The 144,179-nt window shown below is 35.5% G+C and overlaps 7 protein-coding genes across 10 annotated transcripts; 5 read left to right on the top strand and 2 right to left on the bottom strand.

The window, feature by feature from the left end:
• Nucleotides 1-43,237: 43,237 nt before the first annotated feature.
• LOC140182750 (uncharacterized) lies at nt 43,238-45,078 on the bottom strand. The gene is made up of 3 exons (XM_072230103.1): nt 44,586-45,078; nt 44,400-44,490; nt 43,238-44,303 (listed from the first exon to the last, which is right to left on the bottom strand). Exons 1-3 carry the CDS (start codon nt 44,603-44,605, stop codon nt 44,067-44,069), a joined length of 348 nt encoding a protein of 115 aa, XP_072086204.1. The 5' UTR covers nt 44,606-45,078; the 3' UTR covers nt 43,238-44,066.
• A 9,461-nt stretch (nt 45,079-54,539) lies between these two features.
• On the top strand, nt 54,540-58,830 carry LOC112791143 (autophagy-related protein 13b). Of its 2 annotated transcripts, none has more exons than XM_025833870.3 (4): nt 54,540-54,759; nt 54,896-56,265; nt 56,347-56,513; nt 58,079-58,830. In XM_025833870.3, the coding sequence occupies exons 2-4, from the start codon at nt 54,925-54,927 to the stop codon at nt 58,425-58,427; spliced, it is 1,857 nt and encodes a 618-aa protein (XP_025689655.1). In that variant the 5' UTR covers nt 54,540-54,759; nt 54,896-54,924; the 3' UTR covers nt 58,428-58,830. The 2 variants fall into 2 exon arrangements, with proteins under 2 accessions (XP_025689655.1, XP_072089489.1); XM_072233388.1 differs by having other exon boundaries at nt 54,561-54,759; nt 54,899-56,265.
• A 14,297-nt stretch (nt 58,831-73,127) lies between these two features.
• Nucleotides 73,128-73,892, top strand: LOC112780785 (uncharacterized). Its single transcript, XM_025824526.1, has one exon. The coding sequence runs from the start codon at nt 73,128-73,130 to the stop codon at nt 73,890-73,892; it is 765 nt and encodes a 254-aa protein (XP_025680311.1).
• Nucleotides 73,893-99,979: 26,087 nt separating this feature from the next.
• Nucleotides 99,980-101,488, top strand: LOC112791141 (protein NODULATION SIGNALING PATHWAY 2). Its single transcript, XM_025833865.3, has one exon. The coding sequence runs from the start codon at nt 99,980-99,982 to the stop codon at nt 101,486-101,488; it is 1,509 nt and encodes a 502-aa protein (XP_025689650.3).
• Nucleotides 101,489-102,188: 700 nt separating this feature from the next.
• On the bottom strand, nt 102,189-103,462 carry LOC112791142 (transcription factor MAMYB). The gene has a single exon (XM_025833868.3). It carries the CDS (start codon nt 103,460-103,462, stop codon nt 102,506-102,508), a length of 957 nt encoding a protein of 318 aa, XP_025689653.2. The 3' UTR covers nt 102,189-102,505.
• Nucleotides 103,463-103,710: 248 nt separating this feature from the next.
• LOC112791140 (probable serine/threonine-protein kinase WNK7) lies at nt 103,711-107,309 on the top strand. 2 transcript variants are annotated; one of them, XM_025833861.3, is made up of 8 exons: nt 103,711-103,932; nt 104,251-104,376; nt 104,498-104,535; nt 104,734-104,961; nt 105,053-105,273; nt 105,468-105,625; nt 105,712-106,153; nt 106,243-107,309. In XM_025833861.3, the coding sequence occupies exons 2-8, from the start codon at nt 104,275-104,277 to the stop codon at nt 107,052-107,054; spliced, it is 2,001 nt and encodes a 666-aa protein (XP_025689646.1). In that variant the 5' UTR covers nt 103,711-103,932; nt 104,251-104,274; the 3' UTR covers nt 107,055-107,309. The 2 variants fall into 2 exon arrangements, with proteins under 2 accessions (XP_025689646.1, XP_072089490.1); XM_072233389.1 differs by having other exon boundaries at nt 103,853-104,108.
• Nucleotides 107,310-131,190: 23,881 nt separating this feature from the next.
• LOC112791139 (protein TONSOKU) lies at nt 131,191-139,779 on the top strand. 2 transcript variants are annotated; one of them, XR_011880262.1, is made up of 20 exons: nt 131,191-131,692; nt 131,769-132,566; nt 133,161-133,337; nt 133,555-133,646; nt 134,339-134,437; nt 134,560-135,017; nt 135,108-135,139; nt 135,227-135,454; nt 135,560-135,707; nt 135,868-135,984; nt 136,371-136,471; nt 136,575-136,698; nt 137,018-137,130; nt 137,479-137,590; nt 137,796-137,900; nt 137,989-138,055; nt 138,162-138,265; nt 138,382-138,549; nt 138,803-138,920; nt 138,993-139,779. XR_011880262.1 is itself a non-coding variant. In XM_025833857.3 (20 exons), the coding sequence occupies exons 1-20, from the start codon at nt 131,420-131,422 to the stop codon at nt 139,502-139,504; spliced, it is 3,963 nt and encodes a 1,320-aa protein (XP_025689642.1). In that variant the 5' UTR covers nt 131,191-131,419; the 3' UTR covers nt 139,505-139,779. The 2 variants fall into 2 exon arrangements, 1 of the variants encoding a protein (XP_025689642.1); XM_025833857.3 differs by having other exon boundaries at nt 138,162-138,282.
• The last annotated feature ends 4,400 nt before the right edge of the window (nt 139,780-144,179 follow it).

Here is a 144,179-nt window from a genome sequence, read left to right as displayed (position 1 = left end):
ATGGAATGATGAAAGATGATAATTTCTGTGTGTTTGGATTATAGTTTGTAAATGAGAGTTTGTATAAAATTGATTTTGTAAATTTGATTTTGATAAAAAGTAAGTTTGTATTGAAGTGATTTATGTTTGGCTATCTTTATATCAAAATAAATTATAATACAATAAATATTGTTTGAATTACACTATTCAAAATCACTCTTAGATAAAAAATTACTAAAATAGATATCAACTTAAATAATTTTTTTATATTATCCAGTTATTTTAATTTAGATATTTAAATAATTTTATTAATTAATTTTATAATAAAATTAACATTTATTTATTAAAATAAAATAACATATAAAAATTAGCAAAATATATTTTATATTAAAAATAAAAAATATGAATTATATAAATAAGAGTATTTAATCAAATATATTATATTTTTAAAATTTTAAATATTAACGTAAAAATGTTAATTTAGTATTTTTTTATATCGTATTTTTTTTAATATTCTCAATAATCTTATTCTTAATATTATTTTGGAATCCAACGTTTATGATTTTATTAATACTTATGATTAATTTTTTATTTAATTTATCTTTTTTTAATGGAATCATAATTTATATTATAAAAAAATTACAATAAAAAATTGTATATACCAGAATTATAATTATACAAAAGAATACTAAAAATAATAAAATTAAATATTTATCCTGGTAGGGATAGAAACAAATCTAAAAATTCTTAATGATGTATTTTATATAGTATATTTTTAGTTCTTTTAATACTCTTTTTTAGTACCTATAGTTTTTTACTATTATTATTATTTATGGTTAATTTTTTGTTTAATTTACTTTACCTAATGTGATCAATAAATCATATTATGAAAAGATAATAATAAATATAATATACAAAAATCACAATTATAAGAGTGTATAATGTCAAATAAAAATTTAACAAAAAAATAATAAATAATAAATAATAAAAAAAGAGAATTTATATAAGGAGAAATAATAAGAATTTCATAAATAATACAATAACATGTTGAAGGATAAAATTGGTAAAGAAAAAATAGATGTTTAGTGTAAATGGCTAAAAACCCGTTAGTAAAATACAAAAGTTAGAAATTGTTACTTCTGACAAACTTGGGTTTGATATCAAAATTATTTCTGCGTTTGCCAAATCAAAAGTTAGCCAAACAAAAAATTAAAACTTTCAATAAACTTAAACGTGTTTTTTCTCTTAAAATGAGTTTGCCAAATACACCCTAACTTATCGTCTCACACCTATACAACTTTTTTTGGGTTTTAAATCTTTACCAATTAATCAAATTGAGTGCGTTAAATCTTCTTCGTTCACACCACCTTTGTGACGGTGTGACTGATGGGATATCCATGCATGCTCATCATATGATGGGATATCACTTGCCTAAATTGGCAACAAGCATTTTTCAGGAGGATTGTATATCTCACGCTTTGATTCATAGCCACATGCTGATGCTTATGTTTGTTCTCATACAAAATATCCATAATTTAACCATTAAACATCTAATCATATTTTGTGTAAACCTTTATAAAAGAATCCAATTATTATATATAACTTTGTAATCCAAAATCACCTTGGAAGAAAACGGCTATGTTTAACGTTATAATTAAAAAAGACAACTATTTGTACCATAATTTTATAAATATTCACAAAAGTAATAATTAAAGAAAAAAACTAAAGTTGTATCCATAAAAAATAAATTCTGCACAATAAAAATACTAAAATTCTAAATTTTTATTAATTTTTTAATAAAATTTTTAAATTACTCACACCCTTTGTCTTCAACTTCAATTCTTTTTCTCTCTCTCTTTCTTCGCCTCAAGTACCTCTATGTCTCCTAAGACTACTGTCTCTTCTCCTCAAAATTCTCAAATTTTTCAAACTTTTACCACCGTCTCTTCGACTACATCACCGATCAGTACCACTTCCTCGCCCTCCTCCTCAATCCTCACCATAATCCTTGCACCTTCACTGTCAAGGAGAAACCCTAGATCTAAGGACACTGCGAGCGGCGTGAGCAATCTGATGTGCAGATTTGGACAGCAGCCGAGTCAGCTCAGCAAACTCGGACGACCGTCGTTGCAGCCTTAAATGACGTGGCAGCAATAGAGTCAAATTTTTGGACCTCGTGTCCTTATTGTTACGTTCTATATGAGTACCCTAGGTTTACGAGGAGTGCACCCTGCGGTGCTAGAGCTGCCGTAGGGGGTTCCAGGTGGTGTGATAAGGTGGTCACTGCTGAACAGGAAGGACTTGTTGTTCTACAGCGGGGTTTGGTTAGTTGTGTTGTGGTTCTTTTCTGATGTTTTTAGTTTGGATTATTTTGGTTTTTTAAATGTCCTTGTTTTTGTATTGATGTTGTTCCTTACTTCCAATGGTGGATCTATATATAAAAATAGACCTGTGTCCTCCACCTCCCTCTTCGCGATAGCAGTGTTCTTGGCGCTGCTATTAGCTGTATGTCGCGCACCATCATCTTCCTCCAATTGCAGATTTAGAGTATGTGTCTTAGTTTGTTGGAGTGTTAATTATATGACATTGAGAATGGGGTCTAAATTCAGAGAGAGATTTGAGAATTTTATTAAAAAGTCAACAAAAAATTAGGGTTTAGATATTTTTATTGTACGGAACCCTTCTTTGATGGCTATAACGTTAATTTTCTTTTTTGACGGGTACTTTTGTCAACGTTTATAAAGTTCATGATACAAATGGATGCTTTTTCTTATAATTAAATCGGTTACTTATTAAATTGTTATTTTTCTATGAACATTTATTCTTAATTCATAATCCATTAGCTACAACATTAGTTATTTATTTCTTAAATTAGATATATAAAACAAACTTTTCAAATTATAGAATATGTATGCATTTGATATTGACTTAAATATTTTTTAATTGCCAAAATAAACATAGATATTCTTTTATTAAAAAAAAGCTGATGTAGAAACTCTATTATTGCCCTTTTTGCCTAAATGCCGCTTTGTTGCTGCCGCCTTCGAATTTCTGTTCCTCTGATATCTTCCGCTTGGGTATGGTGCGGCTTTGTCTCTCCAATTTGTCTTTAGGTTTAGTGTGCTTTGGTCTTATTTACCCTTGCATTGCACCAGTGTCCCTTGGGTTGTAACCACTTATGCATCTTGTCATTGCCCTACCGCCAATTTGCAGTGCAGTACTTCTGCACCGATTTGACACCTGCATTTTCACCGTTTTCTTCTCTCCACCTATTACGTGGTTGCTATTAACGTTGAATAAAATGCATCCAAATGTATGGATCAATCGGTAATGTTACTTTCTTGTATATACTTTACTTAGAAGGTGTTTTTTCTTTAACCTTATGGGGAATGATGGAAGTGAAAAATAGAGAGATGGTGAGAAGGAGAAAAGTCAGTGGGTACAAATTAGGAATAGAATCTCAAGTATTCATCAAGGTCAGCTCCGAAATAGAGAACCTTTTGCTAAGATGCAGGGAGTGAACTCTTAAAGTATTTGAAATCCAAAGGCATTAGAAAATTTTAGAAGAGTAGAGCAAAGATCTTTTATTGTTTCTGTGGGCAATATATCATAATTGGTGAATCTTCAATTGCTGTGAAAAGTTTTTAATTAAGAGGGACAAGTTGTAGATGTCTTCTTATTGAAAAGGTAATGGTTAAAGACTCTTCATAAGTTTGTTTTTATCAAATATGCCTTCAAGAACCATGCACATAGGACATTTTATAACCTTGATGGTTGGAATGTAAGTGGAGTGCAGTTATCAGTGTCAAAAGTTAAGTATGGGAAAGGTGGTAATAAGGATGGTTATAGTGTCAATCCTAATGGTTATAACATGAAGGAGAAACAATGTTCTCAAAGAATGGAGGAGAATGGATATGTGGGTTATGGAAGATCTTTTAAAAAGGTCTTTATTGGCCTGATTATGCAAAAGAAGATAAAGTGGCTGAGAAGTGCAAAAAAAAAAAAAAAAGACCAGCTGATGGTGAAAATTGTGAAAGGTAGTATGGAACCGAGTATAATAGAGAAATTGTAAAGGAGTATTATTAGAGTAAGTAATTCCTATAGATGAGGAAGACATCATCCCTTGATTATTTTAGGATTGGCATACTTAGTTTGAAGTAAAATCTATAGGCCGGTTCAAAATAATCATTGTTTATAATTCAATTGAAAATATGGAGGAGTCCTTCTAATCACTTTCCTGTTCAATTATTTTGGAGAAGTAAAGAGATGGTCTGAGAATGAATCCTATAGAATAAAGAGGACGTGGATTGAGATTCACGGTATGCCACTTCATGCTTAGAGTGAGAAGAACTTTCATGATATTGCGGAAGTCAACGATACTGTTATAAAATGGGATAAAAATGCTATTCAAGGTAAAAACTTCAATCCTATAAGTGTCATGGTGAAAACTACTTGGGTGCCCATAATACAAGATCAAGTTCTGCTAAAAGTAAATGAAGCAAAATATGATATCTTTGTTCACTACAAGAAAAACACTAAGTATCGTCGGATTTACCAGCAGTAAAATAACAAAAAATTCGTCAGTACTATGTTTACCAGTGGATTTTTTGTTGGATTAAATCCAACGGTATAAACCTTGTCCGTAAATATTTATCATCGGATTTTGATGTCCGCCGCTAACTTGCGGTAAATTAAGAGTCAGAATGTGATGGTTCATGGGTAAGAAATCTGAGTAACGTTACCGGCAGAAAAAATCCGACGGTAACATTGGTACCATAAAATGAGCCTTCGCGTCACTTTACCGTTGGACAAATTTGACGGTAAATCCGACGGAAAAAGGTTTTTTTTTTAAATATGAATGATCGCTACCTCGGTATTTTCCATCGGTAAATTCGTCGGTAGCGTGAATATTTTTATTTTTTTCAACCTATGATATACCCCAATAGTTAATAATTAATAGTCAACTCTTAATTAATAGTCAACTCTTAATTAACATCAAATAAATTAGTTTATCTGAAAAAAGTAATTAATATATGATGTAAAATATCAAATATACAAAATATAAACATGAAATGAAAGTTTGATAATGGAATACATAAGATAGAACTATGTTTTTAATCTTATTCAAATTCATCATCTTCTTCTTTTGGTTTATCATCCTCCTCTTTCGAGGTAATTTCCTGATCGTCACCGTCCAGTGATAGTGTGTCGTTATCTACCCAATCAATGATGTCATCATCCATAACAGCTGACTTAAGAGTGATCGGAACACTAGTATCAACCACTATTTTGGAAGGAGTTGGGTTATGAATTTGGAAAGGTTCTTGACCCTCTATCCTATCAGACTCGATGTGACCTATTGACTTAGTCTTAATTACAACCACCCAACTAGACTTGTAAGACCCCGGATAAGGAAAATAGTATACTTGTTATGTATTTTGAGGTAGAATAAAAGGATCGTAGTGCCTATATTTTCTAGCCACATTTACTTTAGTAATATTATAGTCCTTGTGCTTTTGTGTTCTTTGATGCGAACTTGGATCATACCATTGACATTTAAACACACACACCTTATATGTAGTGCGACCAAAATACTCTAATTGAATTATATTGTGCAACACACCATACCAATCAGAATGTCTAGTTGTCCACTACCTGAATCCCCACGAACCCATACCCCGGTGTTATCTGTTTTCTTTTCAATTGTAAATAATGGAATCGATATCCATTAACATTGTATATCAGGTAGCTTGTTCAGTGATGTCTCAGGATTTATTTTTTGGAATAACCTATGATACAATAGGATAAATAAAAAATTTCCAGTATAATGAAGTTTTTATTAGATAAGAAATATAGTATCTTATTAAGTGCAATAAATAAAAAGGCTTAAAAACTCATATCAAGTAGGGTAAAACTTGGTCACAGTTAAGCAACACATGCAGATATATGGCATCGATTTTCTTTTTCTCTAACCAATAGTCACTACCTGCACCCATTTGCAACTCCTTTCAAAACGACTAATGGATACATTAGTCCTCCTGACAAGAATTTTCTCCTCTTATCATTTCTTCTAACTCTTGTTCTATGTGACTCAACATTAAACTCAAAATAGAAGGAGCAAAATGCGAATATTTCTTTAGCAAAGAATGCTTCGCAGATGCTACCCTCGATTCGAGCTCTGTTCTTCATAGTGCGCTTGAATGATCAATCATTTTATAACGAGTACATCCACTTAAATTCGACTATCTCACATACTCTTGCTTCGTATGGCAGGTGGATTGCTAATTGTTCCATGACATTAAAAATTCAGGAGGAAATATCCTCTCTAACTTACAAAATATGATCGAAATGTTCTTCTCTATTATTGTGAGATCATTTACATTAAGACAATGTTGAACTAAATTGTCTTTTCAATAAGACAAGTCCCAAAATATACTCTACTTGGTCCAATTATACTCCTTACCATATCTTAGAGGTTTCATAATGGACCATTATCGATGATCTTTGGGATTCTGCTGACATGATGCTAAACTTGCAAACCACTCAATCTCATGGGTGTTTCTTCTTGTTCAATTCTATATTCTGAAACGAGCCTTTGTAGTGCTGAAAAAGATGATCAATATCGATGAACTTTTGATGACAATAAAACTACGAATTCTTACCCCCATTTGTCAGAAATGCCTTTGTATCCTCCATGCAAATAGGACACGACATTATGCTCTAGGTGGATCAACCTGATAATATCATGTATGCAAAAAATTCATTAATGGTTCACATTAACATAACATGCAATTGGAAGTTTGTCTTGGTTAAAATATCATACGTTTCCACACAATTAACCTACAACTCAACCAACTCAACCACCAAAGATTGCAAAAAGACATCTATTTTGGCTTTTGGATTGCTTAGACTAGGTATGATACAAGTTAGGAACATGTATGGGTCCTTCATGCACATTTCGAGAAGTAGGTTATAAGGAGTCACCACTACAGGCAAACAAGAGTATGCGTTACCGAAAATAGAATTTGGTGCAAATCCGTTAGAGCACAAAGTTAATCTAACATTTCTGGGCTCGATCGCAAATGTAGGGTGGACCCTATTAAAGTGCTTTCAAGCATCTCCATGTGACGAGTGCGTCATAAAACCATCATCTATCTTGTTTTTATTATGCCACGCCATGTAAGGAATCGAACTCATTGATGCATATAACCATTTTAGCCTAGGGATTAAGGATAAGTAGTGCATCTATTTGTTTGGAATTCTCTTTAACCATCGTTTACCAATCTGTTTTCTCTCGACTTGAAATCTTGGTACATCACAAAATATACAAGCAGTTAGATCTGCGTTCCCCTTATAATACAGCATACAATCATTCAAACAACAATCAACTTTCATTGAATTTAGACTCAATTTTGAAACTAACTTCTTATCTTCATAGTGGCTCTGGGGGATGCCACTAGTCCCGACAGGTACTAAGTCATTGCAAAAGGTGGCCCACTTATCAAAAGACTCTTGGGTGTGATTTGACTCAGACTTAATACTCATCATTCTAACATATGCAGACAATTTTAAATGAACAGACCCTCGTACAAGGGTTTCGCGACAAATTCTAACAAATGATAAAAGCTCTTTGCCTCTGGGTTAGGCTCTTGTTCAGCATCTTCTATATCAGTAACACCTATTACATTAAACACCATCTCGTTGTATCTCTCTTTGTTACCATCCCAATTCATTTCTTCCATGTTTGGTTCTCTAACCACTCGGACCCTCGTCGATGAACCCCCAGCCATATTAAAATTCAAGGCAAATAGGTTAACTCCCTACTTGTCCACTTCTCTGTGTTTCATTCCCATCCAATATCTATCCTTGAATCCATTACAGTAGATGTGAAGTGTTATATCTGCAGGTCCTAACTACTTAGTTAGCTGACACTTATAGCACGGATACTTAGATACCCTTTGAGACCTAAACGGTTTCATGTTGAAGACATACGCAACAAACGTGTCAACCCCCCTCAAAGAATTCAGGTTTAAAACCTCCCGACCACTGTTGTCCCTATCATACATCCAAAATGATGACTTGGAATCATCTTACAACAAACACCCTAGAATTCATCCAACAACATAACTTATTAAAATTTTTAGAAAATTTGGCAGGATGTCTCTTATAATTAGAATCTCCAACCAAATTTGATTATTATTTTCTCACAAACCAAACATGTTTTAAATAATAAAACCAAAATTTCGGCAAAACTTTTCCTTAATTCAAAGACGTCCACCAGTTTTCATAGAGAAAAAAGTTGCAGGCATAAATTAGAACAAACACGAATTCAATAACACATCAAATCCTAACCATTCTAGTGCGCAACTCTTTATAACTCCACAATTTTCCAGCAAACAAGGGTTTCGAGAAGACACCTCTACGCGATCTTCTTCCACTTCTGTCCTAAAATGCTATCCTAGGAAAAGTAAGTCCGGCATAAAACTTAACAATTGATTATATTTAGAGATAAAAAACCTACCTGGAACATGGATGTATAGAATACAGAAGAAGCAAACTCCAATTCATCTCAGAAAAATAACACTGTCCTAATAAAAAAGAAAACTTATTAAATTCATAAGGTGAAATTAATTCAACAAACTAAACAAATTATTTCAACAGCTCAAGCACTCTTAATCTCACCCTACTTAACCTACCTTAACTTAATTTTAATTTTTATTTACATTAAATTAACATAATAAAACCTAATCACAAACTTCACTACACTAATTTAATCAATAATTTAATAATAAAATACCTAAAAAAATTCTAAAATCATAAAAAAATCTGAAAACCTAAAAAAACTAAATAAAACCCTAATCACAAACTTTATTACACTAATCTAGTCAATAATATGATAAAATACCTAACAAAACTCTAAAATCACAAAAGAAAATCTAAAAAAAAACTATACCAAATCCTAATCACAAACTTCATTACACGAATTTAATAAATAATTTCATAAACTACTTAACAAAATCCTAAACTCACTTAAAAATCTTAAAAAGTAAAAAAAATGCCAAAATTACCTCTGATTGTGGCTGCAGGATGGTGGAGACGTGGTGGTGACAAAAGGCGGCAGTGACCGCGATAACGTCACCAACATCAACGACAGTGACCATGAACGCGAACAGTGGTGGCATTTTCGACAGCTCCAGCAGTGACCTACAGCTCCAAGAGTGACAACGTCCAATGGCGGCAGCAGAGGTTCCAGCTGGTGGGGTAACGCCAGCAGCTTCAGGGCAGAGGAGAAAAGATGATAGGAGAGAGAGAGATAAGAGAGAGAGAGAGTGAGTTCGCAAAAGAGAGGGGGAAGGTGTTCACGTTTGAATTTTTTTCCAATTTTACTATCGGATTTACCGAAAAAATCTTTCGATGGTAAATTCGGTAAACGCATCATTTCAATAAAACGATATATCAGTAGCCGAATCCAACGAAAGATCCACTGGTAAAGTCGACACTACTTAAATAAGATTTCACGCCACTGATTACCGTTGGATTTAGTGTCCCAACATAAAATTTGATGGTAAGTAATTCGGGAAACTAAATCTAGCTTGTTTCCAACGCAAAAGTTGCCGCTAAATCCGACGGTATTCAGTATGTTTCTTGTAGTGGTTAAAGAGACATATGGTGATCTTCTTGGTGACGAGGGCAAGATTGTGAGAGTCAAAAATAGAAGAGGGATGAACGGATATGAAAAAGACATACTTTTTGGCAGCTTTGAAAAAAGTTAAATAATCAAGTAAAAGAGTTATAGAAGAAAGACGATGTGATGGAGGAAGAAAAAGGGAACAACATAGCACATGAAATGGGCACAAGTTATGATCTGTTGGTAAACTTGTCCCAAGGAGAATTCGTGAAAAATGATATAAGTGAACTTCTAGACATACAAAAAATGGAGCTAGGAAATAGTTTTGATAGTTCAATCTCAACTAAATGCTTGGAGGATGACAGATGCACTGATGAAAGTGATACATGAACTCAATGGGATTTACACGGTGGTCCAAGCCAAAAAGTAATCCAAAATAAAGTAGTAAAGTGGATGATGATAAATTAATTTTTGCACTTCTATATCTACTAGGCTTTGAAAAAGATATCAAAAATGAAAGTCTTCATAATAGGCCGTGTAAGGACAACAAAGTCAAAAAAAGTAGGATTGCAATAGGTCCTAATGTCACAGATGGGAAAAAAGGGAGCGCAAGTCAGTGAGACCTAGAAGACGATTGAGAGTAGAAATGAAGGCTAAGAAACGCTTAAAGGAAAAGAGAGTAAAGACAAATAGTTCTAGAATAAAAAAGAGATGCATAAATGAAATATCAACTAAAAGAGAAGCAAGACAATTTTCCACTAAGAAGAAAAGTGAAAATACATTGGGGCAAGACTATAGCAGCAAAGAAGAGGAAGTTGAATCTGAAGATGAAGTTATTAAAACTTGGAGAGTGATAACTCAACTGAAACTGATTTGCAGTAATAATGATAAAGCAGTAGCGTATATTAGAAAGGAGTTTGTGAAATCTGAAGGGAGGAACAAAATATCTATATGAACAAGATCAGAAGGGAGAAGAAGGGCCAGCCGAAGTCAAGTAGGCAACAATAACTAAGGTCTTTATTTTCTTTAAAAGTGAGAAGTTTTTTCAAATCAAAGTTTTTAGGTGCGGGTATTTTTAGCTTTACTTGGTTGGTGTTTTGTAAAGAATTATTACATATGTAATACTTTAGTTTACGGTTTGTGTTTCACCTATTCTAATTGGACAAGTTATACGAGGACCAACATAAATGCACAAGAACAAAAAATATAAAATTTAGGATGCGTTTGATTTGTGTTTTAATTTTTTATTTTTATTTTTAGTATTTTCTGTTTTTTAAATTTTATAAAAAATAAAAAAATAAAAGCAATAAATTTTTGTTTTTTATATTTATCTCCTATTTTTACTGTTATTTTCAGAAAATTCAAAAAATAAAAAATAATAAAAATAAAAACAAAAAATAAAAACACAAACTAAAAGCATCCTTAAGTTTTTGACACATAACATTATACCTTTATTAAAGTAAAAAGTTTTAAAAGTTAGACTAATAGTAATGTGAAACGTGTTCTAACATATATATTTTTAGTATTCTTTATTTAGAATTTATATTTTCTATGTCGACCAATTGAGTTGATCCTGTTTTAATTTCACAGCTTTAGCACACATCAATATACTATGTAATTGTAACTCATTGATAAAATGCATGGAAAAGACGACAACATACATTATATTTGAAAGAGCCTAGCAGCAGAAACGACACAAATGTCTAACACAAGAATAACATGGAAGCACTCACAACACAATATGGCATCAACTATAACAAGCAAATATAGCAAGTAAAGCAATAACAAGAACACACCAAGATTTTAACGTGGAAAACCCCCTCAATGTGAGAGGTAAAAATCACGGGTCGTCCAGACCAATGAAATAGCTCCACTATAATCAAATGAGGTACAAGAGAGTCTCAAACAAAGTACAAAAATGTGCAAATAACCAGCCAAAACATCAATGCACCAAAGCTTACAAATAATAGGCAAGAAGATAAAATATACCCAAAAAATAGAGCTGATGTCGAAGCCAATTTCTCTCTCTTTAGACCTTCAATTAAAATCTCCACCGTTCAAAATGAAGAAAAAAATGTGAAAAATCTACAGTTCAAATTTCACATCGATCCAACGGTGAACAAATGAGAAATTGCCGTTCCAAAATTACTGCTCTGTGTAAAAATGGGAAACATAATTTCTCTCTTACGAAACCAATTTCTCCTACTGCAAACCTCCAATCAACATCTTCACCGACCATAATGAAGAACAAGATGATAGAAACACGCAGTTTAAATTTCAAGCCGATCCAACGGTGAACAACTGAGAAACTGCTATTTGAAATTTTCTGCTTTGGACAAAAACAGGAATTCTGTTTTTCCCTTTCTTTCTCTCTTTTGTGGCTACTCTCTATCACTCTCAATGGCCCTCAAAAACTGATTAAGGTTGTGGCACAATGGGTGCAAGAGACATCCTCAAAATGTTGGGCTTGGACCTCACAAAGGAGAGAAAAAAATCCAACAAATCTCCCCCTTCTCGACTAGGTGGAGGCCCTCGCCATTCCGGCGATCAAACAACATGTTTCAAACTTTTCTCTTGACAATGGCTTTGGCATCATATCAGCACCATTGTCATCAGTGTGAACTTTCTCAAGTTCTAACAACTTGGAATCTAACACATCCCGTATCCAGTGATACCTAATATCAATATGTTTAGATCTTGGATGAAAAGTAGAATTCTTGGCAAGATGAATAGCACTTTGGCTATCACACAACAACACATAACGGTCTTGCTTAAAACCAAGTGCTGCAAGAAACTTCTTCATCCACAACAACTCTTTACATGCTTCAATTGCTGCAATAAACTCTGCCTCTGTGGTAGAAAGTACAACGCACTTTTGTAGCCTTGACTGCCATGAAATAGCTCCCTCTCCAAACTTGACCAAATAACCTGAAGTAGACTTTCGAGAATCAATATCTCCTGCCATGTTTGCATCAGTAAAGCCAACTAGCAAAGGTTTCTCACCACCAAAACTCAAACTCAAGTTAGTTGTACCTTTGAGATATCTCATAATCCATTTAACAGCATTCCAATGTTCTTTACCAGGATTAGAGAGAAAACGACTCACAGTACCAACCGCATGAGCAATGTCTGGTCTAGTACACACCATAGCATACATCAAGCTTCTAAAAGCTGAGGCATAAGAAATTTCATCCATTGCTTGTTTCTCCTCATCAGTGGTTGCACACTGCTTGGTACTCAACTTAAAATGAGGAGCAAAAGAACTAGCAACACATTTGGCATCATTCATGCCAAACCTTTGAAACACCTTCTTTATGTACTTTTCCTGTGACAAATAAAGCTTCTTGGAATCTCTATAACGAGTAATAGTCATGTCCAAAATCTGTTTGGCAGGACCCAAATCCTTCATAGCAAAGAACTTGCTCAACTGTTTCTTCAACTCATTAATCCTCAAAGCATTCTTGCCCACAATCAAAATATTTCCACATAAAGCAAAAGAATGATAAAATCATCATCAGAAAATTTTTGCACAAATACGCAATGATCTGAAGTTGTCATACGGTAATCATGCTTTCCCATAACAGATTCAAACTTCTTGTACCACTGTCTTGGAGCTTGCTTCAACCCATAAAGACTCTTCTTAAGCTTGCACACAAAATCTTCCTTTCCTTTAACAACAAAGCCCTCCGGTTGCTCCATGTAGATCTCCTTATCTAAATCACCATGAAGAAAAGCCGTCTTCACATCCATTTGCTCAATCTCCAAATCAAGAGATGCTGCTAATCCAAGCACATCACGAATGGATGACATCCTTACAACAGGAGAAAATATCTCCTCATAATCAACACCTTTTCTCTGGCTAAAGCCTCTAACAACCAATCTAGCCTTATACCGAGGCTTAGAATTGTGTTCTTCATTCTTGATTTTGAATACCCATTTGTTCTTCAAAATTCGCATACCCTTCGGTAGCTTCACCAACTCATAGGTATCATTCTCAAGCAAGGACTTCATTTCTTCTTGCATAGCTTCAAGCCATTGAGCTTTACTTTCATCTTCAACAGCCTCTCCAAAGCATTCAGGTTCTCCCCCATCAGTCAACAAAACAAACTCATGTGGAGAATACCTTGATGAAGGCTTCCTCTCTCTTGTAGACCTTCTGAGAGCATTTGCAGAAATTTCTAAAGTTGGTTCTTCATCTTGATCATCATCACCAACTTCATCAAGTATCAGATCAATTGTTCCATCTTCACCTGCACCTGTATCATGCTCATTATTTTGAGCTTCAACTCTACCATCTTCTACCATAGGCATAGAGGGAGTAATATCCAAGTCAGAAAAATCATCACTAGGCAGAACCATTGGCTTCTCCGCATGATCAACATCCTTCAATGTTTGGTCTTCAACAAAGACAACATCTCTACTCCGAATCACCTTCTTGTTAACAGGATCATAAAACCTGTAACCAAACTCATCCATGCCATAGCCAATAAAAATACACTGCCTAGTCTTTACATCAAGCTTAGATCTCTCATTTTTGGGAATATGAACAAAAGCTTTACATCCAAAGACTCTTAAATGATCATAAGAAACATCATTACCTGACCATACCTTCTCTGGCACTTCAAATTGCAAAGGAACACATGGTGTCCGGTTCAAGACATGAACAACAGTGCTCAAAGCTTCACCCCAAAAGGATTTTGCCAATCCAGATTGTGACAACAAGCACCTTACTCTTTCAACCAATGTTCTGTTCATCCTTTCAGCCAAGCCATTCAACTGAGGAGTCTTCAGAGGAGTCTTCTGATGTCTTATACCATGCTCTTTACAATAAGCATCAAATGGACCTGAGTACTCACCACCATTGTCAGTACGAATGCATTTTAACTTCTTCCCAGTTTCTCTTTCAACAGAAGCTTGAAATTGCTTGAACACATTCAAAACTTGATCTTTGGTCTTCAAAGTGTAAACCCATAATTTCCTAGAATGATCATCAATAAAGGTTACAAAATAGATAGACCCTCCAAGTGTTCTTGTCTTCATCGGTCCACATACATCAGAACGCACCAAGTCAAGTATCTCCGGCTTCCTTGAAGGTGGATGGCTCTTAAAAGAAACCCTGTTTTGTTTCCCAGCAAAGCAATGGTTGCACTTTTGCAAAGCAACCTTACAACCAGATAAAAGATTCCTCTTGGATAACATATTCATACCCTTCTCACTCATATGACATAATCTCTTATGCCATAAATCAGTTTCATCAACAAACTCAGCAGCATTAACAACATCTTTCACAATCTTTGCTTGAGTTAAATAAAGAGTAGAGTGTCTTGTACCTCTAGCAACAACCATGGAACCCTTGGTGAGCTTCCAACTATCACGAGAAAATGAGCTATCCAAGTCTTCATCACACAACTTACCAACAGAAAGTAAGTTCAACCGAATATTTGGAACATGTTTCACACGCTTCAAAGTCAACTTGGTACCGTTGGAGGTTTCTAAGCAAACCTGTCCAACACTAGCACATTTTGCAACACCTTGATGAGCCATTTTCACATCACCAAAATCACCAGGAGTATAAGATGTAAACAAATCCCTCCTAGATGTAACATGAATAGAAGCACCACTATCAATCACCCAACTAGTGCTATTATCAATAAGGTTAACAGATTCAAACTCCTTAAGAACAAGAAAATCATCATGAGTTACATTAACCTTGTCTTCCTTGCTACCATCATCTTTATTTGTGCTCTTGTCTTTACTTGCCTTGGCTTCCTCCTTCTTTAGCTGCCAACAAAATCTCTTCACATGTCCCTTTTGACCACAATAATGACACTCAATATTCTTATACTTTTCTCGAGACTTGCTTCTGCTTTGATCTCTACCTTTAGGACCTCGACTTTTGCTTCTCCCCCTAGACTCAGAAACAAGAACATCTGAATGTGTAGTCGATGTATCTTGTGACTTTCTTCTCATCTCTTCATTCAAAATACTGCTCTTGGCAAGATCCATAGAGATTACACCATCAGGAGCAGAATTAGACAATGACATTCTGAGAATTTCCCACGAGTCTGGTAAGGAGCCAAGAAGTAACAATCCTTGAACCTCTTCATCAAACTTGATACCCATGGAAGATAACTGATTCATAATTCCTTGGAAATTGTTCAAGTGATCTGTCATTGATGTCCCATCTGTATACTTCAAAGCCAACAACTGCTTGATCAAAAACATCTTGTTATTCCCAGTTTTTTGAGCATACAACTGTTCAAGCTTAATCCAAAGGGTTCGAGCATGTGTCTCTCCAATAATATGGTTCAACACATTATCGTCAACCCACTGCCTAATATATCCACAGACTTGTCTATGCAACAAAGTCCAATCATCATCAGATTTATCATTAGGCTTCTCTGAACCAAAAACTGGTTGATGAAAATTTTTGACATAAAGCAAATCTTTCATCTTTGACTTCCACAAATCATAATTAGGACCATTAAGAGTGATCATCATACTAGTATTAGTATTAGCTTCCATTGTTCACAGAATCACAAGCCCAGAAAAATACCAACAAGCTCTGATGCCAATATGAAAGAGCCTAGCAGCGGAAATGACACAAATGTCCAACACAAGAACAATATGGAAGCACTCAAAACACAATATGGCAGTAACTATAACAAGCAAATATAGCAAGTAAAGCAATAACAAGAACACACCAAGATTTTAACGTGGAAAACCCCCTCAATGTGAGAGGTAAAAACCACGGGTCATCCAGACCAATGAAATAGCTCCACTATAATCAAATTAGGTACAAGAGAGTCTCAAACAAAGCACAAAAATGTGCAAATAACCAGCCAAAACATCAATGCACCAAAGCTTACAAATAATAGGCAAGAAGATGAAATATACCCAAAAAACAGAGCTGATATCGAAGCCAATTTCTCTCTCTGTAGACCTCCAATTAATATCTTCACCGTTCAGAATGCAGAACAAGATGTGAAGAATCTACAGTTCAAATTTTACGTCGATCCAACGGTGAAAGAATGAGAACCTGCCGTTCCAAAATTACTGCTCTGTGTAAAAACGGGAAACCTAATTTCTCTCTTGCAAAACTAATTTCTCCTACTGCAAACAACCAATCAACATCTCCACCGACCAGAATGAAGAACAAAATGATAGGAACACGTAGTTTAAATTTCAAGCCGATCCAACGGTGAACAACTGAGAAACTGCTATTTGAAATTTGCTGCTTTGGACAAAAACGGAAATTTTATTTTTCCCTTTCTTTCTCTCTTTTGTGGCTACTCTCTGTCACTCTCAACGACCCTCAAAAATTGATTAGGGTTGTGGCACGATGGGTACAAGCAGGAGTGGCAAGTGGGGAAGCCCGCCTCGTCCCGCCCCGCCCCGCCAGAAGCCCGCCTTTTGGCGGGCTGGCCCGCCCCGCCCCGCCTAGTGAGGCGGTCCTAGAATCCTAGCCCGCCTCGCCTAACTGCGGGCTGGCGGGCTGGCGGGCTAAACCCGCCAAAGCTCCTCTTTTTTTTTTTTTACTATTAACTACTAAGTAATATATATAATTTCACAACTATATTAATAAATTTATAATTTCTAATGGCATAAAAAATTTAATTTTTATATTCACAAACATTAAAGTCTTTGTAATTATAAATATCTAATAAATATAATTATAAACCAAATTTTCATTCAAAATAGAAGTATAAATATTCTCTCCAAAGCAAAATAAATATAATCCAAAACATAATTATAAATATTGTCTCCAAAATAACATAAACATAATTCAAAACACTCAATTTTTATCTTCACACTCTTGTAAGTTAGGTTCGAGGAAGTTAGGTTTTGGCAAAAAAATTACAAAAATACTCCCTCACTAATAAAAACCTTAGCCCGGCGGGAAAGTCCGTTCCACCCCGCCAAAGCCCGCCAAAATCCGCGGTTTAAGCGGTGCGGGTTAGGCTGACTTTTGCTATTTGGCGGTCCCGATTTTCCAGTCCAACCCGCCTTTTCTGACGGGTTACGCGGGGTGGCTCGGCGGGTTTAGGCCCGTTTGCCATCCCTAGGTACAAGAGACATCCTCAAAATGTTGGACTTGGAACTCACAAATGAGAAAAAAAAAACCCAACAATATTTTCAAGTTTCAGCCAGCAATGCAAATATTATTGGAGATCATGCATTAGAGTTGTTTATTATTATTATTTGATGGGTATCAAAAATTCCGAATCATTTTTTTAAAAATTTGAAACCCCCCCCCCTTTCAGCCTACTAAATTAAACGTCACTTCCTTGCACATAGTGCATAGATAGTTTTTTTTTTTTTTGGTCAGGTAGTGCATAGATAGTTAGATACTATGTTTGTAAATTGTAATATATATGTTAGTCACATATCATGTTATGATAATATAATTAAAAAAATATTGGTCCCAGCCATATCCTCTATAATCTAGTATGTAGTAATCAGATCACAATCTCTCTCCATTTGGACTACTTATTAACGACTTGTGGCTACCAATAAAAGCAATTTGATGCAAAAATCATAACAAAATGATCAAATTGGCAAACTGTGTAAGCAAGAATTGATATGCAATCTCATCGCATTAGTTCTCCGATCCAGCTGTATGCTTTTAGTTACGCAGAAAGTACATTTTAATTTATAAGGAAAAAAAAAGGGTACGAGGAGACAAGTGGAGATGGCTTTCTTTCTTCTTCTTCTTCTTTTTTTTTTTTTTTTCCCTTTGATTAGCAAATTGGGAGTATGAAGACACGGGAAAAGTTAGGTGATGTTATTTGTTAAAGAGTGCTTTTGCTTTTTTGGCTCTCTTTGGTTACATTAGTTGTATTAAGAGTCTTAAGAGTGGTATTAGTAATAATAGTAGCACTAGTACGTTGATCCGTATCTTGGTGGGTTGGATCTCACTACAACTCTGATATTGTTTCTCCGGACCCACCTTTAGTGAGTAGTAGATAAGACTTAAGACACAAAGCGAGACTTTGGAGACTCTGCTAATGCCATAACCAAACGAATGCACATGCCATGTTAGCTTTCGGATTTGATTTATTCAAGAGTGATGCTATTGCATACGATGATCTTAGGTAGCGTTTGTTTTCGAAGACAAAATACGGAGACATAAACAGCACATTCTTAAAAAGTATTTGAAAGCAAAAATATGGATATTGAACATATTGTCTCTGGGACAGTTTTTTATACTTTTGTGTCCACTCTTATACGAAGGACAATGATGGACACGGGATTTGGAAGAGGGACACGGACTGTTTTTATGAATTTTTTTTTGTCCATAGTGCTATTTTTTATTATTACCCCTTCTTATTTTTCCTATTTTGCGTTGTTCTCAGAAAGTATTTTTTTTACTCCATACTCTTTTTCTATCTCTACGTTCTTTTTCTTTCTCTTTTTTTCTCAGGTACTCTCTCCTTTTTATAAAAATTTTTATTGGACTGGATAATTTCTTTTTTTTTTATCATTCTTACTTCAACATCATTTTAACCTTATATTATATTATTTGATTTATAATAAAAATAATAACAAAAACAATTAGTCTGGAGACTTTTAAAAGATAAATATTATAAAGGTAAAATTGATATTTTAAAATATTAAAAAATAATTTATAAATTGTAATTGATTTTATATAATTTAAAAAAAATTAATTTTTTGAAAAGAAAAATAAAATTTTAGTTAAAAAAAATTAATTTTCTAAATAAAAATATATTTTTATGTGCAAAAATTAATTTTTTTCCATTTAAAAATGGATTTTTTTTAAACTGATTTTGTATTTAAAATTAATTTGACTTATTAACCTAAATGAAATTTTTTATTAATCAAATTCAGATTTTTTTTTGTTAATATTAACCATATGTATTCCTACATATTAATAATAAATTTAAAAAAAATAATTATTTTTATAAATTTTATTTTAATATAAATATTATTATATAATTTTTTATTAAAATTTTTTACGCTTCAAATATTTTTTTCAAGTTCCCACTGTTTGTAATCCTACGTACTCTCATTATTTATTAAATTAGTTTATACTAAAAAATTTGGAATCACATGGCTATTTTAGTCATTTTATATAATATTTTAGTCTTGTCTATGTGTATCCAAACATAATACTGGACATTACATTAGTGTCCTATCCATCGTATCCAAACACGATACACAAAATATAATTTTTAATGTCTCTATCCTATTGTCTTTGTCTCAGTGTCCCGTTCTATTGTGTCTCTACAAACAAACGCTACCTTATAGACTTGTTTTTAAGATCAAAAAATATATTTTAAAAATTATATTTTTATGTATATTCAAGAATATTTTTTTTGTTTTTCACGGTATCCCCCAACCCGATAGGTCAAGGACTAATCCATCGCGGTACTGAGCTCCATTTAAGGGTTTGCTGTTGGCCAATGAATTGTTGCATGCACAAGACAAAATTTCAACCCCCGACACTTGCTTAAGCAGACTAATGAGCTAACTACTAGATCAACCAAACTTAGTTATATATTCGGGAATATTATTGTTTATACCTAGCTCATATAATGTAGCCCAACCCAAAATATATCTGGCAACAACTCTCGTATTGGACCACTATCTACAAATTTGACCCAACAGTATCAATTCAATTCGTGTGGTCTCGTTCATATAAGTAGGATCAACTTAGATAAAGATAATTACAACTCTTATTTGATCCAATTTAAAAAGTAGGTAAAATACTTTTTACATTATTTCGATTATCACCACAAAAATAATAACTACCTCAAATATGAGAGTAATGTTTCATTCTGCAAAAAAATAACCATCTATAATTATAAAAAATTATCTTCAAAAGATGATTTAGTAGTTTTATTTACAACTCTATAAATAATTAAACACCTCAACACTTGATATTTTTTCAATTTAATTTTACTTAAACTTTTAAAATATTCTCGCTAACTTAAATGTTAAAGTCCTTTGGGTACTTCTATCGCTATCTATCACTTCCAGACAAGGAGAAATTATCGTCTTAACGAGCAAGTCGGAATTTTCACCCTTAGACTTTGTAACTCAGGTCCAAATTCAATAAACAATCCAGTTTCAGGTAATATCTCGGAACAATTATATTTAGGTATAAAAAATTATTTATTTAATGTTATTAATAATTAAAAATTGTTTTTAATATTCTAAAGAATAAATTATAAATATATTTGTTTATTATACATATTTTCAAATATAGTTTTCAAAAATATTTCTAATATCAATAAAAAAGAGTTTGTAATAAGAAATTTAATTATTTTATATTTTTTATAATAATATCAAACATCTATCTCTTAAGATAAAAAAAATTTTAAACTTTAATAAAAATTTGTTTAGAGATAATATATTTTTTATGAACAATTTCCATAAATAAATTAAAATTATTTTAAACAAACGTCTGCCACCAAAACTAATTAACCCTGGTATGGTTCGGTGCACATCCAATAACTTATATGCAATTGAAGTTGTTGGAGTGAATCTACCTTTCTAGCTATCAAAAATTAAGTAGTCACTACTCACTACTCACTATATACACACAACTAAGTGGTTGATTTAATCATATCCTTATCTTGGCTTAATTATATGTATAATGATTTAGTGCAGTACAGAACAGTGCTTCACATTAATTTGACTGGGAAAACTTGCCATCCACTACTTAAGCGCCTAGTATTTCTACAAGTAGCATACACAGCGTTTATTATATGTATTCATGTTCGTATACGTCACAAACCACCATGGCTTTAAAATTGCAAAGTATGTGTTTGATGTTACAGGACAGCAAGTACCACACCATAACATACATATATGTGTTACCTTCTTGTACTTAGTTTATTTCTTCAAATTGGATGATTAAATTATCTCCTTCCAAGATCTTCAGGTTGATCTTCCTAAAGATGCATCTAGGATTAAATATTCTACTTTTTGTCTTAGCTATATCTTTTACCCTCTTCTTTATTATTATAAAATGAGCACAACAAATATCATGACGACAAATGTGTAACTTTTTTTGAAAAGAAAAAAATCCATGATTTTCTATTTCTGTATATATATATCTTGCATTGTTTATTCTCATGTTGTGCATTAATTACTCGAACAAATTATTGAACCTGGAAGTACAAGGGCATGCGTTATATATACCGCTTTCTATCCATAAAGAACCTATCAATTTTCATTCTTATCTTAAAAGCCACTCAGCTTATACATATTACAAAATTTACAATTTGCAAGTTTATTTGTGAATTCATATTAAGAGGCATTGGGAGTACACTAGGTACATTAATATTAATATATAGAACATGCAAGTAGCTACTATATAGTGTGATACGTTTTAACGAAAAGGGAGTTGATGGATCGGATCGGATATCCTTCAACACATTCCAATTGGCTTCTCTCTCTGTGAATCAGAGTATATTATAATTCTGTCCAGTTACTTTTGTGACTTTGTCTTAACCAATCATCTTCCTGTGTATGCCAATCTGAAAATGTAATTCGTTATATACTACTAACTTTTTCTAGCCCTATATACCCTTAAATAATTCACGGAACTGAAACCCCAAATCTTACTTTTCATTAATATAATCACTTTTAATGGGAAACTTCTCCTGATTTACGAGGCGTGTCTTCTGTCTGTGGGAAGGGTGGTTTTTCTAATTTGGAACCAAATTTTGGATGGTAAAGTCTTGACTCACGAGACATGCAAGTTAACGAGCTCTCCTGACTAAATAAGAATTTGTTAACCAGTGTTTGTTTTAAGCTGTTTTTATGTGTAAAATTGTGTTAAGACAAATAACAGTGTATGTTTTCATAGAGAAAAAAGAATATTTTTCTCATGTGATACGCAAATATGGCTTAACTAATTAATGCAATTTTTTGTGGGCCTGTAATCCTATACTTATTTAATGAAATGAATGTTAAAACATTGGTTAAACCTTCCAGTGAATAGAAACCTAAGCCCTCATAATGATAACTCTCTTAACAACAAAAAATTTCGGGTGGCAATACCACGCGAATTTGCATATTTAACCATTCTATTTTTGTTCGATTGAGGTAAAAAATTATTCGATCTAATATAGAACAAATTTTTTATGGGAGTTTTTAGGCGAGACGGGATCGAATTTACAAAATATCCATCCATATAAATATGTATGAATATATATAATATATCTAAATATATAAAAAGTTATTATTTGATATTATACAGCAACAACAACAACAAAAAAGTCTTGTCCCGCTAAGTGGAGTCGTCTACATGAATTAAACGACGTCATTGTGCTATGTCATGTATCATGTCTACAGAGAGACCATTTACATGTAGATCTCGTTTGACCATCTCATGGATGGTCTTCTTAGGTCTTCCTCTACCTTTCGCCCCTTGTCCATCTTCCATCTCATCCACCCTCTTGACTGGATGTTCTATCGGTCTTCTTCTCACATGTCCAAACCACCTGAGAAGCGATTCAACCATCTTTTCCACAATAGGTGCTACTCCAACTCTCTCTGTTATATCTTCGTTCCTTATTTTATTCAATCGCGTATGACTACTCATCCATCTCAACATCTTCATCTCTGCCACACTCAGCTTATGTTCGTGCTCCCCTTTAGCCGCCCAACACTCCGTACCATAAAGCATAGCCGGTCTTATAGCGGTGCGATAGAATTTACCTTTAAATTTTAAAGGCACTTTTTTGTCGCATATAAAACCAGATGCACTCCGCCATTTTGACCAACTTGCTTGGATCCTATGATTTACATCCTGTTCAATCTCTCCATTATCCTGTGTGATGCACCCAAGATACTTAAAACTTTTAACTTTTTGTAGGATGTTTTCTCCAATCTTCATCTCTATATTAGGATTTTCCTTCTCAAACTGAACTTACATTCCATATATTCCATCTTACTACGGCTTATGCGCAGACCATACACTTCTAGAGTTTCTTTCCATAACTCCAACTTCTTATTTAGGTCTTCCCTTGACTCTCCCATAAGGACGATATTATCATTCTTAAATTTGTAAAAAAAAAAATATACATGATATATATGTCTAAATATGTAAAAAGAATTAATAAAATTATTAATAATATTATTTGATATTGTATCATTCTTAAATTTGTAGTTTAATTCGGAGAAAAAGACAAATAAATCTCCAACCTTTTATTTTGCAGATATTTTCGCCTCTGACGATCATTTGAAAATACTTTCAAGTCTCTGGCCTCTTAAAAAATTGGACATATGAATCCCTCCGTTCATGTGGTCCGTCAGACTCAACGGAAAAGTTTGACGTGACTCCCATTGTGGTGACTTGGCCATTACAGATGCACACGTAGCGAAAGAGTTTTCAAAACAGGACAAATTAATCCCTTTTCTTCAAAATAATAAGACACATAAGTCTTTCTTCCCACTTTCTTCCACCTCTATTCACATACCATTATTTTTATTTTTCTTCCACTTCTTTCACCCTTTTTTCTTCTTATTCTTCTTCAAATAATAATAATAAACATTCTTATCAAATCAAAGCAAATAGATAACCACACTGAATCTATTGAATCTAAACAAATTAAAACAGTAATTATAATCCATTCACCATGAATAATTTCTTGAATTCTGATTCATGACACAAGGTCACATACTCACATGATGGTTGACTTTACATAACAGATAACAATTGAAAGAGAATTAAATATGGAAACATAAAGCACCTTTTGGCACCAATTTGCAAACTTCAATGGAGGAATCCTTCCTTAATCAATCCATATTCTTCTTAATTTCAAGAGAGACACCTGGTGAGGATCTTTAAGTTGGTGTTTAATTTTTAGAATCTTCTTTTGCTCGTCATCAAATAAGCCTCCAAAAGGATCTAAATCATCATCCTCTAATGATTTGGATTATTTGTTTTGTCTATTGTGTGTTTGTCGATATTTGCTTCGCAATTCAGACACCGAAGAGGCATGACAATGGTGGAGTGGAAGAATTCAACAAATGAGAGCATTGAATTGGGAAAATTTTAAGATTTCTGAAAAAGGAGAAATAACAAAATGAAGAATGGGAATAGTAGAGATTTAATTTTTTATTCTTGACAGGGAGAAGAGAGATAGGAAGAGATAGGATTTGGTGATTATTGGGGAAAGGAAGAAGGGTTCCTTGAAGAAGGTGAAGAGCGAAGAGACACCATGGGGCTAGAGAAGCTTGCTTCACACATGACTCTGCTGACGCTTGGGTCGTCAAGGATGGATATGATGAGCTGCTCGAACTCCACTTTGACAGCAAGGAGTGCCTGCTGTTACTGTTCTGGGTAGCTGCGGTGCTGGTGTGCCTATGCGTGCTTCAGCGCTGCCATGAGTGCATTGGAGATTGGTGACTAAAGTAGAGGTTTGTGCTATGGGAAGTTGGCAAGCGCCCGAGAGCAACATGGAGGTAGAGCTTGAGTACCCTGCACTGAAGAGGGTGACGAAGAAGACGGACTAATTTGTCCTATTTTGAAAACTCTCCCGCCACGTGTGCATTTGTAACGGCCAAGTCAACACAACAGAGTCATATTAGACTTTTTCATTGGGTCTGACGGACCCACAAAAATAGAGGAATTCATATGTCTAATTTTTTAAAAGGTTAGGGACTTAAAAGTATTTTCAAATGGTCAGGGACGAAAATGTCCACGTGACAAAAGGTTAGGAATCTATTTATTTTTTCTCTTTAACTTATGTTATGTATATAATCATAGTTATATAAATTTTAAAATTTAATTTTGTTTGTTAAATTTTAGTAATTAATAAGATGGGTAGGGACAGGGCGGATATTTGCGAAAATAGATTAGGATATAAATTTTTACTACCCATAATTAAAAGCAAGCAGATTCTATATGGGTTATTATAGGGCAGGACGGAGTTGAATAGAACAAAAACCTTTTCCATTGTCACCCCTACCTAAACCTTATTATTCAAGACAGAAAGGAAAAGTAATTAATAAGGACTTCTTTTAGTGTAGAAGTTTTGAAAATTAGACCTATCGGTCGGACCAGTTTAACAGCAACACGATTTGGTTTAGTTTTCAAATTATTTTTAATTTGTTTGAATTTTAACTTCTTTTATTGTTGCAACTTCAAAATAATTAGTTAGCAAAGCTGGTGTGGTAGGTAAAAATCAATTACTTGTTTTTAACTTATTTTATGATTGATGATTTATTTTTGCTGTTATTTTTATAATTGTTCTCTTATTGGTCTATTAAAACTTAAAATTTAATTACATATTAGTTATCTCCACTTTTATTTTCTCTCTAGTTTTGTGCTTATTCTTTGTTCATTTTCTTAGTTGATTATAAAGCTAATGTTCAATTCTTCATATCTTATTTTCAGAAAAAATTAAAATCACATACAAAACGAAAACTCAGAGAGTACAATGATATCAAACATTGATAGGGTGAACATTCTCTATAAGTTTTATAGTCTATTTTCAGTTCTTTTGAAAGCTTAATGCTCGAAAAAAAGTGAACAAATTTATATGTTGATTTCGCTGGTAATGGATAGAATTTTAATTTGGATTAAGCTTATTAAGTCAACTGCATAGGCCATTAAGAATAATAAGAAATGATATATGGATTATCTTTTAGTGAACATAAAAGGTTCTTGATTGGTTTTAATTTTTTTTATAAGTGTGCAAATAATATTTTAAGACAAGTTTTTAGTGATAATGTGTATATATACTTAATTTTTCTTATATGGGGTCACTATCCTATATAGCAGTTGGTTATTATACTTTTTTTGTACTTTAATTTTATCCTTTTTACTTGTTTGATTGGTTAGTATTAGTTATATATGTTTTTGTTTTCTTCTGTTGTAGGAGGAAGATGATGATAAGTGAATTTATAAAAAATAAAATAAAATTTAAGTTTATCGACGGAGTTATCGTAGATAAATCTGCCGGTAGTTATTAATTTAGTTATTAGCAAATAACATATTAACGTCGGATTTATGGTAATTAGGGCGGATAAGAAAATCCGCCGGTAAATAATTATCGGCGAGGTTTATACCGTCGGATTTATTCTGTAAACAGTAAATACGCCGGTAAATCCGACAGTATTCGACAATTTTTTTGTAGTGTACTCTGGGTAGCCACGACGCTAGTGTGCCTATGCGTGCGTTGGAGATTGGTGACTCAGAGGAGAGGTTTGTGCTCTGGGAAGTCGGCAAGCGCTCGAAAGCAACACGGAAGTAGAGCTCGAGTACCCTGCACTGAAGAGGATGACGAAGAAGAGGGACTAATTTATCCCGTTTTAAAAATTCTCTTGTCACATGTGCATTCGTAATAGCCAAGTCAGCACAACAAAAGATCAATTTTCAGGAAGGCTTCAGCATCTCCCCGAGAAGACCATGCTAATTCCATTGTCCCAATCTAAACAGAGCATGCCTCCAATAATTAATAGTAATTAAAAGGATATAAAAAAATGAGATTTTTAATATATACATTTAGTGTTGTTAATGGTTTTGTTTTCGTTAATAAAATTTTCTGCTTTTATATTCTTAAATGAGAAATGCTTAGAACAACTTCAATGGGTGAGTTTTCAACTTTTTCTGACAAGACGCAGTTCCAACCGTTGAAAAAGAGAGAAAATGAGTTCCTTCATATAATTCAAGAGAGAAGAATTCCTCCTCAGAGAAATTCTTGATGGCCAATGGTAACTTGCCATGTGGCAAGTTACCTTTAAAATAAATAATTATATTAAATTATAATTAAATAAATAATTATATTAAATTATATTAAATAAATAATTATATTAAATAATTAAATTATAATTAATTAATTAATATTATTCAAATAATTATATTTTTAATTAATTAATAATTTATATTAATTATTCAAATTATAATTAAAATATAAATAATTATATTAAATTATTGTTAAATGTTATGTATATTGTTATGTTAAATTATAATTAATTAAAATTATTTATATAAAAAAATAAATTTAATTTTTACACATTTTAAAATAACTTTTGGTTATATTATTTATTTTTATTTATAAAATTTAAAAATACTAACCACATTATGAAATTAGTTATTATAAATTTAAAAATACTAATTATATTATAAATTTTTATATTAATATTTTTTAATAATAAATTATTTTTGAATTCATAAATTTAAATAATATTATTGTAAAAAAAATAGTAATTAATATAATCTTAATTATTTTAATTAATTAATTAAGTGAAACTATAATAGGGACTAAAGTTAGTTTCTCCTAATAGAGAAAAAAGAGATGGTTTGAGTTTCTATTTACTGTTTATGACGCAAAAGCTGATGTAGAGTTACTTTTTATAGTAGGTGGGCCATAAATAGGAATTGAGATGAGTTTTCTACTGGAGATGGTCTTATAAATATGTTTCTAAAATATCTACCATCACTCTTTATAAATATTATTGATAATAATAATGAATTATCGCAAATGTTTGTGGCAAATTTCTTTATATAATATTTTTTCTAAGACACTTGTTAAAAAAATCTAAAAAAACAACACATATCTTCACAATGTAGCTAGAGGGCAACAATAAAGTAAAAGAATATTGGCACAAGAAAATGTAATTAATTGAATTAGTGGTTGATTGTATTTTAATTTATTAAATTAGATTTTATAATGATTGCGTTAATTTTTTTTTAAAAAATAAAGTTTAATATTTACTGATATATGTGGATATTTGCCTCTCACAAAAAAAAAATAAAGATCTATAATGAAAATAGAATAAAAACAAAAGATATTTTACTAAATAAAAATCGAAGACGAAAGAGATCCTTCTCTCTTCTTCTTTCTCTCTGTCCTTTTTCCCTTTTCTCTCTTTTTTTCTCTCCATTCTCTTCTTTCTCTCTCCTCTTCTCTCTCTTTCTTCTCCCTCCTCTCTCTCTTTCTCCTCTTTTTTCCCTTCTTTTTTCTCTTTTCTCTTTCTCTCTCAACCTTCTCTCACTTTATATCCCTCTTCCCTCTCTCTCTCTCTCCCTCTTATCTCTAAAATAATAGAAAAAAGAAGGTAGAAAGAAAAGAAGAAAAAAGAGGAGAGAAGGAGGGATAGGAATAAGAGAGAGAGATGAGGAGGAGAGAGAAAGAAAGAGAGAGAAGAGAGGAAAAGAGAGAGCGCAAGAGAGAGAGGGAGAGAAAGTGAGAGAGACAGAGAAAAGAGAGAGGGAGAGAGAGAGAGAGAGAAAGGAGAGAAAGAGGGAAGGAGAGAGAGGAAGAGGGATAGGGGAGAGCGAATGAGAGAAAAGGATAGAGAGAGAAAAGGTAAAGAGAAAGAAAGGGGAGGGGAGAAAGAGGGGCATGGGAGAGAGAGAGAGAGGGGGAGGGAGGAGAAGAGAGAGGAAGATAAGAAGAGAGAGGGGGAGAGAGAAAAAATGAGAAGGGAAAGAGAGAGAGAGAGAGGAAGACAAAGAGAGGGGAAGGGGAGAAAGAGGGGGAGAGAGAGAAGAGGAAAAGTGAGAGGGAAAGGAGAGAGAGAAAGGGAGAGAAGGAGAGAGAGAGGGAGAGAAGAGGAGAAAGAGGGGAAGAGGGGAAGAAAAGAGAAAAAGGGAGAGAAGGGCGAGAGAAAAAGAGAGAGAGAGAGAGGGAGAGAAGGAGAGGGAGAGGGAGGGAGAGAGAAAAGGGAAGAAAGAGAATGTAAAATCTAATTTTTTATATGTTAAGAGAGAGAGAGCGAGAGAGAGCGAGAGAGAGAGAGAGAGGGGGGAGAGGAAAGGAGAAGAGAGAGAGAGAAAAAGGGATAGGGATAGGGGAGAAAGAGAATGAAAGAAAGGGATATAGAGGGAGAAAAGGGGGAGAGAGAGAGAGAGAGAGAGAGAGAAAGAGAGGAGAGGGGAGAAAGAGGGGAAGGGGGAGAGAGAGAAAGGAGGGGGAGAGAGAGAGAGGCGGGGAGAGAGAAACGGAGAGAAGGAGAGAGAGAGAGAGTGGGAGAGAGAGAGGGAGAGAGAAAATATAAAAACTAATTTTATATATGTTAAAAGTTAAAACTAGTTTTAACCTATAAACCAGTTTAAACTGGTTTTTTCAATTAAAACTGATTTTATTTTTATGAACTGGTTTAAACTGGTGCACTGTATTGTAAACTGGTTTAAAACCAGTTTTTTATTTGACAAAGTAATTTGGTTCAGTTTCTAAACCATTTAAAATGGTTTAGTGCAGTTTCAGTTCAGTTTATGAAAAAAACTAAACCATGAACACCCCTAACAAAAGTCACATCAGACTTTTCTATTAGGTTTGACAGACCTACGTGAACAGAGAGATTCATATGTCTAATTTTTTAAAAGGTCAGATGTAAGACCCAAAATTTTTGAAAAAATCCTATTTTAAGTTGATTCCAAATTTATTTATTTATTAGCGATTTTATTTTCAAAAATTATTTTATTGAGAATAATTAAATCAAGTTTTGGTAATTAAAATAGAAATTTTACTTAATTTCATAATTATTGAATGATTTTTTATATTTAAATTATGAGGCTTAGTAGTTGTAAAAGAAAAAGAATTTTATACTATTTAGTTTAAATAATTGAAATTTTGGAATTTAATACTTTAATTTTTATAATTAATTATATTATCTTATATTTTAAATTAGAATACTTGATTGAGAGTTAATTAGCAAATTGATAATTTAATTAATGTTTTAACGTAATTTAAAGGGATTAAATTAGATTTTTAATGAAATACTCTATTTCCTAATTTAATTAAAATTACAAACCCTAATTTCCAAATTTGGAAAACCCTAACCCTAGAACCCTCATCCCTCTTCGGCACATAGACACACACAGGGAGTCTTCACCTGTGTTTCGCATACCCATACACAGAAATATGAAAGAAAGAAAGGTCGCTCTACGGTACAGATGCAAGTTGGTACAGATATACAGATATTCTTTTTGGTTCACTATTAGATCGACAGATAAAAATTGGTGTCAGGCTTGTTTGGGTGATGGTGGCTGTGGCTGAGCCAAGCCTATCCATTGCTAGTGTTAGTTGGTGGATTTCTGAATTGGGTTGTGGCAGCATTGGATTGGATGTTCCAAATAATGAATTGGACCTCAAATGTTTGGATTTTGTTAATAGAAAAAAAAAAAAGAGAAACCAGCCCATGTTTAGCAATCAACAATAATGGAGCCTCAAATGAAAATTTACGTTGCCTTCATGTCAATTTATTTTTTTAATACTTTCTAATTCTTTTAATATTTATCTGATTTAGAACCATTTATTTTTATTTCGAAAAATCAAAATGATTTAAAAATTTCATTTTAAAATAGCAAAATTTATATCACATTTAATTTAAATTGTAAAAAATTTTAAAGATTGAAACACGAGAATAGAAAAATTAATATAAAATTTATATATAACTTTGCAATGATCTATATTTTTAGATCTACTACATTAAGATATTAATTTCGTAGACATAATCCTAATACTTGTATGAGATTAATGAGATAGCATAGAAACTTAATTGTGTTAATTTTTTTAAAATAGTTTTATTAGTCTTTTATTGAATAAATGACCATTTATATCAATAAAAAATGAAAATACTAATATATGTATCTACACTAGATCGAAACTAAACTTGTACCCACGCAAGGTGTCTTTTGTGTGACAAAAGTAGGGGTGGCAAAATGGGTCGAGCCCGTCGGACCGATCCGCTAAACCTGCTAAAAAGGGCGGGTCGGGCTAGGATTTGGAGTCCGCCAAATTAAAAAATCCGCCAAATCCGCACCGTCAAAGTGGCGGATTTTTGCAGGACGGGACGCGCCGGTCCGTGGGGCCGAAGACTTTTTATTTTTATTTTTTTAATTAAATAATAGAGTGATTACTATTATGAAATTAATAATTATAGAATTTTTAAACACTTTTTTTTCATTTTTTGTTTTTATTGTTCTTTTAGTTATTAACTTTATTTATTTTATTTTACAATTTCGTATATATGCTCAAATCATGTGACTTATTTTTTTAAAATAAAGATGATTCTATTGGCAAATATTATTTTAAACAATTTTATTAAAGTTAAAAATTTAAAAAAATAATAAAAAAATTATATTATAATTTAACTATTTTTTATTTGTATTTAATTTTTTAATTATTATTTTTGGTTAATTTTAATAAATTTTATTTAAAAAAAAAAGTCAAACGGGCTAGCCCGCCAACCCGCCAATCCGTCATAAAGAGAGACGGGCTAGCATTTTGAACCCATATTAGTTGGCGGGGCGGACCGGTCCGTCCCGTTTATGGGGCGGGTCTAGGCGGGTTGGGGCGAGCCGGCCTGCTTTGCCACCCCTAATAAAAGTATCCTATGTGACACTCCAATCCTCCAAAGACAAGATACTTTTATCACACGGAAGGCATCTTACGTGAGGACAAGTTTAGTTTCGATCTAGTGTGAATACATATGTCAGCGTTTTCATCTTTTATGTGTACAAATGGTCATTTATTCATCTTTTATTCTGTTCTTTCAAAAATATAACTTTATTATCTTATTACTATTTGTTTCTTAACATTATTATTATTATTATTATTATTATTATTATTATTATTATTATTATTATTATTTGATAAAAATAAAATATAGATAAAGAACCAGTTTACCAATCAATTTTTTTTATACATTTTACTTCAGTAAAAATATTTATTCAGCGTAAAAACAATTGTCATAAGATCTTTTATTTTTTGAAAATGCTTATTTTGTATTGAATAAATAATATGAAATATATATATATATATATTTTTCAAATATAGAAAAATAAATAAATAAAATAAAAAATATTATTTGAATATTCTAAAGAATAAAAAAACAAAAAATTAATCATCTTAAAAAAGAAAGACATAAAAAATGTTAAATAGTAATAGTTTCCATTATGTTGTTAAACTTAAACTACTACTCTACTTCCCTTATTTTGTTTCATGCATTATATATACTTTGCTCCTAGGTTCAAATTTTTTATATTCGTCACGGATAGTATATGATCCGATAATATGACATAATATAAAATATAATATTTTTTAAAAAATAATAAAATTATAGATAATTAAAGACATTCAATATAAAATTAAAAACATAATTTTTTAAAAAATTAGTCAAATAAAAATATCTAAAACTTTTTTTTAACCATTAAAATTTAACTTATCTAATCAATTAAATTGCGTATTAGTTTACTAGAATAAATCAAAGTTCAAACAAGAGCCGAAGTATATATGTGATCCTATTCCCCAACAAACCAATAAAACATTCCAATTTCCAACATTAACTAAATGTCTAAATATAATACTGATACTAATACGGTGTCCGAAAAGAAAGCTCTATTAAACTAACATATAATTATATAAGCAATAGGGAAGGGAAATAATAATAATAATAAGAATTATCCTAATTATACTCTAATAATTATATTCAATTAATTAATATATATAATATTAAATTATATGATACTTAAATATCTAATCAAATCAATTAATTGATATAATTAATCTATTATAATAAATTATATTTAATGTTAAAAGAAATAAATCAGAAAATACTTTTAAAAGTATGCCATGTCAACTTTATCATTAAGTGCAAAAACCCGATTTTTATATAATAGAATAGATAGATTTGTCATTCGATAACTTCATTAACAATTTTTATTTAAATACTGACCAAACATGTTTATGAAAATTTATCAATTTAGTTATTAAGTTATATTGAAAATATAGTTTATGTAATTGAAAAAATAAACTAAATTAATAGATTTTGATAAATATATCTAGTTAAAATCTAATTATTTATGTCAAATATTATGTATGTTGTTAATTAATATTTTTATTATTAATCGTTGAGGAAAATTGTTAATGAAATCACTGAAGGGTAAATATATGATTAATTTGTAATCTTTAAAGGATCAATTTGATGGAAAAAATCTTTTAGGGATGAATTTAAAGAATGTTCCGCCTTTGCTTTCAGGGATTAATTTGACTATTAACTCAATTAAACTTAGGTTTAATTACTCTGTTGGTTCTATAATTTTGCAAAATTTTCAATTAGGTCCCTATACTTTTTTTTTCTTTTTAATTGGGTCTCTGCACTATTTTTTTTTCAATTGAGTCTCTACAGAATTTAAAGAATGTCTCGCCTTTCAGGAACTAATTTGACTATTAACTCAATTAAACTTAGGTTTAATTACTCTGTTGGTCTCTATAATTTTTCGAAATTTTCAATTAGATTCCTATACTTTTTTTCCTTTTAATTGGGTCTCTGCACTAAGTTTTTTTTCAATTGAGTCTCTACACCATTTTTTCCCTTTTATTTGAGTTCTTGTACTAATTTTTTTTAGATGGGTCCCTATGCAATTAAGAAAATTACTACTAAGAGGGACCTAATTGAAACAAAATTGGTACAAGAACCCAATTAAAAAGAAAAAAAATATAAGGACTTAATTAAAAATTTTATGAAATTATAGAGATCAACAGAATAATTAAACCTTAAATTTAATCATTCATGTAAATTATATCTATTTAAATTTCAAATTAAAAATTTTATAATTCAAAATTTTAAGTTAAGTGAAGAAAATTAAATTAACTGAGCGAATTAAATGGGTTGATCTGTTTAAGTCCGCTTCATTTATAGGCCATAATTTTTTAACTCGAAGCATAATTTTTCTAGAATTGAAGAGAGTTAAACTCATTCAAAATTTCTTTATCTGTAAATGCATATTAATATTAGTTTTTTACACAAGTCTCTTAAAACAATTGTATTGCTGTTATGTTTATTTTATTTTGTTGATTCAAACAACCTAATAAATCTTTTTTCAATATTTTATATTAATTTAAATGTTACAGTGTAATATACACTTTATATTTTGACTCTACAATAAATTTAAAATTTATATTATTATGATAAAAAATTATAATATAACATAATTGTTATTACATAAGTACTTATTCAATAAAATATCATAATAAATTAGAATTTATATTTATACAAAATATAATTTTTACATTCATAAATATAAACACATATGGCAAAAAAAAATTAAAAAAAAAAGTGATATGCATAGCATCAGTTAATATGATCCAAAAATAAGTGATGTCCAACAGCATTTTGATTTAAGTGATGAAACCCACACAATATTTCAATAACAAAATAATAGCCCAACAATGATAAGCCCATTCATGTTTCCACCAGCTTAGCTTCAATACGGAACTATATAAACGAGCCCTGCAAACACTGCAAGCTGCTCAGAAAGATGATCAAGTTGTCCCCCCCAATTCTTAGCATAGATCCACATGTCACTTTTGTATTCAACTAAAGAGAATATATGTATATATACATCTGTACCTTATAATTGTCCAAGAAAGAAAGGGAGAAGAGGGAAACGGGGAAGGGAGATCCAGAGGGAGGAAGGGCGTTGCCACCACGCCTCGCCGCCGCGCCACCACGCCTCATTGTCGAACCCATTTCGCTGCTGCCACCAACGCCAACGAAGAGAGATGGCTCGTGAGTGAGAAGGTCATGGGCTTGGGGCCGTCGTCGCGAGAGAGAGAGAGAGAGAGAGAGAGCTCGTGTCTCGTCGCTGCCGTCCATGGAGCATCGAGCCGCATCACGGTCACCGGAAGGAGGGAGAAAATGCGAGTTGGAGGGGCTGCATCCAGTCGCTGCTGTCACGCCAATAACCGCCATCATTCTGTCATCGCCGTCAATGGGGCTTCGCCAGGAGAGAGGAGACGCACGAGAAGGGAGCCAGAATCGTGGCCAGTCACTGTCGAAGCTTCCATAGCTGCCGCGTTTCACTGCGGTTGATGGTGTCTCCACCACCAAACCTTGGTCGATGATACTGCTGCTGCACGTGAGAGGAAGAAGAGCGATGAGCCAGAACACAACTGAGGGAGAGAAAGGGGATCGTCATCGCCGCCGGAATTCTTAGGTGCCGCCGTCATTCTTGTTTGTCATTAGGGAAAGCAAGCTGCCACCACCATATTTCAACTTGGCCAGTAGCATCCTCCTTGTTCTGATTTCAATTTACTCAATTTTGAAACCATAAACCCTTTCGCCCTTGTTCTGTTTTAAATTTTGTTCCCTGTTATGTTCCTATTTTAATCATGGTAGCATGTATCTCTAATTTAATTCATCCCCTTTCTTCACCTGTTTGTCTACTGTAATCATCTGGAATACTGGCATTAGTGCTATTACGGATCTGCTAGAGTTGCTGTCGGTGAGTCCGATGCTGCTTTTTTATTTCTGGAGTGATCTTTTCCTTGATTACGGTTTATTTACATGTGTTTTTTTTTTTGTCACTGTTATGCTTGTTCTGAGCGATTATGGTATATACCTTGTTTTGAGGCAGTAATTGTTTTTATTTCCTATCCAATTTGGATCCCCTATTTTGCTACAACTATGGTTACCGCTGTGAGAGTTAACGCAGCTGCTGTCCTGATTGTGTTAAAATGCAAGGCTGCTGCTATCTCGGTTGAACTTGTTGAGTGGTTAGTAGTGATCTAGCCAGCTGTCTCGCCATAATTTTGCCTCCGGTTTCTTTTAATTGCAACATCGAGATAGGGGCCTTTTCAGAAAATCATATTTTATGAATTGGAATTATTATATATGGATATTGACGTGAGAAAATGAATCTTTCAGTGATTATATAAGTCTTATGTAATTGTTGGTTATCTTGGATGAATATGAATGCTTGATTGGCTGGGTTATTATTCAGTTTTGTGAAATGGACTATTCTTGAAATGCTTCCTTAAAGTTATTTTATAAAAGCTTTGAAATTGAGTATACTCTGTTGGAAATTGATTTGAGTTTGAATTGGTGCTCTTGAAATCTGATAATGATGCACTCTTGGAAATAATTTGATTTTGAACTGATTTAATTTGGAACCCGATAAAGAGAGTTGCGGAATGGTTTGGTTGGGACCCGGAAAGGGTGGCAAAGTCCATGTTTTTGGGGAGGTGCTACCGAAATTTCTGTGAAACTCCAAGAATTCTATTCGAAATGTTATTTGGAGAGTCATGAGTCTAAGACTTGTACTATTTTACTTGAACTATTTACAAAGGTGATGAATTGTGTTTCGAAATGAATTATATTGAAAAGAGAACTATGATTCATCTTTGTTTCTTAAGAAAAGTATTTTTACTTTTGGATGCAAGACATTTAGGAGAAACTTGTGTCGTAAGCTGTTTTAAAGGTGAAAAGGATTTATGTCTTTGAAATTAACTTGAGGAGTTCAATTGGAGGAGTTTCAGTGGTTTTGAAAGAATCTGAATCTTGATTGATAAACCTTATTTTTATGACATTTTGGGAAAAGTTTAAAGTATTCTTTAAAGTTCTGATTTAGAAAACTAAAATAATTTCCGAGCCGGTGGAAACGTTTCAGATTTTTAACATGGGGTTGAAATTGGTTTTAGTTTAAGTAGAAGAAAGGATTTTTAAAATGTAGTTGGAGTAACTGATTACACGACTTTGTTTGGTTTAAATTCTATTCTTATTCTTATTTATTCAAATCAAGAAAATTAAGGTTTTACAGAATTTTAAACGAATTTGAGGAAATGAGTTATGTTATTCTCCTCTAAAGTCTTGAGGCTCTGTCGAGGAACTTTTGTTACCAAATCCGTTTTAGAAGGAATGATTTTGAATCTCTCGTAAAAAGGCTTTTGATTTGGTGTGGTTCCTGAAATGGTTGGAAATATGTTATGGAGGGTGGCCTTATTTTAAAAATGGAAATTTACTTTTGAGGAAAAGTGGCTTATGAGTTTGAAATGATTTGAAGAGTGGAAATTTTAAAGTCAAGGCTGGAAAGAATTGATTTTTTATTTTAAAGTAAAGTGAATTGAGAAAAAGTGATTTATGGCTTGAATGATGATTTTATGAGTTTGATGATGTTGGATGGTGGACGTGCTATTATGTTATGAGCCGGAACGGCTGTATATGATAATGAATTATGGTTGATTGTGGAATATGTTAGGAGCCGGATGTCTGAGTATGAATAATGGATGATTATTGATTTGATAAAGTGATTGTTGCACTTCCAATTATTTGAGGTACGAGTTTTTCTGGGTAAAAGCAGTGACTAGCCACTACGTGCTCCAGGTTGAGACTCGATACTCTGCTGACCTATGTCGTAAGTGTGGCCGGACACTATGAAAGTTCTGGATGAGCTCGCCCCCGTGGATAAACACCAGTGTGGGTGTTGTATGACTATGATTATGATTGTGAATAACTCGAGTTGGGGATGCACGACAGAGGGACAAGCTAGCTACCAGGACGTGTCGGGTTGGCTTTATAACTAACAGATGAGACTCATCAGCCACTAGGACAGGCATTCATCATATGCATCTATGTGACATTGTTTGGGTGTGCATATTGTACTTGGTTTGCCTATGTGATTAATTGTGTTTAATTGCTAATTGCTCTACTTGAAGTAGCTGCTTGATTGTGCTTGAACCTTTTGCTTGTGTTTGTGACTGAAAAGTTGGTTGTATCATGGTGGATTTGCTGTTGTTTGGATTTTTGGGTCTAGGGTCGTAGTTGATTATGAGATGGGCCGAAGGTTGTGTTTGGTTTTGTGTTTTTAGTTTAGAAAAGTATGAAAAACTAAATTGGTTCAGCATAAACTTAATGAACCTATGTTTGGAACAACTTCGTCATTCATACTGTCAAAGAAAAACTTTCAGAAAGGCTTTTGGTTTATTTTTATTGAGGAATTAACAGTTTCCTCTTTTGGAAAGGATTTTGGATTTTTGTATAAACCTTTGGTTTTGAAAAGATGCATAAGACGGTTATTAATCACTGTAACAGTTTTATCTTCACGTACCTTATTATAGTAATTCTCAAAAACCCTCTACTGAGAACCCTTTCGAGAACAATGTTCTGACTCCCCTACAAGTGTTTCCTTTTCAGCATATGGACGAGGAAGTCACGAAGAGTTTATTCTATTTTTTCGTTTATATGATGTATTGTTTTAGTATTTATGTTTCCCTCGCCTTTAACTTTGCAAGTCCTGTAAGAGGGATAAGATTTTGATATGAGATGCTTGTAAATTAATAATAAGTATTTATAAGTATTCTTTGTGAGTATTGTAAGCTGTATTGTATGTGTGGATGTATGTTACTTATCAAAAAGTATTTTGGAGCAATAATACGGTTTAAAGTTTAACAGGCTCATATTTATGTATTAAATATTTTGAGAGTCGTCGTAACGCCAGAACTATCAGAGTCGCGCAGCCGGAAGCGTAAGCTTTGATAGTTAGGGTGTTACATCAGAGGCTTAAAAGTATTTTTAAATTGTCAAAGTCAAAAATGTCTGTGAGACAAAAGGTCAGGGACCTATTTGTCATTTTCTCTTTAATTTATGTTATGTATATAACCATAGTTATATAAATTTTGAAATTTAATTTTGTTAAATTTTAATAATTAATAAGAGTGGGTAGAAACAAGGTGGATATTTGCGAAAACATATTAGGATTTAAATTTTTACTACCCGCAATTAAAAGCGAACAGATTTTATATTGGTTATTAATGAATAGGACGGGATCGGAACTCGGATATGACAAAAATCCTCTCCATTGCCACCCCTACTTAAACATCGTTATTCAAGACAAAAAGAAAAGGTAATTAATAAGAACTTTTTTAGTGCAGAAGTTCTGAAAATCAGACCGTCCGATTGGACCAGTTAAACAGCAATGCGGTTTGGTTTAGTTAGAAATCACATATTCCAAAAATTATTCACAAATCGCTAAATCGGTCGAGAATTGGTCGGTTGAATCGAATCGGACCCGGTCGGTTCAACAAAAACGTCGTCATCTAATGTTAGGGGAAAAAAAGCGTTCAGCCAGGTTCTTCTTCTACTCTCAACAAGGTTTTAGTCATCACTCCCCATCCCAAAAACACAACCCTAGGTTGTAGCGGTCTCGCCCACCGCCGTAAGGAGTGCGCCGCCGTTCGTTGCATTCAGACCTTCAGGGACCACAGTGTGCTCGTTCGTTCGTCTGCGCTTCTCCGTCATTGAACAATCGATGCGTCACTGCGTCTTCCTCAAGCTCGGCATCAGTGGTCTTCGTCTTCCTCGAGCTCACCGTGGGTGGTCTTCGTCAGTGGTCGTCGTGGTCGAAGCCTCCAACAGTCTAACCTGCCTTCTCTTCGCTTGCTCAGCCGCACTTCTTTTGTCGTCCATCGTTCTACTTGTCCTCTGGTCTCCGTGTCTGTGTTCTTCTGTTCATCTGCTCATGATGAAGGCAATGGGTTCATTTTTATTTTTAATTTTTCGTTAATTCTTAGTTCTGATTAGAACATTGGGTTTTTTGGAATTCTTCTAGTGCTACTCATATTGAAATATGAATCATTGGATGATTAGCTTTGTTTTGGATTAAATGATTACTGATCAGTTGATTCATTTAGCCTTTGTTTTCATTCTTTGTATTGTTCTATGTGTTTTTGTTTTGAATGATTAGCTCTGCTTACTACTGCTGTGCTGCATTCTGTTTCGTTACTTTTTTTTGTGTTATGCTGAAAAATTGTGCTGAAATTGTTATGAAAGCCTGAAACCATGATAATTTTTGTTAATCTTTGAAAAAATTTGTTAGTACTGTGTAACTTTTTATTGTGTTATTGTGATTTTATTATTGGTATTGTTGCTATGTAAGTTTTAACTGTTCTTGTTGGTGGTCTTGCTCTATTTTAATTTTTAATTAGTGTTGATGTCTTATAATTTGCTATAATTTGTTAATTTATTAATTTGTTAATTTTCATATAATTTGTTAATTCTTCTTGTGTTGATGGTTAACTTATTTTAATTCTTGAATAAAGTATTATTTGTGTCCCCAATGTTTGGAATAAGTTTTAAAATTGTCTCTAATGTTTAAATCGTCTTATTTAAGTCCCCAACGTTTTAAAATTGGTTCAATGTTGTCCTTTCATTAGAAATTTGTTAACAGAATTGACGGTGAGACAAAATTAAAATGATTTTAAAATGTTAGGGATTTAAATAGGACAAAAATATTGGCGACAAAAACGATACATAAAAATAAATTTTAATTTTATCCTTCAATAATATCAATTTTTTGCAGTACATAGTTATTCAATTATTTTTTAATCACATCTAAGTAAATTACACTTAATCATATTACTTTTATTCTAAATAAATTTTTTTTTTATAATTTTACTCTTTTTACTCATCATGAAATGTTTGTAGAATGACTAGTATATAAACTTGCAGAAAATAAAAAATAATGTATATACAATAAAGTATAAATTATGTATTTTATCTCTAATGTATCTAAATTTTTTAATGTTTGATTTAGTTAAACCTTATTTTTAATAATTTTAATCTTTTCTTCAATAATTTTAATTTTTTACGACAAATAATTACTTAATTTATTTTTTAATTTTGCTCTTAATAAAAAATAAATTCATTTAGAAAAAAATAATGTGATTAAGAATAAATTAAAAAATAATTGAATAATTATCTACCGTAAAAATTTGATATTATTGAAAAATAAAATTAAAAATAAAGTTTAACTAAATTAAACATTAAAGAATTTCGATACATTAGAGACAAAGGGTACAATTTATACTTTATTGTATATGTAGCATTTTTTTCTTTTACTCAAGTTTATGTACTAGTCATTTTACAAACATTTCATGATAAGTAAAAATCTTTAAGAGTAAAATTATAAAAAAAATAAATTTATTTAGAATGAAAGTAATGTAATTAAGTGTAATTTACTTAGATGTGAGTAAAAGATAATTGAATAAATATGTACTGTAAAAAAGTGATATTATTGAAAGATAAAATTAAAATTTATTTCCATGTATCATTTTTATCCCCAACGTTTTCATCCTATTTAAGTCCCTAACGTTTCAAAATCGTCTCAATTTTATCCTTCCGTCAATTCTGTTAACAGATCCCTAATGGTAGGACAGCATTGAGCCAATTTTGAAACGTTAGGAACTTAAATAGAACAATTTAAACATTAGAGATAATTTTAAAACTTACCCCAAATATTAAAGACAAAAACGATACTTTACTCTTAATTTTTTTGTTATGTTTGTCCTTGTGGTACAACTTCTTCTTATTTGAAGGCTTTTTTTTTTCTGGATAAGCCGGCATTTGACTTAGATGAACTTATGTTGTTTTTAGGTTTAATTACTCTATTGGTCTTTATAGTTTCGCAAAATTTTTAATTAGGTCCCTATACTTTTTTTCTTTTTAATTGAGTCCTTGCACAAAAATTTTTTTTAATTGGGTCCCTACACTTTTTTTTTCGTTTATTTAGGTCCCTATACCAATTTTTTTAGTTGGGTCCCTATAAAATTAAGCCAATTACTACTAAGAAGGACTTAATTGAAAAAAAATTAGTGCAAAAACTCAATTAAAAAGAAAAAAAGTATAGGGACAATTGAAAATTTTACGAAACTATAAAGACCAATAGAATAATTAAACTTTGCTTTTATGTATGAAGAATATTTAATTATTTTTTAATTTTAAATCATTCAATTCTTCTATTAGGTATTATGCCTCTAACTTCATTTTATTGTCATTCATGGGTGGTTAATTGAACTCTTAATTCATTTTGTTGCCTCTAATTCATTTGTCTTAGTTTAAAGTGGATATATGAGTTTTTAAATATACTGATATGGTGAAAAAATTTTATTTTTATTTTTATCTTATTTTTCTATATAAAACATGAGTATCATGCGATTATGTAATAATAATTTAATTTTAATCATCAAATATATACATCATGGTACTTGGATGTGTTTTTTGGAAAGGTCATCAGTTTTTTGGCTGACCCTTTTAATACTTTAAAACTTTATTTATCTAAATTTTGACAAATGTTACACTATTTATTTGAGTTTTGATAAATACTATACTATATTTTTATATATTAAAAATTGAATAATATTTTTATATATATATATATTTTTTTAAGGTAGTTGTTTATAATTTAGTTATTATTTTATTATAAAATAATTTTTAATTAAACTACGGGTGAATCCGTTAGACCAATAATTAATCGATTTGGTTTTCAGAACTGCCATAGACTCAGAAACCCTTTTCAAATTTTCATATTGGTGTACTCTCTACAATCTTGCTATATCTACATTTTTTTTATAGTATATACTATTTTAACGTTAATATTTTTCAACAATTAATATTTTTATAGGGATGACTTTGGTGTATTAATAAAGTTATTGAAATTTGCTTCTACCGAAGAAAATGGGAAAGCTTCCAATGTTTTTGGTGAACGGTGAGCACTAAATAATGGACTTCAACATTTTAGTCCAGAGCAAGTCTTTATTCTTCTTTAAGGTCTTTTCTATTGGGCTCTAGTTGCAACTTGTGTTGTTGCCCAACTACATTTTTTTCATTGTGACATTACAATTTTGCTTAAATAGATTGCAGCAAGAGATATGGATTGACAAATTGAAGTTATCATCATGACTTCGGACCCAAAAAAACACAAAAAATATCATCATGACTCGGATTCTAATATGAAACTACTTTTTTTTAAAAAAGGATTTTTTTAAATAAATAAAATAAATATTTTAATTATCGAAATAAATAATTTGGAGTTCTTTTTACCAAAATACATAGTTTCTTTTATCTCGTAAATGAGATAAGGCCAAATAAAAATGAAACGTATATATCATTTACAGTGTAAATGAGATACGTGTTATCTAATTTCATTTACACTGTAAACGAGATAAGAGAGTAATTATGATGCTTACACTGTAAATGAGATACGTTAAGACAAATTTCTAACAGCTATAAAAAGATGTTCAACCCTTTGTATTCTTCACAAGCATTCACTAGTTCTTTTCTACCTATTCCTTCCGAAAACAAGCTAAAATGTCTAGTAGTAGTGGATATTTGGTTATAAGTGTGTATCCGAATTTTGGTATGAGAAATAGTGATAATGGGGTGACATTTGAGGGTGAGAATCCCATTCTGTTACGTACCCGGCGGCCAGTAAGTTCATTGTCAGAATTGAAGAATTTGATATTGGGTAGCGTCGGTGGTAGCAGGAGTAAAGAGATCGAAAGGGTGGGGTATATGTTGCTAGGACCGATGGAAAATTGAGTTTTTCAATTTTGTCTGTTTTGGGTCCATGGCGACGCATGTGCGCCCTGATGTTTGACATCCATGGGAGAATTATGGCGGAGCAAGTGATGAAGCTTTCTGCGGAAGTTGGCAATGTCGGTGGTGGTAGATCTGGGTCGTTAGACTTCGTCCAGGATGACCCACCTCTCAAACTACCACCGATTCATGTTGCTAGTCCAGTGGAGAATGTCGACGGTGAGGACTCCGACAAGTGTCTGACACGGCAAGCCAGTCTATACCAATTCCAATACTCCCCCGTCGGCCGATAGTTGAAGCACGGCTGAATGGATATGCAGTGTTCCTCCCCAAACCGAGCCCTCCACTGGTCGTACCACTCACGAAATTTGGTAGGTCACTAGACGTCTTCGCCACTGCCTACGTAGTCAAGGAACTTGTTGACATTGACCGGGTCCCCAGACATTAGCTTCTCGCCATTGAACTGGCGCTTCACACGATCGGGATGGTAGAATTCCACTATATTGAAGAAAACGAGGGGAACAACAGACATCCATGTCCCCCACTCTGCCTCTTCCTTCAGACATAGCGGGCATATATCTTGCAATTCAGGGTCGGCGTACGGCATCCGTGTGAACTACAACGGACACATTGAAAGAGGTGTGAGTGACAGTTGCTATAAAAGTTGGACTAATCTATGCAATTTAACCAAATAAAAGGGTACATGGCTTACCTCGTCCCAAAGTAACCGATCCAACTCCCGATGCCATCGTTGGACCCTCTGCTCATGCTGGTTCCTGCTATGTTGTGTTATGCCGATCAACCTGTGGACATTTGCAAGATTAACCACCATTCAGTTAATCTGTCTTAATATTGTTATGCGAAAAACAAAGAATAGTAAAATCAAACTAAAAGTTACCTCGCAACCATAAGGTACATGTAAATCTGTTGCTCAGGTGGACACCAGTTAGAGAACCTCTGGTATATCCAAAATACCAATAGAGGAGTGCATCCGACGATGTCTGTAACACCCTAACTACCAAAGTTTACGCTTCCAGCTGCGCAACTCTGATAGCTCGGACATTACGACGACACTTATACTATTTAATACTAAAATATGAGCCTGTTTAAAACTTTAAACCGCGATACCGCTCCTCTAAATTACTTTGCTATACAACGTACATCCATACATACCATACAACTTACAAAAACTCATAAAGAGTACATCCATGTATATACATACATACATACATACATATATACATATATATATATATATACATATATATATATATATATATATATATAAAATATTACAAGCATGAACCAATACAATTCCTATCCCTTTTACAAAATATACCAAGATAAAGGCGAGGGTACAATGAATAATAATCTAAAGCAATAAAGAGCATCACAACAACAATTAAATAAGCTCTTTGTAACTTCTGCGCCCATATCCTGAAAGGGAAAAAATGTAGGGGGTGAGAACATCATCCTCGAAAGGGTTCTCAGTAGAGGGTTTTTGGGATTTACTGTAATAGGATACATGAAGATAAACCGTACCAGTGATTAATAACCGTCTTATGCCTCTTTTCAAAAATAACGGTTTTCAATAAAAGTAAAGTCGAAAATCTTTTCTGAAAGAGGAACCATTCAATTCTCAAAACATCAAAGCCTTTCAAAAAGGTTTATCTATACTGAACCAAAATAACCTTTCGTATCTTATTCCAAACCAGAAACACAAAACCGAAATCAACCATCGGTCCATCTCATTCAACCACGGCCCTAGGCCCAAACAATCCAACCACAACCAATCCACCACAATCCAACAGAGTTCTAGATGCAAACACAAGTAGGAAGATACAAACACAAACAAATAGTTATTGCAAGTAGAACAATTAGCAGATAATCACATAGGCAAACCAAGTACAATATGCACATCCAAACAATGTCACATAGATGCATATGATGCATGCCTGTCCCTAGTGGCTGATGATATCATCTGTCGGTTATATAGCCAACCCGACACGTCCTGGTAGCTAACCATGGACAGAAACACCCATCGCGGAGCAAGTAGGTTTGAGCTACAACCCCATTGCTACTACCCGCTCAACCCAGAGCCAGTGGAATAACCACTACTACGGCTACTACCCAGGCGGGTGTTTAAAAGCTCAACCTGGAGCGAGTGGAATCACCACTACTACCGCTACTACCCAGGCGTCACATTTCTAACCTGGAGCAAGTGGGACGAACCTCAACCCCTTGCTACTACCCAGGTATCTCAAGCATATATTCATTTAGTCTCAGCCATGGATCAACATCCATCTCAGCCATTCGGCTTAAATTCGTAACTCATAGTCAGCCATACGGCCCATAATTCATTCGGCAATCAGCCATAAATCAATATCATACACAGCCATTCCGGATCACGGTTCAATCCAAAACTAGCCAATATTCATAATCATACACAACCATTCCGGCCCATAACAAAACAGCACTTCCACCATTCAACATCATCAAATTCATAAAACCGGCATTTAAGCCATAAATCACTTTTCTCAAGCCATTTCACTTTGAAATCAAATTTCAACTCTTTTCAGCCTTGGCTTTAAAGATCTCATTTCTCAAATCATCTCAAGCTCATAAGCCAAATTTACTCAAAGTGAGTTCTCTTTTTAAAACAAAGCCACTCTCGGCATTCTCTTTCCAAAACTTCTAAAACCATGGTAAGTTAAGGATTTATTTCAAAGTATTCAAAATCACCCATCTAACAATGGGACTTTATAACCAAAAGTTTCCCGACAGAGTCCCAAGTCTTTAGGGGAGAATAACATAACTCATTCCGCCAAATTCATTTAAAATCATTAAAACCTTGGCTTTCCGATTTGAGTAATAAAATAGGATCTAAGCCAAACCGAGTCACGTAATCATTTACTTCTTTCAAAGCCGTTTCCTTTACTTAGGCAAAACCAACTTCAACCCCCATGATAAATTCTAGAACATTTCAACTGTTCAAAATTGTTTTAGTCTTACAAGAATTCAAAATTCAAAGAGTACTTAAAACATTTCTCAAAACATTTCAAGATGAGACTTGTCAATAGGCATTCAGGTTCTTTCAAAGTCATTGAAACTTCTTTAATTGAAACCCCCAAGTCAAATTCAAAGGCATAAATCCTTTTCACATTCAAACAGCTTTAAAACACAAATTTTATCTAAATAACCTTCTCCTGAAAGAGACACAGGGCCTTTCTTAAGAAGCAAGACTAAATCACAATTTTCGCTTTAATAACTCATTTCAAAAGCACGAATCATCTTTTTCTTGATAATTCAAATAAAATAGTTGAAGTCTTTAACTCATCATTTTTCCAGACAATATTTCAATAAAGACTCAGATTTTATAGAAATTTCGGCAGCACCTCCCCTAAAACTTGGACTTTGCCACCCGGTTCGGATCCCAACTAAACCATTTCTCATTCCTTTTCAACAACTCAAAACCAGAAATCAATTCAAAAACAAGTTAAAGCCAACAGTCGCCTCAGTGGCATATCTCAAGGAAACTATTTCAAAATCAACTCAATATCAACCAATTTAACTCATTTTCAAAGCTTTAAAGAATCAGTTCAGCAACAAATCATTTATCAAAACCAAATCAATTAAAGTAAACCAGGCGGAATTCAAAAGTGCATTCGACTTTTCACATCATCAAAATAATCAACTCAAGTCAAATCAATCCTCAACGGATTAAACTCAAATTTCAAATCTTTAAAGAATCAGCTTCAAAATATTACATTTCACAAAGCCGCATAACAACTCAGCCAAACCAACATCCATAAACATTCGAGTCAATCAAATAATACATAAGACCGATACAATCACCAAATACACATTTTCTTACATCAGTATCCATATGTAATAATTCTAACATATAAAAATATATATTTGGAAAGCGCCCCAACTTCAAAACGCAATTCCATAACCCAAACGCCTCATAAGTTCCTTTTTTGTCCTCAACTCGAAATCACCGGCAACCTAAACCTCGGCTCTGCTTGTTTCTCTCAAAATCAGAAACAGCTACAAGCGGCATAAGCAAATCGGATTTTAACTCCTAACACATTAATACCGCAAGACCTTAATATACATAACAAGACATTAACGCATAGGTTTCGAAACGTAAAATACTCACTAAATTAACAAGTCAAAATAGCCGCAACTCCATATCAACCCGGCAACGGCTTTGTCAGCCACCACAAGCGGCAGCGGCGATGAAAGACTCCGCCAACCGCGACTGCACAACAACGTCAAGATAAAAACCTAGGAATAGAAAGAAATGAAGACCAGATGTAGGGACCCTTACCGGCATTGGTTTTTCCTTCAACTGAGCTGCATTCTCCGGCAGCAGAGGCGGCGGAGCAGCTCAAAACGGCCAGCAGCAATGGCGGATGAAGCCCCGTCAGTGATCGGCCACGATTCTGGCTCCCTCTTCGTGCTTCCCCTCTCTCCCGACGAAACCCCATTAACAGTGTCGACCTCCACAATCGGCGAGCTCAGCCACACAGTGGCACCGGCAACCCCGGGACGGCTCCCTCTCGCGTCTCATCTCCCTCGGCGCGCGAGTTCAGTGACGGCGCTACAGCCTCTGCCGAGCTCCGTTTGCCATCTGAAGAACGCCTCTCTTCCCGATATTCTGCAGCAGATCCGGCCGACATGGCTCCACCGACGGCGCCAGGAGGTGCGAGGCTGACAGCGGCGCGACGAGGCTGGTTCCATGGTGCTGCAGCTCAGGAACGATGACTCGCGACACTCCCCCTCCCTCCATGGTTCGACGACCGCGCGGCGGCAAGGTGACTGGCGACAGTAGCGCGGCCCATCCCTACCCCATGATCGCAGCTCTGCTCCATCTCTCCCTTTCTGCTTCTCTTTTCTTTCTTTCATGGAAACAGAAGGAAACCGTGTGTGGCGTGAATGAAAGAGGGAAGGAAGACAGATTGAGTGTGGCGGCTGGGTTTGGGAGCTGAGTGTGGGTGAAAAGGGAACCGGGTCGGGTAACGGTTCACTGGGTTAGGGTTTCATTATTTTGAAAATTAGGGTCAGGAATAAAATGGTAATTTCAAATAAAAGTGGAAATAATATAGTAATTAGAATTAAATTCTAGTCCAACAATAATAATGTATAAAAATACTATTTGCTCCTCTATTTTTACAAATTACTTTTAATAAAATACCCAAATCAAATAATTAGAAATAATATACTTAATTTCTTCATCTTCCAAAATAGCAGTACTAATATTTAAAATATTACTCAGTTAATCAAAATCATGTAAAATTCATATTGTTTTATATCTGCCAACTTTATAATTTAAATATAGGAAATAATCCAATAATTATAAAATTGGATTATAATTATAACTTATCTCAAATTCAATAAATCACGACTTGACTTAATTATCTTTAATAAGATAATTTCTGGAATTAAGGCTATAAATAACTATATGATTTGAGATTTGATCATAAAAAGACTTTTCAAAGGTTCTGGTTCTTACAATGTCTGTGGTGGAGCGGTGGGCCTAAGCATAGGAAATGGTACGCCTAAGCAGATCCCCAAGATAGAGATCAGCACCTCTAAAAGTCATCTAGTAGTGGGAGCCATCGGAGATTAACCTGATTATTGGACTTATAAATCATCAGGCAACCTCTGATCATCAACAGTATATAGCACCTCGCATACTATCGGAGGGTGGCTGGATCATCAGTATCGGACGGCATCTATTGGACACGCTCCCGAAGCCATGTCAACTTCAAGGAGGAAGACTCCTTTCTTTGCGCTCCTTGTTACTGGACTACAAGAGGCCTGACACCGAATAGCTTCTCAACCAACTCCCAGGCCCTGGTCCCATATTATGTGTGAAAGTCACGAAAGAAACTACCCACGAGCTCTCCATTAGCGTGCAGTCCAAGATGATATGCGACATCCTGTAGGGTGATTGTGCACTTACCCCACGGCAGGTGGAAGGTGTGGGTCTCTGGACACCAACGCTCAACAAATACTGTGATCGAATAGTTGTCGAATACAAAATTCCTAAGCGGCAATACGTCACCGAACCCGGCCTCCCTTAGGTACGGCACAATGGCATCCGGTTGGAAAAAGTAGGCAAAACCTCTAGTAAACATAAAAATACCGAATGAGAAATTAATTTGACTTATAAGTAAACTATTTAAGTAAATAACTACAAACATTTAAATTATAAATTTGTTTACATAAAAAATTTTACTTGAATAATAAAATGTTTAATAAAATAATTAACTTAAACGTCTGTAAATCTAATGCAAATAAAAATATTTCGTAACATAACTAATGACTACACTAATAAATATTATTATTTTAATTTAAATAAAATTATTTAGTTAAATAGTGAATAACAAAATTTATTTCGCATCTCCTATATCTGTTAGATTAAATGAAAATATTTACTTGAATAACCAATAAGTACATCATCAACTTGATAACTTAGTTTAAGTAACAAGAAAATTTAACAAAAAATAATTTACTTAAATATTTAGTAAATACAATCATAAACATTTTGCTACTTAATTAGGTTTATTACAAATTGTTAATAACCTTAATTAATAACTAAATTAATAAACATATGCTTAATAATAACTTAGACTAAAGAAAAGCTAAACTAAACAAATATTTAACTAATATCCATTTTAAAGTATGCTTAAACTACTCCTAATCATATATTTACTCGCCTAATATATACTGCATACTACTTCTATTAAAGTACTCTAAGTATGGTAGCACATCTATGCTTTAATATAACTCTAAAACGAAAAACAACACCAATCTCAAAGTCGACTGCCCCTATAATGTGCTAAGTCGCGTTCAATCTATTAATGTCTCCATCGTGATTATTAGCGCACGCCATATTCTTTAAATAATTCAGAAATATGATTAAAAAAGGGTAAAAGTGGGAGAAAAGGCTAAAAAAGGGAATTCAAAGAGTCTGACTGACTGAAGGCTGTGGACGAGATACATATATATAGGCATTTACTTCTATTATTTTGTTTACAGTGCAATCGAAATAAGAGCATTACACAACACGTCTATAAACGTGATACGATCACGTCGTCTCGTGACTTATCTCGTTTATAGTGTGAACGAGATACGTGTTATAGGGTGTTTGAAAATCTTTGGAATTCAATTTTCATGAAAATTGAATTCAATTTCAGTGTTTGAAATAAAAATAACTAAATTAATTTAGATAGAATTCAATTCAATTCTATTATTTTCTCTCAAAATTAATTCCAACCTAAATAGGTCGATTTAAAATTTCATTCAATTGGAATTTCACTTGAAACTTAAAATGTCTAAAATATCCTTATAATCTAATTACTTCTAAACTTTTCTCACTCACTTTTTCTTAACGTCTCCTACTTTTTAACACATAGGTTTTTTTTTGAAATAAATAAAAAAATATTATTTCCAAAAATTTCTTGTTTCAACTTTAATTTTAACACAGTTTTTTTCTAATATCTTCTTTTTTTTTGTTTAGGATGAGTTCGCCGCACTCCCGCGAACTTCACCCAAATTCTCTCTAAGAACAAAATTCAAATTTTGAAGTCATTGTCATCGTCTCCAACCGTATATAGGGCTGCGTTTGTTTTCGAGAACAAGACAAGACACAAAAAATAGGATAGGACAAGACAAGACACGGACAGAGACACAAAATTTTGTGTTCTTGTATTTTATTTTGTGATAAACTAGAACAAATTATGAAAATCTAATTTATTCTCATTTTTTTTCATTCAAAAAATTTGAGATGAAAAATATAATAATAAAAAATATAATTGTGAAAAATTAACAAGAATAATGAAAGAAAAAATTAAAAATAAGTTGTGTCTCTTGTTAGTGTCTCTGTGTCCTTCTTGTCAAAATGAACACAAAATACACTAATTCAGTGTCTCTGGACACATTGTCTCTATCCATGTCTCTTATGCCATCTGTCTATATCTTTTATGCCAAACACGATCATCTCTGTGTCCCTGTCTCAATGTCCTGTCTTTGTAAACAAACGTAGCCTAGGAGTACACAAAAGTACACAGACAACAAGCATGACTTCTTTAAGACTGAGACGGAGAGACAAAGACTCAAAAACAAAGACCGAAATAAATTTTAGTATTTTGTTTGGTGTAAAGTGAGAGACAGAAATTAAAACAAGGATGAAACTCTAATTTAATTTGTACAAAGGGTAAAATTAGAATTAATTAATTAAAATGAGGGTATTTTAGGTATAAAATGTTATCAAAGTTTCAGTCTCCATCTCTAAATATTTCAGTCCCATTTGTCCCAATTTTTTGGAGATACTGAAATACTGAAATTTTGGGGACAGAAACAGAAATTTCAGTACCAGTCTCTGAGCCAACAAACATGATACTGAGTCTCGGTCTCCCCGTCTCTATCCCAGTATCTCAAAACAAACGCTACCTAATATCACTAGTTCAACCATTATCATCTTCCCATAAGCGGACATTTCGTGACAGTCTTCCCATAAGCGAACATTTCCCCTATCTACCTGCTTCTATTTGTCTAGATGTGATCCAAGCGGGTTCAAGTGCCTGAAAAGCATATCTTCCTAAGCAAATATGATTACCTTATAGGATATTCCTTTCATTCTTCTTCTATATTACTTACGAAATCTAGTTCTTTTGGAGTTATAGGTGATGATTGTTTAGAAATTCCATCGACCCTACATGAAATTTTCATCTCATACGGCTCTTCGTGAATAAAATCATTACAAAAATGAATTTAACTAATACCAATAAAAAATAGCACGAGACTTGTTGAAGAAAGTGAATAAAAAGCTTGTGAGAAACTAAGAAGCAAGAAAGCAGAGGCGAAATAGGAAAAAGAGAAAAAGATGAGAAATAATTTGATGTACCTTAAAAAACAAATTTTTTTTTTCTGCATAATCATATACTCAATCTTGCTATTTTATAGCCAAGGATAACTAACTCTAGCTAACATATCTCACATCCCCAGTTTAGGGAGACTTTTGTGCCAAACAAAATTTGCTCTTAAATTTGCTAAACATTAAAAGAGATAAAGGACTTATTCATAATATTTGCTACTTGTTCTGGCCTTGAAATAAGCCATATTTAACAATGATTTTTTCTATTATAAATTAAAAAAATTATTTTTAAAAAAAAAAAATACGACTTATTCCTGTGTACTCTTATGTACTTCTATGTATTCTGGAGACGATGATAATGGTTATTTCTTCTCTCCTAATTTAATATTTATGAAGATATGTAGTGAAGTTCGTGCAGAAAATAAGGCGAACTCTATAAAAATATAGAATTTCGCGGAAATGGATCATTTCTATTTATTTTAACACTTGATGAAATAAAGTGTAATCTCTCACCATTAATTTTACAAGTGGAACAAAAAATAAACATGAGAGATAGCAATAAAGGGTAAGATTAAACAATTGACACCATCCACCTTTTTCTCCACCGAGAGAATCCACTTTCGAATTTGGTTGAGGACCCTAAAGAAAAAAAATGTATCTAAAAAATTAAAGTTCAAATAACATGTTTTTGAAAATAATTTTTTTTAAATTTATTTCAAAAAAATTCCTTTAACACACCCTCTCTTTTTCTCACCACCTTCATTTTTTTCACTTTTCTTTTTTCAACTCACTTAATATAATATATACCTATTTTTTTAGAAGGTCTATATTATATATATCTAAAAAAATATCCACACCTATAGATTTTGTGTTTAACATAAATTAATGATATCAAGTATTTGTCATTACTTCTGGATATTTAGAGTGAAATTGCATCAATCATAACACTAATAAAAAGTGACATAATTTTATTCTATTTCAATAACATGAATTAGTTACTATAATTTGCTGTTAATAACTAATTTTTTTTACTTGTTATGTCAATAAATTAATTTTTGATAATTCGTATTTATTTTTTGTTGTTGATTTATAGTTAGAATTAACCATAAAAAATTATTTAATTTTTTTAATTAATAACATTCTTTTAAATTTAATATTTTTAGATTAATCTAATTTTTATTTTTATAAAAGTGGTAAACAAATTTTAGCCAAAGAAAATTTTAGTAAAAAAATACATTTTAAAATTATTTCATATAATTTAATAAATAAGTATATTTATTATTTAAATATGATATTATATTAATAAAAAAATAAAATTGTCTATTATAAAATTTTAATTTATTTAATAAATAGTCCAAATACTAAAATTTAATTTAATTTTATAGTTTTACTAATTTATTCTAAATACTATAATTTAATTTAATTCTGATTGGAATTTAATTTTGGATAGAATTTAATTAATTTTATATCATAAAAATTTTTTCAAACAGGATGTAAATTTCACTTATCAAAAGCTACGTACAAGAAACACTACCTTCAGCAATACAACAATGCATTGCGCATTGAAATTTATGAACCAAGCATACTTGCAGATACTGTATTACCTTAAACATGTATCTTAAATCATAAAATCCCCTAATTCTTATCTTTTACTATAAACATATTCACATACCTTAACACCCTAAATCTCCACATAAAATGTAGAAAAAAATATTTGAGCTATATAATGACAAAATATATGTATCTATGGTCGACTATTAAACTAGTAAAATTAAAAATCCGAAAATATGAAATTTTATTAAAATTTGATTAGAATATAATTAATAATTTTTATTTTTTTTAATTTAAAATGGTCGTTAGTTTATTCTGTTCACCGAATTTTAATGATTCTTATCTCGTTCTATCTTTTTTAATTTAAATATTTGTTATGACTTGTGAACATTCCAAAAGACAAGATTTATCTCTATTATCTTGTAATTAGAATGTGGTCGTTGAATATTATTCACAAAACAATACAGAAACAGAAGGGAGTGAGAGTGAAAGTGTGATGATGGAATAAGTAAACTAGTAAAGTGTGTTCAGAGAGGGGTCCACTCCTTAATAGTCTCTCTTCCAAATTCAATTCAAGATAAGGGAAGGGGAAACTCTACTCTACTATTCTCTTCTCTTGTCGCCAAGGATTCAGGTAAATTCTCTATTCTTTCGCAATTTCCCTCCATTTATTTATTTATTATTGCTTTCTCAAATTTTATAGTTGTGTTTAAAACTGTGTTGCTGTTTTTTGTCGTTGTTGTGTTTGTTTAATTGCCCCAACAACGTAGTAGTGTTAATCTTGTGGGGTGCATATTCAATGGCATCCTCACACTCGGAAGCTGCTAAGATGGAACAAATTATAACAGAGTTCTTTGCCAAAAGCATTCATATAATACTTGAATCAAGGGCACTTTCTGTCTCCTCACGTAGTTCCTGTCTTGATCAAGCTATCTCCTCTCCATGTTCCTCATCTTCCTCCTCCCCCAGCGTGCGCCCCAGGGATAAATGGTTCAATTTGGCTCTTCGTGATTGCCCTGCCGCCATAGATAACATTGACCTCTTACGCCGCAACAATCTTGACTTTATAGTCATTGATGTTATTTTAGTGCAAAAGCCTCTTGGCTGGGACCCCATGAGTTTATCCCCCAAAAGGGTTCTTCCTAGGAGTTCTTCACTCAAGGAAAGATACCCTTTCAGCTGGAATACCGATCAGGAAGAATTGGGACTCGACACAAACACTGAAAAGATTGTAGAGAGATGGGTGGTTCAGTATGAGAGCAGAAAGACAAGGGATTCTAGTTCTGGTACTAGGAGGTCAAGTAATGTTTCTTTGCATGCCTTGTATAAGAAATCAACTTTACTTCTGAGGTCCTTGTATGCCACTGTTCGACTTCTACCTGCCTACAAAATTTTCAGAGAGCTAAATTCGTCTGCACAGATTCGTCCCTTTACTCTTGCTCACCGGGTATCTTCCTTTTGTGAGCCCTTCACCCGTAAAGAGGAAGCAGAAATGATGAAATTTGGGTTCACCCCTGTGGATGCTTCTTCTGGTAGGCTGTGCCTTTCGGTGATGTATCGCCCATCTGCATCGGATGTGAGCTCTGAACCTTCAACTCCGTTGTCCCCGCAAGTTATAACTGACTATGTTGGCAGTCCATTGCCAGATCCATTGAGGAGGTACCCGTCTGGATTGCCATCACATGGCTCTCCTTCGTCATTGCCATTTTTGAGGCGACATAGTTGGAGTCACGACCATTGGAGAGCCTCACCTCCTTCCATTACTTATTCACCTTCACCAACATATTCAGAATCGCACACGTCTATATCTAATGCAAGTTCTCGGCGTTTACCACCTTCAAGTTTGCCCCCTCATCCAACTGAGATGTCCTTGTTTCAGAAGAAGAATTCAGGTTTTGATGAGTGTTATCCCTCTCCATCACCTTCAATATACTATCCCGGGTCATTACCATCTAAACCACTTTTACGATCTGAAAGTGCTCCGGTCAGCATACCTAATGCTGAAGCTGCAGTTTCCCCTGGATACCCCAACACTAACAGGCATAATTTGCCATCAACTGCTCCACTTAGAGGTTTAAGGTGTGTTTCTAAGAACGATAGGGGTGTGAACACAATGCAAACAGGTGCAACAGCTGAGAAGGTATGCTGCATACTAACCATATGAACTTTTCGTTGGTTCGAACATATTGGATTTGTTAATAGTCCGCTATGCCTTTTGCAGTTGTTTCCTCTTGGAAAAGATGAACTTCGTAAATACTCTGGAATCAAGATATCAGCTTGCAGTTCACCACAAAGCTCAAATAGGTCTTATCAGGATGATTTTGATGAAACTGATTTTTCTTGCCCCTTTGATGTTGATGATGATGATCTGACAGATCCAGGCAGCAGGTACTTTGTGAATTTGCTCAGATTTACGCTTCCTTATATGCCAATCTCATACACAAGATATATGCTTTGTCAAGTAGCTTACGGTTCCAATAATGTTGTTTGAATTTGTAAAGAAAATAGCATAATCACTATATAACGAGGGTAACTCAGGTTGAGCAGGAGAACTACATGCAACTGGAAGGTCATGTTTGGTCCAGGAAAGTCTAGGGTAATACTATTAGGTTCTCAGTCGATTGGATTTCAAAGTATATGCTATGTGAAACATAGTACTAATAAAGTAATAATACATAACAACCTAATAAATTTAAGCAGAATTTTGGGTTCTCTCAACAATCCTGCATAATGTAGTTCCCACACTGTATTTTGGATGCTGGATTCCCTCCCTAAATAGTTGTGTTATAAGCATGAGAAAAATGACAATCCAAATACCAGTATGAACAGCATAGGATGTACATGGATCCATACTGCATGTTTGGTAACTATGATTTTGAGCTCAACTAATTGTTGTCCATTGAGCTAAAATGGAAAAGATCAAATTATAGGTAAGAGAGAAAAAAAAGAAAAAATAAAGTAGTATTAAAAGCAGTTATTATTATAAATTGGTGAACATCACTGCTTGTGGAGAAAAACTTTGCATCTTCTTTTCCTCTTGATCTGTCCACTTGCTCCTTCAAATTGTACACATATTTTTAAGATTATATACCAATGAGTAGATACTGAAATGACTTAGATGCACTGTATGTTCTTGTTTATTCTGTCTCATCTTTGACATTGTTTCTTTTAATCCGCATTCAGTATTGAATGCTATCTATTCCAGAATAGATTCTTGTGGTATATGTATATTTTGAATTAATCAGCTTTCTGGTTCTGATTTTTTCCCTTTAATGGTGTCTCTTCATTTTTAAATAAATCAATTCAACATTGGTTCATCCACCCTGTTCTGCCTTTTTGTTGTTTGTGTGGTGGTGGTTTTTTGTTTTTTTTTTGCCGGCGGGCTCACTGGTAAAAAGTGTGTGTTGCATCCACCCTGTTCTACCATTTTTTTTTTTGGGGAGAGGGATTGGTTCCATGAGTTTGCTCACTGGTAAAAAGTGTGTGAGACTACCTGCAAAGGTTTCTGACTTGGGAATAGGCTTAGTGATGTATCACTGAGTACAGTGTGTCAAGTGCAAAATACCACTTCGAGTGGTGTAGTATACTGTTTTTGGTATTTACTAGTTAGGGAGAGACCGGAGGGGGGTTGTCCCCACCCCTCTTCCCCCCTTTCCTCTCCTTGACTGCTAGGTTTAGAGGGTAGGTTCTCCACTTACCTTGGGTGCATAGCAGTGTCTATTCAGTCATTAGATTCGATATTTCATTCAAAACTTAACTTTCGTAGGCTCTCAAATTACTAGGTCATGTATGATCTCCTGACAATGAATCATATTTTAAACAATTGTAAATTTTCTAATATATAATATGTAATCTGAGTTGTTTTCCTTGGCTTTTTTAAAGTTGTGGGTGACTCTAAATATGTCAGGTGTACTGTTTTTCTGATGTTAACATGAACCCTTGTGCATAACCAGGGCGGAATCATTTGATCATGGTCATATGGCTGAGGCATTTGAAGCTGGAGGATTCCTTCCCATCAGAAAGTCCCAGGATGCTGCTGTTGGTGCACTTGTACGTATGCTGAAGAAAGCACCACCTCTCCGGCAAGATTTCTCTACTTCTGAACACTTGTCACACAGCACACGCCCCGAAACCTGGAATGCTAACAACATTCAAGCTCTAGAAGCACCAGTGCCAGCAAGCATGATGTCTTCCGGGCTCACAGCAACAAGGAAAACAACAACTGATGCATTGGAAGAGTTTCATGGCTACAGAGAGATGAAAAACCTGTTGCTTACACGAGGTAGTAAGCCCCAGATATAGTATACCTGTGGCATGTTTGGTTTCTCTTTTGGAAATGCGAGAAGCTATTCTGTTGCAGCTTCTTCCCAAACTACAGCTTTGGAGTTCTAGAAGGGAAATTATTCATGCTGTATTATGCTTCTGCCTAACAAGGTTCACAGTGGAATGGGATCACTAAAAACAAAAACACACCTTTTTACTTGATAAAATTAAGCTAATAGAAAGATATGTTCTTTTTCTATTTTGAAAATATGTGTAAATATGATGATCATGTGTGATCTAAAGGTTTTTTATCCAATGGCATGGTGGGCCTTATACTATGTAACACACATGCAACTGCTAATAGTCAACTTCCTGTATATATATATATGTATAACACGAGGCAGAAGATTTATTTGCTATGCTATTTGATCTTATTGGCCAATCTTGTACTCAAGTTTATGAACTTTGGTAAGGGTCATATCAAAGTATCATCTCTGCTGTTATGATTATAACTTTATTTTTCATGAACATCGCATCATATTTATCATTTACAATATATAAATTGTGATAACCATGACATATTTATGTTGATATCTATAACAATACTTGATGGATCTATAAATATACTGAAAAGCAAATTACTTTAAATCTTATTGTATTCATTGTATTGGGTCTTTCTAAAATTGTCCTTTCTAGTAATACGGTCCAATTTTTCACTTTAGAGTTGAGGCATAAAGTACGAACGTCATTTTCTTGATAGTATACTAAAAAACGAAAAAGTAAAACCGTGAACACAATCATTGGTTGTAGAAAGCCTTATTACCCCATACATTGACAGGTATACTATTTTAAATAACTCGTGTTTCAATTGAAAAATGGGTTCTCACATAAATAAATTGCTTGAAAACTAATATTACGTGATTGTTATACTGTTTTATATGTGTTTATTATTTTAATGTAAATCGGTTGTATGATTTTGTAATTTGTGTATAATGTGTGACCTAATCAACTTTTGTAGATATTATATTATCAATAATATTCTGCATTTAAGTAATTTTCTTAATTAAGTCTAATCAAATTGTTATAATTTTCTCTACACTTACGTATCATTTATACGTAAATGACTTTTAAATATAAACAACTTCTCACTTTTAACATAAATGCCAATTTTTTTTTTTCAAATTCATGCAAGCAAGTTTTTCTTTTTGAGTAGTGCTAGGGAGCCAATGGTTTAAGTGTACAATGTGTACAATAGACTAAATCTTTGATCCATGAATAGAATGAACATCACCCATACTATCCAGAATAACCATCCGGATCACCCATACTATCCAGAATAACCATCCGGATACATAAATAAACATCTCATATCATAAAACCACTCATCCCAAAAACTTAAGCTAATTTTGGGATTCACCAAGGATCGAACCCCTGACCTTTCGGATCTAGAATTCTAATGTCATATCATGAAATCACTCATCCCAGAAGCATAACCTAATAGGACAATGTAACATTAATGATTATATCTCTAATACTTCCTAAACCTCCATTGTACGCATTGTACGCTTAAACCATTGGCTCCCTATACTTTCCCTTTCTTTTTTCCTCCTTCTCCTCCTCCTCTCTCGATGTTGCGTCTTCTTCTTCTTCTTTTCCTTTTTCGTTACCTTTCTCTTTCGTTAGTGTTATCACCAATAACACTAACATTTTGCAAACATCTTTATTGGTTCTGATTTTCTCTATGCCGTCATTAAATAATTTCAGTTCATTTCTTAGTTTATTTCGGTTTATTTGGGTGTTAATTGAGGTTCACTTGATGCTGTTGATAAGTATTGACCAAATTTTTTATTCTTTAAGTAATTTTGTTTCATTTCTTAGTTTAATTAAGCTTCATTTGGATCCAAAAATGAATTTGATGTGTTTTTGTTAATGATTGAGTCTTTTTTATTGTTTGTTCAAATCTAAACTAATTTTGGTTCATTTGTGTACTAATTGAGGTTCACTTGAAACTGCTGGTAAGTATTCACCAAATTTTTTAGCAAAGAAAAATGAAATTATTCATTATCACTTTATTCAATTGTATTAGATTCCACTCCATTCCATTCAATTAGTCCAATTTTGAACAAACAGTCAAAAAGACTCAATCATCAATAAAAACGCATCGAATTCATTTCTGGATCCATATGAACTTCAAATAAACTAAGAAATGAACCAAAATTATTTAAGGAATAAAAAATTTGGTTAATACTTATCAGCATCAGGTGAACATCAATTAACACACAAATGAACCGAAATTAGTTCAATTTTGAACAAGCAATAAAAAAAACTCAATCATCAACAAAATACATACAATTTATTTCTGGATCCAAATAAACTTCAATTAAACTAAGAAATGAATCGAAATTACTTAAGGAATAAAAAATTTGGCCAATACTTATAAGCAGTATCAAGTGAACATCAATTAATTCACAAATGAACCGAAATCAGTTAATTTTGATCAAGCAATCAAAAAGACTCAATTATCAACAAAAATATATCGAATTCATTTCTACATCCAAATGAATCTCAATTAAAAGGAGAAAAAGAAAATATGCAACAACAATAGTAGCAATAAAAAAATAATGATTGAGAGAAAATACATGAAAAATAATAAGAAGGAAGAACACGAAGAAGAAGAAGGAGAAAGAATACAAAGAAAAAAGAATGCGAAGACGAAGAAGGAGGAAAATAAAAAAAAAGGAAAAATGTAAAGAAAAAAAATGCGAAGACGAAGATGAAGCTGAAAACGAAAAACATATTTATATTATTAAAATGCGTTGTGTACACATTAGTGTAATAAAAGTGATTTTTGTTGAGTTTAAGGTAATTTAATTGGACTTCGTTCGTTATTAAAATTATTTGAATATATAGTTAGACTGTTATATTAATTTATGTGATAAGAATGTTATCAGGAAAAGAATATAGATAAAATATCGTGGCCTCGTGTTATTCTCATCATATCCCATGCTAAATTATCGTAAGATACAATAATTTAGTATCTTGGTGCATAATTTATTTATCCTAAAACTGTAGGGTAATTTTTTATTCGAATTTTGAATCTTACATCCTATTAAATCGATAGGGTATACAGATGTGATTTGAATCTACATCCTATTAAATCGTGGTAGAATAAAATAATTTGTATAAACCGTAATTTAAATAAAAAAATAAAAAATAGATAAAATATATTTTTTATTTTTAAAGTTTAATAAAAATTTTAAAAATATTATTAAATTTTATTTAGTTTTAATTTTATTTTAAAAAATTTTTATTTGTATCAAATATATTTCTAATAGTTAATTTTTTAAAAGATTTAAGATCAATTTAACAACAATTTTATAAAAATAATCTTCACACAAGTAAATTAAGAATAATTTTTGTACATTATTGTTAGACTGATCTTAAATTTTTTAAAAATTTAGCTGACAGAGGTATATTTGATGTAAATCAAAAACTTTGGAACAAAATTTAAATAAAATAAAACTTAAAAATTATTTTTAAAATTTTTGACAAATTTTAAAAACAAAAGATATACTTTACCCTAAAATATATAACCAAATAGGTATAAAATAATCGCGCAATATTAGTTTACAAACAATTTATATGTACATGCAATGAAAATAAACCCCTAAAAAGAAAAAAATAAAAATGGTTAAGATTCAAACTTATGAGCAACATAAACCGTTTAATTAATTTACGAGTAATATTAGGTAGCCAAAATATTATAAACAATAAATAAAAATATATAATTAATATTTGTATAGATAAAAAAAAGTGTAAATTACTCTTCTAACATAATTGATATAATTAATTTTTTTTATAATTATTTTCTCTCATTTAATTATACCAAAAATTAATTCCAAATTTATTGTGAATCAAATCTTAAAAGATTCTCTTTTATTATTACACTCATAATTTTATAATTTTTTTCAAATAAATATTTTAAATTCTGATATTTTTTGTAACACCCCAACCTTCGACACGTCATGACTCATGATCAATGCCAAATGTTCAGGTGTTACTCGTCGTGAGGGCCTACTTAACTCTAGACTCATATTCACTTTTCTGTATATTTATCATAACAGAAATTCATTATACACTTTTCATTAAACAAACACATGATAAACCATCAATCATTAACAGTACACATAGCTGCAAACTAGATATTTTATATATACTATTCCTTACCTTATTTGTTGATCAAACACACAAAGTTTACTTCTACTGCCTTTTTGCCGCTGAACCCTAATTCGCAACAAAATCAACATTCCCTATTATACCCGCAAGGCCATTCGGCCCAAATAAACACAAGCATGGAAAAATTACTTACCCTTCCTCGTTTATGATGGTGGCTATTTCGTAAACCGGACAAACAAAAAGAGTAGAGCAAAGAGTTAATCAGAAATTCAAATTAGAGGAATCAAAGAAGAAGATGAACTTGCTGGTTTTTACTTTACAGAGGGACTTGAAGAATTAACTGGGTGAGTGGGATGAAACTCCTGCTTTAACTTTGGTTGTCCTTCTTCTTGCTTCCTCTACTTTTCTGCCACTGGTCTTTCCTTTCTTCTGCGTGATGTGTGTTTTGGGAAGAAGAGAAATTGAAGCTACTTACCTTTGTTTATAAAAAAAAGAGGGATGGGCTGAGCTGTTGATGATGGCTTCGTGTCTCTCCCTTCCTTCAACACAGTAGCAACGTGAATATGAGGAGGTGAAACCATAGTTGGTAGCTGAGTTTCAAGTGGTGTTGAGATAAAAGTTAACTAGGGTTGGGTTTATTTGGGTGGTAGGTAGTTTGGTTGGACCAAAAAAAAGAATCAATTCGGTTCAAAGGTTTGGCTTATCAAAATAATATGGTTCAATGATTCATTCATCAGCTCTCTTCAAGAACAACCAAATAGATTATTAAAATCTTCTGGGAGTACTTATTCCATAGAATAATTGAATCGGAAAAGATTCGTTGCTTGGAAATACTAAAAAAAAAAGGTTTGCGCTACGTGTTCTAATTCTAATTCGTTATCTATGCTATATATATATATATATATATATATGCGTGTCAGCGAACGCTGTAATGAATCAGAAATCACAGGTGTCATGGGATAGGGTGGTTACATTTAAAAAAGTCTTAAATTATTTCAATACATTTTATAATAAATAAAAAATCTTAAATTTGATTAGTCTCTATTTATTGAAAATCAGAAAAATCAAGGTTGCGAGAATCGGATCGGTCAAGTGACTGATTCAATGGTTTAATGGTTCAATCAGAGTTGAACCGTGATTGAATCAGTTTAATTAAATATAGAGTAAACTTATAAAAAATTCAATACATAATTTTAAAAAGTTAAATGCAATAATTTTTAAACTAATAAGATTCAAAATTTAACAATTTTACAAAATAAACAATACATAATTTATTATTAAAAGGTCATAAACAACTTCAAATATCAAAGTTTATAACTAAAGAAATTAAAATGCACATAAATGACAAACACAATATTTTGCAACCAAAAGAAACAATATTCAACAAACAATACTTCAACTAAACAAAGACACTAGAAGCCATAATCATCATTAAGTGTTCCGATGTCTCCATCATAAACAGGTAATCCAAAGCCATCATCTTCAGAAATATCACCAAAAGAAATATTTGAGGATTCAATTACAACATCAGGCATATCCACTTCAACTTCCAGACAAATATCCATAGATTCAGGAACAGATTCGAAGCAGGGGTTGAAAAGTTTTGACCAATCTTGTGACTGAGGTTGAAATTCTGAAGGTCAGAGAATTCTACACAAATTTGTGGATGACTGACAAACATAAGGAGGCACATCCCGAGTTCAAGACTTGGCGCACCATTGTCCGAGGGAACACCCTCCAGTTTGGTATTGAGAAAGTAAGGGAGATATTTCAGCTACCTCCATCCAGAGATGATCCTCACTCCTACACTAGAAGGGTCAGAGCTGACCAGAGACAAGATCAATTCCTCAAGGATATATGCCTACCCAGAGCACATTGGAGGAAGGATGCCAAGGGCCAACCATACCAGCTGGGAAGGCACGATCTGAAGCCAGTTGCTAGAGGATGACTGGAGTTCATTCAGTGTTCCATCCTCCCCGCTAGTAACCAGTCTGAGGTTACCGTGGAGAGAGTTGTGACGATTCACTGCAACATGCTCGGCAATGAGGTGGAGGTTCACTGTGTGATTTCTCTGGAGATATACAGCATAGCAAAAAGACCTCCATTTCTTCTAGTTTAGCCTTCCTCCACCTCATCTCCCGCTTATGTGAGGCTGCTAATATCCAGATTGATAGACTGATCATTGAGAGGGGTATAGAGTATGCTCGGGAATTTAGACAAGCACCACCTCAGGAGCCAGTTCTCCCTCCTCAGTAGAAGCAACCTAAATTACCTCAGGGACAAGATCTTCCTCTGCGCGAGTACTAGAATTAGTTGGCAGTATCCATTGGACAGCTGATATGAACTATCGACCAGCTAAAACAGGAGCATAAGAGCCAATCTGCCATCCTCCACAAGCTGACAGAGGAGCACCAGAGGCAAGGACGTGAGCTAGAGGAGCTGAAGCGCTGGAGTGGAGACTCAGCAGAGAGCAGCAGCCACCATGATTGAGGTGGTTGAGCTTCATTACCTTATGCCTATCCTATTTCTCATTTTTCAGTATTTTTATCTTAATTCCTGTTATTTCTTTGTTTGAGTATTTGCATGATCGTCAAAGTCTTTTGTATCTTTCTAGTTTAGTTAATTATTTTGTTATCTTATGTTTCTTCTAAAAGATGTCTCATGTATTGCTCACTGAACTCAAAGAAAATTTTGAAAGGAAAAGAAATAGCAAAATACATGAGGCTTGAGTTATATATTATGAGTTTTTCTAGTTACTTTGATATGGGGACATGTTTTTTAATTCCTGAATGTATGAATAAACAGTACATATTTGATCTTGAAGTTGAGAATGTTGGTTTTTAAGGTACAAAAATTTAGAGAAGTATTATGAATTCTCTAATTGAATAAAACATTGATCCTTGAAACAAAACAAACAACAAAGAGAAAAAGAAGTTTAAAAGAGAAAAAGGTCAAAAGCTCTGTGCATCAATGGTTAGGAGGGTCAAAATTGATCTAAAGCTCAAAATAGTGGTTCTCCCTAATCATATGCTTGTGGTGGAATGTGTCAAGTAACCCTTGAGACAAAACACTAAGAGTTGTGACCAAATGCAAGTACAGATTATGCCAAAGGCTCTGAGCACCACTGACTGAGAGAAATTAAAAGAAAAATTAGAACTCAAGGAGTTCCTTAGTTAAGTGCTTGTGGTGTTTTTTTATCAAGTTAAGCTTGAAGACAAAACACTTAGAGTCATGGCTAAGCTCAAGGTGCAAAGCACCAAGAAAAGAGAAGAAAAATTTGTGTTCAAGGATCAATTAGAGCATAAAAAAGAGAATCCATAATATCATCTGAGTTCTAGTATTGAAGGTTATCAATACTTCTGAACTTCAAAGGATAGTGAGATGCCAAACCTATTCAAAGTTAGAGTGTCATTAGCCCCACTCATTACTTAGACATGAGCTTAAAGAAATACTCAAGTCCTGAGCGTTTTTTCCCTTTTTTTTTCTTTGTCATATACTATTTTAGTTGCTTGAGGACAAGCAACAGTTTAAGTTTGGTGTTGTGATGTGTGAGCATCTTGTACCCTTTTTCCCTTTAGTTTCTAGTTGTTTTTAGTTAGAAATTATTAAGTTTTATATTATTTTAATGCAAAAGTCCCCTTTGGATGCTACTTTGAGTTTTTCTGGTATTTTTGTAATTTCAGGTGAAATTCGGAGCAAGTTGGCAGAGTTTTAAGCTAAAAAGAGGAAAGTTGAAGCACCCCCTTTGGGCGCTAAACGTCAAGGTGGCATTTAGCGCTAGCAAGATTCACAACCAAGGATGTTTCTACCCCCTTATGGGCTCTAAACGCCCACTTGGCGTTTAGTGCCAGGCAGCCCGAGTTGAAGCCCACTCTTTTTTAGCATCTTTAGTGGATTTAGCTTCTATTAGTTATCTTTTATTTTATTTTTGTAATTTTTATTTACAGATAATATCTTTTAGTTTTAGGATTTGATATTTTATTTTATTTTCAAATAAAATTAGATTAGATATAGAAGGGAAAATATTCACCCTTTAAGAGGGATCTTCGGACCTTTAGATCTTGACTCTTCCGTACTTTTCAGAACCCTAGTATTTTTCTGTAAGTCATGAGCCACTAAAACTTCTTGGTTAAGGTTAGGAGCTCTATTTATTTCTATGGATTAAGACTATTATTATTCTGTTTTAATCAAGTGACCAAGAGATTGGCAGTTAGTGAAGGTTAGAGGAAACTAAATCACTAAGAGATTAGGGTTTAGTTAATTACAGTTTGCCATTAAATGAATCTTGCATTATTAAAATAGTTGGTAAGAAATCTTAATCCAAAAAAATAAACATCTCCGATATCTTAACTATTTCTCTCATTGATTTCTATACCAAACGCACTTACTTGATTTCTTTACTATTGATTTATTGTTTAATGCTTTCAAAACCCACAAAAATAACATTTTCTGCTCGCCTGACTAAGCCCATCAGTTGACTATTGTTGCTAAGTTCCTCAGTTCTCGTGGGATTGACCCTTACTTACCTGAGGTATTACTTGGACGACCCAGTGTACTTACCAGCTCAGTTGTGGATATTCTAAAAATCCGCACCAACAGGGTAGTAAATCAGCCCAACAACACAAAAATAGCTAAAAAGTTCAAATTACAGCAAAAAGGAGTTTGACCACAGAAACAGAGACAACTACTTCATCTTCATATCCACAATTTTGCCATCCTAGATCATCTTGAAAGCTCCAATAGCAGTGGTGTAGAAATCGAGAGCAAAGAGTAGAACTTGGGCCTTCATCACCTCCTTGGTAGCAGAAATGGCATCCCAGGTATCCTTTATAATTTTCTTGTTCTTTTTCTGCATGATGATTGCCTCAAGACAAGCAGAATCTGCCAATTTCACGGCCTCATCCATCTCCTTCTCAAGCTCTTTCACCCGATCCTCTATTGTAGCGGCCCGACCTTGAGCACCATTGATTTGCTTTAAGAGGCTAATATCTCGGTTAGTCAGTCGTTGGATTTCCTCGCCTGCCTCCTTCAGTTGCTTTTCGGCATCTGCCAGCTTGGTTCCCATTGTCTCTCCCTCATCCTTCAACTTGGAAATCTCATGCTAAGCCATCCTATACTTTTCATCCAAAATCTGGCATTGGGCCAAGACTGGCTCTACTTTTCTTACAATAACAGCTGCCCATAGAAGGCTCCGATAAGTCCATTTAGCCTGGGTCGCCAGGTCTTCATTGCGAAAGAAGTTTTCAGTATGCGGCAGCAGTTGAGAGTCAATAAAGGCGTCTGCATCAAAATGTTTCTCCATGACGGAGAGGTGTTACCTCGGGCTGGACCCATCTTTCTTTTTCTTCAGGTTGGGGATTTCCAATATATCATCGTCCCCCATCCGAGCTCCTAATGAGAGCCCAACCATAGCCCCTTTATCTTGCTCAGCCTCCCCAATAGCGCTATGACCAGGTTAGGATTCGGGTTAGGGCTTAGGTTGGACTGCCAACTCCTCGTTCTGGGGAACCTCCACTCTGGCCTCGGAAGAACCAGGGGCATCATCATCCCCATCAAGGAAGAAATGGGTCATCAAGCGGCTGAGAGTAGTGTTCACACTTGCCATCACAACTACTAAAAAAAACCAAAAAGTTACCAAGTTATTAAACATGAGTAAAAAGGTCCGGAAAATAGAAAGAATAATAGAAGGACCAAGTATCCTACACTCACCCATACAGTCTCGATGGGGATTAAGAGGATTAGAGCCGAACACGGCCAATAAAATGTCAACTATCTATTGGTTCTGCCGACCTATACCCTCATAGGTCACCTTAATCAAATAGGTGGAGCCAACGCCGAAGCCCCAGTAGGTCGGAATACGCCTCTCTCCTTGAAGGGGAGAGCCAAAAGAGATGGCGACCTCGAGCTGTTCTTACTTTGAAAAAGTTTCTTTGAAACCGTGAAAAGAATCCTCAAAGAGGCCAAAGATCCTTCGGTTTGTACAACTTAAAAAGAAAGATACCCTTTTTGTGCTTACCCTCTCGGGAGGGATTTGGGAGGATGAAAACGAAGAGGAAGAGGAAGACTTCTATGGTATCCAGGAGTTCTAGGTACTCATAAACCATTTCGAAGCACTGGATAGTAGCCCAGCTGTTTGGGTGAAGCTGAGAGGGAGCAATGTCACACTGATTTAAAAGAGTCAAGACAAATGGGAAAAAGGGAAGGCGAACGCCCATAACAGTAAATATGGACTTGTACACCCAAATCCAATCAAGGACACAGGGGACATTCAGGTAAAGTTGACAAATGCATTTCCCGGGCCCCAGAACCAAAAGTTCGTAGTTCACCTTCTTGCGACCGCCTCCGCATATCGCTCCTGAGTCACGAGCTCCTGCAGGTCTTCCGCGGTCACTTGCAACGAAGTACTCATCACGTTGGATGTACACCACATATAACGGTTCATGGGCCTAAGCGGAGGGGGAGCCATCCCGTGAGGTCGCATCGCCATACCTACAGTGGGAGCACTACTTAAGTTAATCGCAATGCTGAAGGTATATCCTAGTCCAGAACTAAGTTATCTTATACTAAACCACCCTAACCTAAACTACTCAAAGGATACCTATGCCACCCCCTAAAAAGTTACCTAGCGTATTCCAGTTTGGTTTGAAAAGAAGCAACAGTAAGGAGAACCATGGCAGCAATGGCTGGGAATAAACAAAAATGGTGAGTAAATGGTCACTTACCAGTGTTTGTGACGTAGAAAGATGCTGGAGGCAGAAAATGATAGGTCTCTTGCGGTGGCAGAGCCAAATTCACAGGCAGGATGAAGAATGGCGATCGCGAAAGGAAAGACGGAAGACGGGGATGAGTGGTGGTGGCAGTTGTGAAAGAGGAAAGAAAAAATAGAGATGGTAATGTAAAGCGAAGGTGGTAACTGTAACCGTAGAAAAAGAAGTACAAAAGGTCAGGGACAAAATTGACCTTTTCGTGTGCTTTTAAATCACAATAAAATGCATTTAATGTCCTGGTGCGATAATTGAAGGGGCACCCTCAAAACGGGAACTAGGGGCAACCACACACATGGGGAAAGCACCAGAAGCCCAGACCCCTCACCGATGATACCGTATTGAGCAGAGATTACCCTTAGAAAGATACGAGTAGGTGAATACGCCAGTCGTGAGGCTCACGCCTTGACGCATTGGGGACACTGTTCTGACCCAGCCCAACAAGGGACGGGAATCCATCAAACGGACTCGCAACCCATCCGTACGACCAGACGCCTTCCACATGACCCAAGTATCTCCAGGAAGAACTCGACAGCTGGCGGAAGTTTCTAAAGGGCTGGGCCCTTACAGAGGAAAGGCCCACCCGAATGGATGGGGATAAGAGAGGACCTATCCCTCTCCCCAGGTATTTTATCATTACCCTAAAATCCTGGCCGCCTCATTGTACAGACGCTAATATAAGCATCAAAATGTCCTTGTAGGAGGCTCCGCTGCCGACTAACCGACGACTCACTGGCACAACCCCTCACCTCAGAGCCGACATTCAGGTCTCGATCCACCGCTCAACACTTCACGCCCGACCAACTCAACAAACTATTAAACATCATTTATAACGATTTTTTTAATATCATTAAATATTATTTTTTTATATGTTCTTAAAAAATTATTTAATTATTTATTATCTCCTATTCAATTGTGAAATTCACTTATTATAGTATTTATGGTATAAATAAATTTTTTAACTAAAGTAGTTACTATATTCAAGATCATTTTAATAAATAATATTAATACAGTATATTAATATATAGATAATATTTTTATTTCAAATAATTTTAAAAAATTACTAATAATTTAAGTTGTATTTACTTAGAAAATTAAGTTTTAATTTAATTATCAACTAATTAATTAGTATTATAAAACTAATTATCACTATTTTTATAAGTTGGTTTATTTATTTGGTTTTAATTTTTATATTAAATCAAATTTAACTAAATAATTATTATTGTAAGTTAAATTTAACAAAATATGTTTTAACATAAAATACAAAAAAATAATTTATATTTTATATTAAAAAAACGTAATATAACCAGGGACAAATATATATTTATATATAATTATTAGTATTTTTTTTTAATCTTTGTAAGAGCAAATGCCCTTTTTTTTTTTACACTTAGGTTCGTTTTTAATATGTTGTTAGATTATTCGATCAGAAAAACTATATTTAAAAATTAAATTGATGATTAAATAATAATAAAAATAATAAAATCTGATGTTTCCATATATTTCTCTAATTTAATTAAAGCAATTTGGGCATCTAAGTGACTGTATCCTCGTCATGCATGATGCATGATTCAATAATATATTAAATAATTACTGGCAGAGCCTTCTCGATCCTATGTATTAATTAAATAATGGGCATATGCTAGGAAGGCATCATGCATAATGACAATGGCATACAATGCAAGGCTAAATGTTGTGAAAGTTAGTTTGGCTGCTTCTATGTGTGACTTATTATTTTTTAATTCATGGTAACCGAAAATATCAAAGTAAGGTGTTGAGACTTGGTATTGGGACCAGGGGAGAGGCCAACAACCGAACGTTTTCTCCAATTTGTTCTTAATAGGCGATTAAACACATTAATGATGTGACTTATTCCAGAAATGGCGCTGTCATTCATGTATCACTCACCATGTATAATCTAATCTAATATTAATCATCAAGAGTATTATTATACTTCATATTCAGTGCATAAAATTATCCATGATCAGGGGGTACCTAGCTAGTAGCTGCAAAATGGACTTTAATTTTATGTATAAAAAAATTGTCTATATATATATATATAATTAATTAATTTTTTATAGTCAATTTTAATTTATTATTTTTTGTATTTTTATATTCACAATATTTTTTTCATCTTTTTTTTCTTCTTTTTTCCAAAATTAATTTATGTACTAATGTAATATTACATCTCGTTGTTTTTGGCCACTCACTATTATTATACATTTTAAATTCTAAAGAATGAAGGTTATAAAAATAATTTTAAATTTTGATTTTTAAATTTTCTAAAGAATGAAGGTTATAAAAATAATTTTAACATTAAAAAAACTTAGTTAATATTGACGAATATAAAAATTAATTTTCTATACATTTTCATTCTTTTTATAAAGGAATTAGTTAAAAAAATACGGGGTTTTAAAAATTTAAAACTTTAATAACAATAAAAATGATTCACATTAAGGTGTACTCAGACGAAGCTATCTACAAATATGATAAATGAAAAACGATAAAAAAAAATAGGATATATTTAATTAAATGATTATTTAATAATTTTTAAAAATTTTAAGTAAAAACAATTTTATATAATTAAATAATTACTCTCTCATTTGCTTTGATTTAAAAGCTTTTCACTCCTCTTCTACCTCTTCTCTTCTTGGAAAATAGGGGTGACAATGCGACGGATAGAGACAAATTTTTGTCTTGTTCGACTCCGTCTCGTCCTACAATAATCTGTATAGAATCTGCTACGGACCATCACAGGTCCAGTCAAACTAGCCACCGGGTCGGGACGCTATCCCTGACCCAGGCCCAAACTATCATTCACAAGGAAAATCCAATGGGTCGGTTCCAAACACCTGACCCGATCGACGTCCGACTTTACCACCTGTACGACCCAGTGCACCACGCCTACCAAACCGGTCGGGTCGGCCTCTTCGAGGCAACACCCGAAGTCCCGACCTGAAATCCGAAACGACATGCTCCTTCCACGTGGACAGGGACAGCTCACAAGCATCCTGGCCAGTGGGCTAGGTCATCTTTGGGCCCGCCCAGTACAGTATATAAGGGGAGAGGTCAGCATTCCCCCTGAGGTACATCTCACCTTACCTAATTTGACTGTCATTTCGTACGGTCACTGACTTGATCGTCGGAGTGTCTTTGCAGGTGGCCACCCCCTCTCGTTCGTTCTACTACCGGTTCTGTCAGCCTCCAACTCCAGACCTGGAACCCGCTCCAAGCCACCTCAGGGTCTTGCCCTTTCATCCCTACACCATCATCCGACCCGTCGAGCACACGAGATCATCTGGTGACGAACATTGGCGTCGTCTGTGTGGACCCTGGAGCAGGCATGGAGCGATTACCCACTTCGAAGGAACTTTGTGAAGGAGGCAGGGCCCGCCTGAGTAGGGCGAGTTTGACAGCTCGTGGCGGCAAACAGCCATGATCCTCCGTTCAGCCCAACCAACCAATCTACACCAAGACCCCCGAAAGATGCCCCTTCGGAGGAACGGGGGCTGACGGCGCCAAGATCATGCAAGAACTCAGGCACAGAGTACAAAACTTAGAGTGAGAGCTGGTAGCGAGGAGCCGATCCCACAGAGACGCCAGCCACTCACACGGCGATGCCAGCCGATCTCGGACCCGCACTTGCTCCCCCTCCCGAAGACACGAGAGCATAGAAAGGAGCCTAATAAAGCGCGACGAGGCGCATACACAGGCGACCTCGCGACCTACCCAGGGCAAGCCCGAGAGCCATGGGGAGTCCCAAAGAGGGAAAGCCAAGAAACAACAGGAACCCATCGTCATGGGGGCCACCCCTTTCCACCCCTTGATCCTCAAGGTCCGGCTTTCGAAGAATTTTGACAAGCCAATGGACATGAGGTACGATGGGACCAAGGATCCCCAGAAACACCTCACAGCTTTTGAAGCAAGAATGAATTTGGAAGGGGTAGGCGACGCGGTCAGGTACCGAGCATTTTCTGTGACGCTGGCCGGCCCAGCGATTCGATGGTTCAACGCACTCCCCCAAGGGTCCATCACGGCCTTCACAGACATCTCCCAAAGCTTTCTGGCTCGGTTCACGACACGTATAGCCAAGGCAAAGCACCCGATTAACCTGTTAGGGGTTACCCAAAAACCCGGAGAGCTGACCAAAAAATTCTTGGACAGATTCAACGACGAGTGCTTGGAGATCAATGGCCTTACGGACTCGGTTGCTAGCCTTTGCCTAACAAACAACCTGCTAAACGAGGACTTTAGGAGGCACCTCACAACTAAGCCTGTATGGACCGTGCAGGAGATTCAAAGCGTGGCCAAGGAATACATCAATGATGAAGAAGTCAGTCAGATTGTAGTAGCCAATAAATGGCAGCTCCCTAACCCCTCAGCTCGGCAGGCCCCCCAGGTCGACAGATACAAGGTGGCTCCCAGGGACAGAACCCCAGCCAAACAGCACAAACAACCCCCACGAGTGGGAAGGTTCACAAATTACACGCCACTCACGGTGCCCATAGTGGAAGTTTACCAGCAAATTGCGACAAGGAAATCCTATCCAGACCCAGGCCACTGAAAGAGAGAACGGGAGGCAACAAAATCCTGTACTGTGATTATCACAAGGGCTTCGGTCACAAGACCCAAGACTGTTTTGACCTCAGAGACACCTTAGAGCAGGCCATCAAAGAAGGAAAGTTAAGTGAGTTCTCCCAGCTTATGTGAACCGAGGAGACGAGAACGGGAGCGCTCAGAAGAAGATCGTGGCCGGACTATCAAGGCAAGACAAGAGCCCACATGGGCCACCAACAACCCCCCAACCTTTGTGGTTAACATCGTGGTCGGATGTGATACCCCCCAAATCCAAATCAGTAGCCAAGAAGGATACCCGGATCCTCTCTATCTCGGTAGGAGGTCCCATCACCTCAAAAGGAGGACCCCATGATATCCTTTGGCCCAGAAGATCAGTGGTTTCACGATCTCCCAGAGAACCCCCCCATGGGACTGGGTTGGTTAGGCGAATCCTCGTCGATACTGGAGCCGACTCCAACATTCCTATTCAGGAACGTGTTTGATGCCATGGGACTCAGGGAGCCCGACCTCAAGAGTCACCAACACGGTGTCATGGGACTAGGCGACAACTATATAAAGCCCGACGGGACGATCTCTCTCCTAATATGCCTTGGAGCCGGTGATGCTAGGGTCACTTATGGCAGACTTCATAGTCCTCAGAGACTCCATGGCTTACAACATCATTCTAGGGAGAAAAACCATCAACAAATTTTCAGCCGTGATATGCACTAAACTCCTAACAATGAAGTTCTTGACAAACAAAGGAACTGTTGGCTCCATTAGAGGAGACTTAGAAGCGGCGGTCGCCTGCGACAACGCCAGTCTCTCCCTAAGAAGAGAGTCTAAAAAGTTAGCCGTCGTGTTCTTGGCAGACCTGGATGTAAGAATGGAAGACAAGCCGAGACCAGAACTGGAAGGGGATATGGAGAAGTTCCAGATAGAGAAGTCGGCAGAACAATTCACCTTTGTAAACAAAAATCTGCCCCATGAACTCAAGGGCCCCCTCATGGAAGTTGTAAGCGCAAACGACGACCTCTTCGCATGGACGCCATTAGATATGCCAGGCTTAGATCCCGAAGTCATGTCCCACCGACTAGCCGTCAAACCAGACGCAAAGCCAGTAGCACAACGGCGACGAAAGATGTCCCAAGAAAGGAACAATGAAGTCGCCAAACAAACAGCTGGGCTACTCGAATCCGAGTTCATCAACGAACTCCTGTACTCGACATGGCTATCCAACATCGTCCTGGTCAAAAAAGCTAGTGGAAAATGGAGAATATGTGTCAACTATTCCGACCTGAATAAAGCATGCCCTAAGGACTCTTTTCCCCTTTCCAACATCGACACCTTGGTAGATTCGGCGGTAGGATATCGTTTCCTCAGCTTCATGGACGCGTACTCCGGCTATAATCAAATCCCGATGCACCAACCTGATGAGGAAAAAATGGCGTTCATAACACTAGGAGGCACTTATTGTTACAAAGTAATGCCATTCGGGTTGAAGAACGCAGGGTCCACCTATCAAAGGCTAATGAGCAAAGTCTTCCATGACCTCATCAGCAAGACAGTAAAGGTCTACGTCGATGACATCTTGGTAAAAATAGCAGAGCCGAGCAGTCTCATAGAGGACCTCCAAGTTGTCTTCAAAGCACTAAGAAAATTTAAAATGAGGCTCAATCCACTCAAGTGTGCATTCGCTATGGAGGCCGAGAAGTTCCTAGGCTTTATGATAACACAACGGGGGGTAGAAGCTAACCCAGACAAGTGCGAAGCTGTCCTCAAAATGATAAGCCCAGGGTGCGTCAAAGATGTGCAACAACTCACCGGGAAGCTCACGGCTCTATCCCAGTTTCTCAGAGCCTCGACAGAAAAGGCCCTCCCATTCTTCAACCTAATGAAGAAAGGGATCGCCTTCGAATGGACTCCGGCTTGCGAAGAAGCATTCAACCATTTCAAGAAGATACTCTCAGAACCACCCGTGCTCAGCAAACCCAGAGAAGGAGAGCCTCTATACCTATACCTAGCAGTGACTGCACAGGCTATGGCGGCGGTCCTTATCCGAGAAGAAGAAAAGACCCAGCGCCCAATATACTTCATCAGCAAAGTACTCCAAGGGGCGGAGCTGAAATACACCAAGCTGGAAAAGCTGGCTTACGCCCTACTAACCTCGTTGAGAAGGCTCAAGCAATACTTCCAAGGGCATGTAATCATCCTAAGGACCGACCAAGCCATTCGGCAAGTCCTCCAGAAACCTAACCTTGCAGGGAGAATGATGGCATGGGCAGTAGAGCTGTCCCAATATGACTTGAAATATGAGCCCAGGCAAGCGATCAAAGCCCAAGCAATGGCAGATTTTCTGGTAGAAGTCACAGGAGAAGCACCCGACATACCGAACACACGGTGGAAGCTCCACATTGAAGGAGCATCTAACCAAACGTTCAGAGGGGTCGGGATCATTCTCGAGAACTCGGCGGGGTAGCATACGAGTAGTCGATCAGGTTTGATTTTCCGGTCTCCAACAACCAGGCGGAATACAAAGCGTTGATAGGAGGGCTAATCCTGGCTAAAGAAGTCAGAGCATCCATGATAGAAGTTAGCAGTGACTCCCAAATCGTCACATCCCAGATAAATGGCAACTACCAGGCCAGGGACGCACTGCTACAAAAATACCTAGAGAAGGTAAGAGAGTTATGCAAAAACTTCGAAGAAGTCATAATCCAACATGTTCCTAGGGAAAGAAACGCCCGAGCTGACCCCCTCTCCAAGCTAGCAAGCACCAAGACTGGGACAGGGAACAGGTCTCTAATACAAGGACTGGCAACTGAACCTGCAATCATCTTATGCACAACCCAAACCCCAAGCCTCCCCTTATGAATAGACCCTATCTTCCGATACCTGGAGCACGGAGAGACACCCCAAGGCGAAAAAGAGGCACAAGCCACCAGAAGGCAAGCCCCGAAATATGTGATCATACAGTGGTAGTTATACAAGCAAGGACTTCATCAACCCCTGCTCAAATGCCTACACCCTGACCAAACGAACTATGTCCTAGACGAGGTCCATGAGGGGTGTTGCGGTCACCACATTGGAGGAAGAGCACTAGCAAGAAAGATCATTCGAGCAGAGTATTACTGGCCCACAATGATGTCGGATGCTCAGGAGTTCGTCAAAAAATGCAAAAAATGCCATGAAAACGCCAACTTCCACAAAGCTCCACCTGAGGAACTTAGTTCAATGATGGCACCCCGACCTTTCGCCCAATGGGGAGTCGACCTATTGGGGTCATTCCCACCCAGGCCAAGACAAGTAAAATACTTGATAGTAGCCATAGATTACTACACCAAATGGGTAGAAGCAGAATCACTAGCCAGCATATCCTCAGCAAACTGCCAAAAATTCATGTGGAGGCAAGTGGTCACAAGGTTTGGAATTCCTGAATCGGTCATATCAGATAATGGGACACAATTCACTGACAAGAAGTTCAAAGAATTCCTCTTAGGACTAGGGATCAAGCAAACGTTCTCCTCAGTCGAGCACCCTCAAAGCAACGGACAGGTAGAAACAGCCAACAAAATCATTTTAAATGGACTAAAGAAACGACTCGAAGGGAAGAAGGGCTCATGGGCAGACGAGTTGGCCTCAGTCTTATGGTCTTACAGAACCTCCCCCTGTCATCTACCGGCGAAACTCCCTTCTGACTCACATACGGTGTTGACGCAGTCATCCCAGTCGAAATAGGGGAGCCAAGCCCAAGATTACTTCTTGGGGGAGGAAACGAGGTGATCGAGAAAGACTTGGTTGATGAAACAAGACAGATGACACACTTGACAGAAACATTAATCAAGCAAAGGATAGTCCTAAGATACAATGCCAAGGTGCTAAAGAGTAGCCTCGGAGAAGGCGACCTGGTCCTACGACATAACGACATAGGACCATGAACCCCAAGAGAAGGCAAGTTGGCCGCAAACTGAGAAGGACCTTACAGGGTAAGAGAAGTTCTCGGCAAAGGTGCGTACAAGCTAGAAAAGTTGGAAGGAAGCGAAGTACCGAGGACATGGAACATGACAAACCTGAAAAAATTTTACTTATAAGAGGAAGCGACCCAACGGCCGGACGACCCTGCCATAACCACTCTAACTCTTCCATTTTCCTTTATTTTCGTTTTCCTTTGATTATGTGTCACATCTTCCCTTTGTTTTAAGTTCTACATATGCATATATAATAATCGTGTCTTTTGCAAGATCTGCGACAAATACGATGAAAATAACAAAATGACGAGCGGTCGACCTAATGAAAACTCAGGACTGATCACCCCGAGAACCAAAGGGACCCAAAAGCTAAAAAACCAAAAAGTAACAAGCAAAAAAACGATAAATACCATAAAAACAGTAAACCAAGCATCAAAAGGCCACGACGACCCGAATAAGCGAAAACGACAAAGTAGTCAAAAGCCACAACGGCCCAAACGAGTAAACAATAAAACATAAATGGATTAATCAAAATAAAATGCCAAAGTGTTCATTACAAAGAAAAGGCGCCTTAAACAGGCCCAAAGATAAGGATAACAAGTTTCAAAAGCAAAACAAGGAATACAAGAGCTGAAAGAAGCATCCATCTCAAGACTTAAGGATATCAACGATCTTCCCGTCTTCAACCGTCTTGAGGGCCCCAACTTGAGAAAGATCAAGGTCGGGAGCTAGCACGGCCACCTGAAGCTTAATCCCCTATTCAGTCAGCTTCACGGCCTCCCAGGCCCCCTTTGCAAGCTCTTTGTTTTTCTTCTTCAGGACGGCCATCTCCTGACGGGCGGTCGCCGCTGAGCTCTCTGCCGACTTCAGCTTCTCCTCCAATTCTTTGACTTTCTTTTCAGCAGCGGCAGTCTCACCACGAGATGTATTCAAATCTTTCATCAATTCGAGGTCCCGGTTCACCAGCCTGTTGATCTCCTTGGCATCCTCCTCAGCCTTCTTCTCCTGCTCAGACAACTTTTTCTTCAAAGACTCCTCCCGAGATCTTGAATCTGTCAGATCTTTCTGGGAGTTCCAAAATTTCCCTTCCAGAACATGGTAATTTCCCAAGACAGGTTCCACCTTCTTGGCAATAGCAGCAGCTCGAAGAAGGCTGCGATAGATCCACCTCGCCTGGCTAGAGAGGACGACATCCCTAAAAAACTCTTCAGTACCAGGAAACAACTAGGGCTCGATAAAACCCCCAGCATCAAAGTTCTTTTCCATGACAGAGAGAGCCTTCTCAGAATCCCACTTCCTCTTCTTCGGGTTGCTAACGACTTTCAAATCGTCATCATCAAGCCCCAGATCTTCCTCATCAAAAGGAGCCTTCGCCTCCACACTAGGGTTCCTCGAGGTGTTCTCAGGAGGGACCTCAACCTTCACCGGTTGACTTTGATCAGCCCCGTCAACCCGACCACTCCTCTCCCCAGCATCCTCCTAGTCCTGACTCGCCGAAGGAGTCGCAGAAGAGTCCTCACCACCCTCATCACTCCCTTGGATGAGGCTCATCAAGTCAGCCAAAGTTTTCTTCCCGCCAGCCATGAAAATTGTTAGCAAAAAGGGCAAAAGCGTGATCAATAGAAGAGCAAACACCAAAAATACAAAAAAGTAAAGAACTCACCAACATACGATCGATCGGCCTCCCCGGTCCCCCATAACCGCACAAGGATTAAGATTTTTCTCGCCAAAAATCGCCAACAAGATGTCAGCGATATTACGATCTTCCGAGCTCAGCTAGTCATAAGATGTTTTTATCAAATAATCGGATCCCGCCCCAAAGCTCCAATAATTCGGGATCCGCCTTTCCCTCTCGACAGTAAGCCAGAAGGGTTGATGACACTCGATTGGCCTGACCTTGAAAAAGGTAGATTTAAAACTATGGAAGGAGTCCTCATAAAGGCCAAAGATCCTACGACCTTGTTGGGCCCTGAAGGACATATACCCCTTCTTCGCCTTCCCCTGCTGAGAAGGGTTCGTAAGAAGGAAAAGGTAGAGGAAAACGTTCACTGAGGTGGGAATCTCCAGATATTCATAAACCATCTCGAAGCATCAGATGGCAGCCCAGTTGTTCGGGTGCAATTGTGATAGAGCAACATCACAACGGTTCAACAAACCCATGACGAAGGGGGAGAAGGGCAAACGAACCCCCAAAATCGTGAACATGGGCTCATGGTGCACGAAATTGCAATCACACTTTTGCAGCTCCGCACAACTAACCAGCAAGTGCACTGGGTCGTCCAAGTAATACCTTGCGTGAGCAAGGGTCGATCCCACAGAGATTGTCGGCATGAAGCAAGCTATGGTTATCTTGTAAATCTTAGTCAGGATATCAGAAATTATTAGGATTGATTGTGGAAAACAAAAGAACATGAAATGATTACTTGTTTGCAGTAATGGAGAATAGGTTGAGGTTTTGGAGGTGCTCCATCTTCTGAATCTCTGCTTTCCTACTGTCTTCTTCATCAAACACGCAAGGCTCCTTCCATGGCAAGCTGTATGTAGGGTTTCACCGTTGTCAATGGCTACCTCCCATCCTCTCAGTGAAAATGTTCCTATGCTCTGTCACAGCATGGCTAATCATCTGTCGGTTCTCGGTCAGGCCGGAATAGAATCCCGCGATTCTTTTGCGTCTGTCACTAACGCCCCGCTTGCTAGGAGTTTGAAGCATGTCACAGTCATCCAATCATTGAATCCTACTCAGAATACCACAGACAAGGTTTAGACCTTCCGGATTCTCTTGAATGCCGCCATCAGTTCTAGCTTATACCACGAAGATTCCGGTTAAAGAATCCAAGAGATAACTACTTAATCTAAGGTAGAACGGAGGTGGTTGTCAGGCACACGTTCATAGTTGAGAATGATGATGATTGTCACGGATCATCACATTCATCCGGGGTAAGAACAAGTATTATCTTGGAATGGAAGCAAGCATGATTGAATAAGAAACAGTAGTAATTGCATTAATTCATCAAGACACAGCAGAGCTCCTCACCCCCGACCATGGGGTTTAGAGACTCATGCCGTGGAAGATACACAAAGAAAACGTGTAAAGTGTCATGAGGTACAGATACAATGTCAAAAGATCCTATTAATAGTAAACTAGTAGCCTAGGGTCTACAGAAATGAGTAAATGACTTAAAAATCCACTTCCGGGCCCACTTGGTGTGTGCTTGGGTTGAGCAATGAAGCATTTTCGTTTAGAGACCTTTTCTGGAGTTAAACGCCAGCTTTTATGCCAGTTTGGGCGTTTAACTCCAAGTTTTATGCCAGTTCCGGCGTTTAACGCTGGAATTTCTGAGGCTGATTTGCCACGCCGGTTTGGGCCATCAAATCTTGGGCAAAGTATGGACTATCATATATTGCTGGAAAGCCCAGGATGTCTAATTTCCAACGCCGTTGAGAGCGTGCCAATTGGGCTTCTGTAGCTCCAGAAAATCCACTTCGAGTGCAGGGAGGTCAGAATCCAACAGCATCTGCAGTCCTTTTCAGTCTCTGAATCAGATTTTTGCTCAGAACCCTCAATTTCAGCCAGAAAATACCTGAAATCACAGAAAAACACACAAACTCATAGTAAAGTCCAGAAAAGTGAATTTTAACTAAAAACTAATAAAAATATACTAAAAACTAACTAAATCATACTAAAAACATACTAAAAACAATGCCAAAAAGCGTATAAATTATCCGCTCATCACAACACCAAACTTAAATTGTTGCTTGTCCCCAAGCAACTGAAAATCAAAATAGGATAAAAAGAAGAGAATATACTATAAACTCCAAAATATCAAGGAAACATAGCTCCAATTAGATGAGCGGGACTAGTAGCTTTTTGCCTCCGAATAGTTTTGGCACCTCACTCTATCCCTTGAAGTTCAGAATGATTGGCATCTATAAGAACTCAGAACTCAGATAGTGTTATTGATTCTCTTAGTTGAGTATAATGATTCTTGAACATAGCCAGTGTATGAGTCTTGGCTGTGGCCCAAAGCACTCTGTCTTCCAGTATTACCACCGGATACATACATGCCACAGACACATAATTGGGTGAACCTTTTCAGGTTGTGACCCAGCTTTGCTAGAGTCCCCAATTGGAGGTGTCCAGGGTTCTTAAGCACACTCTTTTTGCCTTGGATCACAACTTTATTCCTTTCTTTTTCTTTTTCTTTTCTCTCTTTTTTTTTTCGAAATTTTTTTTTGTATCCACTGCTTTTTCTTGCTTCAAGAATCAATTAGATGATTTTTTAGATCCTCAATAACGGTTCTCTTTTTTCATCATTCTTTCAAGAGCCAACAATTTCAACATTCTCAAAACATCAATTTCAAGAGACATATGCACTGTTCAAGCATTCATTCGGAAAACAAAAATTATTGTCACCACATCAAACTAATTCAACTAGTTTCAAGGATAAATTTCGAAATCCTGTACTTCTTGTTCTTTTGTGATTAAAGCATTTTTCATTTAAGAGAGGTGATGGATTCATAGGACATTCATAGCTTTAAGACATGAATTTTAAATTTTATTAATTATGAATTAAGAACAAGAATCAAAAATAGATATAAGATGAGACTAAAATAAAACAAAAATAGAAAATAAAATAAAAGAAACAAAACGCAAAAAGTAGGCTCCTAATGATAGAGGTTTTCACAGAGTTAGGACTCAACAACCTTGATTTTGAGAAGTGGATGCTCCCTCAACTTGAGAGGAGAGCTTTTGGTGTTTCAACTCTTGGAGTTCACGCCCCTGCTTCTCTTGTTCCTTCAGCAATTTGCAGAGCATGCAGTTCTGATTCTGCTGTTCTTCCTTCAGTTGCTCCATAGTCTCTTGGAACTTGGTGATAGATGCTTCTAGGCTGGTCCAGTAGTCAATTCTTGGGAATTCAGGGAGGAATTCCTGCGCCCTCCTCTTGATAGAGTTGTCTTGCATTTGTCCTTCCATTGACTTCTTGGTGATTGGGTGTTCAATGGGTATGAACTCATCTACTCCCATCTTCACCCCAGCCTCTTTACAGAGCAAGGAGATCAAGCTTGGGTAAGCCAATTTGGCTTCAGTGGAATTCTTATTTGCAATTGTGTAGATCTCACAAGCAATCACATGATGAACCTCCACTTCTTTTCCAAGCATAATGCAATGAATCATCACTGCTCTCTTGATGGTGACCTCAGAACGGTTGCTAGTGGGCAATATGGAACGCCCAATAAAGTCTAGCCAACCTCTTGCAATTGGTTTGAGGTCTCCCCTCTTGAGTTGGTTTGGGACACCCTTTGAATTGGTTATCCACTTGGTTCCAGGGAGGCATATGTCCTCTAGAACTTGATCCAACCCTTTATCTGCTCTCACCATCCTCCTATTAAAGGATTCAGGATCATCTTGCAGTTGAGGTAGTTTGAAGATTTCTCTTATTTTGTCCAGATGGAAGTACATAACTTTCCCTCTGACCATGGTTCTGTAGGTATGGTAAGCAGTTCCAGTCATTCTCTGCTTATCTGTTAGCCACAGATTAGAGTAGAATTCCTGAACCATGTTCCTTCCAACCTTTATTTCAGGATTGGTCAGAACTTCCCATCCTCTATTTCGAATTTGCTCTTGGATCCCCGGATATTCATCTTCTTTCATATCAAATTTAACTTCCGGGATCACTGACCTCAGACCCATTATTTTGTGATAATGGTCTTCATGTTCTTTGGTTAAGAACTTCTCTTGATTCCAAAGATTCTTTGGATTATTCTCTTTCTTTCCTCTTAAATTGGTTTGTTTTCCCTTAGGAGCCATGATCTTGATGAATCTTGGCTTAGTGATCACGGAAAAGCACACCAAACTTAGAGGTTTGCTTGTCCTCAAGCAAAAGAAAGGAAAGAAGAGAGAGAGAGGAAGAGGAAATTCGAATGGTGTGGGGAATGAGGGGTGGCAAACGTTTATTTATAGAGTGGGGGGAGAGATTTTCGAAAAAAAAAGAAAAATTTGAAAGGAGATTTGAGGAGATATGGAAAGAAATTGAAAGAAGGGTGAGTTTTTGAACAAAATTTGTGAATGATTTGGAAGATTTGAAGAATGATTTTAAATTTTTGAAAATTTGAAAGTGAAAGATGAGAGATTGAAATGTGTTTTTGTAGAAAAATATGGAAAAGAAAAGGAAAGTTTGAAAAAATCTGAGTTGAAAACAAAATTGTGGTCCCCCCACCTTTCTGGCGTTAAACGCCCAGAATGGCACCCATTCTGGCGTTTAACGCCCATTTGGTGCCCCTTTTGGGCGTTTAACGCCCAGCCAGGTGCCCTGGCTGGCGTTAAACGCCAGAAATCCTTTATCACTGGGCGTTTTTCTGAACGCCCAGGATGCTGCACACCTGGCGTTAAACGCCCAGAATGGTGCCCATTCTGGCGTTTAACGCCCAAAATGGCACCATTCCTGGCGTTAAACGCCCAGAATGGTACCCATTCTGGCGTTTAACGCCCAAAATGCCCCTTACTGGCGTTTTTTCGCCAGTAAGCTCTTTTTCTCTGCTTTTTGAGCTGAATCCTTCTGTAACTCTGTGAATTCCTTCATTTTTGATACTTGCCTCTGTAAGAACAATTCATACAACTTCCTAATGACTGGGTTGCCTCCCAGCAAGCGCTTCTTTACTGTCTTTAGCTGGACTTTCACTGAGAATCACTCAAGTCTCAGTTTTGAGCATTCCTGCTCAAAGTTGCCTTCAAGATAATGCTTGATTCTCTGTCCATTAACAATGAACTTCTTGTCAGAATCAATATCCTGAAGCTCAACATATCCATATGGTGACACTCCTGTAATCACATATGGACCCCTCCACCTGGATTTGAGTTTTCCTGGAAACAGTCTGAGCCTAGAGTTGAAGAGCAGGACTTTTTATCCTGGCTCAAAGACTCTGGTTGACAACTTCTTGTCATGCCATTTCTTTGCCTTTTCCTTATAAATTTTTGCATTTTCAAAGGCATTGAGTCTGAACTCCTCTAGCTCATTTAGCTGGAGCAGTCTTTTTTCACCAGCTAACTGTGCATCCATGTTTAGGAATCTGATTGCCCAATAGGCTTTATGTTCCAGTTCCACAGGCAAATGACAGGCCTTCCCATATACCAGTTGGTATGGAGAGGTTCCTATAGGAGTCTTGAATGCTGTTCTGTATGCCCACAGAGCATCATCCAAGCTCTTTGCCCAATCCTTTCTTCGGGCCATCACAGTCCGTTCCAGGATTCTCTTTAGTTCTCTGTTAGAGACTTCGGCTTGCCCATTTGTCTGTGGATGGTACGGAGTTGCCACTTTGTGGCTAATTCCATATCTAACCATAGCAGAGTATAGCTGTCTGTTGCAGAAATGAGTGCCTCCGTCACTGATTAGTACTCTGGGAACACCAAATCTGCTGAAGATGTGTTTCTGGAGGAATTTTAGCACGGTCTTGGTATCATTAGTGGGTGTAGCAATTGCTTCTACCCACTTAGATACATAGTCCACTGCCACCAGAATGTAAGTGTTTGAGTATGATGGTGGGAATGGCCCCATGAAGTCAATGCCCCATACATCAAACAATTCTATCTCTAATATCCCTTGTTGAGGCATAGCATATCCGTGAGGCAAGTTACCAGCTCTTTGGCAACTGTCACAGTTACGCACAAACTCTCGGGAATCTTTATAGAGAGTAGGCCAGTAGAAGCCACATTAGAGGACTTTAGTGGCTGTTCGCTCACTTCCAAAATGTCCTCCATACTGTGATCCATGGCAGTGCCATAGGATCCTTTGTGCTTCTTCTCTGGGCACACATCTGCGGATCACTCCGTCAGCACATCTCTTAAAGAGATATGGTTCATCCCAGAGGTAGTACTTGGCATCTGAAATTAATTTCTTTCTCTGCACTCTACTGTACTCCTTGGGTATGAACCTCACAGCTTTATAATTTGCAATATCTGCAAACCATGGAGCTTCCTGAATGGCAAAGAGTTGCTCATCTGGGAAAGTCTCAGAGATCTCAGTAGAAGGGAGGGACGCCCCAGCTACTGGTTCTATCCGGGACAGATGATCAGCTACTTGATTCTCTGTCCCTTTTCTGTCTTTTATTTCTATATCAAACTCTTGCAGAAGCAACACCCATCTGATAAGCCTGGGTTTTGAATCCTGCTTTGTGAGTAAGTATTTAAGAGCAGCATGGTCAGTGTACACAACTACTTTGGATCCCACTAGATAGGATCTAAACTTGTCAATGGCATAGACCACTGCAAGTAACTCTTTTTCTGTGGTTGTGTAATTCTTCTGTGCGTCATTTAGAACACGGCTGGCATAATAAATGACGTGCAGAAGCTTGTTATGCCTTTGTCCCAACACTGCACCAATGGCATGGTCACTGGCATCACACATTAATTCAAACGGCAATGTCCAATCTGGTGCAGAGATGACTGGTGCTGTGACCAGCTTAGCTTTCAGGGTCTCAAATGCTTGCAGACACTGTGTGTCAAACACAAATGGTGTGTCAGCAGCTAGCAGGTTACTCAGAAGTTTTGCAATTTTTGAAAAATCCTTTATGAACCTTCTGTAGAATCCTGCATGCCCCAGAAAGCTTCTGATTGCCTTAACATTGGCAGGTGGTGGTAATTTTTCAATTACCTCTACCTTTGCCTTATCCACCTCTATTCCCCTGCTTGAAATTTTGTGCCCAAGGACAATTCCTTCAGTCACCGTAAAATGACATTTCTCCCAGTTTAAAACCAGGTTAGTCTCTTGGCATCTTTTCAGGACAAGTGCTAGGTGATTAAGACAGGAGCTAAATGAATCTCCATATACTGAAAAGTCATCCATGAAGACTTCTAGAAATTTCTCTACCATATCTGAGAAGATAGAGAGCATGCACCTCTGAAAGGTTGCAGGTGCATTGCACAGACCAAAAGGCATCCTCCTATAGGCAAACACGCCAGAAGGGCAAGTGAATGCTGTTTTCTCTTGGTCCTGAGGATCTACTGCAATTTGGTTGTAGCCTGAATAGCCATCCAAAAAGCAGTAATAGTCATGCCCAGCTAGTCTTTCTAGCATTTGGTCTATGAATGGTAAAGGAAAATGATCCTTTCTGGTGGCTGTATTGAGCCTTCTGTAGTCAATACACATACGCCACCCTGTGACTGTTCTTGTAGGAACAGTTCATTTTTTTCATTATGAACCACTGTCATGCCTCCCTTTTTGGGAACAACTTGGACAGGGCTCACCCAGGGGCTATCAGAAATAGGATAAATAATCCCAGCCTCTAGTAATTTAGTGACCTCTTTCTGCACCACCTCCTTCATGGCTGGATTTAGCCTCCTCTGTGGTTGGACCACTGGTTTGGCATCATCCTCCAATAGGATCTTGTGCATGCATCTAGCTGGGCTAATGCCCTTAAGGTCACTTATGGACCACCCAAGAGCTGTCTTGTGTGTCCTTAGCACTTGAATCATTGCTTCCTCTTCCTGTGGATTTAAAGCAGAGCTTATAATCACTGGAAAAGTTTCACCCCCTCCCAGAAATGCATATTTCAGGGATGGTGGTAGTGGTTTGAGTTCAGGTTTGGGAGGCTTATCCTCCTCCTGAGGAATTTTCGAAAATTCCTTTACTTCCTCTAGTTCTCCTTGATCAGGTTGAGCATCTTTGAAGATGTCCTCAAGCTCTGATTCTAGGCTTTCAACCATATTGATCTCTTCTACCAGAGAGTCAATAATGTCAGCGCCCATGCAGTCATTGGGTGTGTCTGGATGCTGCATGGCTTTTACAGCATTTAACTTGAACTCATCCTCATTGACTCTCAAGGTTACTTCCCCTTTTTGTACATCAATGAGAGTTCGTCCAGTTGCTAGGAAAGGTCTTCCTAGAATGAGAGTTGCACTCTTGTGCTCCTCCATTTCCAGCACCACAAAGTCAGTTGGAAAGGCGAATGACCCAACCTTGACAATCATATCCTCTATTATGCCTGATGGATATTTAATGGAGCCATCAGCAAGTTGGAGGCATATCCGGGTTGGTTTGACTTCTCCAGTCAACCCAAGCTTTCTGATAGTAGATACAGGTATTAGATTGATGCTTGCTCCAAGATCACATAGAGCTGTCTTGGTGCAAGCACCTTCCAATGTGCATGGTATCATAAAGCTTCCTGGATCTTGAAGCTTTTCTGGTAAGCTCTTTAATATGACTGCACTGCATTCTTCAGTGAGAAACACCTTTTCAGTTTCTCTCCAATCCTTCTTATGACTTAAGATTTCTTTCATGAACTTAGCATAAGAAGGTATTTGCTCAAGTGCCTCTGCAAACAGAATCTTTATTTCAAGAGTCCTTAGATAGTCTGCAAAGCGAGCAAATTGCTTATCCTGTTCCGCTTGGCGGAGTTTTTGAGGATAAGGCATCTTGGCTTTATATTCTTCAACCTTAGATGCTGCAGGTTTATTCCTTACAGAAGTGGTTGAAGAAGCCTTGTTAGAGGGATTACTGTCAGCACTCTCAGGTGTCTGATTCTCCCTAGGCGTCTGAACGCTAGGATTGGGTGGAAAATGGGCGTTTAACGCCAACTTTTCCCCCTTTTTTGGCGTTTGAACGCCAGAACTTGGCAAGGAATGGGCGTTTAACGCCAGATTTCCTTCCCTTTCTGGCGTTTGAACGCCAATAATATTCCTCTCTGGGCTCTTACTGTCCTCAGAGGGATTTTGCACAGTGGTTTGGTTGTCCTCTGTCAATTGTTCCTTGTTTGGCTTTCTGCTCTTTTGAGCAGAGGTATTCAGTGTCTTCCCACTCCTCAGTTGAACTGCTTGACATTCCTCTGTTATCTGTTTAGATATTTGCTGTTTTGCTTGATTCAACTGCAGTTCTATGCTCTTGTTAGCAACTTTAGTTTCATGAAGCATCTCTTTAAAGTCTGCTAACTGTTCTGTCATCAGGAGCAATTGTTGATTAAGCTCAATTATCTGTTCTTGAGGACTAGGGTCAGTGACTACTGCCATGACTTCCTCTTTTGGAAAGAACTCATTGCTAGAGTACAAATATTGGTTTCTAGCAACAGTGTCTATAAGCTCTTGAGCTTCTTCAATTGTCTTCCTCATGTGTATAGATCCACCAGCTGAGTGGTCTAAAGACATCTGAGCTTTTTCTGTAAGCCCATAGTAGAAAATGTCTAACTGTACCCACTCTGAAAACATTTCAGAGGGACATTTCCTTAGCATACCTCTATACCTCTCCCAGGCATTATAAAGGGATTCATTATCCTCTTGTTTAAAGCCTTGGATGTCCAGCCTTAGCTGTGTCATCCTTTTTGGAGGGTAAAAGTGATTCAGGAATTTGTCTGATAACTGTTTCCATGTCTTTATGCTTGCTGTAGGTTGGTTATTCAACCACCTTTTAGCTTGATCTTTTACAGCAAATGGAAACAGTAATAGTCTGTAGACATCCTGATCCACCTCTTTATCATGTACTGTGTCAGCAATTTGTAAGAACTGTGCCAGAAACTCAGTAGGTTCTTCCTGTGGAAGACCGGAATACTGGCAATTTTGCTGCACTATGATAATGAGTTAAGGATTTAGCTCAAAGCTGCTTGCTTTGATGGGAGGTGTACATATGCTACTCCCATATGCAGCTGTAATGGGATTGGCATATGACCCCAGAGTCCTTTTGGACTGATCAATTCCACTTAGGTCCATGATGGATAAAATATATATATATATTTTGAATTAAACGAAAAAAATAAAATAAAACAAAAGAAAATTAAAGTGAAAATTCGAAAATCAAAAAGAGAATAAGATCAAAGCAAATTGAGAACTGAATCAATTAGTTGATCAAAAAGATTTTGAAAACAGCAATTAAAAAGATATGATTGAAAAATTTTTATGAAAAAGATTTGATTTTTGAAAAGAGGAAAGAGAAAAACACAAAAAGACACCAAACTTAAAATTTTAGAAAATCAAACACTAATTTTTCGAAAATTTTTAAGGGAAAAACACAAAGAGGACACCAAACTTAGAATTTTTATGAATCAAAAAGGGACTAAGAACATGCAAAAATCGAAAATTAAAGAAAAACAAAAGCATGCAATTGACACCAAACTTAAAATATGAAACTAGACTCAACTAAAAGACTCTAAACCAACAAAAATAAAATAGTCCTAATCTAAGCAACAAGATAAGCCGTCAGTTGTCCAAACTCAACAATCCCCGGCAACGGCGTCAAAAACTTGGTGCACGAAATTGCAATCACACTTTTGCAGCTCCGCACAACTAACCAGCAAGTGCACTGGGTCGTCCAAGTAATACCTTGCGTGAGCAAGGGTCGATCCCACGGAGATTGTCGACTTGAAGCAAGCTATGGTTAACTTGTAAATCTTAGTCAGGATATCAGAAATTATCAGGATTGATTGTGGAAAACAAAAGAACATGAAATGATTACTTGTTTGCAGTAATGGAGAATAGGTTGAGGTTTTGGAGGTGCTCCATCTTCTGAATCTCTGCTTTCCTACTGTCTTCTTCATCAAACACGCAAGGCTCCTTCCATGGCAAGCTGTATGTAGGGTTTCACCGTTGTCAATGGCTACCTCCCATCCTCTCAGTGAAAATGTTCCTATGCTCTGTCACAGCATGGCTAATCATCTGTCGGTTCTCGGTCAGGCCGGAATAGAATCCCGCGATTCTTTTGCGTCTGTCACTAACGCCCCGCCTGCTAGGAGTTTGAAGCACGTCACAGTCATCCAATCATTGAATCCTACTCAGAATACCACAGACAAGGTTTAGACCTTCCGGATTCTCTTGAATGCCGCCATCAGTTCTAGCTTATACCACGAAGATTCCGGTTAAAGAATCCAAGAGATAACTACTTAATCTAAGGTAGAACGGAGGTGGTTGTCAGGCACACGTTCATAGTTGAGAATGATGATGATTGTCACGGATCATCACATTCATCCGGGTTAAGAACAAGTATTATCTTGGAATGGAAGCAAGCATGATTGAATAAGAAATAGTAGTAATTGCATTAATTCATCAAGACACAGCAGAGCTCCTCACCCCCGACCATGGGGTTTAGAGACTCATTCCGTGGAAGATACACAAAGAAAACGTGTAAAGTGTCATGAGGTACAGATACAATGTCAAAAGATCCTATTAATAGTAAACTAGTAGCCTAGGGTCTACAGAAATGAGTAAATGACTTAAAAATCTACTTCCGGGCCCACTTGGTGTGTGCTTGGGTTGAGCAATGAAGCATTTTCGTGTAGAGACCTTTTCTGGAGTTAAACGCCAGCTTTTATGCCAGTTTGGGCGTTTAACTCCAAGTTTTATGCCAGTTCCGGCGTTTAACGCTGGAATTTCTGAGGCTGATTTGCCACGCCGGTTTGGGCCATCAAATCTTGGGCAAAGTATGGACTATCATATATTGCTGGAAAGCCCAGGATGTCTACTTTCCAACGCCGTTGAGAGCGCACCAATTGGGCTTCTGTAGCTCCAGAAAATCCACTTCGAGTGCAGGGAGGTCAGAATCCAACAGCATCTGCAGTCCTTTTCAGTCTCTGAATCAGATTTTTGCTCAGAACCCTCAATTTCAGCCAGAAAATACCTGAAATCACAGAAAAATACACAAACTCATAGTAAAGTCCAGAAAAGTGAATTTTAACTAAAAACTAATAAAAATATACTAAAAACTAACTAAATCATACTAAAAACATACTAAAAACAATGCCAAAAAGCGTATAAATTATCCGCTCATCAACTCATAAACCCACAACCAATCAAAAACTCGTGGAGCTGCCAGGTTCTTCTGGCAGACATGCTCCCGGGCAGCAGGAACATAAACTTGATAAAACGCTTCCTCGGGACCACCCCCAAATAAGAGCCCCGCCTGGCACAAATCATGGAGGCCCTCCTTTGTGACCTTGGAAGGGGTGTCCTTCACATCGGAAGAAACCCAAGCATAATGATCAACGAAGTCGGCTAGCGGTCGCTGAGCTTGATTCGAAAGAACGAGGCGCTCAGCCATACCTACAGCGGGGGCACCACTTAGTCAGAACGGGAGGTCGGGAACCCTTAAAGCAATAAAAACAAAACTACAATTCCCTAAATCACCTTCTAGATACCCCCACACTAACCTAGAACTCAAGCAAAATCTAAGGAAAATCCAATGGCACCCTCTTTAAAAGAAGAAGCGGCAAAAACAAAGCAGAAACCAGGCATACATAAAGGAAAGCACATAAATACCAAAAGAAAATAGCAAAACAAAAACTGTAAAAATCAACGTACCAGAAAAGATGAAGTTGTAGGCCGAAAAGTTAAAGCAGCAACAAAACAAGATGAAGAAGAACGGACAAGTAGGAAAAAGAGAGGAGAATTAGCAGCGATTCGAGGAAATAGAAAGAGGAGAAAAGAAGAGTGGAGAAATGAGGGGGTTGTGAAAATAAATAAGGGGGTAGAGAGTGTAACCATTGGGAAGGAGCGCCAAAAGATACGGGCATATCTGTCATTTCACGCAAATTTGAAATCAAGAAACGATGGGGCATTTAATGCCCAGTGTAGAAGCCAAGGAGGTGGCGTCAGAAACGAGATAACCACGCGTGAGAAATACGAAACGCCATCAACGGACTCCCGAGAAGAGGAACACACCCCGTCTCGGCGAGTAGGACAAATGCGCCTAGCCACGAGCTCCAAACCTCAAGGCTAGCACGTTGGGGGCGCTATTATGGACCATCACAGGTCCAGTCCAACTAGTCGCCGGGTCGAGGCGCCACCCCTGACCCAGGCCCAAACTATCCCTCACAAGGAAAATCCAACGGGTCGGTTCCAAGCACTTGACCCGGTCGACGTCCGACTTTACCACCTGTATGACCCAGTGCACCACACCTAGCAAACCGGTCGGGTCAGCCTCTTCGGGGCAACACCCGAAGCCCCGACCCGAAATCTGAAACAACCTGCTCCTTCCACGTGGACAGGGACAACTCACAAGCATCCTGGCCAGTGGGTTAGGTCATCTTTGGGCCCGCCCAGTACAGTATATAAGGGGAGAGGTCAGCACTCCCCCCGAGGTACATCTCACCTTACCTAATTTGGCTATCATTTCGTACTGTCACTGACTTGATCGTCGAAGTGTCTTTGCAGGTGGCCACCCCCTCTCGTTCGTTCTACCACCGATTTTTTTAGCCTCTAACTCCAGACCTGGAACCTGCTCCAAGCCACCTCAGGGTCTCGCCTTCTCATCCCTACACCATCATCCGACCCGTCGAGCACACGAGATCATCTAGTGACGAACAGAACCCATCCCACTCCTATTCGCTGGTAGTAAAATGTTGAATTATAACTCGTTTTCGTGGGTATTCGTCCCACTCCTAACCCACCTCTATAATTATTAAAATTCAACAAATAAAATTAAATTTTAAAATTTATATAATAATAATCACATATATAACATAAATTAAGATAAAATTTTAAATATGATACAATATTATTAATTATTTTATATATATTATATATATAACGGGATGAGTAGAGACGGGTATTATCTAAAACTGACCCCAGCCCGTCCTGCCCAAGATTCTGCCTCACACGGGAGCGAGGTGGATACCCACAAGATCGAGTAGTGTTGCCACTTCTATTGAAAAATTGCTTATATAAACCGCACATTTTCTCTATGTTTTTTAATTTTTTAATCAAATTATAGACACTTACTCTTGATACTAATTGATATGATCGTTATACATCGGTTATGAAGTTATAACTTGGCCATAAACATTATAGATCGACCATTAACAACTGCACCAAAACGTCAGATATGATATTACTCTCCGACTATAATACCATTACTCGGGGATACAACTATTACTTCTCACTCTCTAATATAAAGGGAATGGTAAGAAGATCGTTTCGTTTCATTGCATTCTGCAAAAGCTCAATACTCACTTACTTACTTGAGCGTCGGAGTGTCTTTTGCAGGTACCCACTCCCTTGTTTCTTCGTCGCCGACATATATCTTATCCTGAGAGAGAGCTTACAAGCATTCACCAGTGGACGAGCTATATATCGGTCAAAACTCAGCAAGAACCATTAGCGTCCACCGTGGGGTCTCAAAATAAAAATCCTTCTTTCTATAGGCCCCAAAAGTTCCTTCCCTAATCATGGCTGACTTACCTCCTTCCACACCATCCGAACTTCTTCGGATGGTAACAAAGTTACAACAGACTAATCAGTGTATGCGAAAAAAATCAACAAATGATAAACCAAATAGCTGAGCTAACCAATACTCGGATTGAGCATAACGACAGTCACAATGAGCAACCAGAGGATGAAGAAAACAATTTTGATCCGACACACGTTTCTGAAACTCAACAACCTGAGAAAAATCAATAAAATGATGATGAATACGAGTTAGATAATGTTGTTGGGCCATTTATAGTAGACGTTATGAATTTTAAGTTACCTAGGAACTTCACTTTACTGCTAACGTAGCTTCCTGCGATGGCATGGGAGACCCGAAAAAGCACACTAAGAAATTTCTATCTATGATGATTGTTAACGGTGCTTCTGACCTTATTTTATGTCGTTATTTTTTTACTATTTTTTACGGTCTTGCACTTGAATGGTTATCTTTCTTTATTCGAGAATACAACCATTACTTCTCACTCTCTGATATAAAGAAAATGATAAAAAAATTATTTTATTCATTACATTCTATAAAGTTTAATATTCACTTATTTACTTAAACATTGAAATACTTGTCCCATTATTTTTTTACCGCCAACGTATATCTCATTTTGAAAAAAAAATTTATAAATATTCATCAGAAAACGAATTATACATCAGTCAAAAGTCAACAAGAACACCCATCAATATAATTAGGCTAAAGTTGACAACAACAAAAGCTAATTGCAGGATGGGACAACACAGGAATTGGGAGGATTAGCTCGATTATATTTTATGGCACTGTTCAGGCAGATTACTGACGTCAACTTTAATTTAGGACAATTAATTGAAATACTTATATTATATCATAACTGTACTATAGTCTGATTACATGCTAATGTGTACTACACTACTTCGGATGTTATAGGGGGAAAAGAAAAATGAAGCATGGAATAATATTAGAAAAGTTTAGGAAGAAGCTGATCGTGTTGGAACAATGACAAGCTCTATATTTAATAAGAAGGCAAATTGCTGCTGAAGTTAAATGTGATTAGGCCAATTATATATTATATGTATTTAATTGGTTGGTCACTCTTGATCGATTACGTTTTGAAAACCCATTCGTATTTTCAATTAATAACGAAGAGAATATTCCCACATGGTAAGATTATTCCTAACCTTAACATGTCATCATATGGTGTTGCCTTATGGCTCATAGCTATATAGAGCTTAGGCCTTATAGGATTGCATTTTGTTTTTCTCTCAAGTTTTGTTTTTTGTTAACTACAATATATATTAATATCATCCTATGATTATTGATAGGAGCATTTTTTTTCCTACAACCAAAATATAAACTATCAAATTAATTTAGATTCGTCGAATAATTAATTTATTTATTCATTTAAGTAAATATAAAAAATTTAAATCTTATCTTATGCATATAATAATTTATTGATTAGAGATAAATTCTTAAATGAATTTTAATTTATAATAAATTAATTCTTAATCTATTACAGAAAAATATAAACAATTAAATACGGTAATTAATTCCTCTAATTTGTAAGTATTAGAAGCTATCCAATTTGAGTATTTAAGAATTTTAAATCTTAAGAGTTATATTATTATTATTATTATTATTATTATTATTATTATTATTATTATTATTATTATTATTGAGTTTAAATGCTATTATTAATAATATGATATATACTAACAATACAATTTTTTATTTAATTAGATATTTGTATTTATATAAATTTTAAGACAATGAATAATTGAGTTGAATAATCTTAGTGATAAAACATAATATAACTAAATATTTGTAAAAAAATTGCACTAACATTTTACAAATTAAATCCTAATCCTTAATTATTTATATCTAAAACTCGGACACATGAAGGAACTGATTAATTTAAAAAGATTACTCCAGTTGCTACTCTGACTTATATGATAGATTTATGGCCACTTTTTGGTACTACGTAAGCATAGTATCCTGTCATCGACCCAGCAAACAAAATGGAAGGGAGAGACATTAGACAAGTGACACCGTACCCATAAAATATTCTCCGAGTATGAGGGGAACTTACTTTCTTTTTTCCCTACTAATAATCTTCTAGTTTTTTAAATTCAAGAGAGTCCACTAATAGAGTTGTTAAACACTTCTAAACTCTCTTGCTAATTCCATAATCTTTTGTTGCCTTCCCACTTGAACACACCTCAGATTGTCATTTACCATATTTACCAACGAAAAAAACATTGCTTCCAATAATTTTTATTAGCCAAAGCTATACTTCCACATGTCCTACAATCATCATGTCTTATTTTCAGAAAAATTAAATTATTGCATTTAAAACTATTTTTGAAAAAAGTCAGTCAAAACTGACAAATAATAATACAATATAAACACTATAACTCGGTTATCATTTACATTCATTTTAATAACCAACTATTGATAACACAACGGTAATTTTCTCTCCACATACTTACAAATCGAACTTCAAAACTCAAAAAAAAAAAATGTTTTTATACTCATAATAAAAGAGAAAATAATACTCATATTAATTTGAATATTAAACTGCCTTTTCTAGGTACCCGCAATTTATGTTCTTAGTGATTCGAAGTATATTTCATCTATGAAAATGCTAAGTTCAATACTTCAATCATCTACGAAAGAATCAAGTAAACTTGAATTGGACGAGTTATACCTAAACGAGTTCAATCATACAAAAACACTAACTCTTTAATTAAGTAAAAGAATCCTAAGTTTGTCTTAATTATTGTAAGGTAATTTACCTTCTAGCTAATAGCAGTTCTTTGCAACACTTCACTTAGTGACGTTTCACTTGGAGATGCTTGACTTGATTATGATTAACACCTTTGCTGATTTGATCTGAACTCTGCATTGGTCAAAATTTTTCCACCGGCAATCCTTAGAATACAATTTTTCCTTGGAACGTATGATACCCTAGATCTGGAAAATTAGTTGCATGTGTGCTTTCATATATCCATGCATATTGTATGCTTTCAATTAGGAATATAGTTTTTGCATGTTGGTATACGAAAATATTTGGTAAGCAAAGAAAATCAGTCAAATCAGCTATAACTTGCTTTATTTAATATTTATTAATTGTTGCAACAATTAATGAATGTTAAATAAGGCAAGTTCTAACTGTTTATTTTTTGTCTCCCTACTATTACCGATGAGGCCTGCTACACATACAAGTCTTTTTGACTTACAAGTCTTACAAGTCTAATAAAACACACGCATTACACTTAATTAACGTATTACACACTCCCACATTCAAGAGTAAATAAAACGAATGTTATTCAACAACTTCCTGTTTCTAAAGCGCGCTACTTACCATGCATTATGAACGACTATTCTTCTTCTTCCTCCACGAAAACAATTTTCTTGCCAAATTTGAAGATAATGGAACTTCAGAAATACACCCAAACAATTACAGAAATACACCCCAACGATTACAGAAATACACCCAAAGGATTATAGAAATACACTCAAACGGTTACAGAAATTCACCCAAACGATTATAGAAATACACCCAAAGGATTATAGAAATACACCCAAAGGATTTAAGAAATACACCCAAAATTCGTTGAAGTACACCTTATGCATATTTCAGAACTCTTTCTGTTTCTCCTCATCATCTTCTGTTGCTTCTTCTTCTTCAAAAACGATTTCGGAGCTTGATGTCAAAAAAATGGAAATCGAGAATAACGAAGAAAGAAAACAGAGAGAAAAGCACGTAAATGAAGAAGAAGAACAGAAAAAGAAAGAAGAATGTGCAGCAAGAAGAAGAAGAAGGAGAAAGAGAAGGCAAGAAACGAAAGAAAAGAAGAAGAAGGGGAAGAATAAGAAGAACGTGCAAGAAGAAGAAGAACGAGAAAGAAAAAGTAAGAAACGAAAGAAAAGAAGAAGAAGAAGAAGAAGAAGAGGAAGAGGAAGAAGAACGTGCAGCAAGAAGAAGAAGAAGGAGAAAGAGAAGATAAGAAACGAAAGAAAAGAAGAAGAAAAAGAGGAAGAGGAAGAAGAAGAAGAACGTATATCTTGCATCGCGTTTTTGGGGTTTATTCGTTAATTAACTTGTAAAGCAGGAAGAAAAAGAAGAACGTATACCTTGCATCGCGTTTTTTGGGTTTATTCGTTAATTAACTTGTAAAGCATACAAGTCCTAATGACTTGTATACAGAGCTTTTCTCATTACCGATTGGTATAGTATGGTTTTCAGTTTTTACTATTAATATAACTATAAGAGAAAGTCTAGAAGCTAGCATTTTTATTAAAATTTGGTCAACACTTAATTAGTAAAAAAAAATGAGTAATGTCATACTATTGGATGAAATATCACTATTAGATGAAATCTCACACTATTAAAAACACCAATAATAACTAATTAATGGCTACAAATCACAAAATTTGTTTGTTCCTATCACTCATCTAACTATAAATTAGTAAAAGGCTAAGAGCAAATATTTCGCAGTATGGCAGTTGTCAATTAGGTAGGGTGCATGCATGGGAGCATTGAAACAGGAATATTACTGGAAGGGGATCAAAGAATTTCTGGTGTACTTAGATCAGTTTTGTGTTTATTTTTTAAATGAATCAAAATTGGACACGCAACTTCAAGGTACCAAACCCTCATCATTTAACTGCTCTAATGATTTTTTTAGTGCAAACCTGCTTGCTTTCATAATTGATCCTATCCGTGGTTGCATTTTGGTAGTTAAACGGTCCAGAGTAAGGCAATTTGGATAAAGGAATGAATATATGGAGGATAAAGAAACTTCGAAATTGTCCTAATCTTGATCTAATTTTTAAATCAAAGGATATCTATTATATAATGTTATTGTATTATATTTTTTAGTAAATTCTTGCACTTTAAAAAAAAAAAAGATTTAAGAGTCGTGCTATATTTATTGTCTCATTATTTTGATCTTTTTTATCTTGTGCTGAAATTTAACATTGTTTTATAATCGTTATATTGCCCAAAAATAAGAGAGATTTTATAAGAGCTTACATAGCTCTTCTTCTACAAAACAATTTTTTTAAATAAAAATTTTATATGTACACAAAAAATTAATTATTAAATTAATTTTCATATATGTATATATACTATTTAATTATTTTTAATATATATTTTATATTTTGGTATATATTTTATACGAGTAGTTTATTCCGTGATTGATTTTTTTGTACATATAGTATTTTAATTTGAAAAAGTCTAGAGGTCTAGTCAGCGTGTAACTAGTAATAAAAAAGTAAGTAATTCTATATGATGAAATCTCACAGTATTAAAAACATTATTAATGGCTACTTGATAGCTATAAATCACAAAAGTTACTGACCCTATCACTCCTCTTGTAATTTTTTGCTATGAAACACAAACACTTCGCTGAGTTTTTGTGTCCACGTCTCGGATATATTTTGGATATGACACTCGTTCGACACGCGTGTCTTTTGTATTCAATTGTCTTAATAAAAAATAAAAAAACATTTCTGGATAAGTTTGGATACACTTAAATACTATCACATGTCGGTATATCTAATTTTATTGTTAACATATATTCTTGAAATGAGTTTAGATATAATATATTATTATTTATTAAAATAAAAAATATTTTAAATACTTTATATAATTAAAAAATATTTAAAATAGTTAAAAAATTAATTTATATTTTAACATTAATAAAATATCAAAATATCATTATAATTTATCTAAAAAACACTTTATATATGTTATATATATGTTATGTCCCTGTGTCTTGTAAGAAATTAAAGCGTACCACTGTCGTGTCCTGTGTCCGTATATCATAGATTTTTTGAAATTAAATTACATAAACTAAATTCTTATAATTTGGAACAAATTACTTTATTTAACAATTCAAATTCAAGGTTGGGTCACTATATATAGTAGCAGGGGAATCGGTTTCCTCCTTATTAATTAGAAAAACTTAGAAACAATTAAAATGTGTGAGCCGTATATTTCATTACCTGCCATGAATGTGATGGCTTGTGAGCAATTTGATTACTCATTCAGCCCTCCCCCCATGAACAAATTACTCCATGAATATATCTTACAAGATGCTTTTCCAAGCCAATCAGATGATCACTTATTATCTTCTCCAAACATCATCTATGATGATGTGTTTGATGAAATGCTTGAGCAAGAGGCCCTGAATGGATTCCTCCATCCAGAAAACCCACAGCAGCCAGACTTTGATTTCATTGGCCATAATGTTACAATGGCTGTTGAGTCCGAACTGTGCCAAGAAAACATCCCTATAGCCCAAGAAGAGGAGATGCATGTCTCAAATGAAGAAGGAGATGCATATTTGATGGGAATTCAAGCAGAGCTAATGGGAGAAACTAGTTTGGGAGATCTATTGCTATTAGGAGCTGAAGCTGTTGAAGCACAGAACTTTGTTCTTGCTCTGGACATAATAGAGAGAATTAACAACAATGCATCATCATCATCTTTTTTGGAAAATGGTGATTCTTTATTGAACAGGTTGGCTCTATTCTTTGCTCGGGGTCTGTATTATAAGAGTATAAATGCTCCTCAAGTGCAGTCTGATCCTGTTTCAACACACAACAATGCCTTCGGTGTGTTTCAGATACTCCAGGAACTCTCTCCCTATGTAAAATTCGCTCACTTCACTGCTAATCAAGCCATCTTTGAAGCCACAGAAGGTTCTGAGGATGTTCATGTCATTGATTTTGACATCATGGAGGGGATCCAGTGGCCACCATTGATGATGGACCTTGCAATGAGGAAGAACACTTGTCTTAGAGTAACAGCTGTTGTTGCAGATCAGCAAAGTGTAGCATATGTCCAGCAAACAGGAAGAAGGCTAAAAGAGTTTGCAGATTCTATTGATTTTCCTTTCGCTTTTGATCAGATAGTGATGGTTGGGGAGGAAGATCTTCAAAGAGTTGAACTTGGTCATACAGTTATAGTCAACTGTATGATACACCAATGGATGCCGAACAGAAGCTTCCCATTGATCAAAACATTCCTTGATGGTGTAAGCAAGTTATCACCAAGGCTTGTTGTTTTGGTGGAGGAAGAACTTTTCAACTTTGCTAGGCTAAAATCCATGTCGTTTGTGGAGTTCTTCTGTGAGGCTTTGCACCACTACACTGCACTTAGTGATTCACTTGCTAGTAGTTTGTTGGGTAGGCAGAAGATGGAGCTAACCATGATAGAGAAAGAAGTTATGGGGCAAAGGATTTTGGACAGTGTGAAGCAGTTTCCATGTGAGAGAGAAGAAAGAATGGTGTGGGAAGAAGGGTTTTACTCCTTGAAGAGGTTCAAGCGTGTTGCTATGAGTAGCTGTAATGTTTCACAGGCTAAGTTCTTGGTGAGCTTGTTTGGTGGAGGCTATTGGGTGCAATCTCAGGACTCTAGGTTGGCTCTATGTTGGAAGTCAAGGCCTTTGACATCTGCTTCAACCTGGGTACCTGCAACTTATTGAGGGGATGATGTGGATCATGGATGATTTGAGTGACTTTTCTGGCTTTCTTCACTCATCGTGTTTATTAGATGAGTCAAACCATGTAATGCAATGTGATGTAGTGAGAGCCCATAGAGTTGTTATAGTTTGCTTATATGTTACTCTGTCGTTCTTGATGTATGTATATAAACTGAATAGCTGTCTGGGTGGGAAAGCCTGTTCCATGTAATCCGATCAACTTCATGTTCTGCACTAGGAAGAAATATGCATGATTGTGTAACTGTGAAGAGAATTCTTAGATCAATATCCGATGTTCACTGCAAATTTATTTTGTTATTAAGTGTATGAAATTTTCATATAGTTTGCAGCACAAATGCAGGGTCTAAATTCCAACTTATGAAAGAAACAGTTAGCAAATTGAAGCACCACCATACATCCCACTATCCCAGCATTCGGTTTTTGTTGCAGCACACAGTTGACAAATTGAAGTATTGCAATGACCAATTAACTGCTGAATTCAGCAAGCAAAGCAACGGAAGTGTGACTAAAGCATTCCTGGCTCTTTGGAACAGAGTACGTTTTTCAATCCCATTTTAGCAGATTCAACTAGTTCGTTTGACACAGAGAAAATTCTTTCTAGGAATCCACGGTAAGGAACCTAATGAGTAAATACGTCCATTTTGACAGTAAATGTCCTGAAATAAATGCATCTGGATCCAAATGCGCATGAAAGACTGATTACATTTATTCACACAAACCAAATTGATAGATAATTAGAGATCAGAGGATATGATGCTGAAATACAAGTATCCATAACAAGCAAGCTTGATATCCAAGAGACTATCAATGCCCTAACGTATATTCTCAATTTCTCACCATTACAAAAATGGGAACGTTCAATGCAGTGAACTAAGTTTACATCAGATTATGAATAAAACTTTGATAGATGAGATAAAAGCTGCATAGAAATTACAAGCAATTCATTTACCCTTCCAACAACAGAATTTCAAAGTCCCGCATAACAAAAATCTAATCATTCTATTCTACCTTATCGGCAGAAGCAGCTTTTGCATTCCGAAACCCTTTCTTCAATTCAGTAACTCTTTTCATGCAAGCGGCCTTTGACTTCCCGGGAACCGCAGCAGCCACCTTCTCCCATCTCATCGCAGCCTCCTTCGGGAACGCTTTCAGAGCATTCAGCAGCGCAATGTCCTCGCCTGAACTCCACGTGCCGTCACCAACGGCACCAGAACCACCGTTCTTCTCCTCCTCCGCCGCCGCCTCTTCCACCACTCTCTTGTCCACAGGCTTCCTCTTCTTCAGGAACTGCGCGTACGACTCCGAATCGTCCACCTTCTTCTCCGCCAACTCCTTCGACTTCTTTATCACGCTCTCCGCTCCGTGTCTCCCGCCAAACGCCGCCGCTATCGCCTCCCACCGCCCTGGCTTCCCGACGGGATGCTTCGTCATCTGCTTCTTCAGAATCTCCACATCCTCTTCACTCCACTCCTTCTCCGACACAACGCCATTTCCGTTTCCGTTTCCGTTGGCTCGGATCTTCTCAGCCTCCCGCTCCGGCGATTTGACGACTGGAGAGACAACGGCGGCGACAGATTGGACTTCGTCGGATCTGCGGGATTTGGATCGGCGCTGATATTTCTTCTTGTTGTCATCGTCTTCGGCGAGGGCTTGTTGGTCGGGGAATTCGAGGATGGAGCCCCGGCCTACACGGATATCTCCGGCGGTGAGGGAAGGAGGGGCGAAAGGTCCAACGAGGAGGGAGAGGGAGAGCCAGAGGAGGAGGGACTTGAATGGCTCAGCTTGGATGTAGAAGATAGAGAGGAAGAGGAGGATGGCGGAGGCAGAGACGGTGACAATGAGTAGTGTCTTGGTTGGTTTGTTGTAGGATTGGTCGTCAGCGGATGAAGGCGGTGGCTGTGATCCAGATTGGAATAGGAACCTAGGCCTCGTGTCGTCGTCGTCAAGGAACTCCATTGATTCTCGCTGCAAGCTTCACGGTGATTGTGTTCTGAAGAACTGAAAGAAGAAGGTGAAGAAAGACCCTATAAAAACGTCGTCGTTACGTTCGGACTTTGTTTACCATTTATTTAGTGGGCTGGAAATCTATTAATTTGAGAAAGCCCATAAGAGTATTGTATCGCTGAGCCCAAAAGAAAGAAGCAGAAAGCGAGGAGAAGATCAGAGGCGCAGAGGGATATGTAACTAATGACTGCTGAATTTGATGAGTGATGAGTGATGACGGCCACTGCAGAATAAAATCAGTTGATGGGACAGTACAATTTATCTATTGAGAATGAAGACAAGATTAAACTACTATTGGACACAGTTCAGATAAGTATAAAAAGCCAAATAGGCATTTCCAGACTCCAGTCATTGCGAGCTTTCGTGAGATTGGAGAACATAACAAGGGTTTGGCCGTTTGGACTTTCCAATTCCCGATTCCGGTTAGGGTTTCCCTTTCTTTCGCATTCGTCCTTACTCTCACAACAGCTAAAACAAAAACATGTGTCATTAAGCTCCATTTTCGTTTATTCTCTTTCCCTTCACTCGTGCTTAGTGCATTGTTGCTTAAATTCCTCGTTATGCCTTCCGTTGAGTTCTGAATTTGTTTTGGTACTTAGTAAGTAATTAAGTTCGATTGTGTAACGTTCTGTTTGTTCGTGTTTTGATGGTCATGGACCAATTATCGCTTGCTTGCTGTGTTAATTTTGATTTGAAAAGTCTGTTTCAAATTGTAATTTTCCGCTTCCCTTGTTATGCAGAATAAGGATTTTAGCTAGGTATCGATGAGTTTAACGGGTACAGAAAGCTCAGAAGATGGTGGAGGGCATCCAGAACCTCCCGATCCTGATGTTCTTGAAGTTGACCCTACCTGTCGCTATATTAGGGTAATGCAGTTCTGATTTAGTGTTTTTATTCTTTTTATTTTCACTTTTTGCTTTTTCGGAGACAAATAAAGAAGCATATCATCGGTCATCAAGCTAATAATCCTTTTTGCATTCGTAACAGTATAGAGAAGTCATCGGCAAAGGAGCTTTCAAAACTGTGTATCCATCTTAACATATGTGTTTCTTTTAGTTATTTATTTTGGATTCTGTGGCAGATTAATTTGTTAGCTGGTTCTTTCACCTTTCCTTTGACTGTTTTTTCTATGCCAAAAAATAATGCAACTAAACTACCAAGCTAATTTGGACCATAGTGCAATGCATTTGTGGTTATGTTTTCCTTAATATGCCATTGATCAGTTACAAGGCATTTGACGAAGTCAATGGAATTGAAGTTGCATGGAGCCAGGTTCAGATTGATGATGTGCTACAGTCACCAGGTGACTTAGAGAGGTTGTACTCAGAAGTGCATCTCCTGAGATCACTGGAACACGATAACATAGTAAGATTCTACAATTCATGGATTGATGAGAAGCACAAAACTGTTAACATGATTACCGAGTTGTTTACATCGGGCAGCCTCAAAGAGTATGTTTCACTATCCTTTGATATGCATTTTTATGTCTGTCTTTGTTCGTGAGCTCAGCCTTTTTGTTAGTGGATGTGATGTATGATTTAGGTATCGGAAAAAACACAAGAAGGTTGACATAAAGGCTATTAAAGGATGGGCAAAACAGATATTAACAGGCTTAAGCTACCTCCACAGTCACAACCCACCAATCATACATAGGGACCTGAAGTGTGATAATATATTTATCAATGGTCATCAGGGAGAAGTTAAAATTGGAGATTTGGGGCTGGCAACTTTCTTGGAGCGTACCAATGCCAAGAGTGTTATTGGTACATTCTTCTATTTTGACAAATTTTATGTAGCTCCTATTGATTGTGTATGGTTGAAACATAAACCAAAATTTTGAGGATTTCTCTCATCTCATTAGCTATAAGAATGCTGGTAGACACTTATTTCTTAATTCTTTTTGTTCATACTTAGTGACTTTACAATAGTTGTGTTTACACATATCAAATCTTGGTAGGAACCCCGGAGTTTATGGCACCAGAGTTGTATGATGAAAATTACAATGAATTAGCGGACATATATTCATTTGGTATGTGCATGCTTCAGTTGGTGACTTCTGAATATCCTTATAGTGAATGCAGAAACTCAGCTCAGATATACAAGAAGGTTTCATCTGTGAGTTCTACATCACTTGTAATCTTCTTCTCCAAAACAGCTTATTCCTGGGATTATTCAGACATTATAGGCATTTCATTTTTCAGGGTATAAAACCTGTTGCACTTTCTAAAGTCAAAGATCCAGAGGTAAAATCCTTCATTGAAAAATGTCTTGTCCCAGCATCTGAAAGATTGTCTGCAAGGGAGCTTCTGATGCATTCCTTTCTTGACTTGAATGGTTCGACAAGGATTCATCCTTTTCCATTACCAGATATTGTTCTTCCCAAATTTGGAGCCTTTGAAGGCCGATGCTTGATGTCAGAAGGTCCTACTAGTGCACGTCATGGAACTATTTCTATGGATCTTGGTGGCACGAGTGAACTACCTGTGATCACCGAATTTGATAACTCTACAGATGATGCATCATCATCTCATTCTCCATCTGTTGAGATAAGAATGCCAAAGGGAGGTGACATATTCTTTCTCAAAGGCCAGGAAAATGATGAGAATTCTGTATCATTAGTTCTCCGGATAGCCGATCAGAGTGGTAAGTATAACTTATAACTCAGTCAACCGTTCAAATAAAACCCTTGAATTTATTGGTGAAAAATTGTATACTTTGGTATTTAACTGCAGGAAGGGCAAGAAATATCCATTTTATATTCTACCTTGACACTGATACTGCTGTCTCCATTTCAAGTGAAATGGTTGAGCAACTTGAGCTTGCTGAACAGAATGTCCTCTTCATAGCTGAGTTAATAGATTTGTTACTGCTGAAGTTGGTTCCTGACTGGAAACCTTGTGTTTCAATTGACCATTTGGTTTCTCCAAATGGTAAATATCATGTGACCCAACGTAGAGCCTTGGAGTCGGCAAAATACCAAGAAATCCCAAAACTTTCCAGCCAAATTGTGCCTCAAGAGTTAGGTGCCTTAACCTCAGCTGGAAGATCAGCTGCAGACGGGAACCATGATAATATGGATTTTGATGAGGTTGTATCTCAAGAGAGCATTGGTATGCAAAGAGCAACTAAGACAGATGATTTGTGTTCTGAGGTGTCGTATGCTTCAGCAACATCAGAACTCAACGATAATAAGCTTTCTGTGGCTTCATTTATGTCTTCTGCTGAATCAGGACTAGCAGACTTAAACATAACTATACCGAATGGAGGGAGTCAATCCTCATTTGTACCTGAAATTGGGGGATCTCCTGATTACAGGATCAAGTTTTCAGAATTGGGAAGTGCTGATACAACGAGCTTCTCTACTCATCCTTCCTCTGTGCTTGAACGCGAGGATGAATTCAGAACAGAGCTAGAAATGATTGAACAGAAGTATCACGAGGTAATTAAAGATTTTTCCAGAAGAAGATACCAGGCCATCATGGAGATTAGAAGAAGAATGTCAGAAAAGATGCCATCATCATCATCATCATCATCGTCATCATAGAATAATCTTTGTTTTTAGCCTTTTTTTTCTGGAGGGGTACATATTTTACCAGTCTTTTATTAGGTAGATTCTGTGTCCCATCCTTCTTTCATTACCGTGACAACTGTAAATAGCACGGTGTGGATGAAAATGTTCTCTTGCCATGGCACTCAAATTCTATTATTTTATTTTTCTGGACGACAAATCAGTAAGAGTTTTATGCGGTCTTAGAATAATAAGAGAAATAACACCAAAAAAAGAGAAATTGCGTAGAAAGTATCTCATAGATCGATTTATCTCTAAGTGTTCTCTTGTTTCAACATTTTTTTGGAGATAACAATCAAAGATCTTTCAGTTTTAATCACAGTCAAAATGGTTTTTTGGTTTATAAACTAATCAAAATAGCCTTCCACTTTTAAATCGGAAATCAATTTAGTCTCTCTGTCAATCACCAAGTAACAAAAATCTTATGTGGGCTGTTAACTTCTACACTAGTATAATATGAGAATGCATTAATCTGATCATCAAAATGAACTATTTTTAGTTTTTCAATTTTAAATCGTAAATCAATTTGGTCGCTCTGTCAGTCACCAAGTAATGAAAATTTTATGTGGACCGTTGACTTTTACTCTAGCATTACAAGAGACATGTTGAGATGGAGTAAAAGGATACAATCAATTTAGTCTCCCATATTTAGGACTAAATTTGATCAAACCCCAACTATAAACTCATATCATCGTCTTCTTCCTTCCATGATTTGCCACAAATCCAAACTCTCCCTCCTCCCGTATTTGAAAATAGAGTTCTTATTATCATGAATGTGGGTGAAAATAAAGCTCATTCTAATAGTAGTTTCACCACCTAAAGTGTGAGTTGCCGCAAGTCAATGGTTATGTGGTACCAACCATAAGGAAGGCAAGAACACTAGAGAATTGCAGATGACAGTTCTATAGGTGTCGAAATTATGACGTGAACTTCTTTATCCATTAAACTCCTGAATATGTTAATTATTGTTGTATGATTTTGTTGAGATGAGATGTTGCTATTTCTTCCTAGATTGATGAGCTATGGAATTTTTTACGTGGGTTGATTGAGACAATGAAATCCAAATTTGGGAAATCATGATGCATGGAAACTTGTCTCTCTAACAAATTTTCCTTCGGCAAGTATACCGAATTGTCGTCAAGTAATAACTCACAAAAGAGTGAGGTCGAATCTCACAGAGATTAATGGATTAAGCAATCAATGGTTAATTGATTATCCTAGTTAGACGAATCATATTGGAATGATAAGTAACAAGAAAATGTAAATGGCATAAAAGTAAAGAAAGCAATAAAGTGCAGAAAAGTAAAATGGCAAGAAAAGTAAATGTAAGAACTAAAAATAAAATGAACATTGGGATAAAGAGATGTTGCAATTCTCCGGATCAAGTTCATTCTCATCTCTTCCTCAATCAATGCATTCATTGATCTCCTTAGCAATCTTAAGTGATTGGATTCCAATTCCTTGGTAATCCAATCTCTCAAATCTTGATCAATAGCCAATTCCTTGGTCAATTGCTCATGAAAAGGGATGAAGTATGGTCACTGATTATACCACATGCATTTTCCAAATCAAGTATTGGGGGATTATAGTCACATATCCATCCCAACCCAACTTGGTCCAGCATGAGAAAGCATTTCTAGCATGATCTCTTCATTCCTCTTCCAAGGTTCCGAAGAGATCCAATTATGGAGAGTTTCTTTTCCAAGACAACTAACCAACTGAATGAAGATTGAAAGATTTCTAGTAAAATCAAGAGAAAAGAAAGAAGAAGAAGAATAAGAACTACAATTGATCCATTGAATCACAATAGAGCTCTCTAACCCATTAAAAAGAGTTAGTTTATCATTGCTCTACCAAAATAGAAAAGAAAGAAAGTGCAGAAAAGTAAAGATGAAGATTAAAACTAAAATTTAAACTTCAAAATTCATAAATGAAAAGTACAAGTTAGAATTAAACTACTACTAAGAAAAAGAAAAGAAAAGAAAAGGAAGAAAAGTGGTTGAGGGGAGGGGTCCGAAGACCCACTCCCCTTGGAGTGTGCCAATTCACAGAAGTTCGAATTGGTCTTCACTCTCTCCCCCTTCCTTCAATTCTCCCGTATCTAGAATGACTTGAATGTAAAAACTAAGGCCTTTATATAGGCTCTCCTAAATTACAAAATGAAATTAAAAGCAAACTACACTTAAATGAAAATTTCTATTCTAGATGCTTCTTGTGGCCTTGATTGGTTGACAATTGTGGGTTTGCTTGCTTGAGCTTTGAAGTGGACTTGAGAGAGAAGTGAGTTAAGTTGAGGTCCAGGTGCTAAAGTTAGTGCTAAAGTTAGCCACACTAACGCTACAAGTTTGGCGTTAGTGCTAAAGTTATTATGGCTAACGTTGCACTTGCTGCCCAGTTGGTATTTTTGGGGCTTAAAAGATGCCTCTTGTTTATGATCCAATTTCATGCCCACTATAGAGTATTATATATTGTTGGAAAGCTCTGAATATCAGCTTTCTAACGCAACTGGAATCACCTCAATTGGACCTCTGTAGCTCAAGTTATGCTCCTTTGAAGTAGACATGGTCGGTGGCATAGTCGCTAGCGTTAATGGAAAACGTGAGTCCCGATAACGCTAGCGACCAGGGGCTTAATATTTCCAGATTCTGGAGCTCACAATCAATGTCCACCCCATACTATTATATATTGTTGGAAAGCTCTGGATGTCTTCTTTCCAACGCCTTTGGAAGCGCATCATTTGGAGCTCTACAACTCGAGTTACACTTCTTGGAAGGTGAAGAGGTCAGTTGGCCTTAATACAGGTTGATACCATGTTCATCATTGCACTTTTGGGGCAGGTTTTCTCCCTCAAATTTAGTGTCAACCATGTAGTGCCATATATTCTTGGAAAGCTCTGGAATCCTACTTTCTAATGCCACTGGAATCACCTCATTTGGAGCTTTGTGACTCAAGTTATGCGTGTTTGAAGAACGCATGGTCAGGCTGCCAGGTGGGACTTTTGCCCATGTTAACTACCACGTTAACTAAGTTAACGTGGGAGTTAACGTGGCTCATAGTGGATTGTGTGGGCTCATTCCAACGTTAGTGACAATGTTGGGTGTCACTAACGTTGGTGATCACCTCCCTTCTTCACGTTAGCTTCCACGTTAACTAGGTTAACGTGGGAGTTAACGTGGCTTATTGGGGCTTGTGTGGGTTCCTTCCAACGTTAGTGACAATGTTTGGTGTCACTAACGTTGTCGACCATCTTGTTTCTTCACGTTAGCTTCCACGTTAACTAGGTTAACGTGGGAGTTAACGTGGCTTATTGTGACTTGGCCAACGTTAGTGATAAAGTTGAATGTCACTAACGTTGGCTTCCCCTTTACTTCTTAACGTTAGAGGCCACGTTAACTAAGTTAACGTGGCAACTAACGTGGCCACTTATGAGCTTGGTCCAACGTTAGTGATAATGTTAAGTGTCACTAACGTTGGCTCTATTTCCTTTCTTCAAAGTTAATGCCACTTCTTTCCTTCCACGTTAGTGTCCACGTTAGTGTAACTAACGTAGCCACTAACGTGGCTCTTCTCTTCTTCTTTTGGCCTGAAATCAATCAAACAAAGTGCATCAAAGTCTTGCTCTTAATCATGGGATCATGCATCATCTAATTTATCATATAATTCATGCAAAATTCTCATGAAATCATGTAAAGTGCACAATGTATGCTTGAATCAAGATGTAAGTGAATATCTACCCAAAACTCGCTTATTTCCTAAGAAAATGCATGAAACTACCTTAAAAATAGTAAAGAAAAGGTCAGTGAAACTGGCCAAAATGCCCTGGCATCACAACACCAAACTTAAAGCTTGCTTGTCCCTAAGCAAGTACTGGAACAAAAGAATGATGAATGGAATGCCAAGAGAAAAATGAGTCATTCTTGTGGAAGTCATGTCCCTGGTTTTATGGTGGTTTCATGCATAGCAACTTAGGTTCATTCCTTCACTGGCTTTCAGACCTTTATCATGTCCTAGAATACTCACTTTGCTTGCATCCCATGAGACTTTTATTCATTGATCCCTTTTGTTTCTTGTCAATTCAGGGCTTATTTGTGTTCTTAGGCTAAGTGCTCTGTAAGGGGGCAACTCTTTAAAATAAGCTTTCAGCCAACACTCCCAAACCAGTTGGTTCAAGGTGCTAGGTGTTGAAACACCCCTACGGACTTACTTCCTCAAGTCTCTTCCCCATACATACACACTACAGGCACATGGTTTGTTTATTTTCTTTCCTTGAGGTCTTGGTGTCCAGCACCTCTTTGGGCTACTAAATGTTCTGTAGCAAAGATTGCTCTTGATAGTGGACTTTCAGCTGATAATCCCAGGTTAGTTAACCCAAGTTATCAGGTGATAAAGCACCCCTGAGAGCTTAGTAATCCAAGCAGATCCTTGGTACAAGAACACCACAGACACATCCCTCAAGACTCAAACCCTTGGTGCCTAGCCTCTTTTCTTGCTATTTTTTTTTATTCTTCAACCTTTGTTCTTTCCCTTTTTCTTATTAGGATCTTGTTATTTAGCTAGTCTCATGGGGTGTGTTCAAAGCATATGATTCAAGGCAGATAGTTATCTTCCCACCTTGTGGTTGAACCAACTTAGCTAACTTATGACCACACCACAAACTCAAGAACTTACTCCATAGTATGAACTCCACTCTGGTCTTTTATAAAACACTCATTCTCTTTTCATTTGATTCAAAAGGGACAAGCATACAAGTGAGCAAAGTAAGGATGCAATAATGACATTCAGACTAGAAAACACAACCTTAATCAATAAAAAGTTTAAAAGACAGAATTGACATGCTTATTTACAAGGAGCAAGCACACATACATACAAAGAACTTAGAAGACAATCATGCAATTGAATGTACTGGAATTAAGTAAGAGGAAAAAAGAACTTTACCACCTTGTAGTTTATATTTATTGTTGTTGCCCTTCTTCTCCTACTTTTCTCCCTTCCCACACCAATTTAGGCTAATTGCTTGTCTTCAAGCAACAAATAAAACAGTGGTGGTGGGGTCTATGATGGGTCATAAACGTCTTACATACTGAAATGTAAGTGATGTATGTGGTTAAGCAAGCGAAAATTAAGGATAACACTTCAAGCCTAAGAAGAAAAGGCATTATGATTATACAAACAAGTGGTGTTGCTGGATACATTGCATAGAAAAATAAGTGGCACACCAAACTTAGTGTGACACTTTCTCTTAGAATTGATGCAAGTATCCAGAAAGATTGAAAACAGATTGTTGCAGGGCAACACCAAACTTAGAATGTGATCATATGCCAATTTTATTTGGAAAGAAGCTGAGTAAAAGAACTTTTGTGTTAATAACAAAATCACCAAGAGCCAGAGCTGTCACGACAGGGGCTTCTTGGTGAGGCATTAACACAAACAGTTAGAGAGCATAGAAAATAAAGAGCTAAAGCAATTACATGAATAAAGCAAAACAAAAGAAAATGTCTAATCCAGGTAATCAACCAACCGGTAGTTTGTTAATCACAATTAATCCCCGGCAACGGCGCCATAAACTTGATGCATGGAAACTTATCTCTCAACAAATTTTCCTTCGGCAAGTATACCGAATTGTCATCAAGTAATAACTCAAAAAAGAGTGAGGTCAAATCCCACAGAGATTAATGGATTAAGCAATCAATGGTTAATTGATTATCCTAGTTAGACGAATCATATTGGAGTGATAAGTAACAAGGAAATGTAAATGGCATAAAAGTAAAGAAAGCAATAAAGTGCAGAAAAGTAAAATGGCAAGAAAAGTAAATGTAAGAACTAAAAAAATGAACATTGGGATCAAGAGATATTGCAATTCTTCGGATCAAGTTCATTCTCATCTCTTCCTCAATCAATGCATTCATTGATCTCCTTAGCAATCTTAAGTGATTGGATTCCAATTCCTTGGTAATCCAATCTCTCAAATCTTGATCAATAGCCAATTCCTTGGTCAATTGCTCATGAAAAGGGATGAAGTATGGTCACTGATTATACCACATGCATTTTCCAAATCAAGTATTGGGGGGATTATAGTCACATATCCATCCCAACCCAACTTGGTCCAGCATGAGAAAGCATTTCTAGCATGATCTCTTCATTCCTCTTCCAAGGTTCCGAAGAGATCCAATTATGGAGAGTTTCTTTTCCAAGACAACTAACCAACTGAATGAAGATTGAAAGATTTCTAGTAAAATCAAGAGAAAAGAAAGAAGAAGAAGAATAAGAACTACAATTGATCCATTGAATCACAATAGAGCTCTCTAACCCACTAAAAAGAGTTAGTTTATCATTGCTCTACCAAAATAGAAAAGAAAGAAAGTGCAGAAAAGTAAAGATGAAGATTAAAACTAAAATTTAAACTTCAAAATTCATAAATGAAAAGTACAAACTAGAATTAAACTACTACTAAGAAAAAGAAAAGAAAAGAAAAGGAAGAAGAGTGGTTGAGGGGAGGGGTCCGAAGACCCACTCCCCCTGGAGTGTGCCAATTCACAGAGTTCGAATTGGTCTTCACTCTCTCCCCTTTCCTTCAATTCTCCCGTATCTAGAATGACTTGAATGTAAAAACTAAGGCCTTTATATAGGCTCTCCTAAATTACAAAATGAAATTAAAAGCAAATTACACTTAAATGAAAATTCCTATTCTAGATGCTTCTTGTGGCCTTGATTGGTTGACAATTGTGGGCTTGCTTGCTTGAGCTTTGAAGTGGACTTGAGAGAGAAGTGAGTTAAGTTGAGGTCCAGGTGCTAAAGTTAGTGCTAAAGTTAGCCACACTAACGCTACAAGTTTGGCGTTAGTGCTAAAGTTATTGTGGCTAACATTGCACTTGCTGCCCAGTTGGTGTTTTTGGGGCTTAAAAGATGCCTCTTGTTTGTGATCCAATTTCATGCCCACTATAGAGTATTATATATTGTTGGAAAGCTCTGAATATCAGCTTTCTAACGCAACTAAAATCACTTCAATTGGACCTCTGTAGCTCAAGTTATGCTCCTTTGAAGTGGACATGATCGCTGGCATAGTCGCTAGCGTTAATGGAAAACGTGAGTCCCGATAACGCTAGCGACCAGGGGCTTAATATTTCCAGATTCTGGAGCTCAAAATCAATGTTCACCCCATACTATTATATATTGTTGAAAAACTCTGGATGTCTTCTTTTTAACGCCTTTGGAAGTGCTTCATTTGAAGCTCTACAACTCGAGTTACACTTCTTGGAAGGTGAAGAGGTCAGTTGGCCTTAATACAGGTTGATACCATGTTCATCATTGCACTTTTGGGGCAGGTTTTCTCCCTCAAATTTAGTGTCAACCATGTAGTGCCATATATGCTTGGAAAGCTCTGGAATCCTACTTTCTAATGCCACTGAAATCACCTCATTTGGAGCTTTGTGGCTCAAGTTATGCGTGTTTGAAGAAGGCATGGTCAGGCTGCCAGGTGGGACTTTTGCCCACGTTAACTACCACGTTAACTAAGTTAACGTGGGAGTTAACATGGCTCATAGTGGATTGTGTGGGCTCATTCCAACGTTAGTGACAATGTTGGGTGTCACTAACGTTGGCGATCACCTCCCTTCTTCACGTTAGCTTCCACGTTAACTAGGTTAACGTGGGAGTTAACGTGGCTTATTGGGGCTTGTGTGGGTTCCTTCCAACGTTAGTGACAATGTTTGGTGTCACTAACGTTGTCGACCACCTTGTTTCTTCACGTTAACTTCCACGTCAAACTAGGTTAACGTGGGAGTTAACGTGGCTTATTGTGACTTGGCCAACGTTAGTGATAAAGTTGAATGTCACTAACGTTGGCTTCCCCTTTACTTCTTAACGTTAGAGGCCACGTTAACTAAGTTAACGTGGCAACTAACGTGGCCACTTATGAGCTTGGTCCAACGTTAGTGATAATGTTAAGTGTCACTAACGTTGGCTCTATTTCCTTTCTTCAAAGTTAATGCCACTTCCTTCCTTCCACGTTAGTGCAACTAACGTAGCCACTAACGTGGCTCTTCTCTTCTTCTTTTGGCCTGAAATCAATCAAAAAAAGTACATCAAAGTCTTGCTCTTAATCATGGGATCATGCATCATCCAATTTATCATATAATTCATGCAAAATTCTCATGAAATCATGTAAAGTGCACAATGTATGCTTGAATCAAGATGTAAGTGAATATCTACCCAAAACTCGCTTATTTCCTAAGAAAATGCATGAAACTACCTTAAAAATAGTAAAGAAAAGGTCAGTGAAACTGGCCAAAATGCCCTTGCATCAAATCACAACAAAACATGGGAGGCCAGAACATACATCTACGTGAAGTTCATTTTGGTCATTCTTAGATAAAATTTATAACTGGCCACAAGGATTGACAGCTAAAGTTTGCTCGTCAAATAGAGCTTTTAGAAATTGATATCAAGATTGTTAAACTAATGGTATTTGTATTTGGAATAATGTTGTTGATCTAGTATGGTGGAATAACTTAGAAAGGAAATAGAAAAAGTTGCTATGGAGATGTTGGTTGGTAAAGTGTTTGATATTTGGTGATTGGCTTTGTTGCACATAGGATGGCAATGAGTTTTCATAGGGAGGGGACGCCTCAGTCTGTCTAGTAAAATGCTTCTGTCTCTATTCTATTCTTATTACGAGTTTCCATTTATTTTTCTCAGCGGGGGGAGATCAATACCCATGGATATCCACGGTATTATTAAGTTTTGAATTTTTTATAAAAAATTAACACAACCATAATAAAATCTTATACAATTCAACTAAATATATCAAATCAAACACAATTTAAATACAAATTTAACATAATAAGATGCACATAAAATTTTTAATATATATGTTAGAAACAAGAGAGTAATTTAAAGAAAGTGTTTTGTGTATCATTTAGTATGTTGAAAGGTACAATGTATAAATGTATATATAGGTGCTAGAAGAATCAAAACAATAAAAACACAAAATCCTACAATAAATACACAAATATACTATATAAATATAAATAATACTAACCGATCTTAAATGATCATAACTATACTCTAATGTCCCCACTCTCCCTCAAACTCAAGTGGGAGTTAATGATACCATCTTGAGTTTGGATACTAGAGCTTGAAAATGAGTAGGATGATGAGTCTTCGTGAAGATATCTGCAGTTTGATATAGAGTTCCAACAGCTATGAGACGAACAACATCAATAAATAGATGTTGCCGAATAAAGTGACAATCAATCTCAATGTGTTTGGTGCGTTCATGAAAACATCATTATGGGCAATCTGAATAGCACTGCGGTTGTCACAAAAAATATCAGTCGGGGACGACTGAGGAGCACCCAAATCTTCGAGAAGCCAACGAATCGAGACAACCTCAGCAGTCATGTTAGCGAGAGCACAGTATTCACCTTTTGTGCTTGAGCGAGCAGTGAATGTTTGCTTCTTGGCTCGCCAGAAAATGAGAGAGTCACCAAGAAACAAACAATAACCAATAGTAGAATGATGATCAGTGGGATCACCAGCCCAATCAGCATCTGAGTATGCCTAAAGGGATGAACATGAATGGGCAAAAAAATGAAGTCCATGAAATAGAGTGCCTTTGATGTAGCGAAGGATGTAAAGAACGGCTGCATAGTGAGTAGTACGAGGAGCTGACAAGAACTGCCTAAGAACATGAACTGGATAGGCGATGTCTGGGCATGTGACAGTCAAGCAGACGAGACCTCCAACTAACTGTCGATGAAGAGTAGGATTATCCAAAACAGTGCCGCCCATATGGGTAAATCGAACAATAGGCTCAAGGGGAGTAGACTCAATGCGATTATCTGTAATCTTGGCGCGAGCAAGAAGATCTGAAGTATACTTAGCTTGAGAGAGATAGATACGTCATCTGTGGATATGACCCCGAGACCAAGAAAATAACTGAGAGAACCAAGATCTTTCATCTCAAAAGTATAGTAAAGGGAGGCTTTGAGATCAGAGATACCATCAACATCATCTCCCGTAGCGATCATGTCATCAACATACAAAAGTAGAAGAACAACTCCACGGTCACTTTTACGAATAAAGAAAACATTCTCATGAGGGCTGCAAGTGAAACCGAGATTGCATATAGTGATGCTGAACTTGTCAAACCATTCATGAGGAGCTTGCTTAAGACCATAAAGTGGCTTGCAAAAGAGATAGACTTTACTAGAAGGACAAGGATAACCCGGAGGTGGTTTCATATAGACCTTCTTTTTCAAATTCCCATTGAGAAATGCATTCTTCACGTCCATCTGAGTGAGAAACCATTTTTTGACCGCAGCAATGGTAAGGAGAGCTCGAATAAATGTGAGACAAGCAACATGAGCAAAAGTATCTTCATAATCAATACCATACTCTCGTGTACAACCTTTATAAACCAATCGTGCCTTATAACGGTCAAAAGAACCATCAAAGCGAGTCTTGATCTTGTATACCCATTTACTATCCACAACTTCTTGATCAGAAGGAGGATCAACTAAGTCATAAGTGTGTACTTTTTCAAGTGCCTGGATTTCTTCCTACATTGCTTGCTGCCAATTTGGATTTGTGGAGGCTTCTCTAAAGGACTTAGGTTCATGTTGTGAAGAATAGTAGAAAAATAATTATAATAAAAAGATGAGGAGGTGGATGTCTTACCCTAGAAGAACAAGTAGAAGGAGGAGGCATGACAACAGGACCAGGAATCATCAGGATATGGAGAAGGCGGAAGAGTAGGAGGTTGTAGAGGTTGACTCGAGATAGAACCTGTAAAATCATCACTTGAAAAAATATCAACATTGGGTTTAGTGAAAACTGGTGATTGAGTATGAGGAATGGACTCAAATAAGGAGAACCTAAAAAATATATGATGCTCCCAGAATACATTATGAGATATACGAATACGTTTAGAGAGGATCCCGACAGTAATAACCTTTGTGTTCAATGTCATAACCAAGAAAATAACACATGCGAGTCCGAGGTTCAAGTTTACTATGTTCATGAGGCTAAAGAAGAACAAAACAGATATAACCAAAAACTCGAAGAGAACTGTAATCTAAAGATGTATGATAAAGACGCTCAAAGGGAGTAATATTACCAAAAACAGAAAAAAGAAGTATATTGATAACATGAACAGCAGTAAGAACAGCTTCACCCCAAGTACGCTCAGGACATGAAGAAGAAATAAGTATTGCACGAATAAAGTCAAGAATGTGACGGTGTTTGCATTCAACTTGTCCATTTTGTTGAGACGTACCAGGGCAAGAAAACTCAGATAAAGTACCATGTTCTATTAGAAAGGTTAAAAGCTTGGAGTCACGGTATTCCATAGCATTATCGCGTCGAAAAATTTTTATGACCTTGAAAAACTGAGTTTTAATCAGAGTGGCAAAGTTAATATAAATCTGAGGTAGCTCATACTGATTAGTCATCAAATAGACGTAAGTAAAGCGTGAATAATTATCAATGAGAATGACAAAGTATCGAGTCCCTCCCATAGAAGCGGTGAGAGTGGGGTCCCAAACATTAGAGTGGATAAGATCAAAAAGAAAGCAAGCAAGAGATGAATTATTGTGAAAAGATAAAGCAGGTTGTTTGGCAGTTTGACAAGAAATACAATCAAAAGACTCATTATTAACTTGACTAAAAATACCCTGAGACACAAGATGATGCAATTTTCCTAAGGAGCTGTGGGCAAGACGGTGATGCCACAAGTGAAGGGTATATGGAGAAGAAGTAGCACAGATATTTGACATAGGAAGAATATAAAGATCCTCGAGTTCAAACAACCTTCCGACCTTACATCCAGCCCCGATGATTTGTCTCATCTGACGATCCTGTACATGACAACCAAAAATAGGAAAATTGACATCAAAATCGAGATCAACAAGTTGACCAATAAAAATAAGATTAAAGTTCAATTTTGGAATATAATAAGTATCAGGGAGATTAAGAGTTGACTGGAAAATAGAACCCTTATGTGTCGCGTGCAAGAGAAAACCATTAGTAGTATTGACATAAGGTACATTTGTAGTGGGAGTCAAAGACGAGAAAAGATGACACAAAGAAGATACGTAATGAAAGCAATCGGAATCAAATACCATTTAGAATTACCTGGAGGAGTCGAAAAAGCAGCAGGAGTATTACCAGAAAGGGAGAGAAGATGCTTAAGAAGAGACGCAATATTAGATAGAGAGATAGGAGATGGGTTGAGAGGAGCAGAGTTGGTAGATTTAGTAGTAGTAGCAACAACAGAAGCAGACATATTCTTTGAGAAGTTAGGATAAGAATGATACTTGAGTTGATCAGGACGTGATGGGTAAATAGGACAGATAGTAATCAAATGTCCCGTGAACTTGCAATAATGGCTGAACAGATGTGAGTAATTGTAGCTAATGTGACCTTTTTGTTGGCATTTGCGATATTCAACAGAAGGACAGTTTGAGAAGAGGTGCCCGAAATGGTTACAGTTTCGACAGAATTTATCCTTTCTGTCTGTGGCAGCAAAAACATCTTATGTTTCTATAATAGTAGATATAGAGATCAAAAAGAGGAGAGAAAACTGCAAAGTCGGAGCAGAAAATGAAAAAACCGGGGGCAGAATCAGAAAGAGCTCACCAAAAAACCTTAGGGAGGGTCCCACTGTCTGCCACATCAGTAGGAAAGACCACGTGGCACCGCGTGATAGGAGGAGGAGAACGCGTCAACGGTAACGTGGCAAAAAGGTGGCACGTGCGTCGCAAAGCGGGTCGGGTCGGGCAGCGTGGGTCAAGGAGTTGATCCGTGGGGTGTCTGGCGTGACGCGGAGCCGTTGATATTGGACGTTGGAGGCATCTGAAGGGAGGAAAACCTCAAACGAATAGGGGACTTCAGGCAGTGCGTGGTGGCGCGTCTAATGGATTCCGATGGAGATTCTGGAGGCGTTGAAATCGTGACAATGAGACGAAGGCGATAGTAGTGGCGGTGACGAACCAAGGCGTCGGGAAAGGATTGAAAAATAAGGACAAAGAACTGCCGGAGGAGACAAAACACAAGAGCTAGAAACCAATTGTCATTAAAAAAATAACCTATGCTCTTGATACCATGTTAGAAACAAGAGAGTAATCTGAAAAGAGTATTTTGTGTATTATTCAGTATGTTAAAAGGTACAATGTACAAGGATATATATAGGTACTAGAAGAATTAAAATAATAAAAGCACAAAATCCTACAATAAATACACAGATATGCTATATAAATATAAATGATACTAACTAATCTTAAATGATCCTAATTATACTCTAACAATACAAATAAAAATAAAATAAATTAAAATTACTCACGCAACTTATATATATATATATATATATATATATATATATATATATATATATATATATATATATATATATATATATAAAGGTATTCTAAAGGTGGTAGAATCCTAAAGCCCTTTAAATATACATATATTTGTCTAATTCCAAAGGTTTCGTGTGCCAGCTCAATGTCTCAAATTCACCCTATTAACCTATCCACAGCTGTGTACAAAATTATCTCGAAAGTTATGGTGCATAGGCTTCAAGGCTACATGAACAAACTTATAAGTCCGAACCAAAGAGCTTTCTTAAATGGTAGGCTAATATCGGATAACATTTTCATTGCTTATGAATGTATACATTATTTGAAAGATAAAAAGTGTGGATTGGAGATTGAAATGGCTCACAAACTAAATATGAGGAAGGCATATGACAGGATGGAATGACACTTTTTATGGTTTATGACGGAGAAATTGGATTTTGATTCTCTTTGGATAAATTGGGTTCGAGAATTAGTCGCTATAGTTTCATATTTTGTCATTGTGGAAGGTCAACCTATTAGCTTTTTCAAACCAAATAGAGGAATCTGTCAAGTAGACTTTCTGTTACCATATCTTTTTCTTTTTTATTCAAAATGTGCTACACAAGATAGAACAAAATTGACTAATTCAAGGGATCCAAGTGACTAGAAGATGCCCAAGGATCAACCATATACTTTTTGCATATGATTACATCCTCTTTTGTAAGGTTTCGAAACGTACTTGTGAAAAGATTCTAGAGCTACTTGACTCCAATAAAGGCTTAACTGGTCAAAATGTGATTTGGATAAATTGGCCCTATTTTTCAGCAACAACACACCCTCTTTTACTAGAAATTAGATTCCTGCCAGATTGAATATTCAGCATATAGGAACCCAAGACAAGTATTTTAGACTACCATCCTTAGTGCACAAATAAAAAAGAGATACTTTAGTGAAACTAAGAAAAAAGTTCAAAAAAGGTATAAAGTTGGCAAAGAAATCATATCTCGGATGATGGCAGGCAAATTTTTCTTAGAGCAGTTGGAGAAGCAGTTTTAATTTACAGATGACATGTTTAGTCTTTCGAATAGTTTACTTAATGAAATCCACAACATTTTAAATAATTTTTGGTGGGGTCAATAAAGAACAAAGAGGCACATGATCTAGATTAGTTGGGAAAATATAACAAGGCCAAAGAATGAGGGTGACTCAGGTCTAAAGATCTAAAAGCAAAGAATCTTGCATTACTTGAGAAACAATATTGGAGGATAATTCAGCAGCCTAATACTATGTTAGCAAAAATCCTAAGAGGTAGATATTACAAATATGACAACTTTATGAATGCCGAGACAGAAAATTTACCTTCTTGGAATTTGAGAAGCTTGCTAGAAGGGCGTAAAGTAATTGAAAAGGGATTGCGCTAAAAAATTGAAAACAGAACTTCTGTCAAAATTGTTGATGAACTTTGACTACTCCTACTTTATTCATTTAGAGTCCCAACCAATCTATTATCTATAATCAATGAAAATCAATTAATTTGGGCTAAGGATCTAATGGTGGAAAGCAAAGCAAGGAACCACCAAATCTTGGAAAAAAAGAGATACAATCTAGAATTCAGATAATTTCTCTAGATAAAAATGAAGATATAATTCAATGGACACTTAATAAATCTCATGCCTATGATATAATTTCTAGGTATAAAATTACATACCAATTTTTTCATGCACCCACTGAATTTGGTATGAAGCAAAACTAGCAACAAATTAATTAGAAATTCCTCTGAAAGCTAGCTATTTCCACAAAATTTAGTTGTTCGAGTGGAAAGCATTGCATGAGAGGATCCCGATTAAACTCCTTTTTCATAAGTGGTTCTCATTCACATCATCGGTCTACCCAAGATGTCAATTAGAAGTCTGGAAATGAAGCTCACTGCAATTAATATTTTCTAGAGCTAATTGAGATAATTTTCTATACTAGTGGAAAGAATCACATCGGAATCTAAGCACAAGCAAGGCTAGAATAAAATTCATAAAAATGGTGGCTCTGATTTGTTGGAGTATATGAAAGGGCAGGAATAGATTATTTTTTAGCAGAGTCAAACCTCACCGGAAGTGATTATCACTAAGTCAAGAAAGCTATGCTAGGAGTTGAGTGTACTGCAACCGAATGGAGTTTTTTAGTCACTAGATTCATCTTTTATCTTTTTCTTATATTTGCTATTTATTGTGACCATTTACGTGTTACTGTGTTTAAAGTTGGTTGGTGGAGACCTTCTATTTTTTATTTTTTTTATTGTTCTATACCTTTGGACACTTAGTTTTTAATTGATGAAATGAAATATTTTAACTTAAAAAAATACACAATTTAAACACAAATTTAACATAATAACATACACATAAAATTTTTAATATATAAAATAAAATAAAATTACTTACACAACTTTATATATATACCACTTTTAAAGAATCTTGTAAAGGCTCAGATAAAGGTTCAGGTTGTACTGCTTGTAAAGGCTCAGGTTGTATCATTTGGACATTTACTACTTGTATTCGTGATTGTATCTCTTGTAAAGCGATCATACTTTGTCTATAAAGATAATGCATTCTTCTAACATGATGAATACGTTTATTCTTAAAACTTTTTTTAATGTTTTTTATTGATTTTTATTGTTTTAATAAGTTGTAACAACTTTTGGTTCTGATTATTTTCTTGTTTATCTTCTTTATTTCTACTTTTAGTTCTGAAGACTCAGTTATTAATATTCTTATTTTCATTTCTATTGCCATCACTCTTGTTTTCATTTTTCTCCTAACAAGCTTCAAAGAAGTAAGTCTTTCTTGAAACTCTTTCATGTTATAAGAATAAAAATAAAAATAATAACTAAGAGAATAAAGAAATTATAAGAAAAGAAAGCATAAGATAGTAAGCTTACGGAGATGAACTTGTACTATTATTGCTTGCAAAGTTGATACAAACTTGAAGATGATTACAAATATTTGGAGGGTTTTATAGAGTAAGAAGATATAGAAGTAGAGAGAGATTTTTAGCTTTCAAGTATTGGATGATTGGGAATGAATGAGGACTTTGGTATTTATAGACCCCAAATGATTACTATTTGGCTACTATTTGCCGACAGTACTGTTTGCTTTTATTGTTTGCCGATATTTACTATTTTGCCGGCATTTACTATTTGCCGATATTTACTTTTTTTACAGAGATCATTTTCTTTATAATTGGGCTTTTTACATTGATTTCATATACAATTCTTTCTGCATTTCAAATGGGTCTTGGGAGTCTTGATAGTAATGGGCCGGATTGGACTGGACCTCTTTGTCTTCCCCAAGAGGTACGGCTTGTATTGCTTGTAGAGAGTTTTAAATATCTTCCTCTGAGGTTGCTGTCGCTAGGGTAGACATAATTTGTCGCTTCTGCGCTAAGAGTTGGGTCTCTTTTTTATAAGCTATTTGTTCATTGGTGGCACTTGAGACTGTTATTGCTGAACGCTTTTGTGATGTTATTAACCATTGATCAATGCTGTTAGCCTGCTTTTCTTAGCAAACTTATATCATATTTGTTCCACCATTTTATTTTTATTACTCTTACCAAATATTGTATGCTTGGACATTCTTCATATGTTGCTGAATCATATTTCCAAGTCATATTCCAGCTTATTCCCATGGCTGCTATAAATGAAATGAATTTGTATTCTTGTAAGAAGGATGATTTACTTTTAAAATATTCATATGCCAGGCTGGCTTCTTTTGGGAAAAAGGCTTCTATCGATCCAAAATTCTGAAACCATGATTGGAACCATTTAAGAAATTGTAATGATATCGCCTTTTTGAACCAAATGAACCGAGAATGGAGACTTGGTGAGAGGAATAAGATATGATTCCATGTTTCTTGGCAATCATAATAGGTATAGCTTTGATGTTCAAATTTTAACGAAAAACTTTTAGACTGATATGGGGATAATTCCACTCTTGTAGAGATAATATTTTCATGATTTTTATTTTTGAATAAATGGGCTGTTTGGTGTTGGAATCTCTATAATGTGTCAATTCAACAGATTCGGTGTCTACTAATATGAATTCATAGAATTTGTGGGTTTTTTAGGAGTTAATAGGAATATAATGAAAAGTATTTGGGAAAATAGTCTTGTATAGGGTTTTTCTATCTTTTTTAAACCACTTTTTTTTGATAGTTAATATCCTTATTGGATTGGGTTTTTCATTGTAAGGAAACTGTTCTTTTAAGGGTTGAATGTTATAGAGGTCAGAGGGTTGATATAATGTGAATTTATTATTAGTAGTAATTAAAGAGCTCTTAGAAGATGATGATGATGATGATGCTTTTACAACCTGTGACATAGTCATAGGTTTTAATGATAATGGTTTTTTGGTACAGGAGTAATAGGTAATTTTCTTTCTTTTATTTGGTCAAAAGGTTAACCATAATCTTTACTAGAGGCTGATTTTTAATCCATTCTTTCCCTGCAAAAATTCTCTAGTAAGAAAGTCAGAAAATGAATTTAATTCTCCTTTTATATGTTCAATAGTAAAATCAAAACATGATAAAATAGCTTGTCATCTTGCAAATATTTGTTTTAAAACTAGATTTTTGACATCAATTTTTAAAACGCTTGGGGCTGCTTTACAATCAGTTCTTATTATAAATGTTTATTAAATAAATCTTTCTGAAATTTTGAAACACATAATAGTATAATACCATGGAAAGTATTTCTTTTTTAACTGTTGCACAATTCTTTTGAACCCGGTTCCAAATTTTTGAATGATATTTTACTAATTGCTCTTTTGAGCTATTAGGAGATATTTGTTTAACAATCCCTCCATATCCTAATTCTGATGCATCTGTTTCTACAATTAATTTAGCCAATGGATCTAGTATACTTATACAGGGTATTTTTTTATCGTATTTTTATTTTTATTATTATAAAAGTCATTTTTTCTGTCCATGGAGGTAGATTTTTTCTTAGTCTCTTATAAAGAGGTTCGCATGTGACTCTTATTCCAGGTAGGAATTCTGTCACATAATTTAAATATCCTAAAAATCTTTGTAATTGTTTTTTGTCAAGTATTTCATTTGAAAATTTATCTGCAATTTCAATGGCTCTTTTAATAGGTACTATAGTCCCTTGATAGATTTCATATCCTAAGAATCTTACTTTAGTTATAAAAATTTTCATTTTCTTTTCTGATAAAACTAATCCTTGTTCTTTTATAATATCCATTAATTTTTCTAGGTGATATATATGCTGATTTATCCCTTTTGAATATACTAATACGTCATCAAGATATATTATAGTAAATTCTATATACGGGTAAAAATATTATTGATTATTTCTTGAAATTCGCTCGAAGCATTTTTTTAATTCTTGGGGCATTACATTTCATTCATAATATTAAAGGGTACTATAAAAGTTGTTTTATATCTATTTTCTTCTTTTACTGCAATCTGATAATATCCTGATTTCAATCAAATTTTGAAAAGATATTTGTTTTATTTAATCTTTTAATTAAATCACTTTTATTTGGTAAGAGATACCTAATCCATTTTAGTACCTTGTTAAGAGATTTATAATTGATGACTAATTTTGGAGCACCTCTTTCTATTTCAGATGCTTTCATCACATAGAAGTCTGTACAGCTCCAGGGTGATTTTGAAAGCCTTATTAGTACCTTATCCAAATATTCTTGTATTTCTTTTCTACAATATTTCTTTATAAATGTTATTAGATACCTTCCTCTTGGGTAGGCTCTGATACCACTTGTAAAGAATTTTGTAAAGGCTCGGATAAAGGTTCAGGTTGTACTGCTTGTAAAGGCTCAGGTTGTATCATTTAAACGTTTACTACTTGTATTCGTAACTGTATCTCTTATAAAGCGATCATACTTTGTCTATCAAGATAATGCATTCTTCTAACATGATGAATATGTTTATTCTTAAAATTTTCTTTAACATTTTTTATTGATTTTATAGTTTTAATATGTTGTAACAACTTTTTTGTTTTGATTATTTTTTTGTTTATCTTCTTTTCTACTTTTAGTTCTGAAGACTCAGTTATTAATCTTCTTATTTTCATTTCTATTGCTATCATTCTTGTTTTCATTTTTCTCCTAACAAGCTTCAAAGAAGTAAAATTTTCTTGAAACTATTTCATGTTATAAGAATAAAAATAATAACTAAGAGAATAAAGAAATTATAAGAAAAGAAAGCATAAGATAGTAAGCTTACAGAGATGAACTTGTACTATTATTGCTTGCAAAGTTGGTACAAATTTGAAGATGATTACAAATATTTGGAGAGTTTTCTGGAGTAAAAAGATATAGAAGTAGAGAGAGCTTTTGAGCTTTCAAGTATTTGATGATTGGGAATGAATGAGGCCTTTGATATTTATAGACCCCAAATGATTACTATTTAGCTACTATTTATCGACAGTACTATTTGCTTTTACCGTTTGCCGACATTTACTATTTGCTTTTACTGTTTGCCGACATTTACTATTTTTTTACAGAGATAATTTTCTTTATAATTGGGCCTTTTACATTGATTTCATATACAATTCTTTCTACATTTCAAATGGGTCTTGGGATTCTTGATAGTAATGAGCCGAACTGGACTGGACCTCTTCGTCTTCCCCAAGAGGTACAACTTGTATTGCTTGTAGAGAGTTTCGAATATCTTCCTCTGAGATTGCTGCTGCTAGGGCTGCCATAATTTGTCGCTTCTGCGCTAAGAATTGGGTCACTTTTTTATAAGCTATTTGTTCATTCGTGGTTCTTGAGGCTATTATTGCTGGACACTTTTGTGATGTTGTTAACCATTGATCAATAGATGCTTTTCTTAGCAAATTTATATCATATTTATTCCACCATTTTATTTTTATTACTCTTACCAAATATTGTATATTTGGACATTCTTCATATGCTGCTAAATCATATTCCTAAGTCATAATCCAGCTTATTTTCATGATTGCTATAAAAGAAATGAATTTGTATTCTTGTAAGAATGATGAATTGCTTTTAAAATATTCATACGCCAGGCTGACTTCTTTTGGAAAAAAGGCTTCTATCAGTCCAAAATTCTGGAAGCATGATTGAAACCATTTGAAAAATTATAATGATATCCCCTTTCTGAACCAAATGAACCAAGAATGGGGACTTGGTGATAGGAATAAAATATGATTCCATGCTTCTTGGTAATCATAATAGGTATAGCTCTAATGTTCAAATTTTAACGAAAAGCTTTTAGACTGATATGGGGTAATTCCCATTCTTATAGAGATAATATTTTCATGATTTTTATTTTTGAATAAATGGGTTGTTTGGTGTTGGAATCTCTATAATGTGTCAATTCAATGGATCCGGTGTCTACTAATATGAATTCATAGAATTTTTGGATTTTTTGGAGGTTAATAGGAATATAATGGAAAGTATTTGAAAAAATAGTCTTGTATAAGATTTTTCTATCTTTTTTAAACCACTCTTTTTTTATAGTTAATATCCTGATAGGATTGGGTTTTTCATAGTAAGAAAACTGTTCTTTCAAGAGTTGAGTGTTATAGAGGTCAGAGGGTTGTAATAATGTGAATTTATTATTAGTAGTAATTTAAAAGCTCTTAGAAGGTGATGATGATGATAATGCTTTTACAACCTGTGACATAGTTATAGGTCTTAATGATAATGATTTTGCTGGTACAGGAGTAATAGGTAATTTTCTTTCTTTTATTTGGTCAAAAGATTGACCATAATCTTCACTAGAGGCTAGTTTTTGATCCATTCTTTCTTTGCAAAAATTCTCTAATAAGAAAGTTAGGGAGTGAATTTAATTGTCCTTTTATATGTTCAATAGTAAAATTAAAACATGATAAAATAGCTTGCCATTTTGTAAATATTTGTTTTGAAACCAGATTTTTGACATAATTTTTCAAAACGTTTGAAGCTGCTTTACAATCAGTTCTTATTATAAATATTTTATTAAATAAATCTTCTTGAAATTTTGAAACACATAATACTATGGCAAGTATTTCTTTTTTAACTATTGCATAATTCTTTTGAGTTTGGTTCCAAATTCCTGAATGATATTTTACTATTTGCTCTTTTGAGCTATTAGGAGGTATTTGTTTAAGAATTCCTCCATATTCTAATTCTGATGCATCTGTTTCTACAATTAATTTAGCCAATGGATCTAGTAGACTTATACAGGGTATTTCTTTTATCACATTTTTTTTATTATTATAGAAGTCATTTCTTCTGTCCATGGAGGTGTATTTTTTCTTAGTCTATAAGGTTCGCATGTGACTCTTATTCCAGGTAGGAATTCTGTCACATAATTTAAACATCCCAAAAATTTTTGTAATTATTTTTTATCAATTATTTTATTTGGAAATTTATCTGCAAATTTAATGACTCTTTTAATAGGTACTATAGTCCCTTGATAGATTTTATATCCTAAAAATCTTACTTTAGTTATAAAATTTTTTATTTTTTTTCTGATAAAACTAATCCTTGTTCTTTTATAATATTCATTAATTTTTCTAGGTGATATATATACTAATTTATCCCTTTTGAATATACTAATACGTCATCAAGATATGATATAGTAAATTTTATATGCAGGTAAAATATATTATTCATTATTTCTTGAAACTCGTTCGGAGTATTTTTTAATTTTTGGAATATTACATTTCATTCATAATGTCTAAAGGGTACTATAAATATTTTAACAAAAAATAAGATATTTATAAATTTTTTACTATTTAAAAAAACACATAAATTCTTATATATATATGTTAGTCTACAAAAGGATTATCCCCTCTTTTTCATTGGAGAATTAGAAATGTATGTGTTTTTATGAAAAATAATTAACAAATTATTTGTGAAATACTATTTTTTGTTTTGATTTTACGCTTTTTTTTAAATAATAAATGTTGACCATTTTCATTTCTTTAACTAGTATTATTTATTTAATTTTTTATTATGAGGGATTTAGATAATAATAATTGATATCACAAATAGTATAAGAGTTTGATTTGATAATTAAGAAGAGAAATGTTTCGTTAGATTTTTTATTTTATTAAATAAAATAAATATTTTTATGAGTATTTACGGATTTAAATTCACTTGCCACATTTCGTTTACATTATAAACGAGATGATTTTTCACGTATTTCATTTATGTAAACGAGATATGGCAAGTCAGGTTGACACGTGTTTCATCTCGCAGCCAGCGAATACTGATAGATGTCTCTATCTGGTGGACACCACTGGAGAAATCTCTGATAGATCCAGGACATCAACAATGGAGTGCAACCAGCGATATCCGTGACGCCCCGTTGAGCCGCCAAAGAAAGGGACTGATACGTCTAGGCCGGCACAGCCGAGCCCCAGAAAAAACGCTCTACATTTCGCAAATTCTCGGAGCAACAGTAGCCAACGAAGGTGCACTAGATTGTTCGACTTGTCGGTCATCAGATACCCTCCGATCAGTAACATGATATAACACATGGCGTACTGTCAGAGGATCTCAGGATCGTCTGTCTGGGGCATCTGGCGGACACGATCCCGTAGCCACACAAGTTTCAGCGTGAACGACTTCTTTCTCTGCGCCGCGTGTTGTGCTGCCACGGGAGGCTTGGTGCCGAGGAGCTGCTCCACCAACGCCCACGTCTCCATATGGTACCACCTACCAAACTCATGGAAGCACCCCCTGACAGGGTTACTGTGTGCGCGTAGGCTTAGATGTGTCTTACAGGGTGATAGTGACCTCACCCCACGGGAGATGAAACGTGTGCGTCTCTCGACGCCGTCGCTCCACCAATGCCGAAATCAGGGAATTGTCAAAAGTAAAATCCTTGAGGGGCACGGTATCGCCGAATCCGGCCTCAGCCAGATACGGGACGATAGCGTCCAGTGGAGGTAAAGTATGGCTAACTCGTCGGGGCAGTAGGAGGTGAGGCCTCTGAAGAATGACAAACAAAAATATTTTAGCTTTAAGAATATAGTATTTCAACTTTCTAGCCTACACATGTCTCTACATTACATATTCGATAATAGGCAAATCCGAATTATAGCGTTATAACTACTAACAACATAGCACAGGAATAACAGAGTTCCAAACTAATAATATTTATGTCATACCAACCTAGCACAAGCGGATAGAGTTCTAAATTAAGCCTACAGACCTAACTCCTAACTTATATACCAATGTTCCAGATCTTCATGACTACCCTAACAATGGCAACATCATTAAATTTAACAACTATAACGAAACTAACCTCGAAGTCAGCCGTCCTGACGTCGTCTCATTCAGCCTGTTTATGTCCCTGTCATTCCCCACTTGGCGCGCCATCACCGCTTGAGTCAAAGGTATAGACAGGAAGGGTTAAAAGAAGGGAGAAAGATGTTGACAAAGTGAAACTGGGGCCTGGAATTAAGCTGTAAACGACTTCTATATATAAGCGCGTACGGACCATATCTCGTTTACAGTATAAACGAGATGATACGAGATATGTTAAGGGAATTTAAATCGGTAATTTTTCAGAAAAATATTTATTTTAGTTAATATTATATTTATTTTATTTATTAAAATAAAAAATCTATTTTTGTTAGAAAATTAATTCTTAAAAGATGCTACCTAATTTATTTTCCTAATTGAAAAAGGACTATGCTTTAAGAATTTTAATTTTATATGAATATAAAAAATGTTTAGTGCATGAATAATGCTATTTTATATTTAATAATCACTGAAAAGGGAAAAAATAATTTAAAAAATAGGAAAAAAAAAAGCAATGTGGTGTTTTCTTTTTTATTTTTTGGCGGGACAAATGAAATTGATCTAAAAGCTGGAAGATACGGCGTGGGAGGGAAGGAGGTAGCAATTTGCTTTGCCTTGGAAATTGCATTTGAAAGAGTGAAAGACGAAGCCATCTTCAATCCAAAGAGAGAAAGAGTTTCAGAAACACCCGACAACCTTTCACCGTGGTTTCGTTATGCCGTGCCAGGACTCGGAGCTGAAGGCGGCGAAGACTGCGTACCGGAGCGCCAGGGTTGAGGGTAACCACCGCGAGGAGGCGCGTTGGGCCAACGTCATTGGCGACATTCACAAGAACAGAGGAGAGTACGTGGAAGCCCTCAAATGGCTCCGAATCGATTACGATGTTTCGCTAAAATACTTGCTGGAAAAGGATTTGCTCCCTACCTGCCAATCCATCGGCGAGATGTACCTCCGCCTCGAGCAGTTCTCTGAAGCTCTAACTTACCAGGTAATACTCTAATTTCTTCTCCGTTTTCTTTCCAATTTGTTCCTCAACGTTGTGAATTTTCCTCTCTCGATTGCAGAAGAAGCACTTGGAGCTTGCAAGAGACGCTGACGATGTGGTTGAGCAGCAAAGAGCGAGCACGCAGCTAGGTCGAACATACCACGAGCTGTTCTCGAGATCCGATCACGACCACAACTCAATTCGCAACGCGAAGAAGTATTTCAACTTCGCAATGGAGCTTGCAGTGGCTCTGAAGAAGAAACCGCCAAGCAGCAAGTCTTCGTTCCTGAAGGAGTATATCGATGCGCACAACAACAAAGGGATGCTGGAAATGGAGCTCGATAACTTCCAGGAAGCGAAGGAGATACTAACTCGAGGGTTGGAAATTTGTGATGAGGAGGAGGTTAGTGAATTTGATGATGGGAGGAGCAGGCTCCACCATAACCTTGGGAATGTGTACATGGAACTCAGGAATTGGAATGAAGCTAGGAGGAATATCAAAATGGACATTCAGATTTGTAACAAGATTGGCCACCGTCAAGGGGAAGCGAAAGGGTATATCAATCTTGGGGAATTGCATTCCAGGACTCAGAAGTATGAGGAGGCAATCTGTTTTTATAACAAGGCACTTGGTTTGGCAAGGTCCTTGGAGGATGAGGATGCTTTGGTGAGGCAAATTGAGCAGAATATTAGGACTGTAAAGGAAGCTGTCAAAGTGATGGATGAGATAAAGAAGGAAGAGCAGAACCTCAAGAAGCTTAAAAGAGATATCGCCGCTGCCAGAGGGACACCTAATGAGCGGAAATGCCTGCTCCAGCAGAATGGCTCTCTTGAACGCCTTGTGGAGAAGTCAAGAATGATATCTGCATGGGAGAAGGTATTGGATTCTTCCATTTTGTATTTTAATTCTGTTATCTAAATGTCCTGTCTATCAAGGAATTTGCACCTGATAAACTTGCAGTGTACAAGTGTTAATAATGAGGACGTCATGCACTACAGTCAATTATATTATCATGCAACAGAGTATATTGTTAACCAGCATGACTACATGACCTATTCCATCATATTGATTTTTGCTTAAACTTTTCAAATTCATTTTGGCATGCCTAGGGATGTCTTTTCAGTCTGTTCTGTTGATGTCAATTTAAGCTTCTTACGTGCTGCCTGTGCATTTACTCATATGGTTACTTTCGGATTAACTAAATGTGACCATGATGTTAATTTTGTTTAAAGCATGGTTGTTTTCCATCTGAAGGGCTCTGCTAATCCATGAATTTACTATTAAGTATTAGCATAAAGAGGTAGATTACTATCATGCACATGTTACTCTCAAAATTGATTATATGATTTTCTTCATCCACAGTTCATAATTTGAGTACCTGTTAGTTAGTGCATTGACATTTTGAAGCTATGATATGTTCTGTGTGTGATTGTCAATGTGTCTTTTCCTATTAAATAATGTTTTGTTTAGCATTGCGAATTTGCAAAGGAGAAAAAGAGAATAGCAAGTGAACTTTGTGACAAGCAAAGGCTTGGTGATTCATATATGGATGTTGGAGAATCATATCAGAAGCTTAGAAAATTCAACAAAGCAATCAAATGGTACAAGAAGAGTTGGGAAATGTACCAAACAATTGGCAGTTTAGAGGTAAATATTTCGTTATTCCATGATATAATTTTAATACTTGTCGTCTTTTATTTCTGGCACCAATTAATGTGTTACCATTCCAAACTTAAAACCCCATCAATGATTATTTTGTTATTCTATGATCACTAATATAACGTGAGTTTATTGCCACTTTATAGTTTATACATGATTAGGATGTTGCTTGTTGATTCTTATGCTTTCTTAGTAATGATTACAGGGTCAAGCATTGGTAAAAATCAATATTGGCAATGTTTTGGATTCTGCTCAAAAGTGGAGACAAGCATTAGATGCATATACTGAAAGCTATAGGTAAATATGATTGATATAGCAATATCCATATACGAAAAGCTACCAGTAAATTATTTTTTTTTCTTTTTCATCAAAATAAGAGGCAAAGTCATGGGGAAAAAGTGGTAGTAATCTCATGCTTTTGACACATCTAATTCTAGGTTGCATAAGACACTTGATCACTCTTAAGTTGTTAAGTGTGCTATGTATTGTGGGAGCACTGCAGTTGTTTTGCAATGTGTGAAACAAAATTACCAGAGGAAGGTTCTCATTTAGCTGTTTCCTTGCTGTGTTGATGACTCAACCATATCATGGGGGTTCGGCTATATTTTTATGTTGGTTGCCGAAGACCTAACACAACCCTCCTCCTTTATCCGGGCTTGGGACCGGCTATGTACCGCAAGTGTAACATAGGCGGAGTTTGATGACTCAACCATATGCATGAGTAAAATATATTTCTGTTATATAGTATTTTACTGGGTTCGTTAAATGTCATAAAACTGAAATTGTTAAAGATTAAGTAAAGAATGCAGCACAAATTCTCAAGGCGCTTCAAACAGTTGCAGCTGCAGTGACAATAGCTAAAACCTGATCTCCTACAAATTGCAAGAATCATTTTTGTTTAGAGTTGTTGGCAAAATGCATCCTTGTTGGCTTCCTTTTGATGGTTTCGTATGTACTACTATTGAGTTCCATTTCATTGCATATTGCAGGATTGCTGTTGAAGCTCAACTTCCTGATATACAGCTTTCTGCATTAGAAAATATGCATTATAGTAACATGATAAGATTTGATGATGAATCTGAGACAAAGTAAGTTATGCACAGAAGCCTGTAAACCTTGTAAATAATTTCTTGCTGTTAAATTACTCTTACAGAAGGGTCTCTTGCTGGATCTGTACCTAATATTGTTGATCAATTGTGATCCTTTGTAGGAGGTTGAAAATTTTAATTGATAAGCTGAAGAACTCAATAGAAGATGAGTCAGGTGCTAAAAATATGGCAGAAGATTGTTGCTCTGAGACTGATACTGAGGCAGACAATAATCTGTCAATAGCTGGGTCTGATGATGACCTTTGCTCTCCACATACCAGTTCTAGATCAAAAGCTCTATCTACTGGAGAAGAATTTATAGATGACATGCCGCTTCTGTCAATCTATCAGTCCTTAAAAGGCTCATCCAGAAAGACAACAGGTCACATGGAAGATCTTACCAACACCAAGCAAGCTGATAAGTCATCCAAAAGTCTTACAAATTTAACCGGCAATCATCAGGCAGTTGTTGGACGTAAACGTGTCCGTGTAATTCTTTCTGATGATGAAGATGAGATGGAGTGTTCAAGCAAACGGAGTCATGATTGCGTGTTAGAAGACAGGTCTACTTATGATGCAAGTATGTTTTTCATCGTTACTTGCTTTGCTCTGATCCTTACACACTGTTATACAAAAATTATATACTGATGAAAAATTAGTCTGATTGCAGATATGAGTAAAGTGAGTCCTAGTAACATTAAGGTAAATAAAGCTCTAAAATATGTTTGCTTGTGTGTAAGTGTTACATGATTAACTGCTTGTGGATGCTTACAGTTTCTGGGATGGCAGGTTGTCTCAGAGAATGGATCCAAACTTCCAATTAATGTTGAAGAAAGTAGCAGTTCTTTCAAATGCTGGAGTCCACATACACTTGCTAAAACTTGCAGACATTCCAGATCCACGAGCAATGACCTAGTTGCTGAACTTGATCTTCCTAGTGGTTCTAAATGCAACACAGATGCCTCTGGTAAACCAAGTGATGCTGCCCCTCCTGCGTCAAATAGTTCTCAATACGATGTGAGTTCTACAGTTAATTCATGGTTCCAATTTGTCCGGTTCAAATTTTCACCTTTATTGCTAACTAATATTTTAATCTCTGACCTCCTTGCTCTCTGGTTGCAGAAATATATTGAGTGCCAGATTGGGAATGATCTAATTCACATAGAAGCAACCTGGTGTACTGCCAGTGATAAGCTGGATATTGAATCTTTGAAAGCTGTAGCTGCATGCTTATACTATCTACAACTTCCTACACAAAAGAGATCAGATGGTAGGCACTTCCTAGTTTAAAATTGTTTTCACCTTGTCAGTTATATTTGCATAGGATATCTTGCCAGTTAAAACTAAGAATCCAAGATTTTATTACTTCATATTTTGTTGTTGCAGTTATCCTTCAGCTTACCTGATTACTAATATGATTTTATGGGTAGGTCTGTTGCCTGTTGTTCAGCACATTTTATGTGCTGGAAGAGATCTAGAATCCCTAGAAACTGTTGAAAACCTTCAGATATGCCTGGGAAATGTCACAGTTGAAGCATCCATTGATGGTATGCAATACTAATGCTTTTACTTTTTTGTTTGTTATTCTATAACATCAATGCCATTTTCTCAACTAGTTTTTCAAATTTTATTTGGCTGTTTGACAATAACTATATCTTTAGAGATATAGAACGTATTTGAAGCATATGCTTATTTTGGAATTCTAGACTAGTGGAGTATTTTTTGTTGTCTCTGGATAAAATTTTATTTAACTAATTGTCATTTTATATTCAATTATCTTGCAATTTATTTAACCTTAGGAGACAGCAGAATTTGTTTGTCAAATAAGGCAAGCATTGCCTTCTGCTGTATTGGAGCTGTATTACCATAAGTTTTTTAGTCTTCATCTGTTTGTCTCCAAGTGAGAAAGGCATTTGATCTACATTGTTTACAGGATGGATTCATAAGCGCCTCATAAAAATGTATGTAGACTTTTGCAAGCAGCTGTCAGAGAAGCCAAATATGAAGGTACTGAAGAAACTCTACAATCTAGAGGTAAGGATATTCACTGTATGCCAGTATCAATTCTGTTGTTGTCACTTCACAGTTTAGGTATTACAATGTTAGGTCTGATTTTGTCTATTTTTTTCCCCAATAGGTTTCGGATGATGAAATAGTAGTGTCTGAGTGTGACCTGCAAGATTTGTCTATAACCCCATTGATAAATGCACTGCAGTCCCAAAAAGCATTTTCAATGCTTGACCTCTCTCACAATTTGTTAGGTACTGTACATTTCTCTGATTTGTCATCTTTATGTTTATGATTCTGTTACGATACTCTTGTATGCAGATTGTCTAGTTACTCTATTTCTTTTCAGTTTTTTTATTTCGTCAATGAAGTCATTTGTTTGGTTATAAAGTGTCATCTGTATTATAATGATAAAGTTTGATAATAATTCTTTGGCAGCTGATTAAAAGAATACTAATCCATAAAAAAAACTTCAATAACTAATAATGCTTGTCCTATTAGGTGGATGTCAGGGACAGAAAGTAAATTAACTGGTGAAATGTATTAAATAGTTTTTAATTGGACATATATTAGGAAATGGGACAATGGAAGCACTTCAGAAGGTCTTCACAGCATCAGACCAACATTATGGTGACTTAACACTCGATTTGCATTGTAATCGATTTGGTCCAACCGCTCTGCTACAGGTATGGTACCATTCGTTTCTGTTTTTCTTACATTTTTCACATTGGTTGTTTGTTACATTTGACAGTCATACTTCATTTATAGAAGGATATTTCCAAAATTTGAACTAGAAATGAGTATAGTGAAGGTATACCTTTAATATTAGTTGTAATGTTCTATGAAAAGACATTGAATTTTCACTCTTCAATCACTAGAACTCGGCTAAATTTGACCATCTATTAAACATGCATTTCATTATTTTTCTTTTCAAATCCATCAGGAAATAATATTCTTATCAATATATTAATCTATGATATGGTTGGGCTTCTTCCCAAGTTACTAATATAATAACTTTGTTTTTTCCACATCAGATTTGTGAATGCTCAGTGCTGTTTGATAGACTGGAAGTGCTCAACATTTCTGGAAATCGTCTTACTGATGCATGTGGATCTTATCTTTCAACTATCTTGAAAAAATGTAAAGGTATTAGCTACATGACCAGAGGTTCTGTCAATTTGATATAGTTTCTTTTTATCTTGTGGTATAAATGGTCTGATTTATCAGTGAAAGTTATCTGTCTGAAATTTAGGGTAATAGTTTTGGAGCTATGGTCTCTTGAATGTGCTTGTATGTGGAATCTTGTTGCAGATAGGTCCTTAATTTAATTTTTGGATGTTCTGTTTTGTAGCCCTCTATAGCTTGAATGTAGAGAACTGCTGTATCACATCCAGAACTATTCAAAAGATTGCTGATGCACTGGACTCTACATCCGTACTTGCTTATCTCTGTATAGGTGTAATGAATTTGTCATTTGTTTTCAACTCAGTGATGTAAGTAAATTTCATATTTTAACGAGTATTCTACATTTAAACATTTAACAGGACATAACAGCCCTGTATCTGGAAATACTATAGTTAATCTTTTGTCCAAGCTTTCCACTTTGAAAAGGTATGTATAGTCAATAATACCAATGGCACCATCAAGCTCAATACAGCATTGTTACATAACCTTTTTTAGGTCATTTGCAAATTTAAACTAAATATGCCCACTGTAGGTTTTCGGAGCTGAATCTCAGTGGTCTAAAACTAGGCAAACCAGTAGTTGATGCCCTTTGCCAGCTTGCAGGTACCTTGAGTTTATCAGGACTAATTCTTGGAGGTACCAGTATCGGAACAGTGAGTAAAATCTGTAATTGCCATGCATTCAATTTATTCTTAATACCATTCTTGTTCTATTACCTTGCTCTCCTGACTGGTTTTGTTGTCATTCTGCAGGAAGGGGTAATGCAATTAGCAGAACCATTGCTGAAAGGGGCTGAAGAGTTTGTGAAACTTGATCTATCATATTGTGGGCTCACATCAAACTTTGTTTCAAATATCAATGTTAATTTGTTTTGTTCCATCCTTGAGCTGAACCTGGAAGGAAATCCTATTCTGCCTGAGGTTCGTTTGGCTGCAATCATGGATTTCATTTGCTAATATTCTTTTAAAGCATGTGTTATCCATTTTATTGATTGCTTTGTCATTCAGCACAGACTCTAGCTTCTTAACATTTCTTTACTGTTAACACAAGTTTGCATTTTCTATAGTTTTAGCTACAGGTACTACTGTGCCCATTTTACTAATTTATTTGTGTAACACAACCAGTTAAGTTTTATTGTCATCCATGTTGTTTAAATATCTCTAATGGATACAGGGCGGAAATACTCTATGTTCTCTTCTAGTAAACCCATCATGCTCTCTCAAAGTGTTGGTCCTTAGAAAGTGTCAACTTGGGCTCGCTGGGGTTCTCCACATAATTGAGGCACTCGCAGGTAGGTATCAAATCATAGTTCACTGTTTAAAAACTAGTGCTATTGGTTGGTAAATTTTTTTCCTTTAATCAGAGAACAACAGCCTGGAGGAGCTTAATCTTGCTGATAATACTGTACCAAATGAACTTTATTCTCTAAAATCCGACTTAACAGTAAAAGGTGACACTGAAAAACACGACCAGATACTTGATACGATTAAGTTGGCGGGTAATCAAGAGGTCCATTGCTCTGTAAACTTGGACTACCATCAGCTTGAAGTTGCTGATAGTGAAGATGATACAGTTAAAGCAGCTGCTTCTGGAATAGATGACAGTGCCAGTTCGTGTCAAAGAAATTCTTCATCTGCAGAGTGCCTTTTAACTCAACAACTTGCAGTGGCTATTGGTAAGGCAAAGAAATTGCAATTACTAGACCTTAGCAACAATGCTTTTTCATCGGAAGCTGCAGAAACTTTCTATAATTCCTGGACAAGTGTACGGGTGCCAAGTCAGAAGCACATTAATGAGGGGATTATGCATTTCTCAACAAAAGAAAAGAAGTGCTGCAGAGTGAAACCGTGCTGCAAAAAAGTCCTGCCTTTATAGTAGTTTCCTCACGAAAGAATTAGGCAATATTCCAGCGAATGGTTGTTCTCATTGCTGCTTTATTTATGATTATGCCTCTCCGCTATAACTGTAGCCTCTGCATGTTGCTTGTGAGGAGGTGCATGTGCTTCAGCTTCATTTGTATATATTATCTCACAGGAAAGGAAATGTTGATTTACTAGCCTAACGAGCTTTGCTGCAACTCATGCAATGTATGAGTCATGCGCTGCATGTATTAACTTATCGTTATTTTATTTATTTATTTTTATGGTGCATTGATTGAAATTTTGATCTGGGTAACAATTGGAATAGCTCCCCTGAATTTTTATTTGGATCAAAGATAAATTATTAGTCTATTTAGGGTCAATTATTTTCCTTAGGTATCTCCTTGAAATAATTTAGTTTTAATATCTTATTAAAATAATAAAATTTTACTTTTTTCCGATCAGGAAAATTTTACTTTTTTTATTGGCCACGAATATTAAAATTTTACTCGTTTAAAGAGTTTAGAGTGATGCCCAAAAAGCCGCCAAGGAAAAACAACTATTTCAAAACCAAAACCCAAATGCGGCTACTCTAATACTTTTTTTTTTTTGGTAATCTCTAATATTCTTTTTATTTTATGTTTTTTGTTAGAGTTCTGAATTTTAGTTGATTCTCAGACCCAAGTAGACTGGCTAATTGGCTATCCCTTTTTCAATAGAATTGATCAAAATCCAAGTTCATTTTTCTCCAAAACGTTAAACTCATTAATCTATGGAAAGATGATAATGCTACTCCTAATTTGATAATGTCACTTTTTTCTATAAATTTATAAAAAATTCATATAAAGAATGATATTATCAATAATAGGAGTAGCATTATTATTATTTCCCCTGGTAATTTTCAAGAAAAATATAAATTTATAGACACTTATAACTTAACTCCTTGTATGTTAAAAAAAGAACTCATGTTATCTTATCTTTTAACATCTCAGTTTTGTAAGTTTTTCTCATGTTAATATTCAAATTCGTCCCTGAAAGATCATGCGATCTTCATTTTCGTCTTCGAATGATTTTTTTAATCAAATTAGTTCCTGAAAGATAAACTGTTAATCAAATTAGTCCTTCCGTCAATCGGATGATGACGTGTCACGTTAAGTGTCACGTGGCATGATGACATGACACGCCACGTGGCAAGTCAGTGACACGTGGCATGCCACGTGACAGGTTAGTGACACGTGGTACTTGACATATAAAAAAGTTTTCTATTAGTCAAAATAGTTCTTGAAAGTCCAGATGTAAGTCATTTTCATCCCTCAAATTTTAAAAATTAGTCAAACTAGTCCTTATATAATTTTTTTTATTTTTTCTTCATAAAATTATCTCTCCTTTAATTATTCTCAAAATCTCTCTTATTCTTTTCCATTCTAAAACCTTTTTTGTTACATTACTACATTTTGCTGGAATATATATATATATACTCAAAATTGAAATGTATGTATTTATTAACCTAAACAAAGTTATATGCTCAAAATAAAAATTTATGTATGTTAGCCTAAATAAAGTTATACTACTATTTTTTTTCTATTACATCTTTTTTTTTATTACGGTATTACTTATATATAGGAGGTAATGGTAGTGATACTTAAAGTCAAAATTCAAGAAGATCCACAAATTTTGTTTCAATTCCAAACTTTACAAAATATTAAAAATTTGTTGGTTAATTATTATTATTATTATTATTATTATTATTATTATTATTATTATTATTATTATTATTATTATTATTATAAATGAATTGCTTCTTAAGCGTAATACGTGCAAACATCATAATAAATTTTTGTGTGTTTTATATGTTTGAGATAGATTATATAATTTTTCTTTTAATTTCATAAATCCATGAGATAAAATGAAATAGTAAACATTATACCTATGCATAACACAGGCTACTTCGCACTAGTACATTATATAAATAGATATGCTTCGTATTAAAATAAAATTTCTTTTGTTTTAAATGAAATATTGAAAAAATTATATTAAAATATTAAGATTTAAAAAGTGATTCCATAAACCAATTTTTCAATTATTGAGTTTTATTATATAAATTAAATAATAATAAAAATTATAATTTTAAAAAAATTTAAAAGATTTAAAATTTAAAATAATTACTATATTATTTAGTAAAATTTAAAATATTAAATTTTTAAATGTATAATCAATAATAATTTGATAAACTCATTTAAATAAAAAATTCACATAAAAAGTTACAATTTGAAAATATAAAATTTTAAAATACAAATGACAAAATAACTTTATAAAAATTTAATTATTTTTATTATTTTATGTAAAGAGAATTTTGTTTATTAAAGTTTAAAAAATAATATTAAAATTAGTAGTATAAAAAATATTATAAATTTAATATTATAAACAAATTATATAAGGACTAGTTTAACTAATTTTTAAAATTTAAAGGATGAAAATGACTTACGTCTGGACTTTTAAGGATTATTTTGACTAATAGAAAACTTTTTTATATGTCAAGTGTCACCTGTCACTGACCTGTCACGTGGCGTGCCACGTATTACTGACCTGCCACGTGGCGTGTTACGTCATCATGTCACGTGGCACTTAACGTGACACGTCATCATCCGATTGACGGAAGGACTAATTTGACTAACAATTTATCTTTTAGGAACTAATTTGATTAAAAAAATCATTCAGAGACGAAAATAAAAATTACGTGATCTTTCAGAAACGAATTTGAACATTAATCCGTTTTCCTCAACTAAGAATATTTTAGGAAAGTATATATCTCAAAGAAGGCCTCTTATTTTAAAATTATATAACATGTAAATGACTAAAATAGAGTATCAATAACTAAAATAATTAAATATCACTTCAAGTATTAATATAACTTCTAATAAAGTAATTCCATTTTGTTGTCGGTGAATCAAACATAAAAAAGCAAATGTTAATGTTATGACTGAACTTCCCAATCTACTTTATAGTTCTTTTTCTTTTTCTGGTAACATACTTTATAGTTATTTTCTGAATAATCACTTCATAAAGATAACACCGAAAGATTTGGCCACCATATTACATAGCACTCAAATATTTTAACCAAACAATATCAACATTAAAGAATCAAATATTGTTATTACATTATGTTAGTACTACTAATAATTATTAACATGACACATCTCTGTACCGAAAGAAGCCAAGTCTCAAAAGCAAGTAAATTAATTAGCATACTGTTGATATACACACAATTATTTCAGCATATGGAACGAATTATGAGCAGTATAATCGATTGGTGTAATTGAGTTTAATCATCAAGGAAGGTGCTTGAGCCATACAGTATTTCTTTTTTGGTGTTTACACGGCTGGAATATATTCGGTAATTAGTGGAACGTATTTTCTCCTTTGATACTTTCATGATTTCTTGTAATCTACTATTTTCTTTTCTGATTGTATTTTCGGGAATAATAATGAATATCATTGGTAATTATGTATGGACTGGAATATCATTAAGTTCGCGTGATCACTCAATATATAACTTAATTATTATTGTATAAGTGCCAAGCATGCACCACAATAATCGAATTGTATTTCTTTCCGGAAATTATTTTTACGATTTGTTACATACATAAAGTTCTAGTTAATAAAGTCTAGAAAGTAAGCTAAAGCACGCCTTCACTACCATCATAGTGGCTTTTCTTTTTAACGAAATTTATTTTTACATGTGAAAAAAGGATACAGTAACTTTTGATTTTAGGCGATTTTGGACGCTATAACTAGGTAACCGAAAATTCTTAAAACGAGTATAAAGGGAAGCAGAAATCAAGCAAAAAAGCAAGTTGGATTTTTCTGAAATGTAGCTCACCCTATAACCAAGTTTAAATTTAATTTTGATGTATTATCAGTAGTTAGGTGCTATGCTGTACAATGAAGAGAATGACATTATGAAAATTCTTCAGGCACAAAACAAAGAAATAGTTCGTAAAAGGAAAGTGGCTAAGCAGAAGGAGAAAATGAGACGGTGCAGATCCAAACATAAAAAACAGGTGTGTAAAAAATTTTTTAATGATTGTTAGCGCTTGGAATGTTAGGAAGATACGCGGGGATGGAAAGTTGAGAATGGTGAAGGATTTAAAGAAAAATATAGTTTAAATCTGTTAGGACTGATTGAGACTAAAAGCTAGGTTGTGATAAAGTTTGATGTTGCAAAAATATGGGGACGAGATGGTTCAGGTTGGGAATATGTAGGCTCTGATGGTGCATCAAGTGGGCTTCTGCTAATATGGGATGAATCTGTATTTAAAATGAATAATTGCTATAAGGGGGAGAGGTGGTTGTGTGTTGAAGGAGTAATGTTAAAGTCTAGTTTTCATTGCGCTTTTATCTTGGTCTATGGTGCACATAATAGAGATGAAAAGACTCATGTTTGGGAGGAGCTGAGTTATATAGCTGGGTTATGTCAGGTTCCTTGTTGTTTTCCGGAAGACTTTAATGAGATTGTACATGTTGAGGACAAGAAATGTGCAACTAGCTTACTTCGGACTGCGGAAGAGTTCAAGGATTGGATACAAGATATGCACTTAGTGGATCTGTCGCTCACTAATCGTAAGTACACATGGTTTCGAGGACGATCATGCAGTCGTTTAGATAGAGCGCTGGTTACTGTGGAATGGCTA

Source organism: Arachis hypogaea, chromosome 3, assembly GCF_003086295.3.
Source record: "Arachis hypogaea cultivar Tifrunner chromosome 3, arahy.Tifrunner.gnm2.J5K5, whole genome shotgun sequence".
Taxonomy (NCBI): Eukaryota; Viridiplantae; Streptophyta; class Magnoliopsida; order Fabales; family Fabaceae; genus Arachis; species Arachis hypogaea.
Note: the sequence above shows the minus strand (reverse complement) of the source record. Positions and strands in the feature narration are given on the sequence as shown.

Excerpts from the sequence above, each read along its gene's own strand:
- LOC112791142 (XM_025833868.3), bottom strand. The coding sequence starts at position 103,462 with ATGGAGTTCCTTGACGACGACGACACGAGGCCTAGGTTCCTATTCCAA.
- LOC112791141 (XM_025833865.3), top strand. The coding sequence starts at position 99,980 with ATGTGTGAGCCGTATATTTCATTACCTGCCATGAATGTGATGGCTTGT.
- LOC112791143 (XM_025833870.3), top strand. The coding sequence starts at position 54,925 with ATGGCATCCTCACACTCGGAAGCTGCTAAGATGGAACAAATTATAACA. Across the intron at positions 56,266-56,346 it reads CAGGTGCAACAGCTGAGAAG|TTGTTTCCTCTTGGAAAAGA; the intron begins GTATGCTGCATA and ends TGCCTTTTGCAG. Across the intron at positions 56,514-58,078 it reads CTGACAGATCCAGGCAGCAG|GGCGGAATCATTTGATCATG; the intron begins GTACTTTGTGAA and ends GTGCATAACCAG.
- LOC112791139 (XM_025833857.3), top strand. The coding sequence starts at position 131,420 with ATGCCGTGCCAGGACTCGGAGCTGAAGGCGGCGAAGACTGCGTACCGG. Across the intron at positions 135,140-135,226 it reads TGAGTCCTAGTAACATTAAG|GTTGTCTCAGAGAATGGATC; the intron begins GTAAATAAAGCT and ends CTGGGATGGCAG. Across the intron at positions 138,056-138,161 it reads AAGCTTTCCACTTTGAAAAG|GTTTTCGGAGCTGAATCTCA; the intron begins GTATGTATAGTC and ends TGCCCACTGTAG.
- LOC140182750 (XM_072230103.1), bottom strand. The coding sequence starts at position 44,605 with ATGTACCTTATGGTTGCGAG. Across the intron at positions 44,491-44,585 it reads ATGTACCTTATGGTTGCGAG|GTTGATCGGCATAACACAAC; the intron begins GTAACTTTTAGT and ends AAATGTCCACAG. Across the intron at positions 44,304-44,399 it reads ATCGGTTACTTTGGGACGAG|TTCACACGGATGCCGTACGC; the intron begins GTAAGCCATGTA and ends TGTCCGTTGTAG.
- LOC112780785 (XM_025824526.1), top strand. The coding sequence starts at position 73,128 with ATGGGGGCCACCCCTTTCCACCCCTTGATCCTCAAGGTCCGGCTTTCG.
- LOC112791140 (XM_025833861.3), top strand. The coding sequence starts at position 104,275 with ATGAGTTTAACGGGTACAGAAAGCTCAGAAGATGGTGGAGGGCATCCA. Across the intron at positions 104,377-104,497 it reads CTACCTGTCGCTATATTAGG|TATAGAGAAGTCATCGGCAA; the intron begins GTAATGCAGTTC and ends CATTCGTAACAG. Across the intron at positions 105,626-105,711 it reads TATACAAGAAGGTTTCATCT|GGTATAAAACCTGTTGCACT; the intron begins GTGAGTTCTACA and ends TTCATTTTTCAG.